Here is a 105,160-nt window from a genome sequence, read left to right as displayed (position 1 = left end):
TACCAAGTTAACATAAATATGAGAGAGAGAAACACAAACATGAGAGATGCTTGAAAATCCATGTAGAGCAGGTGAGGCGGAGAGATGTAGGGGAGACTGTGATAGGAGGTCTTGCACAAACAGTGGAGAAACTAAGAGGTGAAGGGGAGGTCAGATCTAAGCAGGCAGAAGGAGAAGAGTCAGAATATTGTCCATGGAGGGATTTAAGAACAAAGATGGCAGTTTTGAACTGGATTCTGGGGGAGCCGGAGTTGCTGTTTGAGAGGGAGATAGGTGGTTGTGTTACATCGGCAGAGAGAAGGAGTGAAATCCTGACTCCGTGGAAGTCTATGGGTGTTTTGCCATTGACCTCAGTGGAGCCAGAATTTCACCCAAGCTGATGGTTTTTTTTTAACACAGGTCCATGACATTAGTGCTCTAAGGGCTCCTGCATGTGGAAATTGATCGGCACAGTTATTGCAGAGTAGCTACCCACTCTGTTACTTACGAAGCGGAGTAATTATTCTAGATAAAATCTCTTTGATTCCGGAAGACGGGTCACAGGGGGACATTTTACCTCCAGCCCTTTGTGGATTTATACAAGAAGCCAGCGTATTAGAACAATCAGAGGGAGTAAAACTACAAGGGAAGATACCCTGGCTCCTTCCTCAGGTGGGCGATTGCCCTGTCACACTGGCACAGCTCCTTCGACACCAGAGATGTTCCTCCTGCTTTTCCCTGCTGGGTTATCGGGGTTGGGGTTCTCTGGGGGTTGGTTGTAGAAATGTGAGACAATTCCTTTGGGTGGAATATCGGGGCCAGATCAGGCTAACCCCTTATTCACGTGAGTAATCTCCCCCAAGGGCATCCCTTTGCAAGAGCAGGATCTGGGTGCATGCGTAATGCAAAGTGAGCAGTAAGGCTTGGATACCTACAACGCCAATGACTGGGGATGCTAGACAGTACCTGTAATACAAATAATATGCCAGATCCAACTTTGAGGCAGAAAGCTGAGGACAAAGGCCTAGAATGTGAAGCGCCGAACTCCCACTGATTTCAGACATGGAATCCAAGTGAATGACAGTAGGGTAAATAAGAGTTTTTTTTGTTACTGCCCAACCTGGACTGGATTAGAGCTGGCGAGAGACTGGTGAAAGCCCCCATTCCCAATCTGTTGTCCAGAACCACGTTAGCATCTTTTCCTCAAAAGCATTGTTGCCTTTGCAGATCTTGATTGTAGCTGGGATTTTCAAGGCGCCTGAGGGAGTTAGGGACCCCACTCCTATTGACAGTCAGTGGGAATGGTAGAATGATGTTTCAATTATAGTAATGTGAAAGGAACTTCTTTGGCCAATCTGCTGCCTCCCCTCAATTCAACCGTTTCAATAAAGAAAGCACTAAGAGGCCAGATTCTTAAAGATAATTTAGGGTCCTTTGATTTCAGTGAGAGTTGGGTACCCAATACCTTTAGAGCCAGATTCTTAAGTCTCATTAGCATTAAGCTTCACCAATGAGGAGAGAATGCCTGATGAGAAATGAAACCAGGAGGTAGGGCGCAACTTCAAAATTGATCAAAGGAAATACTTTTCCACAAAGCGTGTGATTTGATTGCAGAACTTCCTGCCTCATGCTATTGTTGGGCCCAAGAATTTAGCTAGATGAAAAGAGGGGTTGGATGTAGTGGGAATAAAGGATCTAACTCCTTTTCAAATGGAGCTTGATAAGTTTATGAATGGGAGTATTAGGAGTTGTCGGTGTTAGTAGGGGACTCCACGACCCAGGGGTCCCTCCTGGTGGTGTGTTCCTGTGGATAACAAGGATGGCCCGAGCTGTTATAGTTAATAGTAAAACGGGCTCTGTGAGGGATAGTCAACGTTATGTTTCAGGGTTTTAGCCAATCTCTATTAGGGTATGTCTACACTGCACACACAAGCTCGGGGTCTGACTCAGGTTTGAGCCCAATCCCTACTTCCATCCACACACGAGTTAGCAACACTCAGGACCTGGGTCCTAGGACCCTGCGAGGGGGTGGGTCAGAGCCCGCTGTGACTCAGGCCCGACACCTGTCAAAACTGGCCTTCTAATATCTCTGTGTCTGTGCGTTTCTACTGAGCCCATCAGCCTAGTCTACAGCATGGAATCTTCTCAGTGGAACATTATAAGATTTTAACCCACTTACAAAAGCAAGGTTAAGTTTCATATTTCAGTCCAAGAGCTTCCAAATGGGCTATCCCTTAATGCTCGTTTTGGGGCTGGACTCAGGTTTCCAAGTGTCTCGCTCTTTTCCCCTCCTGTGCTAATTCTTGCAAGGACGTCAGTTCCCAGCTGACTCCAGACGCTGAATTCAGATGCCGTGACACCTGCCCCCCCTTCCCAACATGCACAGACAGAGGCCGTGCTGAGTTTTTATTTTGCATCGAAATTAACTTCAGACCTGATAGAAGGCCTCAATTTGCACTTCAAAGTATTCTGCGGCAATCTGCGAGCGTGAACAAATCCTGAAATTCTGCCTCTTGGTTTTTTGTTTTTTTCCATAGCCCTATTTGCAGTAGAGGAGCGAGGTTGGGTTTTCTTGTTAAGTCCCAAACGCCAAGGCATATTTACAAACCCGGCTTGTGCATTTTAATTCTGCTTTAGTGAAACTCTGCTTCCCTAGAATCAGGGCTATTGATCTATCTATGGAATATCACCCAATATCTGTCTGTCATCACCATCGGTATTCAGTATCTATCTATCTCTGCAGTGCACAGTCACTGTAATAATTGAGCTCACTTGACAGGTTGCTTAACAGTTAAGCACAAACGAAAATGGAAATGAATGCATTTTGCTGCTAAAGTTTATTAACATGAACACACGCTCATATCTACCCTAACCTGAACAAACACACACACACCCTACTAACCTTTACTCACCTGAGTAATCGTCCCTTTTGTCTGCTTTCAGAGGTAAGGACTGGGCAAGCAAAAATTTGCAGACTCGGGCCCTCAGAGCGTAAGCTTGCTGGGGCAGTTACTTTGTCGCATTGTCAGTGTTCAGCGGCTAATAAATGAAAAACTGTCAGGCTAGTTTCATCTTTGCTGTTGGGTGATGAAACATGAAAACCCAGTTCACGGTATGCAGTGGCAGGGCAAATTATGCTGCTTGCAATGGTGAAGGAGGGGACAGTCTTTGAAAAAATATATAATTGACTGGAGTGAGTTACTATGACAATGTCAAAGCGCTTTCCCAAGAGCTAGACGTTATGAAGTCTATTGACCAGCAGAAATGCTTTAGCGTCTTTCATCCCCATAGCACTTTGTGCACTATACACAGGGATCACATCCCCCACGCCTGAAAAGCAGCCACCTCTGGGGCAGAACGTGGAAGCTGTGTAACTGCTTCCAGCAATGTTACGCAACTGCTTAGAGCAGGAAATGAAGAGGAGCATAACCAAGTGAAACTGCAGAAGGGGTGGATGCGAATGGAATTACCCAAGGAGGGGTTTGGCCCGAACACCAGGGGATGGCAGTATTGCCTAGTGGATAGGGCATTAGATGGGGACTCAGGAGACCTGGATTCCTTTCCCAGCTCTGTCAGTGGCTTGCTGCATGACCATGGGTAAGTCATGTCTCCCCTTGTGCCTCAGTTTTCCCATCTGTAAAATAGGGTAATAATACTGATCTGCTTTGGAAAAGGCTTTGAGATCTAGGGATAAAAATAAGAGCTAGGTATTCCTATTATTAGTGAAAAGTGCCATAGTAGGATTTCTTTTATTGCACCACACAAGACCCACCATCCCTCTTAACACTGGGCTGGGACATTGGTTAAACTCTTACCTAGAGGGAAGACTGTCACCTATTGAATGACCAGCACTGCTTCTTAGGGGCCCACCCAAGTAATGACATAGCACAGCCTGTGGGAGCTGGAAGGGTCAGAGCACACAGCGATCTGCCACTGAGACAAGATCTCTTTCAGATATCAGTGAATTTCCCCTTTGTGGGCATGCAGAGACAACTCATTCAACAAGTGAAAACTATGACTGAGAGAAAAGTCACTGAGTAGCTGATTTTAATATCCATATTCCTGTTGGCTACACTAGCACAAAATCAGACACTAAAGGACTACCCAGGATCTCCTGAGTACGTGGCCCAGCTGTGCCATGAGGGTGAAGTCAGGTCACTCTGACTCAGTTTCCCTATCTGTAAAAGGGAGATAAGAGCCCACAGAGATGAAATATGGTGAAGATTCATGTGTTATTTGCAGCATTCATCTCGGGTATTTACATAGAAACACAGTTTGGTTTTCCAATCACCCACACGTTTACTTCTTTTTCCATTCTCCCTACTCCAGGAAGAAAGGCTTTCCGGTGAAGGCAGTGACCTCTGAGATGTAGGTTCAATTCCTGCCTCGGTCACAAACATCCTGTGTGATCGTGGTCAAGATTTCGAAAAGTCTTTTGATTTTGGAAGGGCAACTGGAGCCTCCTTAAAGCAGCCTGGTTTTCAAAGCACTGAGCATCTGCTCTCTGAACACCCAGGTTTGGGGCACCCCAAATCCCCAGGTCAGTTTCAAATCTCTCTGGGTTTCAGTGCCCCATCTGCGAAATGGGGTTTATGAGGCTTCCTTTCTCCCACTCTTTAGTCTGTTTTGTCCATTTTAGACTGTAAGGCCCAGATCTTGAAAGGTTCTTCGGCTCCGACTTTCCATGGAAGGACAAAACCAATGAGGAGTCCGGTGACAGACTAACAGATTTATTTGCCACCGGACTCCTTGTTGTTTTTGTGGATACAGACTAACACAGCTACCCCTCTGATCATTGGAGGACAATATCTCTTACTGGCTGTGTGTGCGTCCCCACAACTGGACACCTCAACTGGGGCCTCTGGGTGTGACGTCAGAAAACCAACAACCATCAACTCTACAGACCTCTTGACACCGACAACGATGCGTTTGTTAAAAGGATACATTCAGGCCCTGCATCAACCCCTGTTAACGTACACGGCTATATGGAAACCCGCAGTGACAGCTTCACCAGAGAAAGGCTAACAGTTATTAATAAAGCCCCTGGGCAGCTAACTGAAAAAATAATGTAATTCCATAATGGAAGCCTCAAAAGAGAGAGATATTTAAAGAATAATATGTTCTCACTGGGGAAAAAAAATCCCACGCCCCATTGCATGTATTTAATGGGGTTTGGTTTTTTTGTTTTTTTTTTCTCTCCCACTGTTCTATTTAAAATGTCTCAATTTTATTTTGATCTTTCATACATAATATGGAAGTAATCTACTCCTACGGCTTTCTTGAGAAGACTTGAGAAGGAATAAATCAGTTTGCAGGAGCTCTCCAACAAAACAAAACACTTCCCATCGTGTCAATCAGGGCTGCGTGACTAGTGAACTGGGGAGCGTGCTGGGGGTTGTAGATGCTAGCATGAAATACATCCTTTGGAGGAAGTACCACCCACAGTCCCCCTCATGGAGACCCCTTGCCCGCGATGGACACACAGGTAAAGTGATCATGCCATCCTAAGCTCCAGTGAGGTTGGCTGGAGGGGGGTGTTGAGAGTCGGTTGTTGCATCAATGCTTAGACTCAGTGGCCATAAACTCTGCACCAGGCATGCCCAGGAGTTACAGACTCCCGCTGGAAGGCTGGCATAGCAGTTACAGTGTGGCTCTGGGTGTAGGTTGGTGGGATGTGGGGGGGATTCAGTTCTCCATCTCTGCTTCGCTCCATGCACAGAGTGTGTGTTTTATCAAGGGGGGGAGAGACTGGCAGACTCAGTTTTTCCCCTTGGGTATGCAGAATCCCATTTCAAGCAAACACCCCCTAAACCAAAAAAATCTCAGTCAAACCTTAGGCCTGGAAATGATCAGTGTGGAGAAACCTCTCCAGTGGGCACTTCAAATGCCCCTGAATTACTTAGACACTTTTCACAATCCCACCCGTTAGGCATCTAGGACATCAGCACAAACTTAAGGGCAGAGGCCAAGCTCCAAAGGGAATGGACTAAATTTGATTCGTGTGTAAAATTTCCAGCACTGGCAGGGGGAGGAAACGACACCAAGGTCTTGAAACTGCTGATCACCTTAAACGAATCAATTATAACCACAGGCAGAGGTATCGTTTACACAGGACTTCCCCTCGCCAAGCGACTTGCAAACATCCCCTCCTGAGGGCTCCCTGCAGCTTTGTGAAGGAGGAGAAATTTCACAGAGTGGGGGGGGAAGCTCACAGGCCTAGGGTTTTCAAAAGTGACTCTCGTCTTGGGGCTGGCCTGAGCCTTCTTAAAGAGGCCTGGTTTTCAGCAGGGACAGGCGAGGGCTCCAGGCCTCTGAAGATTGGGCGCCGGAAGGGAGGGTCTCAGATCTGGGCCCCCCAAAACGAAGCAGAAAGAACAGGAGGACTTGTGGCACGTTCCAGACTCACAAATTTGTTTGAGCCTCAGCTTTGGGAGAGGGGGAGGGAAACTGTGGCTAACTCAGTGGGCTCTGGCCGGCCTAGGTCAGTCGCCTCTTGACAGACGGGGGGGAGGGGGGGGGAGACACCAGACAAATAACCAAGGAGGAGACTGAACCTGCCGCTCCTCTCTGGGAAGTTGTGGGATGAGCAGCAGAGGCGGCGGCCGGCTGGGGGGAGAGGAGAGGCGTGGGGAGGTTTATTTCCCCAGCTCCTCCTCTTCCCTTAAAAACACATCGCGGCATTTAAAGGGGGGGGGGGGTTAGAGATTGAGGGGGGGGGGACACGGGGACAGGAGCCGACCCTCTTGGAAAGGACCAGGGCGGCTCTGGCCCTCTCGCCCTGTGTCTGGTTTGTTTATTTGCTCGCCGGGCAGGAGCCGGCATGGCCCAGGCGAGCCCCGGCCAGGCGGGGAGCCGGGCGAAGGGGTGAGCCCGCGGGCGAGCGCTGCCGGGCTGGGTGGGGATGCGCCGGGCAGGGATCCAGCCGGCCCGGCCCGGCCCGGCTCGGCTCGGCTCGGCCCGGCGGGGGGCCACGTGGTGCGGCCGGCGGGGGCTAGTGCGAGCGGAAGAAAGGGGCGGCAGGAAAAGGGAAGCGGCGGAGCCATTCCCGGTGGGGGGCGAAGGAGCCGCCCCACCCCCACCCCCACCCCCACCCCCACCCCGGCGCTGCTCGGGGGGATCCGGCCGCGCCGAGCATGGAGCCCGCCGGGCTGCGGTGAGTCGGCTCCGCCGCGCTGGGCGCCTGCGGCCGGGGGTCGGGCCCCCGCCCCCGCGCTGGGGGGTCCCACGGGGGGAGGGGCGGGGCGGGGCTGTCTCCTCCGGGCGGGTCCGAGCAACGCGGGCGGTACCGGCCCCCGCGCCCCCCAGCCCGGCCCCCGCCCCATTGCACCCCGGGTCCCTCGCTCGCTGCCTAGACCCCCGCATCCTGACCCCCCCCGGCCCCATTGCACCCCGGGTTCCTCCCCCCCCCGCCCCATTGCACCCCGGGTCCCTCGCTCGCTGCCTAGACCCCCGCATCCCGACCCCCCCCCGGCCCCATTGCACCCCCGCTACCTCCCCACCCGGCTCCCCCAGCCCGCCCCCCGCCCCGGCCCCATTGCACCCCGGGTTCCTCCCCCCCGCCCCATTGCACCCCGGGTCCCTCGCTCGCTGCCTAGACCCCCGCATCCTGACCCCCCCCGGCCCCATTGCACCCCGGGTTCCTCCCCCCCCGCCCCATTGCACCCCGGGTCCCTCGCTCGCTGCCTAGACCCCCGCATCCCGACCCCCCCCCCGGCCCCATTGCACCCCGGCTACCTCCCCACCCGGCTCCCCCAGCCCGCCCCCCGCCCCGGCCCCATTGCACCCCGGGTTCCTCCCCCCCGCCCCATTGCACCCCGGGTCCCTCGCTCGCTGCCTAGACCCCCGCATCCAGACCCCGCCCCCGGCCCCATTGCACCTTCGCTACCTCCCCGCCTGGACCCCCCAGCCCGCCCTCCCCCACGGCCCCATTGCACCCCGGGTCCCTCGCTGGCTGCTTGGACTCGCGATCACCCCCCCCCCGGCCCCATTGCACCCCGGGTCACTCCCCGCCCGGCTCCCCCGGCCCCATTGCACCCCCACTACCTCCCCGCCTGGACCCCCCCGGCCCCATTGCACCCCGGGTCACTCCCCGCCCGGCTCCCCCAGCCCCATTGCACCCCGCTACCTTCCCGCCCGGACCCCCCAGGCCGCTCCCCGCCCCGGCCTCATTGCACCCCAGGTCTTTCCCCCCTGCCCCATTGCTCCCCTGGTCCCTCGCTTGCTGCCTGGACCTCCCGATCCTGACTCCCCCAGCCCCATTGCACCCCAGGTCCCTCCCTGCCCGGACCCCCTCAGCCCCGACCCTCCCCCGGACCCATTGCACCCCCGCTCCCTCCCTGCCCAGACCCCCATCCTGACCCTCCCTCGGCCCCATTGCACCCCTGGTCCCTCCCCTCCCTTGCCCCTGCATCTGGAACCCCCCCATCCCAACCCTCCCCGAGGCCCCACTGCACCCCTAGTTCCTCCCTGCCTGGACCCCTCATCCTGACCCTCCCCTGGCCCCATTGCACTCCTGCTCCCTTCCTGCCCTGATCCCCACCCCCAGCCCCCTATATCCGTGAGTCCTCCACACCCCAACCTCCCCGAGTCCCCAGACTCCATTGCGTACTGACCCCCCCCCCCCCACTTCAATGCTTGGTCCCATTGCATGTGTGATGCCCCATTTCATACTGATCCCTGCATTTGTGACCCCCCCCCCACTAGCCACTTGATCCCATTGCATGTTTGATCCCTGCCCTCGCCCCCCAGCTTCTGCATCTCTGACCCCCCCATCTCCCTGGACCCCACTGTATACTGATCCCCCCCCAAACCCTGGCCCCCTGTATCTGTGACCCCACAAGTGCACCCTAATTTCCCCAGACCACATTGTATACCAACCCTTCCACCCCCACCCCCTGGTCCCAATGTATCTGTGACCTGCCTGGTTCCCTGCATCTGCACCACCCGCCCAATCCTAATCCCCTCGTTCTATTGCATCTCTGGTCCCTACCCTGACCCCCAGCTCCCTGCATCTGTGACCCCCCCCCCCCCGCCCCACATTCTGATCTCGGGCTAACTGCTTCATAGCATCCTAACACCCTGCATCTATGACACCCCCCCATCCTATCCATTGTATCCATGACTCCCCCATCCTAACACCCTGCATCCATGACACCCCGCCGCAACCAATTGTATCTGTGATCCTCCAACCTCTGTGTGCTGACCCCTGCCTACATGACCCCCACACCCCTAACTCCCTGATCCCATTGTGTCTGTCCCCCCATTGCTTACTGACACCCTGAATCTGTGACCCCTGTAACTGTGATCTTCCCCCATCCTGATCCCAGGGCACCTCTGGGCCCTCCATATTCTGACCTCCTGCATCCTAAGACCTGTGACCCCATTGCATCTGTGACCCTCGCAGCCTAACTCCCGGGACCCTGTTGTGTCTGTGAGACACTCCAACCCTGATCCCCACCCCCCATCCCCATTGCATCATTGTCCCCCCATCCCATTGCAGTCCCCGCCTCTGTGACTGCCCCCCCACCACCACCCTGCGTTCTGACCACTCTGCATATGTGACTTGTAAAGCTAATACAGCTGCACATGCAGCCCCCCCCCCACACCCTGGCCCATTCACGTGACCCTTCCCCCCAAGTATGGCAAGCATGCCCCTCCCCCATCCTGCTCCCATTGTATGTGTTCACCCCACTCTCTACACACTAGAGGGATCAGCTGGACAGACCCTTCCCCTCCCAGCCCCATCAGCTCTACTTCGGGCTGAGGGACCAGACATCTGGAAGCAAAAGCAACATCTGGCTGCTTGGGATGACTCTGTGTGGGGTGAGAGGGAGGGGCAGGGAGTCTGGGTTTGCAGGCTGATCTCTGTGAAGGCTCACAGCAGGGAGCTGGGGCTTTGCCAGCCAGGTAACGGTAGTTTATTGTTTGCCAGCATCTTCCTGGCTGGCTGGAGCGGAGGCAGGGATGTTCGGCTGGCTCCCAGGCCTGCTCTGGTGCCCTCCGTTTGGGAAGTTGCGTGTTCGCGTTGTGGTTCGCAGAGCAGAGAGGAAGGGGTTAACGGTTTTGCCACTTGCTCTCACACAGGCTTGTTCTCACAACATCGCTGTTGCCTGCACAGTCAGACTCGCACTTTACACGGGATGCGGGTCACAGGCCCACGTGCACGCTCAGGACCACAGTGCTGCACGTTCACACTCGGTGTCATGCACCCCGATGCACGCTCCTTTCACACGCGCCCGCTCACAGCCTTACACGCCGGCACGCTCACTGCTACCCTGCTGCATGTGACAGCCTGCACACTCAGGCTCACGCACGCCCGTTCGTACGGCTAGTCACACACACCGTCGCACTCTTTGCACCCAGACACGCACACGCTCTCTCTCGCTCCTCTACACCAGCGGGCAAGCTTCCCTCCCACATCGCGCACACTGGCAGGATTTCGCTCGCACGCTTGAGGCTCACGGCTGCACACCCATGCGCAGAGGTGCTGGAAGGAGAGAGGCTGCCGCACCCCTGGGCTGGAAGTGGTTCCCGTTGGATGCAGGGCGTACTGTTTGGTTCAATGGCTCTCAGCAACCCCACGGTGCAAAGTGTTCCAGCCCCCCCTTACCCATGCACGCCATCTTTGCCGCCTTCCCCGATACCTGAAGCGATCTCTGTTGGGCAGCGAGTTACTGGTGCTTTGGTCACAAAGTGAAAGAGAAAGCAGGCAAGGGAAATGAAAAGTAATTAAGGGAGGAATCTTTCCCATCACCGCTGAGTAACCAAGAAGCTCAGGGGCAGGAAAGAGATTCAGATCTGCTGGGGGTGGGGAGGACACAGCCATAGCTGGTTTTTTGTAGGGGCTGGGGAAGGTACGCTATGAAAGGGGGTAACTCTCGAATCATCTTCCTCTGGTTTTTAAACTACCGGGCCTGGGAAGCTGTTGTTATCCGGGATGGTCCCATGGTGAAGTGGCGCTGTCAAATGTCAATGTCGGTCTGAGTTTCAGTGAATTCTTTTCAGAGTAGCAGCTGTGTTAGTCCGTATTCGCAAAAGAAAAGGAGGACTTGTGGCACCGTAGAGACTAACCAATTTATTTGAGCATAAGCTTTCGTGAGCTACAGCTCACTTCATCGGATGCATTCAGTGGAAAAACTGAATTCTTTGTTCACGTTGCCAGCTCTTAGAGGGAGAGAGCTGGGAGTAGGCAGTGAAGCAGGCACTGAGGGGGGTCCTTGGTCCCTCTAGCTCTTGTTGTCCCCCTGGGCGATCTGCAAACCAGAGCTGGGTTTGGTGCCGTTGAAATGCACCAGCCAGCCGTCACGCTGCACAGCCGGGGCCCAGTGTCTCCTCTTGGGACAGGAGGAACTCCCACTGATTCCTGTGGGATTGACTGGCTCCTGTGGGAGAGAACCGAAGACGATGGGGATGGCCAGGGTATGATAAACTATTGAGAATCAAGCCGCCCTTGGGGAACTTTGGCCAAGGAGTCTAGCACCTGCCTGGTGTTTGGGATTGTGCGTTCGTGCTGGAAATTGATCCTACTGGTTACTTGCCTACCTGCTTGTGAGGCTCAGGTGCACCGTGATTCTGCAGCTGGGGAATGTTTGGCTTCTTGTTCGTTCATGTAAATAAAATGTTTCTAGGCCTTATGGTTGCAAAGTTCATCACCCAGACGTAACTGATGCAATCATGCTTGCCAGTGGCACCAGTTCAGGTATTCCTGGGGGGGCGGGGATTCAAGTTCCTATCCCTTCCCCCACAGAGCCTGCACACAGCCTGAAAGCAAAACACAGGAGAGGTGAACTGCCTTGTTCATATCAGGGGGCGGTTAACTCTGAAACCTAATGATGACACAATCAGTGTCAGCTATTAAACTATTGTTAACTAGTTAGTTGCCTATTGGTATACTTACTATTATGTTTATTGCCGTTTGCCACGACACCTTCCCAGGTGCCAAACACCTCACCTGTCCTCTCCCCAGCTACTAAAACCCACAGCTTCACCTATGCCAAGAACTCCTGCAAGGCAGTGATGCATTTAACAGCAAAGTTCTGCAGCAGACGACCGATTAAAAATGTAGAGGCCTTGTAAAATAAATGGCATGCAATAAGTGGGGAAGCTGTAGCAATTGCATGGTTTGCTTTCCTATTGGATTCAGTGAATGTCTCAATGTTTTGATTTGTCCGACACTGCTGCAGACTCTCCGGGCTGTTGTACAGGGCTGCTGGAGAAGGCAAGGGGTTGCCAGAGAGTGCACAAGCCCCGAGGACGCTCAGCATACACGCGGTGCATTCTTGAGTATGTTTCGTTATCCCACATTGTACAGATGGGGAAACTGAGGCACGGAGAGGAAAAGTGGTCACACAGTGAGTCCATGGCAGAGTGGGGACTAGGACCCAGCAGTCCTGCTCTAACCACTAAACCCAACTCCCTTTCCAGATCCAGGAATGGAACCCAGGAGTCCTGCTTCCCAGTCCATTTTGTTGTAACCACTCCAACCAACTCCCTGCTTCGAAGCAGGAATAGAACCCAGGAGTCCTCTTCGCTGGGCGGTGCTGCCTTTGCTTGTCTCAAGCAAATCTCACGTATAAGGGTTTCCTGATAACTTGGATTAGGACATCTGCATGCTCTAATGCCAGCCTCTCCTAGGTCTGTTGTGTCCAGTCCTGTGGGGTAAGCTCAGGCCTCTTAAGGAATAACCTGTGACATGGGAAACGAAACAAATGCGTCCCCTCAGGGTGGGCACAAACCAGAACAAATAACTGAGACATGAAGGACTCCAGAATGGTGAGTGAACTTTCCAAAGGGCGCCCGGTGTCTCGGAGAGATTTCTTGCAGATGGTTGATTCATAGCCCTGTGCCGGCCAAGAGTCAGGCCAGCACGAGGCCCGGGTGGCAAGAGAGGAGATTTAGATCTGGAAATGTGGAAGGAGGGAGAGAGAAGATTCTGATGTTGGAGGAAGTGTGGGATAGTGGTCAGAGGAGGGGACTGGGACTTGGGGCTCCTGGTTTCTCATGCTAGCTGAGGGAGGGAGGGAGGTCTAATCGAGCAGGGGATTGGGAGTCTGGGCTCTGGGGTCTATTTCTGGCTTTGACACGTTCTCTTTGTGGCTAACCGCCACGTTTTCAGGTGGCTGCTGATTTCTGGGCGCTTCCAATTTTTAGGGAGCCCAACTTGAGATGCCTTAAGGGGGTTTGGCTTTCAAAGGAGGCGAACCCCTACAGATCCCATTGACTAGAGCAACCGTCACTCGGCACCCTCCAAAAGCCAGGCCCCTATAGTGCCTCAAGGATGGAGGTGCTGGGGATCTGTGGCCACTCTTGGACGAACTAGACTTTAACCCTCCTGTGCCTCAGTTTCCCCATCTGGAAAACAGCTTGACAACCCCTCCATCCCCCAGTACCTCATGGCAGTGGTCTCAGGATTAATTACTCTTTCCAGGGCCCAGGATAAATGCCAGGGTTTATTACTAGCTCCTGTAATAGCCTGCTCCCCTAACAGGCTCTGTGTTGTGCTGGCTTTATGTCCTCTCTGTAAATACAGCATCTGAACAGACAAGTGTTACGGGAGAGCGTAAAGGTCATTTAGTGCCCGAGGTTGCCTTCTCTTTTAGCCTTCCTTGTCCCGCTGGATGTGCTATCATGGCTTTTCCTGTAACCCCAGCGCCTGGATGTGCTATCATGGCTTTTCCTGTAACCCCGGCTCGGCTTGTGCTGTCCTTTCCTGCAATGGCCTGGAGCTCCCAGCGATGCCCTTCGGCCCTCTTATGGGTGCTGGGCCAGTGCCAGCCGGGCGGGGGGGCTGCGGTGTGGGAGGCGGTGGTGAAGCAGGCATAATAGTTTAATAGCTGTGCAGCTTGAAATGGAACCCAGGGTTATGAAAAGCTCAATTAACGTCAATTGTGGATGGAGGGATTTTGAGTCAAAAGGGCTTGGAATCAATCTAACGGGCTTGTTTCAAACCTCATCTCTTTAATGTCATTCGGCCTGTTGCAAGGCGGTTGGCTCTGATTCTATGCTGTTCGTACTACAGCAATGCATAAGGGCCTCGACAGCAAGGGTTAGGTCTTACAGAGACAGTGTGGTGCAGTGGTTAGAACACAGAACTGGGACTCGATAGCCCTGGGTCCTGTTCCCACTTCTGCCGCTCACCTCGAGCAAACCACTTCCCCTCTCGTGCTGGTGGCGTTAATGCTTTGTGTGACCGTATCTCCCACGTGCTCTGTTCAGATTGCTGGCAATCCCCGGGTTCTCCTCTGGACATGTACAGCTCCTGGCACAATGGGGCTTGCTTGTGACCTCTCTCATTAAAAACACGGTGTGAGAGACAGTCCCTGCCCCAGAGATAGGGCAAAGGGGGAGGGATCAAAGAGGTTTAAAGAAAAGAACTGAGTGTCTGAATTCACACGGCAGGTCAGCAGCAAAGCTGGGATTAGAACCCAGGTCCCCTGACTCTCAAGGTCTGTCTTCACCACGGAGTTAACTCCCCGCGCTTGAGCTGCGCTCGCGAAGGCCATGTCTGCACTCCAGCTAGGGTGACCAGATGGCACGTGTGAAAAATCGGGACGGGGGGTGGAGGGTAATAGGTGCCTATATAAGAAAAAATATCAGGACTGTCCCTATAAAATCGGGACATCTGGTCGCCCTAACTCCAGGCTTGGGTCGACGCCAGTTACCTCGGCACCCAGCCACCGCTGTTAGTCCATCGCTTGGGCGCGTGCGTCCGCTCGCCTGGGGCGCTTGCGTCGATGCAGAGTGTGGCGCACTGCGGGTAGCTGCCCCGGCGTGCCACACGCCGCCGTCCCGGGCAGTGCCTTTTGGGCCATTTTCGCGATGCATTGTGGGGTAGAAATGAGTCGTGCAGGGATGACTGGAAGCAAGGAGTCAAGTTCCCGTCATGCAGTTTTCTCCATCCCATAATGCCATCCGTATCCCATAGCCTTCTGGGGCACACCCCACAGCTCTTCGTGCTGCAGGAGGGATTCTTTCCCAGGAACCTATGGGACCACTTGCCTGTCCTTTCTGGGCACATGGGGGAAAATTGGAGACCGGGCAGTATTCGGATGGTGCTAGCCCAGTGTTTCTCGAACGCGGCCACCGTGGCTGCATGTGGTCACCAGGGGCTTTCCTTGCAGCCACAGCCTCCAGTGGCCCCTCCCCTGCCCCCTCTGGAGCCAAAAACATCAGAGGAGCAGGCAGCCAGTGAGTTCCCCACCTCCCTGGGTGCCGTGAGGCTCTGGCTTCGGGCTTCGGCCCTGGAGTGGCAGGCAGCAGGCTCCCATCCTGGACCCCGGCTGTGGATGCTGGTCCTCGGCTCACCCCCGCACCCCGTATCATCCCTGGCCCCCACTGCCTCCCCGGCACCCCATCCGTCCCCCATGACCCGCTCTGCCTCCCTACCCGCCTCCCCATCCAGGGCTTAATTCTGGCTTAATGTGAAAAGTGATATTAACAAATAATACTTTTCGCAACAGCAGACTTACTAGCTCGTAAGTATTTATTTATTTTTTTTAAAAACCACCAGAAAGCAAAAGAAACGCGACGACGACAACAACAAAAGACAAGAACGTGCAAAGCACCTTATTTGCGTTTCTATTCTGTTTAGGTCCGGTAAAGAATAGAAACAACTGTATGTTATTTTTATCACTGAGTCTGCAAAAAAAAACCCAACCTCTAATAATAAATAAATTTCAGTGGTTTGGACGGGTTTACGTGCATATTTATCTGTTTTTCCTAAAGTTACTTAAGTATTTTAGGAAAAATGGTCAGAGTGGCCACCAGCAAGAGTTGATGGCCACACTCTGAGGTCACTGGAAAATGTGCGGAGAGAAGCCCTGCGCTAGCCGGCGTTCACACTGCAGAGAGTCTGGGGCAGCAGCTGAGGGGTCTCTCCCTTGGGGCTGGCCCAACTCCAGTTACAAGCACCGTGCATTTGAGTGAAGGGTTTGTGTGTGAGTGGGGCTTGAGTTGTAACTTCTGTGTTAACTTAGCAGTGAAGGCAAGTCCTCTGCCTTTCCCCTGAGTTTTGGGGGATTGCGGGGGTGGCATCTGGGGGTTTGTGGTTTTTTTCCTATGTTGGTTCATAGTGTGTTTTTTGTGGTTGGTTGGTTGGCTTGTTCGTTTGCCCTCTGGGCTGGGGTTGACGTTGTGATGATGCTCTTTGTAGGCTTTATTTAACGGAATGCATTTAAATACTAATTCCCTCAGCAAGGAGAGTGGCACTGTAGCCGTTCTCTGGCACAAGCCACAGAAAGATCTTTGGGAAACAGCTGTTTGAAGGGCGCCTAAAAGCCCGTCAAGGGCAGGTTGGGTGCTGGGCGCTGAACATACGCATAGTACAAAGCCAGGTCTGCTCTGACAAGCTAAGCAGACAAAGGGTGGGAGGGGACGTGTGACTCCCCTGAGGTCACACTGTAGAGCTGGGGCTTTCCTGACTCCTAGCCCACCCTGCTCTAATAATCCTGCCTGTCAGGCTGCAGAGACATCTACTCAGAGTTATTCTTCCTCATTTTACAGAGGGGGAAACTGAGGCACAGAGGGGCTAAGTGACTTGCCCAAGGTCATGCAGGGAGTCTGTAGCAGAGCTGGGAATTGATCCCAGGTCTCCTGTATGCTAGGTCAGTGCCTTAACCCCTTGTGTCACTGTTAGTTAAGCATGGAAGAGAGACATTCCCACATGCCCTTGCCCTTTCCCTGGAGGGACCCGCAGGGCAGTGAGAGATAAGTCTTAATGGCCCGTTCCTTTCCTGAGGCTGCCAACAAGGGGGTCAGCTGGTGCCAGCTATGTCAGAGGCACCTGTCCGCTAAAGCTCTGGATTGCAGCCCCCGTCTCATTCACCTAGTTCCATAAACAGCTGGGCGGAACGTCAGGCCCTGCTGATCCGAGCCGGATTTGAACTGGTGACCTGACGAGAAGAGGGTGCCCTAGCATCCTCTGTGGGTTTAACGCAGGTCTGCGGCGCCTGGGCAGGCAAGCATTGCGGGTGGGGGGTGTCTGTGCCAGGAATCAGGAGGCGCGGGCTGTGCTCTTGGTGATGAGTGTGTCTTTCTATAGGGAGCGCTGTATTCCTGCCTCTTATTTGTAGGGAGGAAGGGTAGCCTTGTGGCTAAGGCGCCGGCCCGAGAGACATCGGGACAGGGATCTATTTTGGGTTCAGCCACAGACTTCCTCTGGGACCTTGAGAAAGTCACTTAACCCCACTCGGCCACAAATCAGAGAGGAGTCTTACGCTGCTGTAACGTACGCCTTCCTTTGGCCCACTCAGCGCGTAAAGAACACCAAGGCAGACTTCCTTCAGCTCGCCCCCGCTGGCTGACACAGCACGGGGGGGGAAGGCACCCGTGACGTGAGAGCCTCGTGCGACACTGGGCATGGCTTGGTGCCAGCTTCAGTTCACGCAGCCTCCTGTCTGAATTCGCTGCTGTAGCAGCCCCATCTATCCCACGGGGATCCTGGTGCTCAGATCTTGTCTACCCACGAGCGGTGTCGCTTTAACTGTCCAGGTGTAGCTAAAATCCTGCCTCCCCCTCCCGGAGTGGCCGCAGGTTTACTAGTATCAAGATGCTTATATTAGTGTAGCTTAGACCTGTATGAGGAGGGGAATATGCTCCACCAGTGTAGGGCATCTTTTTACCAGGATAACTGCACCCACGCTAGAAATTGTACTGGGATAACTGTAGCCATAAAGAAAAACCTCGCCCCTAACTGACACAGTGATATCGGGACAAAAATCTCTGTGTAGTGCAGTGGTGTTCATAGAAATTCGATGCTAGCCACGCTTGGTGGTTTTTAATTTTTCTTATTAGCCACATTATTAAAAAGCCACCTGCATTAGCCACAATTCAATAGCCTATTAGCCATATGTAATTAGCTGGGTAGTGCTTTGAGATCTACAGAGGAGAAGGCCTATGTATTAATTCTGAGCAGATCTTAGCGGTGACTTAAATGGCTTTCATCCTCTCCGCTGGAAGGTGCTAAAGCCAGGGCAAAGTTTGCTCGTCGGGTTCTGTCCTCATCCGCCCCCTTTGCACTGACTCGCTGTGCAGTTGGCATCGCTGTGTCATGTCCCCAACTCCCATCTTTTCGTGTGTTTGGGGCGGGGGAGTAGTTAGATAGTTCTGGTCCCTCTTCCAGGCTCGCTCCCCTTTTCAGCCGATCTGTTGGCAGAGGCGTTACAGTGCTGAGATCTTTTAATTCCACCATTACCTGGGTTTGTGATTTATCTGCCTCCCGTGCTCAGAAGCATGGAGGCCTAGCTGTCCCGGATTTCTCTTGTGTTCCAGGACAGGGGGCTTTTTTAAAAATTTTTTTATGGCAGTTCATTAATAAACACAAGCCCTTTTCCCTGCCAGTATGAGATGGGCACCCCTCACTGCCCATTTCCTGGTCTGCTTTAAAAGAAATCTCCGACACCATCCACCAGCAGCCACCAGTGTGTCTCCCCCAGAGCTAATGCTGTGGTTAAGTGGCTCGTCAAAGTGCTTTGTTCTTGTGGCTGGGCTGGGACTTGAGAGGTTTGGGGTGACTTCAGGCAAGTCTCTCTGCGCCTCAGTTTCCCTCCCTCCTCCCCCCCCACCCCCCTTAAAATGGGGATAATGCTTCCTTGGTCAGCTTCTGGGGGTTGCAAGCGCTCTTGGGCCGGAGCACCGATGATTAACCACTAGGCCCTGCTTCCTCTCTTCACCCTGGCCCCTGTTGTTCTTTTGCAGTCAGGAGTCGCTGTGCCCTGGCGATTCCCGCTGAAGGCCCGTCCCGAGCCGTGCGATGGACTCCATGTTCGAGGATGACATCAGCATCCTCACCCAGGAGGCCCTGTGCCAGGATGAGGTGTGGCTGGACAGCCCCAACACGGACCTCTCCAGCGAGATGTGCTCGGCCTCTCACTTTGCCCTCATCACGGCCTACGATGACATCAAAAACCGCCTGACCAGCCTGGAGAGGGAGAACTCCACCCTCAAGAGGAGGCTGAAGATGTATGAGCTCAAGGTGAGGCGTGAGAGGGCGAGCGTTCTCCCCCCGCCAGATCCAGGGCGGACCCCACTGGGACAGGTGCCAGGAGTCCAGGGATAACTGTAAGAGCAGCTGTACCAGCGAGGCATGGGGTGTGCGGCTCTGGGGTCAAGCACATAGTAATAAACAGCTGGGCGTGCAGCTCTGGGTTTGTACGCCTGTTCACAGCTTCGTGGGCAGCATCTCTGGGGTTTTAGATTTGATTGGGGGGGGTGTTTCTGGGCTCACACGTGTTTCTGTGGGTTGTATGCGCAGTGTGCAGCTCTGGGCTTGTCCCCGTGATTGTACACCGCTGGGCGTGCAGTTTCCTGTGTCTCTAGCACAGCGATGCTTAACCAGAGCGCGTCTCTGTTGCGCTCGGCGCTGGACTGAGCTCTGGGAGTCCCTCCGAACTGAGCCGAGCGCTGTTCTCCGGGGCCGGCCTGCCACTTGCTCCATTGGATGCCAGCTGGGGGCAGCCCCCGGGCTCCTGGGGAGTTGCCGGGGCTGCTGAGTTAAGGCGCCCCGTGCTGCTGTCAGCGGGTTCCTTGATGCCCATGTCTGCTTTCGCCCCGTGGCTGCAGTACCCGGTGATCGGCGAGTTCGGAGAGGAGCGCCTCTTCTCCGTCTACGACACCCAGGAGTGCTCCCTGCTGAAGAGCGAGAAGGCCAGCCTCCAGCAGCAGCTGAACCAGTTCCAGCATGAGGTGGGTGGCTCTAGGGGCTTGGCACCTCGCAGCTGGCATGCCCAGGCCCGTTGGTTCCTAGCTGAAAAGATCAGAGTCGTGGCGAGGTCTGCGAGATGGAGCTAGCCAGGCCCTGTGCTGCAGAGGTGTCTGTGTGTCTGGAGGGCCCGATAGAGGGGGATTCTCAGCCCCACTGATTGTGTTGGGGGTGGTTTGCAGAGCCCGATAGAGACAATTTCTCAGCCTTTGGGACAGAAGGATCTGCAGGCCCCTATGGAGGAGAATTCTCAGATGCAAGGGGGTTAAGCCTGGCATCCTGGCCAAATTCCAGCTCCTGTAATTATACTTTGCCAACCAAAAAGCCCCTTCCCGAGCTATTTAGGCCAGGCATGCTGTTTTTCTTCTCTTCCTGTCTGAAACATTGCTGGGTGCTGTTAAACAGCTGCTGTGTTGCACCCCAGAGGTGGCTGCATTTCAGAGGTGGTGTCTGCCTATATAACACTTGTCAAGCACTGTGGCTCAAAGGGGCTGGGAAAATGGAAGCTATTTATTATCTTCTATCATTGTTCCTGTGTCCACTTCTTTCTCTGGCTGGAGCAGGATCAGCGTCTCCCCCACTGCTAACGTATCAGAGGACCCCACGGCAGAGTGGCTCGGATCTCGGCCTTTAGTACCTTTAGCATGTGTCCATTGTTACAACGCACCCCCTGCCCTCCTTTAACAGGCCTGGAGAGGTCCGGCCAACGCTCCACTCGGTGGCGCGTCTCTCTGCTCCCTGCGAACAGCTCCCTTTGCTTCTTTCCAGCTCCAGAAGAGCAAAGAGAGGGAGGAGCAGCTGGACGAGATGATCCAGGCGTATGAGAAGCTGTGTGTGGAGAAGGCCGACCTGGAGTCGGAGCTGGGGGAGATGGTAGGTACCAGCGAGTGCCCTGCGTGCGCCGCGACCTCACGGCCTGGGATAGTCTTCAACCGCTCAAAAATAGGCCAGAGGAATCCAGATTGAATAATCCTTTGGTGGGAGGCAGGTAGCTAGGAAGAGGGTAGTCAGGGGGCTAAGGGGCTGGCCTGGCCTGGGACTTAGGAGATCCAGGTTTGATTCCCTGCTGTCGCCACAGACGTCCCGTGTGCCTTGGGCAAGACCCTTAGTCTCTGTGTCTTCCCCATCTGTGCAGCGGAGTAACAGCGCCGTTGTGAGGACAAACGCATTAAAGACTGAGGCGCTTAGATGCTGTGGTAATAGGAGGCGGCATAAGGTACCAGATAGTCTGTTTGTTCTGTCCTTTGATCTTGGAGTCTCTCTGGTGGCTAGAACAGGGGACTGAGAGACAGGACTCTTTGGTTCCATCCCTGGCTCTCTCAGGGAGTATGGCCCAGGTCCCCAAAGGTATTTAGGCCCCTAACTTCCTGGAAGTTTAGGGGCCTAACTATCTTTGCTGCTCTGGGCCTGTTTGCAGGGAACCGGTGTCAGGACGCCGGGATTCTATTCCCAGGACTCCTGGGTTCTATTTCCAGTTCTGCTGCTGACTCGCTGTTGCTGGGCAAATCGCTTCACCTCTCTGTGCATCTGTCAAGCAGGGCTGATGACACTGACCCGCTGTACTCTACCTCGCGGGGCTTCGCTCGTTTGAGCTCTGTGCTAGGGGAATGCAGAGCGCTCCAAAACACAATTACTGTAATGGCTGAATTCGTGCATCGGGCAGGATAACTCGATTACTTACCTCGGTTAATGCCTGAATCAGAGTCCGCTGCAGTGCGGCTTTGAACGTGACTTTTCCTAATGCATCTTATCACTTCTCCTTCACTTTGGCAGTGCTCTCGGCTCCCTCGGGCTTCCTCTTTGCTTCCAGCTGTACCCCGGCCTTGTGTTGCTCTCAGAGCTGCATGAAGACTGCGAAAATGCTTCCACGGCTAGTCATTTGGGCCCAGATCCACAGGGGTATTTAGAATCCAAACCTCCATTGGAAACCTAGAGCTTAATTTCCCTGAGAGTTAGAAAGTTTTTCTAATATCTAACCTACATCTCCCTTGCTGCAGGTTAAGCCCATTACTGCTTATCCTACCTTAGAATCATAGAATATCAGGGTTGGAAGGGACCTCAGGAGGTCATCTAGGCCAACCCCCTGCTCAAAGCAGGACCCAATCCCTAACTAAATCATCCCAGCCAGGGCTTTGTCAAGCCGGGCCTTAAAAACTTCTAAGGAAGGAGATTCCACCACCTCCCTAGGTAACGCATTCCAGTGTTTCACCACCCTCCTAGTGAAAGTTTTTCCTAACATCCAACCTAAACCTCCCCCACTGCAACTTGAGACCATTACTCCTTGTTCTGTCATCTGCTACCTCTGAGAACAGTCTAGATCCATCCTCTTTGGAACCCCCTTTCAGGTAGTTGAAAGCAGCTATCAAATCCCCCCTCATTCTTCTCTTCTGCAGACTGAACAATCCCAGTTCCCTCAGCCTCTCCTCATAAGTCATGTGTTCCAGTCCCCTAATCATTTTTGTTACCTTCCACTGGACTCTTTCCAATTTTTCCACATCCTTCTTGTAGTGTGGGGCCCAAAACTGGACACAGTACTCCAGATGAGGCCTCACCAATGTCGAGTAGAGGGGAACAATCACGTCCCTCGATCTGCTGGCAATGCCCCTACTTATATATCCCAAAATGCCACTGGCCTTCTTGGCAACAAGGGCACACTGTTGACTCATATCCAACTGCTCGTCCACTGTAACCCCTAGGTCCTTTTCTGCAGACGCACAGAGTAGTCGATTGCAGTCCTCTTTGTAGCAGCCTGTAACATATTGCAGACTGTTCTCAGGTCCCCCCCAAGTCTTCTTTTCTCAAGAATAAACACGCTCAGGTGTTTTTGTACTTTTCCCCCCATGCGTCGGGTTTTCTAAAACTTTGATCATTATTGTGGCTCTCCTCTGGATTCTCTCCAGTTTGTCCACGTCTTTCCTAAAGCGCGGTGCCCAGAACCGGACACCGTACTCCAGCCGAGGCCCCTCCAGTGCCGAGTAGAGCGGGATAAATCCTTCCCGTGTCTTAGGGCTTGTCGTCTACGCTTAAAATGCTGGAGTGGCGCTGTTAGCCCTTTAGCAAAGACGCTGCCCGTGCTGACGGGATTTCTTCTCCCGTTGACCTCCGTCAGTGGCAGTAGCCAGCATTCTCCCATCAATCTACCTCTGTCTGCACCAGTGATGTAGTTACACCAGCCTAAGTTCCGAGCGTAGACGTCCGACACCCTTGTTAACACACCCCAGAATGATACTCGCCTTTTTGACAACTGCATCGCACTGCTGACTCATACGCCGTTTGTGATTCACCGTAACCCCTCAGATCCTTCTCAGCAGTACGAACACCTAGCAGTTATTCGATCAAAAGGGATTTGATTCCCCCCCCCACGTATTTTGCACTTGTGTTTATTGAATTTCATCTGGTTCATTTCAGACCAATTCTCCAGCTTGTCAAGGTCTCGTCCTGTCCTCCCGAGTGCTGTTAACCTAGTTGTTATGTGGGCTAGGTAAAAACCTCTTACGTTCATTAGTTTAACGACCGCCCTTCATTTTGGTGGAATGTAAGAAACAAAAGTGGCCTCCAAGACAAAGGCGCACCCAAGGCCACCCAGAAATTCAAAAGATCGGGCAAAGAGGATCCAACTGAGTGTTGTTTTTGGGATATGGACGTGTCTGTGTGGATGGGACAAACAGCACAAGAGAGACACAGGGACTGTGTTTATGCAGCGCTCAGGTTGTGACAATTGAGCTGGTGGCTTTTGATGCGGTCGACTGTCCATTGCTGGGAGGTTCCTAAGGTGGGATTTTTCCAAAGTGTCTAAGGGAGTTAGGCACCCGACTCCTATTGTAATTTGAAAATCTGCCCCTCCACGCTGGGTGTATTTCAGCTACTGAATCTCATAGGTGTTTGTGTACCCGCCTGGTGAGTGTGTGTTACAGGTACCGATCTGTGGGGGATCAGAGCCTGTTACACAGGCCAGCCGCAGAGGTCAAGGTTTCGCTCAAGCGGTAACAGCTCCTGGTTTTCGGTCAGGAGGTCCTCAGTTCAATCCCTGGTGTGTCAGTCACAGTGGCGGCCATCAGATTCGCTCTCAGGCTCTGGCATGTATGTTCGGATTGTACAGCCCCGTACACTACATGGGGCCAGGCCTCCTGCAGGAAGGGCCCACAAACCACGTGGTGTGCAAAGGGTTGTGTGTGCAGGGGCGGGGGGGCTATACTTGCAGTACAGATCTCTTACCTTCACCCTCTCTTTCTGCACCCCTTTTTTCCCCTCCTCGCCAGAGAGCTTTGGTGGAGACTCATCTGAATCGGATCCGGAGCCTGGAGCAGCAGTTGAGACAGAGAGATGGCAACTCCTTCCAGAACCTCAACTCCCAGCTGCAGAACCAGGAGGTCCAATACCTGTCTCTCCACGGCAGCCCTGGCCTGACACATGGTGAGTCTTTCATTTCTGGCCCGGGAAGATGTTTGGCTTTCCCCAGCGTGGACCCTTCATAATGTTGCCTATTGTAGAGGGACTTGTAATACATGGGGGGCTTATGCCCTCGCTGGCCATGATTCCCAGCTCCTTAAGGCCCCTTCTCTGCTCACTGCATTCTGGGGCAGTCGTGGGCCTGCCCAGTCATTGGTGTTTAGAGCAGCCTCAGGGTTGCTCTAACTTGGTCTGCTTTGCATGGCGCTGTATGGGCCCTGGGAAGCAGAGAATAGTTGGAGTGCGCTGCCCTCTCCCTCCCCATCCCAGCCCCCAGAATGGAGTCCTGCTATGAGCTCAGTGAATATTTTGTAGGGTTTCTAGATTTTTAGCACCAAAAGGCATCATTATGACTGTCTAATCCAGTGGTTCTCAACCCAAGGCCCATGGGCTGCTTGTGGCCCAATCAGCACGCAGCTGCGGCCCATGTGACATCCTCAGGGCCATATTGGTAGTATATATATTGTGTGGATGCAGCCCACCTAACACATCGAGAGCCGCATTTGTGGCCCACAATGGTAAATAGGTTGAGAACCACTGGGCTAATCTAACCTCCCGCACAACGCAGGCCGTGGAATTATACCATACATAAGAACGGTCAGACCATAGGTCCATCTAGCCCAGTGTCCTGTCTTCCGACAGTGGCCAATGCAGGTGCCCCAGAGGGAACGAACAGAAGAGGGAATCATCAAGTGATCCATCCCGTCGCCCATTCCCAGCTCCTGGCAAGCAGAGGCTAGGGACACCATCCCTGTCCATCCTGGAGAATAGCCATTGATGGACCTATCCAGGGGTGGTTCTGAGTCCGGCCTGTTAGCTTACAGAGTACTATGGGCTGTTGATGCTCTCGGTATATTTGTCCCCCTGCTGAAAAGAAAGGCTCTTGGCCACACGTCTCTATGGCCCAGCGCCCGGTTTGCTGGGCCTCTCGAAGAGCCCGGGGATCAAAACCCGCAGGGTCCCGTGCGGAGGCACGGTGCTTTCCGGCCAGCAGAGGGCACTGCCGCCCCTCCGTTTGTTGCTTCTGTTTCTAAAGCCTGCCCCAAGCCCGGTTAATGCCAGACTCCCTGCCACCCGGAAACACCGAGTCTGTTTCCACGGCTTTCATGAGGGAGATTGCGCCTGGCAGCTCCCGATGAAGTGACAGCCATCGGCACTCTGATGGCACCCGGATCTCCGAGCGGGAGGGTGGCTTTGAGGATGCTGGCCAAGTTATGCCACGCTCTGGGAGCGAGGCACCGTTCTCCTCTAGAGTCACGAGGTGGGCGGGAGGGAAGCAGAGAGGCGTAGAGACCTGGGTCGGGGGGGAAGCGAGCTCCTGCCTCCCGATTCTGTGCCTGGACCCCACCCCTCTGTGAGCTGCTGTCAGAGTGGACCACAAAGCAAACCCATCGGCTCTTTGATCACCAGCTTCTTCTCCTAGTGGTGGTTTCACTAATGAGTGCCGAGGGGTCTTTGGTGGTGGTGGGAGAATGACTGACTGATTTCCCCCCCCCGCCGCCCCCGGCTGCATGTGGCTTGACTCGTGTTAAAGGTTCCCAAGACTCAAATGATCCCCCTGCCATAGAAAAGGGACCCCCAGCCACCTCCTGTGGCTTCTTCACCCCTGAGAGCCAAAGCCGCCAGCCTGATCTGTCCGGCGCAAGCACTTAGGGGATGAGCTGCAGCGGAATAAAGATGCTCTAATCACGGCGGCTATCCAGGGGCGAGTCACTGGGGCGAGCGTGAAACCTGCCGGTCAATATCATTAAAGGAAGGAGTCGTTGAAAACCCAAGAGGAAGCTGTCACCTTGGGTGTCTGGGAACCAGACGTGGGCTGCTGGCCAGCTCAGCTGGATCGATGGATCTGGCCCCTTGGCCCTAGTGGAGTGATGCTGGTTTGCCCCAGCGAGGGATCAGGCCCTGAGGCTGTTAAGCCGGAGCTCTCAGGCAGGTTCTTGCTGCTCTTACTGGGAGCACGCGTAACATGGACATGGGGCTGCTTGGTGTATCTGGTCACGTCTCCTCCTAGTGACCAGCCCTGGCTAGGAGAGGGGCCTGGCTAATGCCGTCACTCTGCCGGCTCTAGGGGCAGCAGGCAGTGCCCTTGAGGTGCAGGGCCCTGGTTTGCTCCTAGCTGCAGACTGGGGTGCCCGTTTGTCCATGTTCCCTGGGCGCCTCTTGCTTTGCTCTGTTACACAGACAGGGCTGGTCGTTCGCCTCTTTCTGTGGGGCTGATCCCAGTAGGGCTTTTGTGTTCTGACCTCCCCCCGGGAGAGGGATGCTGGTGGGAGGGAGCCAGCCTGTGCTAGTTGGGGTGGGTCTGCCTCCCCCCATAACCTCCCTTCACCGGCATTATCCTATCCCCCCCATCCAGTGCTGGATCGGTCCATGAGCTGGCAGAGCTCCCGCAGCCTGGAGCAGCCCAGCGAGCTGGAGGTGCACAGGCTGGAGGCCGAGCTGGAGGAGGCCCGGCACGAAGCCCAGAGCTCGCAGCGCCGGGAGGAGCAGCTGAAGGCAGAGTGCGAGAGGCTGCAGTCTGAGCTGAAGCAGCTCCAGGAGACCCGGGCGCAGGTGAGGGGGCAGTCGGGCCGCTGCGGGTGTTTGTCTGGGCCCGATCGTGCCCTGGACTCCTTGCAGGACCAGGCCTTGTGAAAGACCGGAGACCCAGTCCTGGCTGGGGCCTTGTTGGCATTTGGAATCGGGACTTCTGTTTGCCGGGAGCTCCCAGGGCTGGTTGCAAACCTGTGTCTCCCCCCACAAGCTGAGAGCTCAGGCAGGGCCGGGTCCCGCTCTCGGCCTCCCTGCTGTAACTTCAGAGCCCGGGTGGAGTCATGGCCGACAGAGAGCCGAGCCCGGTCCTGGTATCTTTCCCTGGCAGAGGGGGCAGCTGCTTGTCGACCGGAACGGAGATCTCCAAGCGCACAGGGATTATTGGCTCTGCCCGATCCCTCTGGCAGGGGGCTCGCGCTTGGCTGCGGGAGTTTGGAGCTCTCTGCTTCGTGCCCCCCGGGGTCCCGTCTCTGGTGCAGAGACGTGGGGCCGGTAGGACTGGTGCAAGGTTTGCTCTGCTGGCCCTTACTTAGGGTAGAGGCAGTGGGACACTGGGGGAGATGCTGTGCCCCTTCTGTGGCTGATCCACAGACGATAGCCTGCCACCACCCTCTGCTAGCGGGCCAAGTCCTGCAGCTCAAATGCCAGGTGCCGGTTCTCTGGGGCTAGAGGCCCTTGGTCCAACCCCTGCAGCTGACCCCAGCTGTGCCTCTCCTGGGGAAAAAGAAAAGGAGGACTTGTGGCACCTTAGAGACTATCCAATTTATTTGAGCATAAACTTTCGTGAGCTACAGCTCACTTCATCAGATGCATACTGTGGAAAGTGTAGAAGATCTTTTTATATACACACAAAGCATGAAAAAATACCTCCTCCCACCTCACTCTCCTGCTGGTAATAGCTTCTCTAAAGTGATCACTCTCCTTACAATGTGTATGATGACCAAGCTGGGCCATTTCCAGCACAAATCCAGGTTTTCTCACCCCCGCCCACAAACCCACTCTCCTGGGGAAGGGATTCCATGTGGCGGCTTGATAGGGGTGTGTGGCTCTCGGTCTATCCTGAGAGAGCAACACCCGGGGAGAGAGGGGATGGCTGGGTTACCAGCTGCGGAGACTGAGAAATCTATCGGGACCGGGATGAGAGCCGCCCTGGAGCGTGCGCGTGAAGGGTTAGGGTGCCCTGCTGATGGTAATGGGGGGTTTGTCTGATGTTCCCTAGGACCTGGCGACCAGTCAGTCGGAGCGGGACATGGCCTGGGTGAAGAAAGTCGGTGATGACCAGTAAGTGCCCGTCAGTGTGGACGGACGTGCTTCTGCGCAACCCGGGGGAGGGGGAGAATCCTGCCCCGCCCGATGCAGGATGTGGGTGGCCAGAGCTGCAGGGCGAATGACTTGGCAGCTGGATGCTTCTCTTGTCCCTGAGACGGCCCAGGGACCTTGGTCTGAAATGGCTCTTGGTGGGAGACAGTCAGTGAGCGGCACGGTGAAAGGGCCCCGTCCCCCAGCTGTTTGCCTGCTCTGAGTCTCTGGATCAATAGTGCCCGTAGGCCCGAGCCGCCAGCCCTCCCTCCCGTTGGTGTCGGTGAGCGGCGGGGCTGCGGGATCAGGCCCTGTCTGTGTTTCCACCGGATCCAGCGCTGAACCATCCCCGGCTTCAGCTCAGCAGGGGGCCCTGACTTTCCAATGTTTCTGTACTGGGCCGGGGCAGCCTGATATTCCAGAGGGGTGGAGTGCCCGCAGCCGCCGATTGAAGTTGGCAGGTTCTTGGCGCAGTGAAAATGGGGTCCCCTTTCCGCGGCCTCAGGTCAGGCTCCCTGGACGATGGAGGCGCTTGAAACCCCTGGCTGAAAACACAGCTGGGTGTGACTTGCCCAGGGAATCCGTGCAGAGCAGGGGAGAGAACCCAGGAGTCCTGGCTCTTCGTTCCCTGCTCTAACCGCTGGCCAGCGCTTCCTCCTGCTAGCCCGCTCTCCCTCCTGGGTCTTAATCGGCCAGGAAAATCTCCCCTTCCCTCTGCTGCTACCCCGCCAGGATGGGGAAATGCTCAGCCCCTCCTGGGGACTCCAGGGAAAGCCCGGTTGGTAAAGAGAGATTGCGAGGTTCCCCTGCCGCGGAGCCATGGCTGGAACGTGCCTCTGGAGCTGATACAACCCGGTACCTCCTCTGCTGCCCAGCTGACTCTCAGAGCCCCTTAGCGCCTGTCTCCTCCCCCCACGGGCTCCTGCTGGCCCCCCTGGCCTGGCAGTGAGATTCCCGGGGTGAGTGTCACCGCGGGAGCTGGGTGTAGCTGGGGATTGGTTTGGCCGTGGGGGACTGGGGGGCTGCAGTGTGTGGCGGAGGGATACTTTGTGAGGGGGGGTGAGTACAGCATGTGAATAGGGGGACCTAGGGGAGGGCATGGGGGGGGTGTGGTCTGTGGTGCAGGGCTATCAGGGGAAGAGGGTGGTGTGGCGTAGGGATACCATGGGGAAGGGAGTGGGGGTAACAGCATGTGGCGTATGGATACCAAGGGGGAGGCAGGGCTAGTGGCAAGTGGCGTAGGGATACTGTGTGGTGGGGGGTGCGTGGCATAGGGATCTCTCTCGGATGAGGGCGTACACATGTGGCATAGGGATACCGGGGGGGCAGCGAATGGTGTAGGGATATCTGATGGGTGAACTCTAACGTTTGGCTTAGGGATACCTTGGGGAGTGGGGCGGGGCGGGCAGCGTGTGGCATTGGGATATCTGATGGGTGGACTTTGGCGTAGGGATACCAGTCCCCCGCCGAGTGGCTGCAGCCCGGCACTGCCTGGCCGGTGTAGGGGGTATGACCCGTTCAGGGATCCGGATCTCCTCGTGCACGTGCCCCCAGTGATACGTGCACACGTGCCCGGTGGCATGCGTGCCCCGTGGCTGGTGTAGCAAACCCTGTGAGAAAAGCCCGGCAGGTTCTGCTCCTAGGGTCCTTCTCCCTCACGGTTTCTCCCCGAGTGCCCTCGCCCGGCGCTGGTATCACATAGCACCCGGCTGACACTTCCTGTCAACCCGTCGGGAAGCGTCTCCCGGGAGAGCTGTCGCAGGCCGACAGGCGAGGCGCGTGAGCGGCCCCTGCACGGCGGAGCTGCCTGCGCTGAGGGGGGCAGCCCAGGTGAAGGGGCTGGGTGGGTGCGCTCCGGGGGGGGGCAGCAGCGAGCTTGTCCTGGTGCCTGGCATGACAAGTGTCAGGCAGGCGACGTGTTTGACCCTCCCTTCCCCACCTTGTGCCCCATGCGCAAGGGCAGGGCGCAGGAGAGGTGCTCGTCTCCCGCGAGGGCATGGCCCGTGTCCCTCCGCACTCAGAGCAGGCTGGCAGTAGGAGTCTGGGGTCCTTGCTGCAGTCTCCAAAGAAGGTGGCGAAGTTTTGGGAAGCCTTGGTCGCTCCCTGGGTCGCGTCCCCAAGGGTGGCGCAGCCATGTGCGGTCCGCAGCCTGGCCCTAAAAGGTTAAACCTTGCAATACCCGGTGAGGGCGGTAGCTACGCTTCTATCCAGTGCACAGAGGGGTAAACTGAGGCACAGAGTAGGAAGGTAACTTACCAAAGATCCCATTGGCTGCTGCAGGAGCTCAGTACTTCATAGAATCATAGAATATCAGGGACCTCAGGAGGTCATCTAGTCCAACCCCCTCAATCCACAATTTTTGCCCCAGATCCCTAAATGGCCCCCTCAAGGATTGAACTCACAACCCTGGGTTTAGCAGGCCAATGCTCAAACCACTGAGCTATCCTTCCCCCGCCCAGGATACTTGGGCAGGAAAAGAACCCAGCAGGCCTCTGCTCTAACCACTAGTCCACAGTGTGGATCATTGGTCTGGTGGGTAGGACGCTGGATGGATTTTTGGAGACCCTGGGGGCTGTTTCCGCCTTGGCCACTAACCTAGTGTGTGCAACCTTAGGTAAGTCCCTTCCCCTGTCTGTGCTTCTCTCTCCTTTCCCCACCCTGTGGTTTCCTTGGGGTAGGGACTCTGTCTCCTTCTGTATTTGTACAGCGCTGAGCACCAAGGGGGTCCCGATCTCGGGGGAGGATTCTAGGTGCTACTGTCGTGTCCTGCCGCTCGTAACGCGTGTCCTAGCGAGTTCTAGATGCCTGATCTCTCTTGTTCTCGGGGCACTGGAGAGACTCAAGCCTACCTGATAGCTTTTCTATTTCTCGCAAAGGATTATCTCCTGTTCAGTGTGACAACAGAAAGGTGGGAATATTGCACTGAGCCCTGCTAACGCCCCGGCGTGGTTATTGAACGGGCTGTCCCCAACTCGGCCACCCCCATCTCGGGAGCGCCTGTGACTCCCAAGCGCACATCAGCTGCTGAAGAGTTGAAAATAAACGATTCAAAGCCGCTTGGCCTCGCGTCCTTTTCCTGAGGCCCTGGAAGCCAATCGACTGTCTGAACTCTAATGGGCGTTGAAAAATACCTGCCACGGCTGGGAAGATGGAGATCTGCGGCTGACATATTTCTCCCCTCCTTCCTGCTGTTGAACCAGTGATGGGTTTTGTGACAATCACTGGGAAGTCGAGGGCAGAACGCGTGGGGGCTGCGTGCTTACAGGGGCTTTTGGGTGTCTGTCTCCCGGCTGCCTGTTGCCTTGCCTCTTATGGTGAGGTTCATACCGGTGCTGGTGAGGGCCCCCCCTTCTCCCCACCCCCCTGCTGTGCCTGATCTGCAGAGGATATGAGCCAGCTGGGGACGCTTGGCTGTGTCATTCAAGCGATGGCAGCTCCTGCTTTTAGCTCTGGGGTTCCCCAGTTCAGTCCCTGATGTGTCTCTCACAGGGGGAAGGCGTAGCAGACCAGCCATGTGCGCTGGTGGTGACATAGACTGACAATTTCCTGCAGTATCCTGAACGGACTTCATTGAATTCGGTTAATGCCTTTGGGGTCCATTGTCTTAAAAATCGCTGTGTGTGTGTCCCTTGTGGAATTGTCTGTTTCCACAGGAAGGGTGAATAGAACAGCAGGGGGTGACTGACGAAGGGCGAACAGGAGAACAGCAGGGGGTGACTGACGGGGCAGATTCACTCAGGTTGTAACACCTCCGGAGAAATGGCCCCAACATGCACTAGGATTTGGATAAGGAGCCTGGTTTTAAACAGGCCTTCTTCCTGATCCAGCAAACGGACAGGTCCAGGGAGGGCCCCGAACCTTAGGGAGGGTTGGAAGGACTGGGGCTTGTTTGATGCTGAAGCAATGATGAACTGGTAACCTCAAGGACTTCCTTGGGGTGGGTGGGGGAGGGTTGAAGAACTTACCCCGACCCTAGCAGGGATTCGGGCAGGATGAGTTCTGGTGAGCTCGTTAGCATGCACATGGGTTATTGCGTTATTCGTAATGTTTTCTCTGTGATACTTTTTACCTTCAGAGCACTTGCCTGGGAAGTGCCGTGTGGTGACTTCTAACTGTTGACAATCGCTCGATGGTCAGTCTCGGACACCCTGTCTGTGCTGGGAAATACACAGTGAAAGGCAGGGAACTGGGCAGCCTGGAAACACCCTGGCCCGGGGGGAGAGAGATGTGGGGCTCCGTCCAAGAGAGGCAATAGCTGGGGAGCTGGCAGCCTGACAGCGGGTGCCCTGGATGGGCGATACAGGTGCAGTTGTCCTGAACTCTGGCACTGGGGTAACTGATCACACAGAGGCCCTGATTCTGTTCTGTGGAGCTGCTCCGTCAGCTTAAAGAGGACTGGAATTGGCTGTAAACAGCCCCTCAAAATCCCCCTTCCTGCTCCGCCCATCCCCATCCCAAGTAGGGACTGGATGGAGGTCAGTTAGAACAGACCTAAGCCACCTTCACCCTCTCTGTCCCAAGTGAAAGAAAGGAGTCACTGAGAATCAGGCTCCAGAGCGGAGAATCGGGCCCGTGGTTCCTGCTGGAGGCCACAGCGGAGACGGGCCCGGCAGCGAAGGAATCATGTAACGCTGGCCCCATCAGGGCGCCATGCAAATCCTTCCATCGAGTCAGTGTTGCCCAGGGACTGGCTGCTCCAGGCTGTAACAGGGCCTGGGAAAACAGCTCCTGTGAGGCAACTGGGTGCCCGCCAAACGTGGGGAACAGCTGGGATGGCCGGGGGCTCTTTGGAGGCCTCCGCGAAATGAGTTGCAGGGGTCTCAGTCCGGTCCACAACGCAAAAAGGGGCCATTAGCTGGCACCCTCATTAGCAGTCTCGCTGGAGAGGCTGTGGATCGAAAGGAGGGGCGGTCAGATCTCCATTCTTGCCCTCGGCAGCGGTGTCTCCAGGCTGGGGCCGCGGGCGTGATGCTCGGCCCGGCCCTGAACTGCAGAGCAGGGGACTCCCGATTTCAGCGCTCTCCACCTCGGGCGGCCGAGAGAAAGTTCCAGGGCTCCCATCCAATCCTGGGCGCACGCTGGCACAGCTCCCTGGGCTTCGATGGAGCGCCTCGCCGTTGGCAGCTGGCTGCAAGTCTGGCCGAGACGGGAACTGGCCTCTCTGAACCATGCAAGGCGCAGCCGTCCTCCCTGGGAGGACACCTCCATAATTAAACTGTCGCAGAGTCAGCCCCCTGGAAAACAGCCCCCGCCTGCCTGCCTGCCTGCTCCAGCATCTGGGATTCCCCCGCCCCCTGTGCGTCCCTGAGTATCAGCTGGGTAAACATTTGGTGTGTTTCCAAGTCGGCTCCTCCGCTCAGGAAGCTGATTACTGGATTCCCTCTTTCATTAGCTCTGCTCTGCTGGGAATCCCTCCCCAGGGGATCCCCTGGCTCATTTCCTGCACACAAGGGCCATGCCAGTGCTGCTGTAGCAGCTAATCAGGCCGAATCCGAGGCAGGATCTAAAGGGGGTGGAGATGCACCTTCCAAAGTGTGTGTGTGGGGGGGGTCCCTCATGGAGCACCCCTCCCCTCGACCGTCTTATTAAGGAGCTTCTCCTTTGGGGCTGGTGTAAGTGAGGCCTGATGGGGAGAAGAGAGTGATTCTTCAGCAGCCGGTGGTGGTTCTGGGTCAGTGCTAACTGCTTGGATTCCTTCTCCCTGTCCCCTCCGACCTTCTAGCTAGCCTGGAAGTCGGTAGCTAGTGAGCCCATCCTGTGTTCCCACGCGGCAGGTGTGTGTAAGAGATCAGAGGGTACCAGCCCCGACAGGGCATGCACCGCCATTATTCCAGCTTCTTCTTGTTCTGGGATGGATTTGTATCTTATGATGCTTTGCACTTCCGGGGCGCTTTTCACGCCAGGCTTCAAAAGTGCTTGAGCGAGTGCTAATTAACGAAGCCTCTGCACCGCTCCGAGTTGGGGGATGGGCCAGGACTAGGAGCTGGGCCATCTGGATTCTGTTCCTGCCTTCTCTTGTGCAACCCTGGTGCAAGTGGCTTCCTTGCTCTGTGCCTCGGTTTCCCTGTTTGTAAAAGGGGGCGGGGGGGGGGGTGGTATAAAGCATCCTGACACTGACTCCATTAACGCTTGCCAGGAGCTTTGTTGTAAGAGTCCCAGTGACTCTTCTTTCCTTAGCCTGTTTTGCTGACAAGGAAACTGATGAGCAGTGAGTTAGTGGCGGAGCAGGGACCATAGCTCAGGAGACCCGGGTCTCATTCTGCGTTTGAGCTGGGAGGTGAGGTGCGATTCCCTGCTCGTGTCCGTGGTCCCGTGTTAGCTCAAACAGAGCTAGCCCGCTGAAAACAGCAGCATAGCCCGGGCAGCAGTTTGGACTAGCTCCCGGAGTATGTACCCCGGGGGTCTGGGCAGGCCGTACTTGGGTGGCCACAGCACCCCCCGCACCCCAAGTTCCAGCATCGATGACTGCGGGTACGTGGACGTGAGCTGCAAATCGCGCCTCCTGGCTCAAACTTAGTCCTGTGGTCTACTAGCCGACGCTTCCCCCATGTGCCTGTGTAAATCTCTTGGGTTTTTCTGGGCCTCATCATATGCGGCTCACGCAGACGCAGGCCCTCCCTGCCGCCCCCCCCCCCCCCAGCACTGATGCACAATCCTATTAAATGATTGGTGAAGAATGCATATAATCTAAATCTCTCACATCAAAATCTATACTCTGAGAACGCCAGCGATAACCCCCCTCCCATCCCCTCCAGGAAGGAAGGAAAGATCTTTGCACCTTGAATGTGTCATCCAGCTAATGAAATTCAGCTCTCCTGGGTCCTTAATTTAGAAGACACGGTGGCATGGAAAGTTGCCAGCTAAGAGAACTGTATTTTACACCCTGCTAGACTCGATGTGTTTGGACCATCCAGTCATGTGTCTGATTGCTGCAGCTTTACTGGGGGGCAATAACCATTTCTTTATCTCACCCGTGTGCTTAATAACGCCTTCATTAAAGTCTTGTCTGGGCCTTGCTGCCCGTTCATTTAACGCAGGGGTATTTTTTTTGTTTGTTCGTTTGTTTCACCGTGAGTGGCATTGGCCGGGCACTGCTGTGAGGATGTTTGCAGGGGTGTGTTTTTTTTTTTCTTTCTTTCTTTGCAACACACCCTAGCTCAGAGAGGTGTGATGCGAGCTTTTGATCTCCGGGAGGCCAGCTGCATTTGCATGATCTCATTCTAAAAGTGATTGTTTCAGGGTGGGGAGCGCGAATAAAATGTGTGAAAAGCAAAACACCACTGGCATTCTCTAGCTGTTTGTGCTGAGCAATGAAAGCCCTTAGCAGAGAGCCAGGACACCTCTGCAGCTAGACGCAGGGAGAGGAGAATAAAGATTTTGAATGAACTGTAAGTACATACTCCCGTTGATCGACTCCTCTGCAAAAGACAGACGGTGCTTGGTGCTGGAACCTAGCTGTGAGGGCCTCTCGTGGCTAAATGAACTCCCCTCCCCTTCCTCCTAAGGTTTTGAAGAGTGAGTTTATGTGGCCCCTCTGCATCCAGCGGGACAGATATGGTCTCTCATTGTGTGCGGAGACCCAACTGCAGTGTCTGCATGACTCGGCTGCTGGGAACTCTTCAGCTTTGCTGACTGCTCCCCTTGGCCCTAAGCATGGCACGAGTTCGCTTCAGAGAGCACGAGTCCATGCCTGTAAGAGGCGCACTGTGAGGCTGGCGGCAAAGCATGTGGGTTCTGCTCCCAGCTATGCTGCCTGGCCTTTGCGGTAGCACCCGGAGGTTCCAGCCCAGGATGCCTGGGTTCTATTTCTGACTTGTTTGGGGTGAAACTTACCCCTGTGCACCCAAGAGCCAGCACCAGGTGTAGTTGCCACCAAAGCCTTGAAAGGTTTAAAATTGGGCAAGCCACTTAATCTTGTCTGGGCTTGATTCTATCCGGGTGTCAATGGAGTGGATTTCATTGAAGTCACTAGAGTTAACTCCAAATTTACAAAAAGAAAAGGAGGACTTGTGGCACCTTAGAGACTAACCAATTTATCTGAGCATAAGCTTTTGTGAAGCTACAGCTCACTTCATCGGATGCATCCAGATTTACATTAGCACAAGCAGATACCGCCATTGTGTGTAAACGCCGGTGTCCTAAACTGCCTTGAGGAGGGGGGGAGAGTTTTGCTTTAATCAGGACTTGCGTGATTTGATCTTTCCAGAGGGTGGGAGCTGGATTTACTCTGGCTAGTTCAGTGGTGGCATTCATCTTGGTTTCTCACTGGCTGTTTATTTTTTTAAATTTCGCCAGTTTACAGTGCCGAAAATAAAGCCGGATCTGCTGTCCATGGGGTGTTTCTACCACGCCATGGTTTGAAATGCCACAAGAAGATAGGTTTCAGAGTAGCAGCCATGTTAGTCTGTATTCGCAAAAGAAAAGGAGGACTTGTGGCACCTTAGAGACCTGAAATAAAGCAAGATGCTATCTTCTTGTGAAAATAAAAGGAGGACTTGTGGCACCTTAGAGACTAACCAATTTATTTGAGCATAAGCTTTCGTGAGCTACATCTGATGAAGTGAGCTGTAGCTCACGAAAGCTTATGCTCAAATAAATTGGATAGTCTCTAAGGTGCCACAAGTCCTCCTTTTCTTTTCACAAGAAGATAGCATCTTGCTTTATTTCAGTTCTGGAGCATTAAGGAACCTTTGTGAAAAATATAATCACAAGTTTTTTGTTGTTTTTTTTTAACCCTCCCCCATATGTGACTGAAATAACAGATATGGAACACCACCTGTCCCAGCGTGTATCCGTGCTAATCGCAGGATTCCTCTCCTATATCTAATGTCCGAACATGTCTGTGGCCTCTTAGACATTGACAATCTGGATCCTCCTGCTTCAGAACCGAAGGAGACCCTCCTTCGGCTACATGCAGTCACAGCTGGGTAGGAAACGATTGTCCCATCCTGCAAAAAGCTTTTTAGAGTAAAATAAATGCCCCATTCCACACTGGGGACAAAACCAAGACCTTTGCTCACTTTTTGAAAAATGAGAGACTGACCGACCCTCCCGCCCCAGAGCAGCGAATAGCCTCGTGGTTAGGCACTCACATGACATGTGCAGGAGCTACCTTCAAGCCCTGCTCCAAACCAGGCAGAACGGGGACCTGAACCTGTCCCTCCTACATCACAGGGGAGCATCCAAGCCATTTGCGATTGGGACATGTCACTCTTGCTTTGACGAGAAAGTCCATCCTGCACCTGAAACGCCTTCTTGCCACAGCTTTTGTCGAAACTGACTGACCTTTTCCGACAAAAAGTTTTGGTTTCTACAGATCGGCCCTTTCTGACCCCCTCCCTCCCCGCCCCCAAAAAGTTGAGCTGAAAAATTCTGAACTAGCACTAGCTGCAGTACAAGGCCTATGGCAGGCAGTTATGCAGTTCCGATGGTCTCCAGCAGAGAGCAGCGGTGACTCAGCTACACACCAGTTCATTGCACTGGCTGCTCAGGGAACGGGCCTTTAGTTGCAAAATCGATGAAATGACGCCAGAGCAGAATTCTGGAGATGAAACACGTGAGCCTTTAGTCCTGGTCGTACTCCCACTGAGGTTAAATGGCAGGATCTCCAGGTCCTATGGCAGGATCAGATCCTCGGCTGGTATCATTTGGAGTAGCTCCATGGAAGTCAGGATTGCTGGGGGAGATCTAGCTCAGGGGATCTTGAAAAAAGCTCAATGGTAAAGGGGACAAAAATGCCGCTGAAGATAACCAGGCCTTTAGTTTGTGAAACTCTTATGTGTAATTCCGCCACACATTCCTTGCTACTTGCCCTGGCTTCAAAAATCCCCTTGGAAAATTAAAAAGGAATCAACAAAAGCCCTCCAGAGTTTTGAAAGAAATAACGGTGCTGAGAAAAATGGCCGTAGTTTAGACAAACAAACAAAGAGCAAGTTTCAGAGTAACAGCCGTGTAGTTAAGGTCAGTTCTTCTGTGTAACGCTGCAGGACACTCACTGATTTCCCCAAGGGCCGAGTCTCTGCTCCAGCATGCTGCTGGGAAACCGTTGTGTGGAGTTACGCTGCTCTACCAAAGGGAGGAATCCTGGCTCTGTGCAGGGAGGGGATGGAGCAGAGATGATTTTGGATAGTCCATAGAACTAGGATTAGGATTCAGGAACTGATTTTTAAGGAGGGCCTGAATAGCAGGAAAGGCTGCTAGACAGGGAGCTCTGCTGGTGTGGGATTGTCTCCCAAGGGGGGCAAGGCATTTTGAGCCCCCTGTCACTCCTGGATGGTCTGATCCTGAGCCCCCCTGTGGGGCCCGATTCTGGTCTCATGCCACCTTTATGCCGATTTGCTCTGGCACGAGTGAGAGCTGACTCAGAGCCTCATGTTCAGAGACGCTGTGTAATCCGCCACGCCATGTTGAAGTCAGTGGGAGCTGCGGGTGGGCACTGCCTCTGAACATCAAGCCCTGAAACTGATGCCTGGAGAAGGAATGAATAGCTAGTGGCTGCATGTCCTGGGGGATTCTTGCAAATGGGGCAGGGGAGCATGCCCTCTGAGCGGGTTTGTAAGACTTCCTGTCCTGCCCCTGCTCCTCTCTCGGTTTGAGAGGGTAAGTCTCTGATACAGAAACTGACTCAGCTGAGGAGTTTACAGGGTAAAAATCTCAGAGGCTGACCTGCTTTTCCAAGTAATGCTTTGTTTTCTGAAAAACTATGGGCCTGATTCTGATCCCCCGCCAGAGAAGCACCCCTGAAGGCAATGAAGTGTAATGTGAGGTCACTGTGGGAGGGGATGGACGGGTGAAAGCATTTTAGCCGGGAACCCCTCTCTTTCACACTGTCTATGGGACATTTCACTCGGTGTTGTAGTATTTCTCCTCGCTTATTAAATAACCCCCAAATATCAGGAAGAATGTTGATTTACTAGAATTTCTTCAGTGTTACCTACCCCAACCGTCCCAGACCTGTGAGTCCCGGCCCCAGAAAATTGTGAGATTGGCTTTAAAATTGTAAGATTTTGAAAAACAATATAACAAATTTGGGTTTGGTTTTTTTGCTTGCTGATTTCTGAGCCTTTCCTCCATGCTCAGGCCACATTTTCTGGCTTTTATCTGCAGCCATAAGGGCTAGACACGTTTTGTTTGTTTTGAATGAAAGCTGAGCTTTTCCCATAGTCACATGTCTCCAGGAACTGGGTCTTTAATATCTCAAAATATCACAAGACTCATGGTAAAATTGCAAGAGTTGACAATGCTGCTTTAGACAGTTTCAGCGGGTCAGATCCTTTGCCATGCTCAGTTTTACGCCATAATTCCCATTGAAACCAACGAAGAGTTCTGCCCAAAGACATACACGTGCTGTGGATTCCCACCATGGTCAAGGAGCTCTTGCTACTCAGCATCTCTAAAGATATGGGCCCTTCCTCTTTTCCCCTCTGATTGCGGATCAGATCCTGGACTTTGCTTGAAGGATTTAGAGTCAAATTACGATCTTGGTTCCACCAGGATCAAGCCAAAGTCATTCCACACACCAGTGCAAATGGAATGACTCCGTATAGATGCTGGTCTAACCGAGAGCAAATTTCTGCCCCAGATGCAGCTGAGTGCTTTCTCGTGAGATTGAGAAAAAGAATCTCTTCATGTGTTTGAGGCTATTGGTTTCTTTCTCCATGATCACTCATCAATCATCCTTTAAGCTTTGCAGTGACACCGATGGCTCAGATCATCCATCCTGTGGTTTCTACATTCATGTTGATTTCCCACTGCTGGATCTGCATCCGGAGGGGGTTAGCCCCACATGGGTCTAAGAGGGAGCCTTGCGTAGCTAGGAGAAGGTAGCCAGCAATCTTCCCCCACCCCCTAGGTAACATTAATCAGAAAAAGAATGGAATCCTACACAGAGAAGCACAAGGAAAGTCAAGTTGTCTATTCCTGGCATGTCAAATCGAACCTCGTCCAGAGGAACAGGACAGTGCCGGCGAGGGGGCCTGACAGTGATGTATTATTAAACAGAACAGAGTGAGTTTTCACAGACCAGATTAACTCTGCGCTGCTAAGATTAGCAAGCAAGCCGGCTCTGCTTTGTGGACAGATAAAGGATGACATGGAGCACAGGGGCTAATTCTAATGTGGCGGAGTGTAGACGGGAAAGGTGCTAGCTGGGCTCCAGGGTCTGTTTGGTTCGGTTTGGTTTCACGGCCAATAAAAGAATGCGATCGAAAAGCGAGGTTGTGAGCAGAGGCAGAAGAGTAAGCGACGGAGTTCCACGCGGCAGCCAAACTAAAGTAAATGTAGGTCACGGGCGTCCGAGCGAACATTCTTCTGGAGCGAAGGGCCCGCTTCTCCCTTCGCTCGGATCCTCAGCTGCTGTTAAGCTGCGTCACTCCGCTGTCTTCAGTAGAGGTAGGCAGGTTTACGCCAGCTGAGAATCGGGCCCAATAAAACATGAAAGAAAAGGGCCTGATTCCTTCCTCGCTTATTATTGGATGAGATCTTCATCTGGTATAAATCAGATTAGCTGCTAGGGACACAGGACTGGAAGGGACCTCCTGGGTGGTCAAGTCCTCTTCCTGCCCCACCCCCCCACCTGGTATCGCAGGCAATCCCATTATCCAGCTCCACCGCGGGCTTCAGTGAAGCATGCTCACGTACACCAGCTGAGGATAAGGCCCGTCGGTGGTGGTAGCTCCTAGAGGCCACAACTGAGATCAGGGCCCTGTTGTGCCCGCTGCTGTACGTCCAAATCTAAATGTATTATCCGCGTTTTACAGATGGGGAGCTGAGGCATAGGGAGGTGAAGGGAGTTGCCCAAGGTCACCCAGGAAGTCTGTGGCAGAGGCCGGTCTTCTGATGGCCAGGGCAGTGCTTGAGCCACCACGCCATCCTTCCTCCTCCACCAGCGTCTCTCCACGGCAGATTTTGGCCCTCTGGTGTATATAGCAATAGGCTGAGGCTGCACAGTTGGTGTCCTCTGGACATGGATTAAATTTTAGGTCTGTGGTTTAGCGTGGGAGGCCGAAATAATGGCTGAGGGTTGGATTCAATTTGACAATGCTTGAGATTGTGCAGTCTGTTCTTGTGATGTCAGCTCTTTCTCCTGTTTGGCGCATACATTTTGCTGGATCACCTGCTCTGATGCAATTCGTGCTGTTCTGGGCCCAAATCTCATGAGACTGGCTGGGTTTGGGAGATTTCAGTTGCATCCAAATGAGTAGTAACTGGGCATCATCCACTTCAGCCGCTAACCTGGAACCCCAGTTATAAGGGGTTTTAGATCCATGGAGCGCATTTGTCCACCTGTGATTGTGTACAGATGGCTCAGAGGACGGAGCACAAGCCACAGAGCTTTTTAGTTTTAAGTCATCAATTCAGATCTTCCGTGGTTAGCAGCAGCCCGGTCAGTTCCGACTGATGGCTCTTCAAGGCCTAAGAGAGAAAAGTACGTCTAAGCTTCCCCATTCCTTTCCATGCAAGGATGTCAAATTATCTAATAAATATTAATACATTAAGCAGAGTAGCCAGCCCCACTTGGTGTTTTTCTTAAAGTCCCAGCTCCCCGAGTCCTGTGATTTGGTGAGACTCTTGACATTCATTTAAATAAAAGTAAGCTTCGAGCCCTTGCGAGTTGCAGGGCAAAGCTTGAAACTGTGGCCGCAGTGTATCTTAAAGGCTCAAAAGCCTGAAGGCAAATTAAAAATGAGCCCCCCTTTTATTATTTTTTAAACCTCATGATTTTTAGGCCGGTCATGAATTTTGAGGCCTGACTCCTGTTTGTTGGAACGCCCGGGGTTGTCAATACTGATTAACCCTCACAACCCCCACCCCCGACTCCCTTGGGAGATAGATCAGTGTATCCTCTCTGCTTAGCAGATGGGAAAACTGAGGCAGGGATAGGTGCCCCAAGGCCAACCAGCGAGCCGAAAATAGAATCCACATCTTGGGACTCCCAGAGCGGGGTTTTAACCCCCTGCGCCTTCCTTCCTCCCTGGCAATGTGCTTGAGAAAGATGCCCTACATTTTGCAATGCAGTACTTCTATTTTCTTTCCCCCCCCCCCCCCCGCCCCTTTGTGTCAGGTCACTTACTGCACAGTCAAAAATTATGGAAATGTAGTGAGCCCCCCGCGCGCCCCCCCCCCCACGCCTGTTGAGGGCAAGCAACCAAAATTCAACTATTTTTTTTTCTTTAAGAGAAAGAAATCAACATTATTTTTAGAAGCCACACACGCCCACTCGCCCTCCCCCGTAAAGAAAAATCAGATTCGGTTTTAATTTTGGAACAAAATTTACCTCCTCAGAGTTCTCTTTTCTTGTAAATAAGGCTCGTTTTTGTAACCTGTTCTTTTCCACCTCTTTTGGGTGTGAACTGTACAGTATCTGTATTTTTAATCTTTGGCTGCCTTTTCTTTCTTTCTTTCTTTTAGCCGACTTAGTCATTCTGCCTCTCTAGTGTAGGGGAAGAGAGAGTTTTAGATTTGCATCAGATTCTCTTGTTTCAACATTTTTCATTTGAATGGAAGATTGAGAAGATTTCCAAAACCCTTACAGGATATAGGAACACAACTTCCATTGACTTTCTGAAGTCTGCCCCAAACAGAATACCTGTGTAAAAACATGATCTTTTGAGTCCAGTCTTCAAATCCTGTAAATTGACATAGCTGCATTGAAATGAATGGGCCAGATCCTCAACGGATGTTGAAGTCAACAGAGCTTCATCAGTTTATTCCAGCTAAAAATCCAGTCTTTTCTTTATTAATTTGTTTGCTGAGAGTCTAAGGATCTTAGTAAAACCACAAAAAATATAACCGGGCAGCAATACATGCTAATCAAAGAAATTGACAAGATTGCAGATCTGCTCTGAGAAAATCTTTACTCCTGTCTATTCCTCTGTACCTTGTGTTGTCATTTTATCAGTGTAAAGCTTACCCTTCCTTTGCACTCACGTAAAGGCACAAGAAATGGAGAATCAGACCCCCAGTGTTACGAGCTACATCTGATGTAAATATAAACAGATTTTCTAATGTCACTTAAACTACAAACAGAATGTTCTATTTCCGCCTAAAATTTTAACGCTCCCGAAAGCCGCCGTGTTTTGTTTGGGTTTGTCGTCTCTCTTCTAGCCTTATTTCTTTTCTAGTTTGGCCAAAGGGTGGTTCAGAGTTTGGACAGGCAGTCGGGTTTATTCGAAAACGTAATGGAGGTTTTGTTTGGTAACTTGTTCCAAATGTAGAACCCAGGTTGAGGGGCTCTGAACCACATGGTTAAAAAGTAGCAGAGATGGAAAATAGTAGCAGTGATTAAATTGTAACTTTTCCTTCATGGGGGAAAGACGTAAGGCTCTGATCCAAAAAAGCCTTTAAGCACATGCTTAAGTATCCCCATTTATTTCTGTAGGACGAGTCGTGTTATGGCTAAGTATGTGCTTAAATGGATTTGCTTGTGTGGGCTCAGTTCTAGATCTGTTGTCAGTTACCCTGGTGCACAGACGTGAATTTCACTGAGTGCAGAACATGGCCCCCCAAAACGTAAGGCATGTTGTGAATATCAAAACAGGGTTTTTACAGGTTATAGAAAAGTTACTGATGGGGGAAAAAATGAGCCTTCAGAAGTAAATTTTACAATTACAGGCTCCTGCAGACATCACACTGGTGAAAAACACTGACGTCAATGGGGCTTCTCATGTGAGTAAAGCTACTCGTGTGCACTGGAGTTTAACTGCAGCATCAATGGGCCTGATCCTCAGCTGGTTTAAATCGACATTGCTCCATTGAAGTCCCTGATGGTTTGGTTTTATCTCATTGACTTCAATGGGAGCTAAATCAGACCCTGTACCTTAGTATGATTATGTTTAAAATAAGACCTGCCCCAGCTCCCCTGAACCGCACTCTTTGGTTCTGCCTGACTGGCAGTCTGCAGACGTCAGTTTGATTTCAGACTCTCTTGCTGGGAAATGCTATGTGCTTGCTGCCTTTTTAATTTCTTGTACGTTTGCATTTTGTCGATGGTTTTGTTGCTGTATGTGCTGCAAAGGAAATCCATTTGCAAAAACAAACATGAGAGAGGGGCATAAAATAATCATTAGGTAAATTAATGTAACCAGGTTCATTTGCATGGGAAGGGGAACTGGGCTGGATTGGGGAGATAGAAGAGGATTTGAATAATGCAATTTTTTCCCCCCGCCAATGGAAGAGAGACCCAGAGTACATGCTGCATCTGAACCATCATGTGTTGGGAGTCTGTGATATCTCCCAAGTTAAGCAGGTAGAGATGGAGACAGAACTCAGATAGGAGACCTCTGGATCATTGCAGTTCAGCATGGGGAACTCTTCACTGTGAATGGGCATCGAGGCAGGGCCCCGGTCTGGGGTTAAGGAGGGTGCCTGTCTTTCAGACGTGAGGTTACACCAACATCCCAACTGCTTGTGGTTCTTCCAAATCCCCAAGGACCTTTGACGGGTGGTGGGATGTTAAACACGGATGTCCTGCCTTGCGGAATAGCGACCTGCCTCCCTGAATTCCTATGTTGGACACAGTATTCTGCACTTCCTGTCCTAAACTCTTGGGCAGGGTCACTGTGTTTCACTCCAGGGCTAGCTGCCATTCAGCAGTGGGCTAGGAACTGATTGCAAAGTGCTTTAGGTGGAAGCTGCAGTATAGACGCCAGTTAGTGTCCTCCATAGAACCGGAAGCTCTCTCTGCAGACGGTTCCGTTCTCCTGCCGCTGTTCATGGGAAACTCCCATGGATGCCGATGACGGGCAGAACGCTATATTTCACACTGCAGGGATCTCTGTGCATTTCACAAGTCCCTAATTAGCGAATTAACCCTCCCAGCATCCACAAGGGTAGCTCATTAGCATCATCCCCTTTTTACAGGTGGGGAAGTCTGGGGCCGGGAAAGGCAACTCTCCTGGAGTCACTAAATGAGTTCAAAGCCGGGAGGAGAACCCAGGAGTCCTGACTGTGTGACCGTGGGCAAATCACTTAAACTGCTCTGGTCCTTGGTTTCCTTCGTCTGTGAAATGGGGAGAATTGATACTGACTCTCCAAGTGCAATAGGCTGGCCGCAGGAATCGCTGGGTGAGATTCTCCGGCCTGCGTTGCACGGGAGGTCAGAAGCGATGATCAGACAGTCCCTTCAGGCTTTAAAGTCTCTGAACCCGCCAAGCCTGCCTTCACAAACGTCTCTTGAGCACTTTGAAACCCGAGCGTGGGTTGCGGCAGAGCTGCTGTTATGGCTACCCTGTGCTTGTACAGCACCTGGCGTAATGAAAAACCCCCATCGTTATTCCATCTGGCAGGCACACAGCGCCCCATGGCACGTTCTGCTTCCCGATCCCATCGGGGCGGGGTTAACGGTTCTCGGCCATTTCCCTCCCCTCCCTACCCCAGTGTCTCTGGCTTAACGCTGCTGCTTTGCCCACCCCCCACGTGGAGATGGTAGATAAGCCTGTGGTTTGTGCTTTTATTTTTGCTCGGGTTTGTGCTGTTGAGCAGGAGTGCTATTCACTCACGCCATCTCGGCTTTTTGGCCGCTCTTGAGTAGGTCGTCTTCCTCTCCGCCCCCCCACCCCCCCCTACGATAATTCTGCTTGGGATGGGGACCTGGGGACAGGCCTTGCTACAGGCCGGCATGCAGGAGAGAGTGGAAATGTCTCCCCGACCTGCCCTGGTCTGGCCGAGGCATCACCTCGCCCAGCAAAAGCAGGGTGGGTTTTAGTGTTGCATGCTGCCCTGAGGTCAAGGGGTAAAGGTCGTAGAGCTTAAGGTCAGATGGGATCTCGCCTGTGTATAGGACAGGCCCCTAAATCCCACCCAGCTGCCCCCCGCCCCAAGTGGAACAACTGGAACGAGACTAAAGTGTTACAGCGCTTAGAAGACGAAGCCATCGCTGGTGTCCCTGGGCCGCTGCCGGCATACCCGGGGCTGTGAGCAGCCACGTTACCACCTGCCCTTAGCGTGACGAACCTGGGTCCGTGTCCACAGGGGCCAGCCGCCTGGCTCTCCCAGCCCCAGGCAACACGCGGGCTCCACTGTCGTTCCGCAAGCTAGGGATAGAGAATCCCCCCGGCATGCACGGCCAAACTGACAATAGTTCCGTCTGGTCAGGGCTTGTAATACTTTTGATCTAATTCCAGTCACCCTCTCCAGGGAGGCAGAAACTCCTCTCCAATCCCTGCACGTCCTTTTGATCCCTTCCCGTTTCCCCCCCCCTCGTTTTTTCGATTGCGAGAGAGGGAGCAGGGTACAATAGCAGAGGCTGCGTTGCTCAGTGGAGCGGGTGAAATCCTGGTCCCAGCAGAAAATGGCAAAACTCCCACTGATTTAGTGGGAGCCAGGACTTTGCTCCAGGACTCCTGCGTTCTGCCTGCGGCTCCCCCGCTGGTTTGCGGTGTGTGGGGCAAGTTGTTGCTCCTCCTCTGCTTCAGTTTATTGGGCCTGATCTGCACTGAAGAAGTTTGACCCGCGTAACTACTTTGGTGAAAGGTGTGACCATTTTGCCGGTGTTGATATGCCAATAAAATAATAACACCTCCCTCGTATTATAACGCTTTTCATCGGTGGCTCTCAAAGCACTTTACAAAAGAGGTTAACATCGTTTCACAGATGGGGAAACTGAGGCACGGGGAGGGGAAGTGACTCACCCCTCAGGCCAGTGGCAGAGTCGCAAATAGAACCCAGGGGCTTGTCCACACGGTGCAGCAGTGTGCACCGGTGGAGTGTGAATCCTAATACACGCCAGCAATCCCCCCCTCCCGCCCCAGCAAGTTTCTAGCACTTATGGTTGTGAAAGAATCTGAAGTACCTGATCCAAGGAGACAAGCTGAAGGCTCAAACCAGCAGGCAAAGAAAAAGAACTCCACCTTTTTTTTTCTTTTTTTTAAAGATCTCATGATTTTTAAGCCAGTCTCTTGATTTTGGGGGGTGGGGGGTCAAGGGTTTTGAATGTTTGGGGTTGGTGATGCTGCGGCGGGACTGAGCTCCGACCATAATCCCGGACTGATCAATCGAGCGCTCTGTTGACTTCTCTCTAATAGGATTTGTAGCATCAATCGTTGTCGTATCTAGGATCTGACCCTTCCCAATTAGGATTAGGATCCAGATGTGGGGCCTGATTTCCCCCCTCACTTGCACCAGTAAATTGGGAGTAACTCCGCAAAAGCCAATGGGGTTGCACTGATGTAAAAAGGGAGAACCAAGCTCAGGAATTGTGTGTTTGGGCCCATCTCTCATTAGAGATGCCATGGGTTTGGGCAACAACATCCATCAGATGACAATCCCTAACTACCTCTTTTAATCAACAGATCTCACAGCTCTTTACAAAGGAGGTCAGTAGCATGAGCTCCATTTTACAGAAGGGGAAACTGAGGCATAGAGAGGCGAAGTGACTTGCCCAGGTTCACCTAGAAAACCAGTGGCAGAGCCAGGACTAGAATCTAGGTCACCTAAATCCTTGGCCTATCTACTAGCCCTGGAGGCAGATCTGGGGCTCAAAGCATGAAGGATCTTTGGAGCTGGCATTTCTGTTTCAGTGGCTGTTTCTTTTGACATATGCATTCAGAGGACTGGGCCAGGTCTTCCACTGATATAAATCAGTGTAACTCCATTGACCCCAGCTGTTAATTTGGCCCCTAAAAGGGGCATGTTTATTGATGGGAGATGAGTTTCAAATTAGCACATAAACCTCTTGCTGGTCTTGGTTAGCAACCTCCTCTAATTTCCTCGGAAGGTGATCCGTGTTTTGCAGAAGGAAGCATTAGCCCTCGAAATAGCCAGCAGTTTTGTTTTTAATAAGAGAGAGTCTTTTTTTAAATTGGGGGTTTTTTCTTTTGCAAGCCTTAGAGGCAACCAGCATTTAATTCGGTGGTTTCCTCATTTCAGTCTCATAGGCAGAGCTTCAGGAACCTCTGACACTGCAATATTGCACTGCAGATATTCATCACAATCACAGCAGTTAAAAAAACCCCAAAATAAGTAACTTCATTGCACATATTTTCTATACACCCAGCACCTTTCAACCCAAAGCACTTCACAGACTGTACACCAATTACAGTTTCACTCGACTGATATTAGGGCCATGTTATGCTAGGCTCTGTACATAACAGAGTGTGAGAGACCGTCCCTGCCCCAAGGCACTGGCAGTCTAAATAGACGAGGCAGGTGGAGACTGGGAGGGGAAGCGTAAGTGAAGTCTCTTGCCCAACAGCAAGTCGGTGGCAGAGATGGGGCTAGAACCCAGGCTTCTTGAATCCCTGTTCAGTGCGCTACATGTTAGACAGTGTCTCTGTTGTGTAGATTTGCACCACTGAAATGCAGCCACCCCTGGGGTAGAAGACAGCCAGAGTGCCAACTCCAAGCAAAATAAACGAAGGCTGAGATTCTTGCATATTCACATGACTCCAGAAGCTGGGGCTTTGAGGTCATTTTTTTTATCCAGGACACTCATGCAACCCCACCACCTGCTCCAAAAAGTGTCTCTTAAATGATCGCTCGGCATTTTTCTTCTCTCATGAAATCCTTCCATCCCACTCTCAGTGCGCTCGCTCTGGGTGTAAATAGGGAAGCCCATTCAAATGACCTCATGCGTTTGCCTCTCGGCTCCTGTTTCCCTCCCTGCAGCGCTTGGGGGTTGGCGATTGTAACTGTGCATCTTAAAAGCGTACGCAGCAGAGCGGCAAAGGCAGCTGGGAGCATCGGTTGCTCGTTCACGCGTCAGTCGCTCTTGCCCTGCCGAGCCTTTCTTTGTAAACGGGCGCTTCCCAAGGTGGTTTGGGTTGGAGACAGGCCTGGCGAATCCTTGGCTCTGTGTGTGGGAGGGAAGGGGTTAAAACCCAAACCCTGGGCTAAACTTTGCAAACCTGCCGACCAAACTCCCAGATCTTCCTTCCCCATTCCCTGTTAAAACAGTAGGGTAGTCTCGAACTACTCCTGCCCGAGGATGGCACTAAAAGTAAGGCGCAGAGCCCCCCCCGCCTCTGCCAGCAGCCGAGGGGCGCCCCCCTTTTTAACCATCAGAGGGAGGGTCCGGAACAGCCTCCCACTGGGAGTTGTGGGGACAAACCACTTCATTCGTTTTAAGAGAAAGCTAAACAGATTGTCTGATGAGGTTGCTTGTGATGCTGGGGGCCAGGGCTCACTTCCAGTTGATGTCTTGCATATCTAAAGCTCATGCTTCAGGGTTCCAGTGGCAGAGGTCAGGAAGGGATCCCTCTCTCCTCCCAGTGTATTCTGGGCGGGTTTTTTTTAAGCTCCTTCCTCTGAAGCATCAGAGATGGCCACGGCTGGAGATGGGACATGGGGTGGAGTGGGCCAGGGCTCTGAGATGGCACAGAGCATTTTCTCTCTCGGGGGCTTGCCTGGCTGGGTCTTGCTCCCATGCTGAGGGTCTCCCTGATTGCCACATGTGGGGTCGGGAAGGAGTTTTCCCCCAGATCAGATTGGCAGCGACCTTGGGGTTTTTTTTTCACCTTCCTCTCCAGCGTGTGGGTCACTTGACTTAAAACTAAAAAGCTCTGTGGCATGTCTCACTTAATCATTTCTCTACCAGTGCGCGGGCTTTGGCCCCTCCTCGTCTCTGCCCGTAGAATCATAGAATATCAAGGTTGGAAGGGACCTCAGGAGGTCATCTAGTCCAACCCCCTGCCAATCCCCAACTAAATTGTGGCACAAAACAGTCTTGTCTCCTGGGTAATGCTTTGGTCTCCTGGCGGTTGTTGGAATTGGTGGGTGGGGGCTGGCCGGCGTTGGTGGCCTGTGATGCACAGATGAGACTAGGTGGTGTGGGGAATCACTTCTGGCCTTAAGCTTCATGACTCCCTGGGTTGGGTGAGCAGAGCTCCTCCTTCTCCGACACCCTGAGAGCGCCCCCCTCCTCTTTTTCAATCTGCTATAACCACGGGCCTTAGCATTGTGGTAGCCACTTGGCGGCTGATCAGTAGCCAGGCCCTGCGGCACCCCCTGCTGGCAAGCCCGGCCTGAGCACGGAGCGGGCGGGCTGGATCCCCTTCATCTCGCCTGTTTATTTCGCAGCTGGAGGAGGGTGTAAATGGCACGGGCAGACCCCTTCTGCCCCCCCCAGGATCCCAGACGCTCCCATGAGACCACGCCTCCTTGCGAAACATCTTGTCCTCTCCTCCCCCGCCTCCGCCACCCACACCCACGGGCCCCCGCTGTGCTCTCTGCTGACGGAGAGCGTGAGGCGTGGGGGAGGGGGACGTGTGGGAGTGGGGGCCGGGGAAGGGCTGACCACAGCATTTTATTAAAAGAGTTGAGGCTTGTGGGACTGGGGGAGGAAGCAGAAGCAAAAGAACAAAAGAGTAAAAAGACGCGCGTAGGAGCCAACGCAGCTGCAGCCTCTACCTGATTTCCCATCTCAGCCCGGCCGCGTGCAAACCCCGTGAGATGCTGCCCGTGTGCGCAAAAGAGAGAACGGCGGTGGGGGGGGGCAAATCATTGTATTGAGAAACTTGCCACAGCTTAGCGGCAGTGCGCTGCTCTGTATCTCGCGATCCGAGAAAAAATAATTTGACTTGAACTCCCGGTGACTCGAATTGTGGTATTCAGGAGGCCCGGGTGTCCTAGATTGTGGGGGATTGTTTCTGAGAGGACGTGGCCTCTGAGTTCGTAGATTTCAGGGGCAGAGGGGACGGTGAGGTCATCTAGGCGGGTCGGGCCCTCACGTTTCACCCAGATTCCCCTCTGTTGAGTCCAATAACTTCTTTGGGCTTGTCTACACTTAAAACACTGCAGCGATGCGGCCGGAACGCATCAATGAAGACGCTGCCTACGCTGAAAGGAGATGTCCCCGTCGGCAGAAGTGATCCGCCTCCCCAAGAGGCGGTCGACGGGAGAATTCTCTCGTCCACCTAGTGCTGTCTACACCAGGGCTTGGGTCAGTTTAACTGCGCCACTCAGAGGTGTGAGCAACATGTTACACCAGCCAAATTTCCTAGCATCGACCAGGCTTTTGACTAACGCAGAGATACTCAGACAGAGTCTCCAGAGCTGCAAATAGCTCTTTAATGCATCTCCTGCGGCTCTCTGCAGTACATGATATTAAAACACCCTGTGATTTAATGATTAACTGATCTAAGTTATTAACCAATCAGGAGGCTTTCCCTCTGTTATTAACCAATTGTAGTTGATAAAATACTAATACTTGGGCAGTCGTTTTGCCGAGAGAGAGAGAGTGTGTGTGTGTGTGTGTATATATATATATATATATAGCAAATGAAACAATGAATTCACACGACTGTGACTCTTTTGGGTAATGTTGACCACTAATTTGTCTCCTGACACCCTGAGGTCTGAGTATCGCTGGACTCTAAGTCTTTGTCTACACTGGAACGACAAATTTTCGGTTGTTCAGAGGTGTGAAAAAAACCACTCCCCTGAACGACAAAAATTTTGCCGACGAAAAGCGGCTGTGTGAGCAGCGTTCTCTCCTGCCGACCAAGCTACCGCTGCACCTTGGAGGTGGAAGTTTCTTGTTGGCGGGAGAGCTCTCTCCTGCCAACATACAGCGGCTACACTGCGCACCTTTCATCTGTAGCTGTGTCGCTAAAAGGTGCATAGTGTTGACGTAGCCTGAAACGAACCTTTCAGGAGGACAAGGCGGGTGAGGTGATATCGTTTATTGGACCAAGAGACCAGCTTTCCAGCTTACACAGAGCTCTTCTTCAGAGCTGGGAAAGGTACTCAGTGTCACAGCTAAATACAAGACAGAACAGATTGTTTAGCATCCGATGAAGTGAGCTGTAGCTCACGAAAGCTCATGCTCAAATAAACTGGTTAGTCTCTAAGGTGCCACAAGTACTCCTTTTCTTTTTACGAAGACAGACTAACACGGCTGTTACTCTGAAACCTGTTTAGCACAAGTAGTTAGCACATATTCTAAGGGACCATTCAAGGGGAAGTGGCTGAGTTAACACCTCTGCAGACGTAGGACAAAAAAAGGGAGGAGTGAGTTAGTTACAGATTGTTTATTGTAATAAACCATATATCCAGTGTCTTTATTCAGGCCATGGTATTGAGTGTCTAGCAAAATTATGAATTTAAGTTCCCAGGCTCGTCTTTTGAGAGTGTTGTGCAGGTTTCCTTTGAGGATGAGCACTGAGAGGTCAGCTATGGAGTGATCACTTTGGGTTCACCCACAGGGGACGGGGGTGTGTTTTGTCTTTGGTCCTTTTTCTGGGTGAGTTCATTTGAGAGTGTAGTGATTGTCTGGTTTCACCCACATAGTTATTCGGGCGTTTAGTGCAGTAGATGAGGTACACCATACATTGTGATAGGCATGTTTGGGACCCCTAGATCTTGAAAAGTAGGGATCACTTCCCCCACCTTGTCTCTCTAATACCCTGGGACACACATGGCTACAACAACACTGCAAACACCAATGGAAAATACCTGCTGGGAAAGCATGTGGTCTTGATCTAACAACATCAAGAAATGGAGCATCCACCACTCTCCTTGGGAATTTGTTCTAAGGGTTAATCACCTTCATTGTTAAGCATTGGTGCCATATTTCTAATCTGAATTTGTCCAGCATCGGCTTCCAGCCAGGGTTCCCATTTATGTCTTTCTCCCCTAGATTAGAGTCCTTTAGCACCTAGCATTTTCACCCTGTGAAGGTACTTTGACACCAGGATAAATCACTTTTCAAGTAAGACAATGTGGTCTAGTGCATAGGGCTAGGATTTAGGAGACCTCTGTTCTGTTCCCACCTCTGCAACTAATGAGTTGTGTGACTTTAGGCAAATCACTTTCCTGCTCAATGCCTCAGTTTGCCCTCCCACCATTTGTCTGTTTACACGGTAAATTCTTTGGGGGCAGGGACTTTTTCTTGCTAGATGTACAGACGGTGCCTACCACAATGGGTCCCTGAACTTGGCTAGTCCTTGAGGTGCTGCCATAATGGGACAGACATACAAGTGGTATAAAGGTCCATGGCAGTGGTTCGGAGGCTGGGAAAGAGAATGAAAAGCTTTGGACTTTTTGATTTAGAGAGAGGACAAACAAGAGGCATGAGGGGAGGAGAAAATGAAGAATGGAAGAGAGAAGGTAGATCAGGTGCTCCTATTTATTCTTTCCTATAATATGTGGACAAGGGATGTCCAGGGACAGTGAAATGCAACTTTTTGGTTTTTATACCCAGGGAACTTCCTGTTTCTGGATATTTATCGTAGCCAAGAGCTTAGAAGGATTCCAAAAAAGTTTGGCTATTTACATGGAGAATGAGCATAGCCGCAGTTCCGTTACACAGGGGTAATATGCTTCATAGGGGTAATAAATCCGCATGATTCAGGGCATGAGTAAATCATAAACTGTCTGGGGTCAGGAAGACCATCTCTCTTATGGGAAATTACTGCATGATTTTTCAGTATGGGGGTTTATAGGCAGCTAGTGCTGAGGGGCAGGAGATAGTGGCCCATTGCTCTGACTCAGAATGGGCTGAGAACTTTTACTGCAATCAGTGGGAATTTGCATGAGGATTCATTCCCTCCCCCCCCACCCCCCCCGGTGAGATGAGTAACAATCACTTATTTGCAAAAAGAAAAGGAGGACTTGTGGCACCTTAGAGACTAACCAATTTATTTGAGCATAAGCTTTCGGGAGCTACAGCTCACTTCGTCGGATGCATTCACGAAATGCATACAGCTCACAAAAGCTTATGCTCAAATAAAATGGTTAGTCTGTAAGGTGCCACAAGTCCTCCTGTTCTTTTTGCGAATGCAGACTAACCCGGCTGCTCCTCTGAAACCAATCACTTATTTATTATCATCCCTATTTGACCCCGGGAGAAGCTGAAGTTGAGAGATCTTAAATGACGCACCCAAAGTTGACATGACAAATGAGCAGTGGAGCTGGGACTAGAAACCAGGACCCCTGGCTCCCACTTCTCAGCAAACTGCTAGTCCCCTTTCTTCTGTTCCTAAATTGTACAGTGCTGCTGGCTGCTCGCCCTAGGAAACAAGATGTCCTATTTCATTCTGTTGCGAAGCACCAAGTTCTTTTGTAAGCAGCAAACAATTGGAAGGGGATGGTCTTGTGGTTAAGGCAGCAGTCTCATACTCAGAAGACCGAGGTTCAATGCTGAACTCTGCTCCTGACTGCCTCTGTGACCTAAGTTATTTAGGGCTGGATTTTCAAGTCCTCCGCTCTTCCCTTTGGGGCTAGAGAATTAACAACGCCTGAGAGCTGCCGTTGTGACACAGACGGGTCACAATAGGCTGCCCTCTTTGGCAGATCTGTCCCTGGATCTCTCTCAGTTCCTCCATCTTTAAAATGGGATGATTGCCTATTTAGAATGTCAGCTCTTTGAGGCAGGGACTGTCTCTTACTATGTGTCTGTACAGCACCTGGCGCAGTGGGGCTCAATTAGGCGCTACCTCAGTACAAATGGTCCTCGCCCTCTACGGGTCACCGGACATGAATCCAGAGATTGGAGGTGGCTGGTCTTTCGGGGCGGGTTTGGTCTGAGATCTCTTGTCTTCAGTGACTTACCAAAACCCACCTGTTTTATTTTGAAATGAATATATTTTTGGAAGTGGGGGGGTGGCGGTCACGTTCAGAAACTGTCGAGATTTTCCGTTTTCCATGCAAGGCTCCTGTTGGGGAGGAGATTAATTGCAAACAGCTTTTCTGCTGCGTCAGGCTTCCTGAAAGGCTGTGAAGTGTCTGGGGTGGAAAAGTAGATCTTGGGGCTGTTTCTTTCTGCCATTACCATCTGTTCTGGGAGCGAGCGAACACGTTATTCCCCCTCCCGCCCCATCCCCGCAATTAGCTGTGGCCGGGGGTGATGCCATCAATAGACGGCGCCTTGTGAAATTGGGGCGAGATGGAGAAATCATGGCGCCTTGTGCACGGAAAAGGTCCCTTCCACTGTGGCGGGCAGAGCCCAGCGAGCAGGTGCTGAAAATGCAGCAGCCTGTCCACCAGTTGCCTTCGGTGCACAGATCTCCTCCCTGCCAGAGCACGCACAGGCTCTGTGGTTTGGGCAGTTCCTTTGTTCATTTCAGCTCGACGTCTGGTTCGCTGGGGGAAAGGAACAGGGGTGCAAGGCGGGGACCGCTCCGGAAGGAGCTCGGGGAGCTGAGCTGTGGAAAATCCGGCCACAGGTGTCCTGGTGGGAGCTGCAGTACCTTTGAATCTGAGCATCTTCAGGACAGAGTCTGGCCTTCTACAAGTGGCTCAAAACCCATTGTCTCCTGAGGCAGAAATCCAGGTTCTCTCTATCCCAACACAGGCCAGTAATTCACCCCCACTGCCTGACCCTTGGTATGGAATATACAAGGAATCAACATGCAATAGGCATAAATCCTGCAGGGCCTCACCATTATTATATGTGTTACAGTGGTGCAGAGAGGCCGCACAGTGCCAGGTGCTGTACGTACTCCTAGTAAGAGCTAAATGGACAAGACACAGCAAGGTATCGTTATCCAGAGGGGGAGCTGACACAGATTAAGGGCACTCGTCTCTTGAGAATCGGGCCCTTCCTCTGGGCGGCGATCTCTTGAAAACTCGGCCATGTAACTTGATCAAGGAGGCAGTGGTACTGCCAGAATTTGAACCAAAGCCTCCCGAGTCCCAATTTAGGGTGTGTCTACACAGCACCTAGACACCCGCGGCCAGGGTTTCAGCACTAGCCCGCTATCTTTTTAAGGCGCCCCAGGCTTTCGCTTGTTTCCAGTGGTTTAAAACCATTCCAGATGCCTGACGCTGATCGGTGCTAGAACTAATCCTACGCCGGATGGGTTGCAAACCTCATGCGTGATTGCTCCACTTTAGCTGCCTTCAAAAAGAGAAACCTTTCCCCCTTCCCAGTAGCATCCAGAGGTTGCAGATGCTCGGAAGGTGTCATCTAGAAAACTGAATCCCCATCTCCCCCCTTCCATGCGAGGTTGTCTGTGCTGGGAGCTCGGGCTCAGAAACTTGCCCCTACCGCTCGCCTGGGCGGTTGGGGGGTCTTTGCAGGCAGCGCTGTCCTTGAGGAGGATGATTTACGGAGCGTTGTTAAGGGCACCCGACGCCGATCTTGCGAGGTGCTGAGTGCGTTCTGCAGCTTGCAGCAGGTGCTCAGAACCGCACAGGATTTGATTTAGCGGGAGGTCTGAGCCCCTGTGTCTTCAACCAGCGCAGCAGTGCACCGCGGCTTTCGGGAGTGGGCTGCACGGGGCCCAGGTGGATCTGTAGGGCACCAAGGTAGGATGGGAAGATGGTTCAAGCACAAGGGGAGACAGGGCATGAAGGTCACTGCAGGGCGGGCTTGGGGTCGGCCATAGGGCTGGGTGTTGCCGGCGGGGGGGGGGGGGGGGGGAGTGGGGCTGTTTCAAAAGAGGGCAAATGCAGGCACCCAGCTGAGAGCGGGAGGATCAGTCACAGGGGCAAGGATGCAGAGGAGAATTGGGGATGGATCAGGGCCCAGTGATGACGCAGGCCCATTGTAGCGGCCAGTCAGCGAGATGTCCAGGGCTGAACTACCCCAGTGCAAATCCAGAGAAAGCGCTGAGTTTGCGTGGGGGTCGCTGAAAGCCAGATTGGCTCCCGAGGTCTATCGGGTGGAGGAAGAACAGCGTCCATGTAGGATGGGGTGTTCGGGGAGGAAGTGCATGCCTCGGGGTGGGAACCGGGAGGAAGAGTCCACTTGGAGAGAGGCCCAGCGGGGAGCCTGGGGCCCTGGAAGGAAGCGGGGGTGATATTTCTTGGGCCACTGCAATAAGCTGAATACTGGGGGCTGTGTCCCCCAGGCCCAGGGGCTCGCCTATCCCCGCCCTCAATCGGCAGCTGAACGCTCCTGCAGAAAGCCGGCGAGGGGGGGAAGACGGCCTCCCTGCACAGCTTCTGGGCATCGCCCCGCGAGTCGCTGGAGGTGTGGCACCCATCTCGCAGGCTCAAGAACCACACGCCTTTCCTGAGCCGCCTGCACCGAGTGGGCCCCCCGAGAGGTTGGTCACCCTGGTTAGGCGGTGGGGGATTTTTTTTTTCTTTTCGCTCTTGCTTCTAAAATAAACCTCCGCTTTGTGAGCATGTTGCCTAACCCGCTTGCAGCCACACACCCGGGGGGGGGCTTTTCTTCTTAACCAGCCTTTATTTGAAACACTCACTTTTCCTGTCTTCAGAAGCACAAACCTCACACAACTCTCCTCGGCCGCCACCGACATGCGTCCCCACTCTCAGCCCCGGCCTTCGCCTCCCCTTACAGGAAACCGTTCACGTTTGCGAGGCCAAAATCCCGGTGCCACGGCTTGGAACGGCGCCAGCCACAGTGTGCCAGGCAGCGGTGGGGGAGGGCAGGGGAGAGTCCTGCTTTGCCATGCCTGGCCTGCCTTTTGGTCGATTTGCATTGCTAGTGATTGAACTGGAGAAGGAAGTTTCCACTCTTTGATCTCTGAGGGGCAGAAGGTTATTTTGGAGGAAGGGAGGTTACACCCAGGGCAGTGCTTTTTCTAACCAGCTCCCCTGCCGTTGCCAATGTGGGACCCGCCCCAGCAGGGCCTGGTGGGCTGGGTTGGGGGGTTTTGTTTTGGAAGGCAGCAGAAGACCGAGGGAATGGCAGGTTCCCCTGTGCTAAAACACGGGCTCCGAACGGCCACAGTATTTCAGGTCTGAAATATTCATGGGGCGGTGGGCGAATGTCGGGCATCCTGGCGGCTATTCGGGCCTCAGGGAGCGAGAACAAGGTGCTGGCGACTGCCTTGCCTGTGTGAGATCAGCCAGGCTAGAAATCCCCTCTCCACCTCACCTTGCCTTCCACTGCAGCGTGGCCTAGTGGTTGGAGCGACTGGGACTTCGGAGAAGTCCTGTGGCCGATGTTGGAGAGGACGTCAAGCCAGATGATCACGGTGGTCCCTGCTGACTTTAGAAGTTGTGAAGCTGTGGAGTGGGGGTCCTGGAGACCCGGGTTCTCTTCTTGGCTTGGCTGCTGGGTGCCTTTGGGCGCTCCGAGACTCAGTTTCCCAGGCTGTACAATGGGGAGAATGAACCTGACCTCCTCTGTGAAGTGCTTGGAGACCTAGGGATGAGAAGAGCTAGGGGTGACGATTATTTATTATTCGCGGGTCTCTTTCATTCACACCCAGCCCGCTGCGTCTTCAGAGTGAGCCCGCAAAAGAGTTATTGCGCCCCGCGAGGTCACAGGCTCCGACGCACCGTGGTCACCCCCTTGCTTAGAGAGTAGGGATGGCTTTAGGGGGATGGATTCCCAGCTCTGCCACTGGTTCGCTCTGTGACATGGGGCAAGTCGACAAGGGGTACATCTCCACAGCAGCGAATCTCGGAGCCCCCATCTGCCGAATGGGGACAATGATGTTGCCTTGTCCTGCTGCAGGCAGGGGGTTAGTTTCCTCATTTCGCAGAAGGGAAGGGAAGGTGGAAAGGTTAAGTGACATGACCAAGGCCCCAGAGACTGCTGCTGCCAGCGGTGGGATTAGTGGTCCCTTAATGAGGTTATTAAGGGCCTGACTCCAGCGCCTGTTGAAATCAATGGGAGGCTTGGCTGGGGGAGGAGGCGGCTGCTGCTGCTCACATGAGCTGACCCTGGTGGGGCCAGAGGAGCGGACTCCGCTGCTGGGAGGGGCCTCGTAACAGCCCTAGCGCACCAGCCATAGCTCTGACAGCACAGCCACAAACCGATCCCTCCCCCAACTGAGGGGCCGCAGGCTTTTTATGGATCCCAAAGGCGTCCACCTCTGGGCAGGAGCGTGTATGACTGGCCTCCTTTAGGAAACTGGCTGGCTTTTTGTCCCGAGCGATCCGTGCCCACGGCAAGGCCCATGCTCAGGGCTCTCTCCGCGAGACTGGCTAGGGACTGGGCACCAGCTGGGATCGATGCCGAGTTCCTAGAAGAACAGGGGAGCATGTGAGTTTCTGGACACGGGGAGCTCCAGGAGGTGTAGCTGCTGCGGTGGCTGACAGAGGAGAGCTATAGATGCTGGCCAGGGCTCTGCTCTGCTGCCTTCTCGGGCTCACGAGGGGTTCCTCTGGGTGAGCGTCGTGCCCATTGTTCACAAAATCCTTCGAGTCGGATCCTTCGGGGCCCTTCGTTTTGTCGCCCGTCACTCCCGCCGGCCGCACGTCAGAACAAACAATGGTCCGCTTCCAGGGGGATGTGTCCTGTGAACAACGGAGTGAATAAACCCCCCGATTCTTTAGGGGTGGTGGGCGGGGGAAAGGGAACGGCGAAAGGGGGGGACCTGTCCGCTGCTGTTACGTGAGGCATCTCCCAGGTCCCCTCGGTGTCACAGTCACTCAGCTCAACGCGGCTGCTCTCTCGTGCTCGGCCTGACAGCCCCTCGGTAACCTCATGAGACAGGTTCTCCCTTCACATCAACATAGCGAATCTGTTTTTTTTTTTAAAGGCGACGCGGAAGTTGTTGGGGAAACTTCCACGTGTTGACAACTTTGGCAGGGCCGCGGGAAAGGCGTTGATGGGGCCGGCAGCCCGGCGGGAGGAAAAAGTCGTCATTCATCTGTTGCCTTGTTTGTTTTGTTTGGAAAGCCAGGATGCCTGGGTTCCATCCTTGGCTCGCTAGGTGACCTTGGGCAAGTCGCTCTACTTCCTTAGAGCCCCGGTCTCAGTTTGTAAAGGGAGCTGAGCTCCGGGGGTGAAAAAACCGCTGTCTCCTTTTGTCTGGCCCTATCCTGTACTATGATATATAATGTGGGTTATGGTACTGCCTGGGAGTGGACCAGGACCCCGCTGAGCTAGGGGCTGGTCAAACCCAGAACAAAAAGTCAATCTCTGCCCCAAAGAGCGTACAATCGACTTATAGGGCAAGAGAGAACGGCTGGGTACAGACAGGCTGGCGACGGCTGGTCGGTGTGATGAGCCGCGGCCTCCGCTCGTTTTGTTCTCACCTTGTTCTGATGATCTGTGTTCAGGTGCTTCACTCAGCCTATAGGGTCGCAGGTCCTGGGGGGGGATCAGACAGACCCCCAGAGCTCTCACGGGGCCTTCCCCAGACTCCCAGGAGCCCCTCTGCTAGCAGGGTCCAGCAGCTGTCCCCTTTTCCCAGGGCAGTTGGCTATGATCTGCCCCTGCAGTCGCCCCTCGCAGTCGTGGGGGTGCAGTGGCTCAGCAGAGCCAGGGGTGGGGGGCCTCTCCCTGTCCCCGAGCCGGGCCGTCTCCTGCGGGGTTGCTTTACGCCTTGCCCTGCTGTCTACCCTGTGTTAGGGTCAACCTGGCACTGGCCTACACCGAGCTGACCGAGGAGCTGTACCAGCTGAGGACCCTCAGCTCCCTGCAGAGCCAGATCCTGCGAACGCTGCTGCAGGAGCAGCCCATCAACGGCGGTGAGCACGTTCCCGGGGCCGAGGGGTTTGCGCGCCGGGGCAGCGGGTTCGATTCCCGGCGGGGGACGTCTCCAAAGGGAGATCGGCACCATCCCCCTTGACCAGAAGGCCCCGGAGTTTGGGATCCGAAAGGGGAGAGGGGCTGGGGAAGGATGGGGAGCCCCGAGGTCAGGCTGTCACCCCTGGGGGACGAGCCCCTCCCTGGGACGTCCCTGCTACCCCTCCTGTGCGCCTCAGGCCCAGAGGGTCGCCCTCTAGGGGCGGAAGGGGAGATGGCTCTCAGGGGCCTGGATTCCACCCTTGGCCTCTTTCCCTGATCGAGATGGTCCCTGTGCCCCACGTAGGCTGAGCCGGCATACCGCCCCCAGGACACTGCTGTCTGTGCTGCGCACGCACATGGCGGGTAGGGGCGGGGGGTGCGTCCCCTTGCTGACTTGCTTGTCTTTTGTCCCGTTGCTTTGCAGGCCAGAGGCACTCCCCGCTCTCGCAGCGCCGCTCCCCGGCGCCGCCCTGCCCGCCCCCGGCTCAGCAAGGCCGGCCCCCGGTCCCCCCGTGCCAGTCTCCCGCGCTGCAGCGGCGGTCTCCCGTCCCCCCGAGCCAGTCCCCTGCCCAGCAGCGCCGCTCCCCGGCACCCCCCCCGAGCCAGTCCCCTGCCCAGCAGCGCCGCTCCCCGGCGCCCCCCCCGAGCCAATCCCCCGCCCAGCAGCGCCGCTCCCCGGCCCCCTCCTGCCCGTCCCCCGCCTCCCAGCACCGGGCGCCTCCCGCCAGCGAGAGGAACGTGATGGATCTGGGGTACTCGAAGCCCCCAAGCCACCACATCAAAGCCAGCTTCCAGGGGCGCCGCAGCTACTCGGAGGTGAGCGACGCTGCCGTGTACCGGCAGAGCCACTCCCTGTGGCTGCAGCCCGAAGCCTCCACGCTGCCAAAGCACCGTCCCTACGGCGAGGTTTACATCGGCGGGGCCGGGGGCGCCAGAGACGCCTTCGAGGAGCACCTGCGCTTCGAGAAGCAGTCCTCGGACGAAGACGAGTGGGCCGTCCCCAGCCCCCCCAGTCCCGAGGCGGGAGCCACCCGCTGTGCCTCTTTTTGCGCTGGCTTCCCCATCCCCGACCCCGCCGCGCACCGGACAGCTGCCTCCTACTCCAGGGCCGAGCACGCGCAGTCCTGGCCGTCGATCAACGTAAGCGCTAGCCCCGGTTACTACCTAACCCATTATCCCGCTGCGAGCTTCTTCGCAGCAGCGCCACCTCCAGCCTGGTCTGGGCTGGCCTCGCCGAACCCCCGGCCCTCACCCCTGGACTCGGGGACGTGTGTCCCCTTTTCTCAGCAATGGGTCTGAACCAGAATGTAGGACCCAGGGAGGAAGAGGAGTGGTGGTCCTGTGGCTAAGGACAGGGAGAGCTGCATTCTGTTCCTGGCTCTGCTGCTGCCGAGCTGCGTGACCTTGGGAAAGTCACTTAACCACTGCGTGCCTCAGTTTCCCCATCAGTAAACCGGGCGGGGCTGTGATACTTTCCTATCTTGTGAGGATCAATCCAGTCCATGGCTGAGGCAGTTGTTTACCGCAGTGCTGGAGGCCCCAGGAAAGCCTGTAACCAGATAAGAAATGTGGGGAACTTTGGCTCCCAACCTTAATCTGAGCTCTGCCTGGTGGACCCCAGCTGTGGACAGCAAGTGCTGGGAGAGGCACCCTCTAGTGAATCCCACTAGGTAGCTCCTGTTACGAGGGGGATTTTCCTCCGCCAGCCCAGCATAACTAGTTTGGCTGAGTGGTGACTGAGGGGAGCTGACACCTGTGTCTCTGTGTCCTTGAAGGCTGCCAGGAGGGGGAGAGTGGGGCGTAACCCCCCAAGGAGTGGGCTGAAATTAATGAGGGGGGAATTCAGGCTGAAGATCCCAGCAAAGCCTGCTGCGGGGGAGACCTGGGGGCTGCAGAACAGTCTCCTGGGGGCAGAAGGCAGTTCAAAGGGAAGACCTGGGCAGCGCTGTTAGACCCAGCAGGGTGGATCCCCGGCTGGTGTGAATTGGGGCTGCTCCATCGACATCAGCTGGGCTTCTGGCCCCGCAGCTCTCTGGGGAGGTACCTGGGACTCTCCTTTAAGCAGAAAGGTCATTTTTTGCCCCCTCTTGCCCCGCAGCTGCTGATGGAGACGGTGGATTCTGACATCCGAAGCTGCCCCCTCTGCCAGCTGGCGTTCCCTATCGGCTACCCGGACGATGCTTTGATAAAGCACATTGATTCGCACCTGGAGAACAGTAAGATCTGAGGCTCCTCCTCCTTCCTCCTCGTCACGACTTCCTTACAGCCCTGGCCCCCTTTGGATGCTGCATGAAAACGCGGGGAGCAACACGCCTCCCTAAATACCTCCAAGTCTTCAGTACCTGCAGGAAAGACTGAACTGTAAGAGACTCACCTCTCCCCCTTCCCCTCACCTTGGTTTTAAGTGGGTTTCTTTTCCCCTCCGCTCCCCTCCCCGCCCCCGGGAATGGCAGGATCTGCAATACTCCTTGTGTCAGCCGGGGGAACGCTCCGGTCCAGGTACTGGGGAGGGCAGAACAATTAGTAGTGGCTTCTTACAGAGGGTGTCGCTTGCCTTTTACTGCTTCTTCCTTTACAGCTCTTGCTGTGCCATTTGGTTTCTCTGGATGATCTCAGGGAGGACTGATGGAGGATGGATTCCACCCCCCACTCTGAAAGCCGCTGCGGTGAGAGGCACAGAGTTTCCATGCACCTGTCTGCGGGAATCTCAGTGCAGTTTGAGTCTCTCCCCTCTCCCCAGGGGTTTAATTGTTACAGGGCGGTTGGTTCTCTTCAGCTTTGGTCACTGTTGGCCCCCGAGAGCTTTCAAACCAACCTGCCTTGGCCTTTGGCTGCTAGTTCAAGCATCTTTCCATTAAAATCCCCCCCCTTTCTCTCAGTGACGCTGTTGAGAAACAAAACCCACTTTCTAGAGGTGTAGCATGGACATCCTATAATATTGCACTGAACTTAATGTCGGCTAGGGGCCATATTCTGGTCTCTGCAAAGTCAATGGCTGCTTTTGACTTTGACTCTGGTGGAGCCCAGCTGTGTCCCTGGTGTATTTATATTCTCTTTGATGTACCGTTTACTCCTCCTTCATCCTGACACGTTGCTTTGAGTAGCTAGTTACCGTGTATCAAGAATACCCTCTGTGTCCCACATAGTGGTCACGCCCTCACCTTGCCCGCAGTCTCGTGATGGCATGTGACACTGTCGTGATGGCATCATGTTAATTCCACAGCGGCCACCTGCGTGGGTCCAAGACCCACTGTCTCTCTCCGGCCTTACCAAGCATCTTTGCATTGTACTGATCTGCGACAAGCCCATTCAGACTGGCCAGCTGCCCTCATTTCCCCCTGCCCGTACCCCGGGGACTGTCTCAATGGAACTTCATGGAGTCATTCATTCATCAGAAGTGCCCGCACAGTGAAGATCCTTTGGGAGTATCCCACATTTCCTAGCGGGACCCAGAGATATTTTTTTGTGCTGGGCAAACCCCCACTCCTTCATCATTCACCAGGGCGCTGATGAAACTAGCAGCCGTAGCAGTGCGTCTCTGGGTAGGCATCGGCTGTTCCTCCGGGCCGGATCCTCGGCTGGTGTCATTCGTCCAAACTCTGGGGCGGGGAAGGGAAGGAAGAGACTCTCGCTCGCTGTGGGCTGGGAGGTGGCGTTCGCCCTCCGGCATTGGAGTGGAAAATGTAATGCATGGCGAACCGGCCATTTCCACCCCGATGCTCTGCCTAGAGATGGGCCCAAACCACTAACAGTTAATCTGGAGCAACTAGATCCCTGGCATTTCCAGGGGTATTCAGATGCAGGGTTTGGGCCCCACTCTCGAATTGCGCTGGGGAGTGGGTGTGGTGTGAATTGGTTTACTTAGGGTGAGGATTGTCTGGGCCCAAGGGGAATCCCGAGCTCCTTATCTGAGGAAACTCTCAGAAGGGGAGGGCTTGTCCACACTTGAAAGTTAATGCGGACTAAAGCACAGTGTAAATGGAAAGTGCATTAGCTGTTCCTGATTAACCCCCATGTATGGACCCTTTTATTCCACAACAAGCGTGCCCCGTTCCTGTTTAGTTTCACCATTGACCTGGAATACGAGGATCCACAAATGGAACAACTCCACGGGTAGTTGAGCCCTGGATTGTGGGGTTCATCCATGGAACTGCGAGACCCCAGGAAGTTAGAGGGTTCCAAACTTGCCATAAGAAGGGCTTGTGGTTTAACAGGGATCAGAGCAGGGCCAACCTGCGGCTCGGGTGACCCTAGGGGCTGGCCAAAGCGATGACTAGCCTCTGGCCCCACATGCTGGGTGGCCGAGGGGTGCGTTACCGACTGATGGTGCTGGCGATCCAGGGTGGATGGATGCCAAAATTATAGGACCATGAATTGACTGATGGGCTTGATGTGGACATCACTGGGTGCGGCGCTCTGGCCTGCGTTATGTGTACCTGACGCACAAGCCACGCAGGGGTGGATCCATGCAGGAGCTTGGATCATATTGGTCCCTTCTGGCCTTAATGGGCATGTCTCCACTGCAGTTAAATTCCAGTGGCTGGCCCGTGTCATCTGACTCGGGCTTGGGCTATAAAACTGTAGGGACCCTTGTGGGGTCCCGGGCTCCAGCCTAACCCCAGACATTTACAGTGCAGTCTTATAGCCCTGCAGCCTGATCCCCGCGAGCCCGAGTCACCTGAGCCCCGGGTGTTTAATCACAGCGTAGACGTACCCAAAGCCTATGAATCAGAGAGCAATTCCAGACGCTTCCAAGCAGCTGACGCCAGTGCCGCTGGGTAAGGTGCCTGAGTCTAGCAGGGGCGCGGGCCTTTGGGAAAATGCATTCAAACCGGTTTTGTGCATTCTGGGGAGGTGGGGATGACACCCCGCCATTCATGGCTCTCCCCCCCGTATCTCATGTCACGCTGCATCTGGGGCTGGAAGTCGTGGCATTGGGCAAAAAAGGGCCCAATCCTGCGAGATTGCAGAAAAATTCCAAGCAGGCTCTGAGCACCCTCAAGTCCCACTGAAGTCGGCGGGGGCTGAAAGGGCTTGAGTCTCCTTGGAAGGCCAGCGGGCATAAATCGATGTAGCCCCTCTGCACCGATTTACACTGACGGAGGAGCTGATGCATCCTCCTTGGCTGATGCATCACTCCTTTCCATACTCTGGTAACACACGCTCGCCCACAAGCTGTGGATGTCACAGACAAGACAAAAAGAAAAGGAGTACTTGTGGCACCTTAGAGACTAACCAATTTATTTGAGCATACGCTTTCGTGAGCTACAGCTCACTTCATCAGATGCATACTGTGGAAAGTGCATCCGATGAAGTGAGCTGTAGCTCACGAACGCTTATGCTCAAATAAATTGGTTAGTCTCTAAGGTGCCACAAGTACTCCTTTTCTTTTTGCGAATACAGAGTAACACGGCTGTTACTCTGAAACAGACAAGACAAGCATTTTCAGCAGGCGGAGGATTCCAGCCATATTGAAGTCATGTCACTTTAAGGTTGGGGGAGGGGCCAGCACTGGGGGGGAGGAGTCAAGGGCTAGAGAAGTGCCCGCGAGCAATTTAATTTCCCCACTACTGACACCACTTGTCCCACATCCACATGAAATCTACCTCAGAGCCAACGAGAAGCAGAAAGGATGGAGAGGCAAGATGGGGCTGAGCTGCCCAGGTCCGTCTGTAGGGGTCTGATGCATTCTGCATCGTGGCGCAAAGCCTGATGCGACAATGCACGGCTCTGTCTGAAGAGCCCAGAGCTACCCCTTCCCCATGCGTGGCCTGCAGAGAGCTCTCAGTGTGTTGTTTATTGTAGGCTGCTCCGGGCCTGTTACTTCAATCCCCCCTGTTCTAGTCCAACGATCCAAAGCAGAAATACGTGATGTGGTATAATCTCCGCCCCTCTCCCAACCGAGCACCCAATCGGGAGATCCAAGCGGCCTGTCAGTCATCGTTCTGTGCTGCATGCTCTTGACTGACCCCTCTCGATACGGCCCGCCAACGAACACGGGCCCCTGAGATCCTCAGCTCAGGAGAACGTGGAGAGACATTGGTCTGTACGTATCTTCCTTTTGTGTATGTTCTCTTTGAAGAGATCCTGTGCTCTGTGAAACAGAATAAGTCAAATAAAAGTTACCTATAGACTGAAGCGTCAATTGGCAGCCAAAATCTCTTCTCTTTTGGGCTCTGTGGGTCAGGGCTGGCTCGTTCGCTTTTGCAGTTAAATTCCCCAGGATAACATAATCTGCTTGGCCAGGGACAAAACGTTGGTCTAGTACTTGGAGTAGAGGATTGGGAGTCAGGACTCCTGGGTTCTATTCCTGACTTTTGGAGGGAGTGTGGTCTAGTGGTTAGAACAGAAGAATGGGTGCCAGGACTCCTGGGTTCTATTTCTAACTTGTGGGGGCGAGGGCATGTGGTCTAATGGACAGAGCTGGGCACAGGACTCCTGGGTACTACTTTCAGCTCTGGCAAGGAGTGAAGTGCTTCCCAAACTTTTGATAAGAGTGAGCCACCCCTTAACAGATAAATTGTTTGTTCCATCCCCCTCCCTCCCCGCCTCTCCTTTTCACGATCACAGCTTAAGCTCATCTCTAGCTGGCAGTGAAATTATATCCCCGACAGCACGTCTCCCAGGGAGAGGGATAGGGAATGGGTCTGATTCGCTCCCGGCTTACACTGGTGTCAAGCTACTAACTCCGCAGATGTCTGTGAGCACTGGATCAGGCTTCAGCTGGGTGGGCTGGAACCTGATTCACCGTGTGAGAACAGCTGGTCCGTGAGGGGCTGTCTCGGCTATGTTAGAGTGGGGTGACTCTGATGGTCTCCGGGACTGAGCAAGAGCGGGCTAGAAAATGGAAATCCCTTCCTGAGAAAAAGTTGACTTTCTTTTTTTTTTTTTTTAATTTTCTGTCCCCAATGAAAAGTCAAAAATGTGAAATTTTTTTTGCAGGAAGGGAGGGATTTCCAGATTAAAATCTGTATGGGGAGAACCACAATGGAATCTTTTGGCTTCCCAGAGGCTTGCTCTGAAGGCTGTTGTCGATTTCACAGGCCGCCTGCTGGGGGAACGTGAAACTGACAAGAGTCTTCCAGGGGCTCTTTCTTTGCAGTTTTCCGCCAGAGAAAATCAAAAGATTTTCAGCAACATTGAAATTTTCCGCCTTAGCACAACACCAGAACCCTGATCTCGGGTACCACCCTCATGCAGACAATAAGGCCGGGTCTACACGGAGCTAGACGCAGCTATGTCGCTGCGGGATGTGACCTAAACCCCGATTCAGACAGCGCTAGGTTCTCCCAGTGCTGTAATGGCGTCTACATTGACACGCAACAGCGGCGCCGATGTGGCAGTTTAAATATAGATGTAGCCTAATAACCTCCCTGCTTGGAAGTGTCATGGATCATGGGAAAGATATGATTGCTCTCTATAAATATATCAGAGGGATAAATACCGGAGAGGGAGAGGAATTATTTAAGTGCAGTACCAATGTGGACACAAGAACAAATGGATATAAACTGGCCACCAGGAAGTTTAGACTTGAAATTAGACGAAGGTTTCTCACCATCAGAGGAGTGAAGTTTTGGAATAGCCTTCCAAGGGGAGCAGTGGGGGCAAAAGATCTATCTGGCTTTAAGATTAAACTTGATAAGTTTATGGAGCAGATGGTATGATGGGATAACATGATTTTGGTAATTAAATATTCATGGTAAATAGGCCTAATGGCCTGTGATGGGATGTTAGATGGGGAGGGATCTGAGTTACCCAGGAAAGAATTTTCTATAGTATCTGGCTGGTGAATCTTGCCCATATGCTCAGGGTTTAGCTGATTGCCATATTTGGGGTCGGGAAGGAATTTTTGCCTTCCTCTGTAGCATGGGGCACGGGTCACTTGCTGGAGGATTCTCTGCACCTTGAAGTCTTTAAAGCACGATTTGAGGACTTCAGTAGCTCAAACATAGGTGGGAGGTTTATCGCAGGAGCGGTGGGTGAAATTCTGTGGCCTGCGTTGTGCAGGAGGTCAGGCTAGATGATCCTAATGGTCCCATCTGACCTTAGTATCTATGAATCTATGAAAGAACCTGGCAGACCAGTCTTGGTGTGGGTGTGGGAACCAGAGGCACAGAAATGAGGCTCAAGCTCACACAGCAGGTGAGTGGCAGAGGTGGGGATTGAATCCGCACCACTTTCCTTTCACGCAGTGCTGGGGAATGGACCAGCTCATGTACTTTCACCACTACAAAGGCCTGATGTTAGTATCGCTGGCCAGGGAAGGTGAATGAGTTGAAGTGACCTCGTAACCGGGCTCTACAGAGCCTGATTCATATCATAGCTGGATTGTTTCAGATTTACTGTGGTGTTTTCACAACAGTAAGATTAGAACCACAGGGGGTGGGAGGGAAATAGGACAATCAAAAGCAAAAGCAAAAGCTGTGCAAGTCCCCAGGCAGTTAGGTGGGAAGCCTGTGTGAGAATGTTCCCTGCGTTACCTCCTCCAGCCCCGACCCTGCCATGCACCCCCACCGCTGGATTGATACCTTTCGCATCCCTGGCCGGGGGGGGGGGGGGAGAGACACGGTAAATAAAATCCATGGGAAACATGCTGACTACTCCACACGCTCCCCCCGGCCCCTCCTGATCTCACTTCTATACTAGTGTGAGGCATTGATCCAAAGCCCACTGAAGTCAATGACGGGAAAAGCTGCCGGGCGGTAGAGTTCCCCCTCCCACGTTACCCAGCCCGGCTTTTCCAGCCCCTTCAATGGAACCCCACTCCCCATGGCGGGTGCGGGGGAGAATGGGGCTGAATCAGGGCATGGCGGTGCCCCCTGGAGTTTATTGGGGGAACTGCAACATGTCACGGTTTTGGTGCTCGGGGTTAATTCAGGATGCTGGAAATTCGGGATGCTTTAAGAAATGCAGCTAGATCCGTCGTAAATCGCTGCTGCTTTTCAAGACTGAAGCGTGGTCGTCGGGGTAGTTACCTATGAGCTTATCCACTTCCAAGCAGGGATATTATTATTACTTGTATCACAGTAGCAGCTAAAGGCGAGGGTGGAGATCAGGGCCTCAGGATGCCAGGTGTGGGTACAACACATAGTAAGAGCGAGTCTCTGGCCCCCAAATGCTTACAGTCTAAATAGACAAGACTGACAAAGGGTGGGAGGAGGACAGGGGCCCAGGCTGGAGAAGGACTTGCCTAAAATCCCACAGTAGATAGCACCTAGGTGCCTTGACTCTTCGCAAGTGCCCTATTGACAGCCCCATGCTTTGGCCTTTTAAGGTGCAAAGAGGAGAGGCTGACCACTAATCAGGTAAGCCCGACCCCAGCTACCTGGTTTCAGGAAACAAATAGCTGTGGTACCTGCAGGGATGCAGCAGTTCAAAATGGATTGCAAATTGGGCGGGCATATTTTTTGGAAAGAGTGTTGAAAACCTAGACGGGGGGGCCAGGAAGGGTTCCAGCCTTCAGAATCTGAACCCACAGGGCTATGGCTGGTGCAAATGAATTCCTGAACTCTTCTGGGGAGAAGAAAGCACTCTGGTCTGCAACTGAAGAGGAGATAAGCATAAAACACAAGCCCCAAGACCAGGAGAGATATGAGGCTACAAAGCACATAGTGGTTGAAACCACAGAGGAAGCGTGTAGCAAACAAGATGTTTGGTAAGCAAAATACCGAGCGAAATAGAGGCAATGGAGGAGAGAATATGCCTGACGAAAGAGCATGGAGAGAGAAAGCCAGATCCACAGCTGGTGTGAACCAACGTAGCGCTATTTAAGTCAATGGACCACATCCCCAGCTAGTATAAATCGGTGTTGCTGCCTTGACATCAATGGAGAGACACCGATTTCCACCAGCTGGGGATCTGGGCGGAAGCCTCGTGCTGTTGAATTCAGTGGGAAAACTCTTGAGGCTTTCAACCCTGGTCCATAATAATATCAAGCTTAGCCAAAGTCTACTGCAGCCAATTTAGAGACTCCATTGACTTCAGTGGGCTTTGGATTGGGCAGGTTGGTAGTATCCAAGTAAGTCCGAAGGAAGCACAGGAAGATGGAAATACCTAATGGGTTAATAAATGTTTCTTCTGTAGGAACAATGCCTGAGCAGTAATTACAAACAGAAGCAAACTCCTGGATGTGGTCTGAACAAAATGGTGAATTTTGGGTTGCAGGGCATTTGGAAATTTCCACTTTTCATTCTGATTCGGGACGAAAGGAAAAGTTAGAATTTCCCACAGAATGGGAGTTCTGCATTTTGACCAGCTCAAGTCGTGACTTGAAAATTGAAAATCTGGCTCTTACTCCGGTTTGGTCAGATGGAAAGTCAATGGGACTTATGCTCCTAAGTGGCGTAGGGTCTGTCTACACGGCAGTGGGAAGGTAGATACAGGAGCTTGCTTTATTCCAGCTAGCTCAAATACCAAGAGCAGTGAAGTCATGGCAGCCTGGGCTAGCCACCCAAGTTCCTGCCCAGGCTCCTGGGTAGGCAGTGCTCGGGCAGCTAGCCCGGGTCTGGCTACAAAAGCTGCAATCGCACCCCTCAGTGCAGCGTTAACAGAGCCTTTGGTGCATTAGAAAACTGCCCCCTCAGTGCTTGAAGGGGAGCTGAGCTCTTCTGAAACACTGGCCCCGATTCTGGATGCTGAGCAGTTGTAAGTCCGGCCTTGAGCCCTTTGCAAAACAGAGCATCATGTGGATGATACTTTCCACTCTTTCCCCCCAGCAGTATGTTCTGTCTTTTTTTCAACCCCCACATGAGAAGGCTTCTGCTGTGCTCAGTTATTCTTTGGTGAGAGAAACTTTGCAAACAGGCAATTAAACCTGAAGCAATCTAGGTTAACACTCCCTAATGGCGACATCCGAAATAGGGTGTGACACTTTCTTGGTGGCTCCCAAACCTTAGCTTGTTGTGTAGCCTCCCTGCCTTAGTGAGAGAGAGATTTGCCAGTGCCAAAGTGGGGGTGACAACTCCCTGTCACCCCGATCTGTTAGCCACCCCCAATCAACTTCTCAAAACTCTGCCCTTCATGATGTTCTGTTTACCCTGTGCTTTCCTTTGTTCTATTCCCTTCACCCAAAATAAACAAGAAAAAACCCTGGAACCTTTGCTTTGTTGGTTTGTTTCCCACCTTCTCACTGGAGAATCTCGCCACAATCCAATTTTCCAGTGCCTGTAGCATGAACCTGAGCCACCCAGCAAGCTGGGTGTCAGCCCTGCCGACTACGCCCCTGCAGCGCTTTCCCTGTTTAGCATCAGCAAATCTCTTGCTGAGGGAGAAGGGTAACAAGGCGCCTTCCAGACACCTTGAGAAAACGTCAGGCGGGGGCACCCTGAAATCACTTCCAAGCATTTTCTCAGAGCTGGGCCATTGCTCTCAACACAGCCCTGAGGCTACAAGGAAACCACATGGATGCAGCTGGGTTCAAAATAACTCTACTAAAACTATTCACGGACATGCAAGGCCTGGCCGCATATCCACCCTGCTTCTCTGTTTGGGGCTGGTGGCTTCTGCAGTAGAGCACAGGGAGGCCCAACCACAAGGTCCTGTGTGACCTTGGGGACATCACTTAGCCTCTCTGTGCCTCAGTTCCCCTCCCTGTACAATGGGGATAATAGCACTTCCCTGCCTCATAGTGGGCTATGAGGTCAGTACGGGAAAGATTGCGAGGTGCTCAGACACTGTGGGAAAGGGGCCCAACTAGCTAGCTAGAGCGGGGGAGGGCTCCCACACCATTTAAAGGGACACTACCCAATTCTATACATGACATATTTCCCCCCGCTTGAAAGGACACTTACAAAAAAAAGCACCAACGTATTTTACCAAACCCCCGTCTCATTAGTATATAACACACAGCCATGGTGATGCCCCAGCGCCCCGTGGTGACAGCGAGCACAGCGGGTCAGGCCTGAGCATGGCCGCAGCCGCCGTGGCTGGGAGAAGGAGGTGTCCCGGCTCCCTAGGGCTCTGTTGAAAAGCCCGGCCTTTGGTAAGGAAGCTCGTCCCCTAGAGGTTGGCTGCACAATGGGAAGACCGCAGGGGCTATGGTTAGGAGGTGGGATTGAAAAGGCAAACGTTTCCTCTGGCTGCGTTGCTTTATTTCTCCGCTCTGTGCCGACCCACTGAGGATAGGAATCTGTTATAGCTCCCCTCCGTCAGCCTGCCTTCTAGCTCAAGCCATAGCAGCTCATGCTCCTAGGTCTGGTGATCCCTGGGTCAGCCCCAATGCCTCGGCCAAGAGGGCAGCCAACAGATGTGCTAATTACACTGTGCTAATTACAGTCTGCAGTTCCTTCCCCTGTGCTCTGCAGCGTGCCTGCTTTGATCACAGCCAGAGCGAAAGGTGCCACCATTAACCTTCTCTGCACAGCCGCAGCCAGCTACCTCAGCGGAGGGGCAGGTCAGCCGGGCCTCGGATCGCTCGCCTCTTGGAAAAAAAACCCCAAAGACGCTGGGTCCCCCGCACCTGCGAGCTCATGAAGCCAGCTGGCCTCGGGGCTTGTGGTGTAACCACTGGAAGTAATGCGCCTCCGTGGCTGGGGAGCTAGCTGAAAGCGGGGAGCGTGCAGCGAGCCACCCAGGCACCTGCCTCCTCAGCCAGCTCCCGAGCAGGGTCGGTACCGCCGGTGCCCCGCCTGCGCTCGCAGGAGCAATCAGCAAGCTCCCCAGGTGGGGGCGCTGATGCATGCCGCAGAGATCGCCGGAGCCTGCGCGGTCTGGTGGTTAGGTGGTCGGCAGGGGGGGTGGGGGTATTGGGGAGCCAATTTTTCATCCCACTAAGGTCCCTTTACAGAGGGGGAGGCAGAGTCGGTGCAAAGGGGGCCCCTGCTGAAAATCACCAGGGGATCCACAGGCTGGATTCCCCCCACCCAGCTGTCTGGTGACCCGCCCTGTGACAGCCTGGTCAGGATGCACAGCAGCCCCACAGTGCAGGGGGCGGAGCGGTTCGGGGGCATGGGTGGGCTAGAGGAGGGAGGGCTGTGGCCGGGACCGGTCTGCACCCTGGCATCCTGTGTCTCTGCAACGCCTCCTCCGAGGCTCGGAAGCAAAATTAGTTGCACGTCGGGGTTGAACTGGCCCCCGGCAGTTTCTGAATAGGGGGAGGCACAAATGCATGCACCACAGCAGGGCTGGACCTCCCTCCCCCTCCCCCCCGGGAGTCAGGACGCCTGGGTTCTGTTCCTGGCTCTGTCACTCGCTTGCTTATGACCTCAGTCAGATCACTCCACTGCCTCGTGCCTCCCTCTGTCCAATGGTTTAGCAGTTGAGCTGCCTCTGAGGGGTGTTGGGTGAGCTCCTTAAAGTTGAGGAAGAGCTTTGAGATCCCCATCTGGCCGGTGCTATGGACTGGCGGCGCACTATTAAAGTGCAGGGTGCGGCTGGCAGCATGCACCCCATCGGGCTGCCCCAGGCAGGGCTGAAACAGACAAGCGCCCCATCTGTTTGGGTTGGTTAACTGGGGAGAGTCCTTGTGCCCCACCGGACAAGTCCTGCAGGAAAGCTCCATGGGATAGCTCCACTTAACGCTGCCGATTCTCGAGGCTGGCCAGCCAGCGCCATTCCTCCCGCAGCCGGGAGAGGCCCCTTCGGACCTGGCCCCTCTGCTGGGAAACCTGCAGCTTGCGGGCCTGTCTGCGCTCACCCCCGGCTACACGTGTGGCCACGTGGCCTTCTCCAAACGTAAGGCTGCTTGGCTCCTCTGCTGCAAGGCCGGATGCTGCTCCCTGGTGTTAACGCCCGCTGCAGGGGTCTGCAGCCTGCTCGGTGCAGCCATGACAGCTTCTTTACTCTCCCACTGGTGTGGCTGGCCTGCCCTTGCCCTGCCGCCAGCTGGAGGCTTGGCGAGTCCTCGGCCTCTTGCCGCCTGCACCTCTCCCCGTAAACGACCACAAAAAGCCGATCGCTCCATCGCCCATCTCTCTGTGTGACTCTGCAACAAGGAGACCCCCCACCCTCCACCCCAGGAGGACCAGGGATGGGGTGTACTGTCCCTTTAAGAGGGAAGCCCAGCTGATTCTCCGCTAGCGCCTCCTGCTGTGAGAGGGAAAAGGTGCTGCGAGAAAGGATGTAGAGGCCTCTGTCAGGCCGAGCAGGATCCCAGGCTGGACTCGTTCTCGGTGCTGGTCTAAGCACGGTGCGAGCACAACCTGCCTACCTTTGCGTGGGATTCTGTCTCCTTTGGGGGAGGGATAGCTCAGTGGTTGGAGCATTGGCCTGCTAAACCCAGGGTTGTGAGTTCAATCCTTGAGGGGGCCATTTAGGGATCTGGGGCAAAAATTGGGGATTGGTCCTGCTTTGAGCAGGGGGGTGAACTAGATGACCTCCTGAAGTCCCTTCCAACCCTGAGATTCTGTGATTCTGGTGGCTGGCCCACTACCTAAGGTGTTTGCTCGCTGCCTAGCATCGCAGAGAGACTCTTCAGCTCAAGCAGTTGCAGCCTGGAGGTTTTTACAGAGCCCCAGCTCCAGTCCCCTCCGGGGACCCAGGCAAGAGGAGGAAGAGTTTTGCGGAAGCCAGAGCGTGTGGTGGCCGGGGGCGGGGGGGGTTTATCACGGGCTGCATGGCTGGCCCTGCTGGTGCTGCCCCCCAGCAGGAGAATCTCACGGTGGGCAAGCCCTCTCTAAATCCTGCGGCGCCCGTGTGCCCCAAGCGGCCCCTGGGAGCGGCTCTGGGCCTAGAACCGCCCCACCCCTAAGCAGGCTGTTCGTGGTGCCCTTGTCCTTAGCCGATCAGTGTGGCTGGCCGGGCTGGGGAGCCTCGCGCCTGCGATCCCAGCTCGCCAGACGTGCCACACCAATGGCTTCTCAGCCTACGGGTCACAAACAGGTTTTGGGGGGGGGGGCGTGGGCATGACCCCCTGCCCCCGCTCCACATCCTTTCTGTGGTTGGTGGAGGGAGGGGCTGCTTTCTGTTGTACCATGGGCTCGCGGCGTGGCCAGTGATGAGCACCAGGGCTATGGCTGGACGCCCCCACCCCTGCACTAGGGACGTCCGCAGCCCAGTCTTCCAGCAGTGTTACTGCGACACAGAGCTTGAAATAATACCCCCTCCAAAGGGAGAAAGGCATCAGATCCCTGCTGTCAGCAACTGTGTGCGCGCGCGTGGGGGGAATTTACAAAGCAGCTCGCTCCTGTGGTCGATCGGATGTCGGTCTATCCTCCAGCCCAGGGGATCCCCCTCCCTTTCCCCACGAGCACCCCCTTCGCTGTGAACACTCTCCATACGCCCATCGTGGCCTCCAAATACCCTTGCAACACAGAGCCTCAAGAGCTTGTAGGGGCCTGACTCAGAGATTTTAACGCCAGAAGGCCCCATCCTGATCAGCTTGGCTGACCTCTTGCCTCCCACTGAACTCAAAGACCCCCCCCACATTACTGTTCATAGTATGTATAGTCGGTCCCGGCTGAACCATCAGCTGAGCCTCGTGTGGCATCAAGGCAGATTGACGGCAGGATTTTTTCCTCCCACCAGCCAACACCTTGCAGCCTCCGGAGGCAGGTGAGAGCTGCGTTAATGAAGTTTTTCTTTAGGGCCCAGGCCTTGTGAATCAGAGGTGCTAATGGAAATCACTTCGCCGGGATAATTAGAACTTCATTAGTGGCTGGTACATGCTCCGAGGAGAGAAAAAAAAGAGCCCAGCCCCACAGATCACGAGGCTGATTGCACTGGGAGGGAGAGGGGAGGTGTTAATCAGTTTATTCCTTCTTTGGAGGAAGAGGGTGCCGCTCCCCTGCCGCCTCCCCGATCGCTCTCTCTGATTGAGTTCCTGGTTAGCCAAGGGGGATCTGGGACTCAGTTTGGCTAGAATAAGGCCTGACACCAGAAATGAACCTTTTCTAAGCCCTTAAGGAGGGGGGTGGCTAGCTCAGAGCTATCAGGACTAAGTAACTGTCTTTCACAGCTAGTGCACCAGTTCAAACCCAACTTAAGCGGGGTAGCAGCTGAAAGCTAGGGCTGGTTGGTGAGTCCCAGTTGGGTTCAGACCCTGCTATTATTTCTATGACAGTAGGGCCTAGAGCCCCCTGCCATGAAGAGCTTGTGACAGACAAAAGATGGGAGGGGAAACTGAGGCACAGAGCAGGGACATGACTTGCTGTGGGTCACCCAGCAGAGCCGGGGAGAGCACCCAGGGTTCCTGAGCTGCTCAGTGTGTTACCCTCTGAGCAATGCAGCTAACTATGAGCTCCCTCCAAAGCAAGCCCGGGGTGGGGTTGTGATGGACCTGCTATAAAGGGGGGGCGGGGAGGTGCCATCTGTTGAGCTGTGCCTTTGGAGGAACATGGGGTGTTTTGCTCTGCCCAGGGGGAAGGACATTGACTTGTCTCCAGCCCCTGGAGAAGAGGGTCGCTGGTGTCATGTTGCCCTTGGGTGTGACTGGCCATTAGAAATGAACTATTGGCCCCCATGGATGACTGGGACCGCACCCTTTGGAGAGAGGAGGTTCTGTGAGAGCAGGGTGGCCTTGGCCAACTCTGTCCATCTCCCTTAACGTGGCTCCAGTTTTCTCCCTTCCCGGGCAGGACCCCAGCAATGGCCTGCGGAACAAATGCAAGACCCGGGCAACCCACCGCCCTGGTATATAGCTGATGCATCTCACTTGGAACAAGCTGCACGCTAGCCCTTTAAGGCAAGACCAGGCTCTGGTCCCCTGTGCAGCCCAGAGCAAGGGCATTCTGGGGGCCGTAGTCTGGAGGGGCTGATGGGAGGTGTAGTCCAGCGAACATGTGACTCCGATCAGGTGATTGCAGGACTATTTAATGCAAACTCTGCCTTGGGCTGGATGGTTTGCAGGGGTAAGAGAATGGCCTCAGAGCTAGAATTCCGGATTGGACTTTTCCTAAAAGCAGGCAGGATCTGGAACAGGGCTTCTCAACCTCCGCCCAACATGCCAATAAAACTCCGTGTCCCACCTGTGCCCCAACAACTTGCCCTGCCTATAAAAGGCAGGGCCGGCGTGAGGGGGTAGCAAGCCGGGCATTTACCTGGAGCCCCATGCTCAGGGCCCCGGACTTCAGCCCCACGCAGTGGACCTTTGGTTTTCTTCCCTGGGCCCCAGTAAGTCTAATGCTGGCCCTGCTTGGCGGACCCCCCTGAATCCAGCTTGTGGCCCCAGACCTCTGGTTGAGAGCCACTGGTCTAGCAGACCTTGTATAGGGGTGAGGTGACCAAAGGAAGAGGTTGTGGGCAAAGGGACCCTAGACGGGGCTTGGGAGGGAAGTGAGTGCAGGCTTCTTGGCGAGGGCTCCTGGCTGGCCCTGGCAGAGAGGAATCCCTGCGTGAGCAGGCAGGGCAGACCCTGGGGGAGAGGTCTATGGAGCTGATCAGCCCGGGGCGGGGGAATGACCACATCCCCAGCGGGGGGAAGCTGTAGCTGGCTGTGGTGCTTCAGGACTGTTCCCGCGCCCTGCATTGAAGGGGCTGAAGGACTATAGCGCAGTGGGAAGGCAGAAGGTTTGTTTTATGTCTTGGGCTCTCTTCCTTTGCCCCGGACGGGAAGGGCGGCAGGATTCCCCCACCCCGAGAGACGGCAGACCGGGCGGGCAATGAGGAGCAGCGGCCGGAAAGGTAAGACCGGCTATGTCGTTAGAGGGGCCCTAGGGAAACGAAGGGAAGTTGTGCTTGGCGCTGGCGGCCTTTGGATCTTAGGTGGCCGTTTGCAGACTGGGTGTGGGGGGGAAAGATAACAACGGCATTTAACGAAGAGCTCAGCTGACCCGTGTGAGCCGCAGAGGAAAGCTCTGGCTCCTCCCCTTGTGTGCCCCGCCCACCCCGACCTCTAGCGGCCAATGAAACGCCAGTAGACCTGTGACCCGCTCAGCGCTACGCTCCCTCTAGTGGTAGCGGGACCACGGACAGCGGTTGATCAATCCACTGCCTGAACGGATGCAGCAGTCCAGGGCACGGCGGCATGTCACGAGCACGTCAGTTATGCGCTGTCATCAAGGGAGCAAAAAACAAACAAACCAATGATGGCCCTTCCAGCAAACGAGCCACTGCGGTTTCTGAATGGAACTAAGAACAAAATGAAAGTGACTTTTAAATAGACCATCTCCACTTCATAAAGAATTCTCACTTCCTTCAGCTGCGGGGAGGCTGAGGTGCAGGAGACAGATGTTCAATAAAAGGGCCTCTTCAGCTCTTCCTTGTTCTTCTTTTTCTTTTTGCACCTGGTTCTCTCTAGGCTCAATCCAGTCTCTTTAGCACATGAGGGTTCTCCCAGAGGAGACGGCTTTGTGGTGCTTTGATTCTGGTGGGACCTGATGCTATTTGTGTAGAGCAAGACTGAGCAAATGCAGTCCAGATAGGGGCTAACACTAGAGGAACAGGACAGGAAAGAGGGTGACAGACCCATGGTAGGCGCCTTTGCTTTAGGAACAGTGACTCCGGCTAGGTTGGCTCCTGGAGCAATGACTCTGCCAAGTAAGGATGGGGCAGGGGGGCGTTAGGTCTCAGGATCAGGCCCATTGTCTGCTGCCTGCTTAATCAAAGTACAGCATGCCCTGTGGGGTGGAGCATGCTCTAGCGATTGGAGGATGAAGCTGTGGGTTGTGTGTGGCTTCAAGTGCTGTGTGATGCTAGCCACGTCACGTACACTCGCTGGTCGAGGGACTGGTCATCCACCCCATGTGAAAATGAAGATACTGACTCCCTCCTTTGTTGGCCTAAATCAGACAGGAGCCGAGCTCTCTGTAAAGATGACCGGGATTTTTTTTTTTTTTTTGAAACACGTCTTTTTTTTCCATCAAAAACCACTGATTAGTTGAAACCAAAACTCTTTTTCTCGGAAAGGGTCAGTTTAGCTGAGTTTCTTGACTGGAGAAAACTTTTTTTTGGAGGAGGGCGGGTGGGAGCTGGAGGGGGGGCGGGGAGGGGGCTGAAGTGGCAAAATTGTTGAAATGTCCCGTTTCTGAAGCAGACGTTTCCATGTTCTGGTTTGAGATGACATTTCAGGGTGAAACTTGAGCCCATTCTAGTACAACATTTAAAAACAACAACAACATGGGCGCGCATTGCCACGCGACATTTTGACTGACATCAAGAACGTTCGCCGTGGTTGACTTTGTCCCCATTCAGGACACACCCGAATTCCAAAAATCTCAAGTTTTCACAGAGCAGGAAGCTGGTTCTCTGTCTGTCTCTAGCTCTGTTGTTGCCCCTCATCTATAAAAAGGAGATAACACCTCCCTATCTCAAGGAGTGTTCTGCCAGGATGAAATCCATCAGTGAAGGTGAGGCACTCGGATACTATCATTTTGAGAGTTCGGAAGCTCTTCCGGGCAGGGACCGTCTTTGGAAGCGTACAGCGCCTTGCACAACAGAGCCCTGATCCTTGACTGAGGCTCTAGGCAGTACTATAATACAGATCAGTACTGAGATGGTCGGAAGTCACCTACCCAATCTGGTCCCTGGTCGAACTAAGCTGCATGTGTGTGTGTATCTGCATCGGGATCCCCACGCTGCAGCTTTGCTGGTGTTGCTTTCCATGCAGTAGTTAGCCCCCACCCGCCCCCCCCCAGCAGTGGAACCCCAGCAAGCGGAAACAAGTTTAAGCGACTTATTCCTCCAAAACCGAAACGTCCCCATTTGTTCTGATTTGACCAGATCACTTCTTCCAAGCTAGCTGGGGACTGTGCCGGTCCCCTTTGCCCGCTCCCCCCAGGCCCGAGCCCATGCCCCACGGCAGAGTTTGGGGGCACCAGGATGGTGTTGACTTCCTACATCTCTGCTGCTTCCATCAACTCATCTGCATCTCGTACAAAGCTTGTTGTGTGTGTCTGCTGGCATGGGTACCAACATGTCTCAACAGATGGGACTTAGGAGCAACTCTGGCAATGTCATCCAGCAGGCTAGATAGAACCCAGAATCCCAGGACCCATGCCTCCCCACCCAAAGCAAGCTGCTGGCTTCCTATCTTAGGCATATCTGATCCAGTGGGACAGATCAACCTGGCCCAGGTAAGGCAGGTGGGCCACCTGTGCTCCATATCCCATCTCCAACAGTGGGTGGTACCAGCTACTATAGAGGAAGGGGCATCAAACCCTGTGTGTGGCCAGTTGCATCTTGGGCGTGTCTCTGTCCCTAATGCAGCTGGACTACCCACCTCTGTCACCCCCAGGAAATCCCTCCCATGCCTCATGCTCTGGTAGAGACTCTCTCGAATCCCAGCCAAGGAAACTAAAGCAGATGTGGAGACCCAGGCCCAGAAGAAATAAGGGCCGGTACAGAGGAGCGCTGGGCTCCTTCCTCCCCACACACTGAGCTGGTTTCCATGCTAGGAAATGTCCCTGCTTTGCTCATTTGCTCGATCCACCTCCCCGCCCCCACCACCCGTTGCGTAATGCCTGCATGTGAGATTCTCCGGGGAGGCTGCCAAGCGGGGTGGGAGAAAAGGGCCAGGGAGATGGTGTGAAGGATAAAGGCTCCGTCTTTGAAGAAACACCATTTACCAGAAACTAATCTTTCTATCTTGAGAGAGCCACCAAAAAAAAAAAGCCAACCCGGAACCCACAGGGCTGAGCAGGGCTTGCGACTGTCTGCTGGGGGTAGGGGAATGGGATGCGTGGGAGGGTAGGGGGGAGCCCGCGCTTGTCTGTCAGAGATAAGGGATGGGAAAGACATCAGGGTTTGTCCCTCGCTTGCAGGGAAACGTACAAGTGGAAGGGTGATGCCAGGCTATGCTGAAGCAATCGGCGTGCCCTGTGGGCAAAGGTGAGAGGGCTGGAGGTGTGTGACACCTGTGATCTGGATCCGGGCACATCCCGCCCGGGCAGTTCTCATGTGCGCTGCAAAATTGCCCGAGGGCTACACTGAATATACATCTCCAGCCAAAGAGGTGGGACTTTCTCAAGTCACAGGTGACGCCGGAGGCCCGACTTTGGCCCCTTTAAGGTTGCTAGAGTTTTTTTCCCGAGGGCGGATGCTCAGCGCGTCCTAAAAAACCAGGCCTCTTTCCAGGTGGCTCAAGTTGGGAGTGAGGAGACGCAATTCACAAGTCTTGGCCTGGCTTAGACTTGGATCTGGATTAGATCCCTGTATCCATCTGGAATGAGCTCCTGGCCCAGCCCGGGGTGTTGGCAGTGGGGTGTGTGTGCTGTGCTTAGTTGGAAGGGAAGAAGGCTTGGCTAGTTTGGGTTGTGTTTCCCTCAGATCATTGGTTAGTCTTTGCTTCCTCTCCATGTTTTGGTAGCAACTGACCTGCAGAGAAATGGAACAGAGCAAGCCCCACTGAATGTAGGGTGAGAGGTGGAGGGAGACCCTCCCAGCAAGGGTAAGAAATTCACACACGCACACACCCACCCAGTCATAGGATAGCATGGGGATTGCACACCTATGGCTCACAAACAGCCACTGAGGCAGGAAAGGGGGTTAGATAGATCACAGCTTTGCTCTTAGAGGGCTCCTGGACAGCGTGGCCTAAGGGCTCGGACACTGGCCTGTTTGGGAGACGCTGGTTCTGTTCCTCCTCTGCTAATATTCCCTGCTTCGTTTCTCTTGTCCCCGGAGCCTGTAAGCTCTACGGGGCAGGTGTCATCCCTGGCAATGTGTATGTCCAGTGCCAAGCACACTGGGACCCCGGTAGCTGATTTCTCCCCTTCTTCCCCTTCCCCCGCCCCCATGATGGTGGAGTTACCCTGGGACTGAATTATCTCCTATGTGTCTTAATGTTTTAAACCACTATTTGGTATCCACCCCTGATCTGGACACTCCCCCCCCGCCTTCTCTCCCTCCCCCACACCCCTGATTCACTCAAAGGCTCCTCTCTTTTTCTAAATCATGTGATAAATTTCAAACACCCAGGGCTGTTGCTGTTTGAGCGTCTGTTACTCATCCCTTGCCTGCCGGGGGCCGAGTCAGAGAGGGTTTCCACCGGGGGTGGGGCTGATGAGTCAGGATGCTCATAAACATACCTGACGAGGTGATATTTGGGGGGGAGGGACCCACTCCTGCACTTGCCCCACTTCAAAGCCCCAGAGACACTGGGCCGAACTCTCTGACGATGACTCCAGCGTGTTCACTCCTGATCTACTCTCTGTCAGCCGGGGGGAGGATCAGGGCTCTGGGTCAGGCGGTGTCTCTGGAGGCGCACGCTGCCTCTAGCCAGAATCTGCCCCTTCAGCTTTCCTCCCTCTCTGCCCCCTTGGCCAGGGTAAGCCACGGCTGGCTGGAAGCGGGTGGCGTGCTCCGGCGGGTAGGGCAGCAGCTTGGGAATTGGGCTGCCTGGGTTCTGCTCCTGGCTCTTCCTCCAAACTGTTGCACGCGCTTAGAGCACTTTGATCCTCGTCAACGACAGGTGCCAAATGCTGCCGAGCCAAGACTTCCGCGCTGGGGTGAACCAACAACAGAGGGAGAAGCTTGCTCATGCCTCTAAACCTGCTTCTTGCTCCAGAATGACTCTCCCCAGCTCTGGATTCTCAAGCCAAGCCAAGATGTTGCTGCTGGGCCTTGGGGTGGCTTTTCTTTGGGTTTTCTCTTCCCATAGCAGCCGGCTTCTCAGAGACTTTAAGGCCAGAAGGGACCATCACGACCATCTACTCTGACATCTACTCCTGCACATTGCAGGACACCGAACCTCATCTGCCCGCTCCTGTAATAGACCTGTAATCTCTGGCTGAGTTATTGATGTCCTCAAATCGTGGTTTAAAGACTTCATGTTACAGAGAATCCACCATTTACATTCGTTTAAACTCACAAATGACCTGAGCCCCCAGGCTGTGTCTATACCTGCGTCCGCCAGGATAGCTCTGGTGTTGTAACCATAGCCCCGACAGCATAGACAAGCCCTAAATCAGTGTATTTCCTCTCTGTTTACGTAACAGCCCCTGCTCGGAGGGATTGAACCCAGGACCTCCATCTCCCCAGCACACACTGCCACTATTTAAGCGAATGAATTAATCCGCTAGTCAGATTGCATGTTGCTGCTCCCATCCCTCAGCTGGGTGGGGACGTGGAGTACCCTTTGCGTGCGTTTCATACCTAGCTCTAAATAAAACGATATGAAGTAGCAATGGGCTTGCACCAGAACCTGGGATCCCAAATGTTTACGTATGCGGGGGTGTGTGGTATATTTAATCCAGACACAAATTTCATGGTTGATCCAAATCCAAACACTCTTCTGGGAGGTCTGGATATCTTGATCAGAGCCTTGGGGAACCAGCTCTCCCGAAAGGAAGCATATGTATCTGCCCTTTATTATCAGAGCCCCTAAAGCACATACAGCTGACTTAGCTAACATGCTGTAACCAAATGGTGATTGCATGACTGTTTACTTGCTGAATTCTTCAACTGCTTGACGTCTCTGCTGTGGCATTCCAGGCAGGGTATGGCCCCTGGTAAACAAGCGTGATAAAGCAGGAACTCAAGCTGTGTGGAAGCTTGTACATTTGTCTATAGTTGTGGCTGTTTATTAAACGCCCCCAGTTCAAGAGGGACTGGGATTCCGTAGAGCGTGACAGTGACACCACTGACACGCAAGGCTGTGTCCGTTGTGATTCTCTTCGCAAAAACGACGGGGAGGTGGGCAGTCGGGGGGGGCCTTCGCAGACTGGTCAAGGAGCGAACAACCTCCGCCAACCCATCTCTAGCTCGAATGTGGCCATAGCTGACAGCTAAGTGCCGTCTCTTGTTGAGCATGGGCTTTTCTCCACGTCCCACCTCCCCCTTGTCTATGCCACGAGCAAAGCCAAGACCTTCCTAATGCCATCCTCTTCCAGTGCAACCTACTGGGCACCACTTCCAGTTCTTCTCCACCAGGCACTGTGGACTGTTACTGTAACAAGCTCCAGCATGGTCGGTCGGTCGGTTGTATGCTTTCTTTAGGGGATGTCCTTGGGCGTGTCTTCCAAAATTGCCAGAGCATTGCTCTTTCTTGGGAGAGTAATGGTCCATGCACGTCTTGCCCCAGGTGCCTGTCAGTCCGATCATCCTAGTTTTCAGCCTAGTTGAACCCCCAGCTGGTGATCAAAACGACCATGCTAGCTGGTGATGTTACTCTTCTATCTAATCGGATCCTTTCATGCTCCTGCTCTGATATGTCAAAGGGACCTTTCCAGGATGCTGTTAGCTGCAGATTTGCATCTCGGTGCCGTGTGATAGCATTGGAGACTAGGAATGCATCCGATGAAGGGAGCTGTAGCTCACGAAAGCTTATGCTCAAATAAATTGGTTAGTCTCTAAGGTGCCACAAGTCCTCCTGTTCTTTTTGCGAATACAGACTAACACGGCTGCTACTCTGAAACCTGTCATTAGAGACTTGGCTTTTCAGTTCCACACCAAACTGTTCTCGGCTGAGCAGCTGCATCACAATCTGCCTGCAGTTCTTAAGCAGTACAGTCAGCAAAGGTCCTCATGACCAACATGACAGGCAGCAAGGCCTGCTTCAGCTGGGATGTCACTCTGGACTCAATATGCCCAAGTTAGAAAACAAGCTGCTTGTTGTGTGTGGAGAGACCCATACAGTGCTGGCTAGCGGACAGGGCACCGGCCTCAGCTTGAGGTTCTATTCCTGGGTCTGCCACTGACTTGCTGGATGACTTGGGCCAGTCAGTTCCTTGCCTCAGTTTTCCCACCTGTAAAATGGGGATAATGACACCCCTTGTAAAGTGCTTTATTGGTGGGTGCAAAGCACTAGCTGTGTTGGTCCTTTTTTATAACCTTATTGAGAGGGGGCTGGGGGAGGAGAGAGGAGCGATTTGCACCAGCGCTCTAATTCCAGCTAAACCTTGAGCTTCAACGGAGTGAAACTTCAAACCTCCAACAAACTGAAGTTTTGCCCCAAATCTATCACAGGTGTTTTTTTTTTTTTTTTTTTTTGTTTAACCTCCAAAAAAGTTCTACTTCGAGTGGAAGAAACCATGAGCTCTCACAGGGGTTTTCAGTTTTTGCATAATCAGAACCACTTTTGTGAATCCCAAACCAAATGCAAACCTCTGTGATCTCACGCTTCCCAACCCTCCCTTTCCCCGTCCGCCCCGTCTTGACTCTCTTGTGGGGGGGCCTGTCCCGCCTACCCAAATGCGGGGCGGAGGGAGGGTGGCATCTGCAGCTCTGCGGCCTGCTTCCTCTGACCCCGCTGCAACTCCTTCTCCTCGGCAGCTCGCACAAAAGCGGTGAAACCGCACTGCTGGCTTGTGGTTTGGTCTCGTTCTCTCTCGTACTGTAGCAGCGCGGCTTCCACTCTGAGTCACTGGAGATGGGGCCGAGTGGGTTCAGGGATGGGGCGAACCTGGCGCTCTCCACAGCTCGCTTTCATTTTGCGCAGTGGGGGTGGCATAGGGAAAGGGGGGGGGGGGGTTTCTGCACCTCGTAGAGGGTCAGAGCCGAAAGGGCCTCGGGTGCGCTGGCCTCCGTACGGCTTGACTTAGCAGATGCCACTGTAGAGCCACTGCGCGCTTGGCTTGGGCACCGATGCGCATGGGGGCTGGAGATCAGTGGCATGAAGACCCATTTGCATGGGGGCTGTTGCAGAGCAGGACCGTGGACATTAGCCCTGTGGCAGTGGGGGCGTCCGCCGTTTACTCCCGTAGCTGGGTGTCTTCTCATTCAGCCTCTGCCACAGTCTCGCTGCATGACCTTACCAAGTCCCTTCCCCCCTCCCATTTGCGAGCTGCAAAATCGGGAAATTTGCTTACCCAGCGGTGCAGTTGTGAGGCCTAATTAACTCCTTGAGGTCCCAACCGTTGTGCTGGACAACTGGCTAGCACAGTCCCTGCCCCGATGCCTGTAAAGGGCTTAGATCCGGCAAGAAAAGGAGCCCTTAAACTAACCATGTGTCATGTGGGGTTCCTTGGCTGAGCTGTTCAAAGCAGCCTGGGAGATTTAGACACATTTTTCCAGGAAATCTTTTGGCAATTGAAACGCAATAGTCAGATCTCCCTCTAAACAGCTTTGAAACCTCACCTCCCTTTTGGCATCCTTTTGAACTTTAACGCACACCCTTAAGGACACTTGCTTTCTTCTAAATAAAGCTGAGTTACTGGTATTTGCCAGGTGCTATACAAAGACCGTAAAGCAGTCACTGCCCTGAAGAGCTGACAAAGGGAAAGAGAGGCACAGACTTACCCAAGATCATGCTGTAGGTCCCGGAAAGAACCCAGATCTGGACTCTTAGTTCATGCTAGTGTAACACCGGCAGACCCTGGTCGTGGGCGGGCAGGATTGAAGCAGGGGCCTCTGGAGTTTAGTGCATGAGCCTCTCCCGCATGAGTTAAAAGCCAACTGGTTGTTTGCAGACTCATTTAATTCTCTCTCTGAGTGGTCTCGGTGCCACTGGATGGGACAGACCACCACATCTAGGAGGTGTGTGGGTTACACTAGACCATGCTGCTTCCCAGTAATTAGCAACACAAACACAGACTGAAAGAAGCCTGAACGAAGGCTTGGAGCCTGTAGAACTGGCTGGGAAAAGTCCAGTGAAACATTGTTTTGCTGGAATTTGCTGATTTGGGAGGTCTGGCGAAATTGGAGGCTCTCCACCAAAGCGCCACGGGAACGCGAGCAGGAGTCCACTGGAAACCTGGCTTCCTGCCAGCACGCCCACCTGGCAAGCTGCTGGTGACCCCTGGGCTACCAGGATCCACAGCCCCACCAGGCAGACTCTCCCGGGGCACTGAGTGGGGAGAAATTTGAAATTCTTGGATTTATTCCTAATCGGAACAAACCCAAATCTTGAGCTATCCAAGTCCTTCCAAATGGAATTGCCTGGCTCAGCGAGCTGCTGAAATCAGATCAAATCCAGTGCATTTTCAGTGGGGGGATCTCTGTACAGGTCCTGATTAAGTGGACAGTGGGGGGATTATTCGGTTCCACGTTCTGCTCTTGCTTGGAGCTTCCCGACCCCTTCCCCATCCGCCATTGCCCCCTTTGCTGACGTATGCATTTATGTTTTTTTAAGGCACTTAGCAGTAACAGTCCGTGGGATAGTTGATGTGAGTCCCACAATGCCTTCCAGTATTATCCTGGATTGATCACCCAGAATGCCTAGAGCCGAGAAGCAGCATTTACCCCCCTGGGACAGCTGCCGGCAATTGCCTGCAACTGGTGTAAGCTGATGTAACCCCACTGAAGTCAAATGGCGGTACGCCGGCTCACCCGGGTTAGGGGGCTGGGTCATTGCGGGGTAGCCCTTTGCGGTGCTTCTCACTGGTGGCCACTAGAGGGCCAGGCTGCCAGGAACCTGCCCTGGGCTTGATTCTTTCCCAGCCCAGCTGGCACTGGCAGGGGTGGCCAGTTAAGAGGGGCCGAGGCCTGTTGGCTCTGATCTGCCGCCTTATTCGATCTCTTGTTTGCTTCCCTTTTCTCCTGGCATCGTCTTCATCTTCTCTCTCCATCCCCTTCTGTCCCCAGGGCGATCCTGCCGCCTTCCCTCCGCGGAGGCGTGGAAGGATGGCTTTGCTGGCAGCTGGCTGGCTCGAGGTTTTGGGGAGGCTGCTTGCGGATGATGCGGGGAGGAGCCAGGATGTCTGCACAGCATGGTACAGGCGAACCCCTGGGTTGTCACTGCGATCGGGGTGGGCCCATGCGCCCTGCAGCCGGAGCGGCCTGATGAGAAGGGGCTTAGCCGCTGCAGAAGCACAGAGGGATCCCTTGGCTTGATTGAGACTCTTTGCTTGGCCTGGATTTCCCTGCCAGAGACAGCTTGGCAGTGCCTTGGCGTCATATTTGGCCTCTGGCTATTGTCCAGCATTGCCATTGGTAACTGCTCTGCTCCAGTCATCGAGCCCCTCCCGATGCCCAATCTCTCAGTGCTCACCCCCTGATGATGGTGTTCTTCTCCTTTGCTCCCTCCTTCCCCAGTTCTCTCTCTCTCTCCCAGGCAGTCTCCCGCTCCAACCATCCCGTCTTTCCCCAATTTCAATCCCAGCATGTCCCCCCCAGCCCTTCTCCCAGAACCAATGCGCATCCTCTGAAACGAAACATAGATGACGCTCGCTGGGTGCTCGGGCGCTGTCCCTCTTGCCTGCTCTCTGTGACTTCTTCAGGGCAGGGACTGGCTAGGTGGCAACCGGCCCTCCATACCAGGCTGTTGGCAGGCCTGGTTTAAGTGCTTAGCGTGGGGCACTCGCAGCTGGGGGGTGGATTTCCCGAAGAGCTCGGGTGCCTTGGCAAGTGGCTGAACTCTGAGTCGGGCTCTGCACCTGAAGTGCGGATGGTTTTCTGCAAAACCGGCCCGTCCGGCGGCCAGTGCACTGCGGGCGCTGAGGCTACAGAAATCCAGTCTCTCTAAGTGGCAATGCCGGGGTGCAGCCTGCAGAGACTACGCTTCCCAGCAGGCAGTGCTGCCTCCGGACGGGAGAGGGGCATGCTGGGTGCTGGAGTGGGGCTGCACTATTAATAATTAGTAATATGGCAGCCCCTAGGGGCCCCAGCTGCAATTGGTGCCCCTTTGTGGTAGGTGCTGTACAGACCCATAGGGCAGTCCGTTCCCCACTGAGCTCACAATCTATGTAAGCGAGGCAGATGGGGTTTTTTTTTTTCCTTAAATCACCTTCACCCTACAAGTTGACCTCAATGCCTGATCCCACGGTCCCGATCGGGGTAAAGCTCTGAACAATCTCATGATGCTAGCTTTACAGTTTAAAGCTCAGACACTATGTTGCCTGGTGGAAAGAGAGGCTGGCAAAGGAGGTTGCTGGGGAGAAGCAAACGGGACCGTCATGGAAATGAAAAGCAAGCAGCTGGGATAGGGGAAGAGAGACTAGATAAAGGGTAAAAAGAAAAGGAGGACTTGTGGCACCGTAGAGACTAACGAATTTATTCGAGCATGAGCTTTCGTGAGCTACAGCTCACTTCATGGAATGTAGCTCACGAAAGCTTATGCTCAAATAAATTGGTTAGTCTCTAAGGTGCCACAAGTCCTCCTTTTCTTTTTGTGGATACAGAGTAACACGGCTGCTACTCTGAATCCTGGTTAAAGGGTGTGTGCATATGCAGAAGGCACCCATGGGGGAGCGGAGATGGGGAGATGGAGGAGGAAAGATCAGAGGAGAAGGGCAGCCAGCAAATGAACACGCAAAGCCGGAGCCGCAGCCCGGGGCCCATGGCAGACTCGAGCGCAGCGCTTGACATAAGGCTGACCCCAGGCTGGGGTGAGCTCCCCCCTATCAGTGATGGTGGCGTGCGAAGCGTGTAGCGTCTCGTGGGGCGGCACCGCTGGGGATGCCGAGCGCGGGCGCCGGGGTCGGAGGGAAGGTTCGCAGATCTGTCAATATCCATTTAGCCGAGCCGGGCCTCCGTGGCAGGCCCCGTAAGGCTGCTTGCTCTCTCCTGAGAGGCGAGCCGAGGGGAGGTTCTGCTGCAAGGCAGGTGCCAGGATTAGGTGTCTCTCCCCATAGAGCGCGTGGGCAGGGGAGCGCACGGGGCATGTGCACTATAGAAATACATGTTCCCAAAAATCGATCTCCGGGAAACGCCTAATGCTAGCGCTGGCTGCAGCAGCTGTGAAGGCAGGTGCAGTGTCTTCCATGCAGCCGTGCCGATGCACCTCGATCCCAGCCCGCAGCCCTCTCTCTCCCCGTCCTGCCGCATCCCCGGTTATCCCAGTGCTCGGCTCCACGCTTCTGACCTGCAGCACCCCTGCAGTTCCAGTCCCGGGACCTGCTACCCATCAGCCCCCCTCCCCTGCTACTGCCATCCCCAAACACGGCTCAGCGGCTCCCCTCCGGTGCTTGGTACCGTCACGTGGGTAAACATGGGAGAGTGAAGCACCCGGAAAACAGGGCCAGGTAGCTGGCAGTGATGCCAGTCCTACCTGTCCAACTGGCCCTTTGCTGGTTAACCCCTTCAGTGCCCCCTCCCTCCCTGCCGTGGAGTCTGGAGGGCTGTGGCAGTGCTGGGAATAAGCCCTTGGTGTAACCGCTAGGCAGCGCTGTCTCTCAGGAGATGGGTGGTTTAGCGAGGCCCAAACAAGGCTGGCGTCAGGGACAAGGCCTTCCAGCAGGGTGCTGGTGGCTGAGCCCCACGTCTCTCGATTAAGGAGACATGGGCATCCCCTTGGTGGAGTTCCCGTGAGGCTGTTAAAAGCAGAACCTTCCTCACCCAGCAGCTGTGGGGAAAGCCTGTCTGGGCAGCAGATCGGCTCGCCACGAGCCGTCTGTCCACACGGAGCTTCTGCCCTTCATCTGCTTAGAGAGCAATTGCATGGGGGGCGGGGGGAGAGGCTACTCTCAATAGTGCATATTGCCCGGGGCATGGGGACCCCTCCGGGAAGGAAGGCAGGGCTGGTGCTGGGGGATGAAGGCGCATGGCCAGCAAGCTGACAGAGGGGGAGCTGCTTCCCTGAAATCCCCATGGTGTCTTGACGGCACCTCTTGAGCTGTGGCAGACGATCATGGCCCAGTTGCTTTGGGTGTTGCGCACAGACTTGTGACAAAGCCAGTGCCTGACCCAGAGTTGAGGCAGGCTGGGGGTGAGTGGCAGCGTGAAATAACAAGGTGAGCAAAGCTTAGTAGGAAAACTGACCCCTCTCCCAAGGGCGTGAGCGGATCCCCAATGAAAGGGTTTAGGAAGAGACCATACCACTTCTGTGGGGTCTTGCCACCTTCCTCTCCGTAGCAGCTGGTGGGAGATGCTGGAGATGGGAGGCTGGGCTAGATGGGCCCCAGGCTGGGAATTCCTACGTTCCTAATGGCTCGGGGTGGGAGTTGGCTCTCCTCTGAGGCTTGACCAACAGCTCGAAGTGTGAGAACTGGAGTTTCCATCTTGTAGGAAATTCCCCAGCTTTGAAAATTTCCTTTAGTTCCAAATGGGGATGAAAAAAAGACACCAGGGTTTGAAATGAGTCCAAAAAACCCTGATTTGGGTGGGGGAAAATTTCATTGTCATATTTTTTTTAAAAAATGAAAGGTACAGGAGGAAGCTCAACCGAAATGAGATGCTTTGCGTTGACCGAAACACTTTGACCAAAAACATTCTGGTTTTTTGGAAGTGCCAGCAAACTGGAAAATCGGGTCACACAGCATGAGCCCCCAGGCTTTCCCTGAGCATCACCATCCAACTTCTCCGATACATTTTGTGTGGGGGGGTTGTCTTTGGAGGTCTTCACAGCCCCGTACCTGTGGCTCCCAGATCCACTAGAGCATGAGCTACTTCCACCCCACTGTCTGCCTTGACCCTGCCCTGCAGTCTCTGTTGGCTCATTGACTTTCTGCCCTGGCAATCTCGCCAGGAGAAGCCAGTTAGTACCTGTGCTGTGCACCCTGGGGTATGGCCCAAGCACCCCACAAACATAGTGCACACTGGCCTCCCCCAGATGGTAACGTTCAGTCTCAAAGCTCAGGGTCCCCGGTCTCGTCTGTGTTTGTACAGCGCCTTGCACAGTGGGAGGGTCACTAGGTGCTACTAACCTCGCCCACTCACTGTGGCCCTCTGTCCCCCTCTAGTGGCGGCTGGGCTGCGTACGGTGGCTGAGCCTGCTACAGCCTTGTCTAACGGATCTGGGTTGCTTCCCACAGTCAGAGGCTCATGCCCCTACAACCGAAGATCCAGGGGTCAGTCCTGGCTGCTGGCGTTAATGCGGTGGCCCGGCCCGGCCACCCTGCGTGGGTGAGAGTGATGCAACTGCAATACTCATAACTCCTGGCCAGGACCTCAAAGCAAAAAGGAACCGTTCGCCCGGGCCCACGCTCTCCCGTTCCTGGGCGCTGTGGCTCACCTGCGTCCGCTCCAGAAGCTGCCACACACCTGTTAACCACATCTAGGGCTGGGGGAAGGCGGGAGAGAGCTGCCTTTCCCCTCCCACCCATCGGAAAGCCTGGCAGGGCTCTTGCGCTGGGACTCCCTCCTCCTTCAGAGAAGCGGCTCTCTTTAGAGGAAATGCCAGTTCAAAGCGCTGCGAGGAAATTGCCGGCTGCCCCTGACTGAGTGAGCGCTTCTTTCCAGCCCTCCTGGGGAAGGGCCCCGCCATGAAAGCGATGTGACTCAAACCCGAAGCCCTGGCGCTTAACCACAGCCCCCAGCCTGCCGTGTCATACGGGATGCTTGGTGAGGAGCATTTATAAGAAATGGATGGCACTGCCGGGACTGGACAAGCCCGTAGAGAGGCAATGAGGGGGAGGGTGGATTCTGAGCTAGAACCCCCTTGTCCATCCGGTCTCAATTCCAGCTGCTTCAGAGGAAGAAACCCTGCAAGAGGGCTAATAGGGGACTATCTCCCCCACAGGGAAAACTGCCTTTTAATCCCCACTAGTGAGAGGCTGGCTTGTGAGGTGAAGTAGGAGGAGAGGCAGTGTGGTCTAGTGGTGCGAATGCGGGACTGGTATGTGGGAGACCTGGGTTCTAATTCTGAGCTCGGCTGCTGCCCTGCTGGGGGAACCTCTCTGTGTCTCAGTTTCCCTGTCTATGACGTAAAGTGCTTTGAGATCTACTGATGGAAAGGGCTATGTAATAGGAATACCTAGCAGTGGTAGCAGGTTTAAAACAGACAAAAGGAAGTATTTTTTTGCACAATCAACCTGTGGAACTCCTTGCCAGAGGATGTTGTGAAGGCCAAGAGTATAACAGGGTTCAAAAAAGAACTAGATAAGTTCCTGGAGGATAGGTCCATCAATGACTATTTGCCAGGATGGGCAGGGCTGGTGTCCCTAGCCTCTGTTTGCCAGAAGCTGGGAACGGGCAGCAGGGGATGGATCACTTCACGATCACCTGGTCTGTTCATTCCCTCTGGGGCACCTGGCATTGGCCACTGTCGGCAGACAGGACACTGGGCTGGATGGACCTTCGGTCTGACCCACTCTGGCCGCTCTTATGTCTATTGTTCTCTACGCCCGTGTCTGAGCCTCTTACTTTACTTTTAAGTCCGCTCTTGGGTGAAAATACTCAGTGGCAATAAATTCCCGTGTGAAAAAATATTGTCTCTTCAGCGTGCTGCCTTCTCCCCGTAGCTGAACGATCCCCTTCTTCTTGTGCCGCTGACGTACGCAGGTGTAACGGAGAGGGGAATCCGACCCGGCGGTGCTAGCTCTCAGAGGCCCTGCCCACCCCTCCTGCCACCAACCCTTTTACTTCCCTTCCTCCGCCAGATCACAGGCAGCTTCAGAAATCTCTCCCCCAACCCCCATGCCTGCCTCTCTGCCTGCTCGCCAGCTGCTTGACCTTTTGCAGATGTTCCTCCCAAAGCGAATGCTCACGGAGGTTATTTTTTTCCTCGCTCCGTCAGTCCCCGCCGCCCGCCGTGCCCTGTGGCGAGTTATTCACAGCCCCACACGTGCTGAGCTCGCCTCTCCGGTCCTGATAGCTGTGTAGACACGTCCTTAGCGTGCAATGCCCAGGTGCCAGCCTCATGCCCGATGGGCTCAGCCCAGCGCGTGCTCTCTGCATCTTTTCGCTCGAGCGTCGTCTGCAGGGACGGTGCCCATAAGGGGCGGGGCGGGGCGGCGTTCAAACAGCTGTCCGTTGAGTAGCAACCTGCGGGAGGGTGTGAGTGCCGGGATCCTGCAAGGCACCGGTGGAACGGGGGTGGGGGGCTTTCCTCCCCCAGGATGGGGATGATGCAGCCGGGGGCCGCGTCTCTCTGTCTGTGGCATCGCAGCTCTGCTCCGTCACCCTTCCGCCGACTAATGTGAGAAAGTGGAACGTGTTGCTCCTATTAGCACGTTCTCGGGGGTGCTAGGTGCTGATGAGTCTCTGGGGACGGGGAGAGGAGGGGTTGGGAGAGGCGCAGCCTGCGATCTCGCCAGGAGACCTCCATCCCTGTCAGGTCAGATCAGCGCTCCCCGGAGCGGTGCCCAGCGCTCCTCCCAGTGGTGACGGGCTGTGGGACAGCCGAGGACTTGGCTGGTCTGTGGAGAGAAAGCATTGAGCTGGCGCCGTTGCCCCGATGGAAGTGGGGGGGGAAGGTGCTGGTGACTTTGAGTTCTGGCCTCCTCTAAGGAGCCTCGAATGGGGGGGGGGCGGGTGTCAGCTGGCAGAGCATTGGCCCTGATGATGAGTACCCATAATCCTCTCCTTCCACAGCGCTCCTCTGGGTCGCCGCTTAGTCAGCAACGTGATGGTCAATGCCGCTTGCAAGGCAGAGGCCCTATTTTCAGCCATCTGCCTGAAATTCATAGCCCCCCTCCCCCCCCCCCCCAGTCCCCAACACGGAGGAGGAGCTCAAAATCCCAAAGCCACCTCTGGATCTGAATGTCCCACAAGGTGCCCCGTCCCCGTGAAGCCATCCTCCCTTGCGGCGAAGGCGCTGGCCCAGGGCTGGGGAGACCCGGGCTCAAAGCCTGTCTTTTGTTTGGGCTCTTCCAGGTCTTCCCAGTTGGCTGGTCTCCTGCCCCCTTGTAGTTCTCCATCCCTTTCCAGCTGCTTGACTGGGTCTCCCCACCCTCATTTCCTCTCCAGGTCTCCTTAGCTGGACCTTCTCTTTCCATGTGTGCCTGGGCTGGGCTGCCCACCCCTTGCTTCAGCAAATCCCATTTAGATCTTCACTCTTCTGGGCTGGCTCTTCCCCTCGCCCGCTCTGCCTAGCCAGAGGCAGCTCCCTGGCCTCTCCGTCACACTCTCTGGAGAGGGGTCCCCAGCCCATCTGGGGCAGGAGGAGGCCCAGTTGCTCCCATCGCTGGTCCATGAAATGTTCTTCTGGCTGTCATATGCTAAAGTGGCTTGGCACCGGGTAACACAGCTGTAGGAAAAGGAAAGCCCTGTTCTGGGATCTCATGGCCCCTTCCTGCATGGAAACCTTAATCCACGCAGAGGGGAAGTCCGATCTAGGGCTTCGGATGCTTGCCTGGAACTTGAGCCCTGGGTTCAGGTCCTCGACGCATGGGCAGCGTTTCTCCACCTGGCCAGGTTGGTGACGGCTCGTTGAAAGTCCAAAACGGTCAGTACCCGCCTCACACTCCAGTTATTATTTTTTAAAACTCTCCTGTAGTAAATGTGTCACTGATGCCTGTTTGGAGAAGTCCCCAAGAAACTGAACCTTGGTGGACAAGGGGGTGGGGAAGAGTGAAATCTTCTTTGCTTGAGCTTGGAATCAAATTTTCAATGCCTAGGGCCCTGATTGCTTTTGACTCCCCTGTGGGTTGGGATGAACCAGCTCAGAAGCCCTAGACTGGGGAAACGGGGTCCCCAAGCCGAGGGGAAGGGAGAAAGAGAGAGAATACTTCCCTTGCCTTCTGGCTGAGCGTCCTGAAATCTTTGCTGGAGAGACTCTTGCGCTCCTCGAACTCTGGCTTGGTCACGATCTCGTCTTCAATCTCCGGTCCTAAATCTTGTCTCTTGAACCCCTTGAACTAGATGAGACAATTACCCCTCCCCCTTCCCCCATTGAGAGCGGGCTGAGTGAAGTCAAGTGCAGCTAGTGACTGTGGGGTCTTGTTCCCACCTAGGGAACCCCCCACCCCACTGCCGCCATACACAGCGGAGGAGAGCTCCATCCCCGGCTTCTACTGGGGTGAGGGGCAGCTGCTGGGCAGGGGGTGTGCGGCCGGTGGATCTGGAACTGTAAGACTCCACGGCCCCTCAAAGCCCCATAGGGGGGTGGGGAGGTGCATTGGACAGGAGGGCTGCTGCAGGTTGGAGCGGTGGGTGCAGAGGCATTTCACTGGTGGGTGGGAGGGTGAATGAAGAGGGGCAAAGGCAGCCAAAGTTTCCCTTACATTGCCCTGCCCTGACTCCAGGCTGACAGCAGACTCATCTTCTATGGGCCGCCCCGGCCCTTGCCCACAGTGCCAAACTGGCACAAGGCAGGAGCTGCATGAGACCCACCGAACTCGCTTCACTCCTGCTCCTGAGCAGCCCCAGGCTGGCATCCCTATCGACCGGCTGCAATCACACCAGGGACCCAGCCCTGCGTCTATCTCGTTATCTATTCCCTCCCCCCCACCTCCAAGGCGGACACCCACCCTGCACCCGAGCAAACAAGCTGGGACCTGTGCTGCTGGGAATTTATGGCAACCGTGCTGCTAACTTCAGATGCCAGGAGGAAAAATGTGTGTGCCCATCCCAGCTCTGTGCTAAGAATAACTTTCTAGCAGGAGTCTCTACAGGGGCCCATCTTTCCACCGACTTCACTGGCTTTGGATCTGGCCCTACGGCCCTGCCATCTGCAAAGCCCTCCTCTTGTGTCCCTGCGGGCAGCTCAGTGACTTTACATCGCTATTCAAATCGCAGCTGAAAAGAAGCAAGTGGGAGATGAGACTAGAGATAACCATTAAGCCACGCTCCCTTGCAGCGCTCCGATGGGAGGCCCCGACTTCCAGCTCGTTAGCACATGCTGCTGGTCACGTGCTGCAGCCCGGCGAGGCGCTAAGGGAGTGCTGTCTGACGCAACCTCTCTCCAGCTGTTGGCATTCGAGTGGGAGTTGTCTGAACTTTGAGAGCCAAAAGGAAGGGATCACAGTAGACGTCCCCCAAAAAGTGGCAAGGCGCGGCCCTTCAAATGAACCGCGGAGCCAGGCATGTGCCCAGCTTGATCAGCCGCTATGGAGCAGGGAGGAAGGACACCTTGCAGTTTGGGGGAATAGCGGATCCTACCAAAAACCCGAGCCCTGAGGGAGCCTGATTAGGAGCCTGCAGGGCGAGGGATCTCGCTGTCAGGGGGCGACAGGCCTGAACTCCCGGTGACATGAGCACACATGATTCACTTCTCTCTCTCTCCTCCACCACTGCGGTCAACGCCTCGCACACAGCTCCAGCCAGGGGGATAGTTCTCGGCTGTCAGAGCCGATCTGTGTTGGGGGTAACGTTTTCCCGAGCAGTAAGTGGGGTTAAATTCGGGGTCACCCATATCAAACATCAAAGGGTGTTTTATCTCTCAGAAAGCAATTTCACTCCAGCCAGAACCCCCCCCCACCTCCTTCCTGCGGCTCTGCCAGATCAGAGGCGCCTGGCCCGATGGACTCTGGCTGGCTTGGCCCATGCATCTCCTTCCGTGGCTGCAGCCCCTCGGCGTTGGAAGAGGGGGAGAGCTTACGAAAAACTGGGAATTAACGAAACAAAAAAGGGAGAAGGAAGCCATGTTTGGAAGATTTTTTGTGGACTGCCCAGCCCTGGCACCTTGTCTCACCTGAGGTGCCAGAGGCCGGTTTTGTGTGATGTTGTGTTTTGCAGCGATTCCCAATTGGGAGGGACCTGGGGTGGCGGGAAGGAATTTGCTGTAGACAAGATTTCTGGTTTCTTTCCCCTCTTGGCTTGATGATTTGCGATGCTGCTGGTGGCTGGATGCAGAGCGGCCCCTTGGCTTGGTTTGGGGGGGTTCAGTGAGGTGCTTCAGGGTCTCATGGCTGGGGCATTCCTGGCTCCACATGTAGATGTAACCTGGGGGTCCGGCTCCAATGTCTCTTAGGCCTCTCCTAAGGCAGTGGCATCTCTTTCTGCTCCATTCTCTGAGCTGAAGGGAGAGGAACTCGGATGTGTAAGGGCTGCCGCTTACAAAGCACTTGGTCACCGTTAGACGCACAGTGCAGTGCTTAGAGCATGAGACTGGGGAGTGGTGTGTTGGGGGGGGGAAGGAGAGGGTCACGTCATTTCCCCGTGCCTCAGTTTCCCCACCTGTGGAATGGGAACAATAATCTTTGTGTGTGGGGAAGGATGGTCTTGTGGGTAAGGCTCCAGTCTGGGACTCCCAGTGCGACCTTGGCAAGCCCCATTGATCTGTCAGTAAATTCTTCCTCTATTTATGTGCATTAACATGGCACCTAGGAGCCCGTCAGGGACCAGGACCCCATGGTGCTGGTTGCTATCTAAATGCAGAACAAAAAGACAGTCCCTGAAGGGCTTAAGTACTTGTGTTGTGGTAGCAGCTCGAGGCCCCTGCCAAGATCAGGGGCCCATTGTGGTAGGTACGGGACGTTCGCACAGTGTCAAATGTCAGCAAGGCCAAGGTACAGAGACTCCAGAATCAAACCCAGACTCCCTTGCTCCCAGTCCAATGCTCTGACACCTCAGCCATTCAGGAGCCAGACTAGCAATCAGCGTTCCCCAAAAGAGCCTCAGTAGCGGGAATTCATGGTTTCATTGTCTATAGTACTAGTCATATTTAAAGAGTATGACAGGAAATTCTTAGGTTGTTGTTTTTTATATAAGAGACACACACACACACACACACACACACACACACACACACACAGCAAATAAGTTAATAACTTAGTGTGAGTTTCAGAGTAACAGCCGTGTTAGTCTGTATTCGCAAAAAGAAAAGGAGGACTTGTGGCACCTTAGAGACTAACCAATTTATGTGAGCATAAGCTTTCGTGAGCACCTTAGAGACTAACCAATTTATTTGAGCACAAGCTTTCGTGAGCTACAGCTCACTTCATCCGATGCATACTGTGGAAAATACAGAAGATGTTCTTATACATACATATGAAAAAATGGGTATTTACCACTACAAAAGGTTTTCTCTCCCCCCACCCCACTCTCCTGCTGGTAATAGCCCATCCAAAGTGATCACTCGCCTTACAATGTGTATGATAATCAAGGTGGGCCATTTCCAGCACAAATCCAGGGTCTAACAAGAACGTCTGAGGAAGGGGGGGAGTGGGGTAGGAAAAACAAGGGGAAATAGGTTACCTTGCGTAATGACTTAGCCACTCCCAGTCTCTATTCAAGCCTAAGTTAATTGTATCCTATTTGCAAATGAATTCCAATTCAACAGTCTCTCGCTGGAGTCTGGTTTTGAAGTTTTTCTGTTGTAATATTGCAACTTTCATGTCTGTAATCGCGTGACCAGAGAGATTGAAGTGTTCTCCGACTGGTTTATGAATGTTATAATTCTTGACATCTGATTTGTGTCCATTTATTCTTTTACGTAGAGACTGTCCAGTTTGACCAATGTACATGGCAGGGGGGCATTGCTGGCACATGATGGCATATATCACATTGGTGGATGTGCAGGTGAACGAGCCTCTGATAGTGTGGCTGATGTTATTAGGCCCTGTGATGGTGTCCCCTGAACAGATATGTGGGCACAGTTGGCAACGGGCTTTGTTGCAAGGATAGGTTCCTGGGTTAGTGGTTCTGTTGTGTGGTATGTGGTTGCTGGTGAGTATTTGCTTCAGGTTGGGGGGCTGTCTGTAGGCAAGGACTGGCCTGTCTCCCAAGATTTGTGAGAGTGTTGGGTCATCCTTCAGGATAGGTTGTAGATCCTTAATAATGCGTTGGAGGGGTTTTAGTTAGGGGCTGAAGGTGACGGCTAGTGGCGTTCTGTTATTTTCTTTGTTAGGCCTGTCCTGTAGTAGGTGACTTCTGGGAAGTCTTCTGGCTCTATCAATCTGTTTCTTCACTTCCGCAGGTGGGTATTGTAGTTGTAAGGACGCTTGATAGAGCTCTTGTAGGTGTCTGTCTCTGTCTGAGGGGTTGGAGCAAATGCGGTTTTATCGCAGAGCTTGGCTGTAGACGATGGATCGTGTGGTGTGGTCAGGGTGAAAGCTGGAGGCATGTAGGTAGGAATAGCGGTCAGTAGGTTTCCGGTATAGGGTGGTGTTGATGTGACCATCGTTTATTAGCACTGTAGTGTCCAGGAAGTGGCTCTCTTGTGTGGACTGGACCAGGCTGAGGTTGATGGTGGGATGGAAATTGTTGAAATCATGGTGGAATTCCTCAAGGGCTTCTTTTCCATGGGTCCAGATGAGGAAGATGTCATCAATATAGCGCAAGTAGAGTAGGGGCGTTAGGGGACGAGAGCTGAGGAAGCGTTGTTCTAAGTCAGCCATAAAAATGTTGATAACTTTATTGGTTAATAACGTGGTAAAAGCATCCTGATTGGTTAATGATTAAATCATACAGAGTTTTAATAAGCTGTAGGAGACACATTCATGAGCCACTTGCTACTCCTGAGTATCGCTGCTCTAGCCACTAGACAGCATTGCCTCTCCATTAAACAGGTTTAGTTCTACAAGTCTCCCTCTTCGGGGTGTTGTGAGAGCACACCCATCAGAGTCCGCGAGTGCCCCAGTGTTCCGGCAATGGGAATCCAGAGAAGTAGCTAGGTAACAAATTAAAATTTCTTCCTGTGCTTTGAGATCCAAGGAGGTGCTAGAGGAAAGTGGTGGTGTCTTGTGCCTGCCTGGTTGCCCGTTGGAGGGGGAGACCTCTCTTCGGACTCCATCTCCATGTGCCGGACACTTCTTGGGGGCTTCTGATCTGTGGATGGCCAGGGTGGCTTTGGGCTTTCACGTCTGCCTATGTGGCCGATGTGCCAGGTGGGTTTCTCACTGGGATGGCAGTTTGTTTACTTCACATGCCCAGCCCACGCGCCTGTGTGTTTCCTGAGCAAAGCCACAGATGGCAACGAGTGGGATTTTGCTGTCATTCCTCTTCCCCCCCGCTCCCCTCCCCCTGGTCAATTTCCTTCTTTAAGCCTCAAACAGATGGAATAGTTTTTGCTCACAGGTACCAAGAGCTGAGAATAACCCTTCAGTTAGAATTGAAGGAGGAACAATAACACCGCAGTCTAGGCACTGAAATGTCGAATTGTGGCTTCTCATGCAGAACAAGGCAACTTTTGTTACCCATGGGAGGACAGTCCTTTCGTTAGAACGTAGTTAATAGCGATGTTTCCGTTCCGTCTGACGCTCCCAAAGCCCCTTCCGAACGGCCGCGCGTTCAATCTTGCCAGCTTACCTGTGACGTAGGGAAAGGATATAAAGGACTCGCTTCCGTGACACACCTGACACAATGGGGTCCGTGGTTTGATTGTGAGTAGCTTTTGGTGCTATTCTAATCCGGGCCTTTTGTTTTGTTTGGGTCTTTAATAATGTGTTTGGTGCCTTTGGCTTTGCATGGCCAGAATCCCAATTTAAAAATCCTCTTTCTTCATGGAACTTGCTTTTAACAGCCAGCCTCTCCTGTACGGGGATTAATTTATTTAATTGACCTGGTAGCTTTGCATGCAATGAAGTGTCGTAGGCCTGGCTGCTTCTCCACGGGAGGCAGACGATTGCTACATCTGTAATTATTGCAAAGGACTAATAGAAATAGTTGTGACTGGTGAAGACTAGCAGGGCTCACTGTGGCCATGGCTACGCTGCAATCAGACATACCCACATGCTGGCTTTAGTCTGGCTAGTGTGGCATGCTGCAGTCACACCTCTGGCTGCCGTGTAGACGTGCCGGAGAGCCAGGGGGGAGTGCCGGGTAGGAATAATGGTGTTTACTCAAGGCAAAATCTAGCCAAGGCACGTGGCTTAATACTCTAAGGCTGGGTCTCCATTCCAGGTGACACCTGTATGGCTTATCTCACTTGGGGGAGGAGCAGGGACTGGAATAAATAATACTGATGCAAAGCACAGTTTTGCTGGCCTAAGCTGTGTCCGCATTAGGGGCACTTTACCAGTATAGTACACATACACCATGTGCACCGAGCATACATCTGGCCTGACACTTGGAGGTTGTAAGGTCTAAGGAATAGGCCCCGGGAGTGGGATCTAGAAGACCTGGGTTCTGGGATGTACATGTGGCCATGCTGCCTTTATCTCTCAGTTTCTGTCTGTCCCCGTTTTACAATCTTGCCCTAGGTTTGTAGCTCACTCTGCGATCATCCCATGCTCGAAGCGTTCTTGTGAAAAATGCCCGTCGCTCGTTTCCCTCTGGCGGATACTTTGCTGGATCTTCGTTTGCAGCTTCTCTATTCAGCTCTCTTTAAAGTTGGGCCAGAACCACCCAACCCCCCGCCCAGGTCCGATCATCCCTGAGCTTTTGGGAACTTTAGAGCCAGACCCCAACTTGGCGCTTTGGGTCTGTTTCAAAATGTTCTATTCCTGACACCTTCACATCCCTCAACCAATCACCTTGCTCCTGGGTTTCCTGCTATTTCACCTTCCCAGCAACTCCACCGTCGTTGCTGGGGGCCAGTCCCCTGCGCTGCTAACAGTTTCGGGACAGAGAGGTGCCATCAGCCAGCTGCATCACTTGCGGGCCGAATGGGGTGGGGGGAGACGGAGAAGCTTGTGGGGGGACAGAATTTCTAACCTCCAAAGCAGCGTTGGGAGATGGGTCTGGAAACTGCCAGCAGGATCCCGAGCACTGGCTGAAGCCCGGATTCAGCTCAATAATTATCTACTTTCAGCCTCCAAAACGCCTGACCGGCTTTATCTAATAGGGGAATTGCTTCTTCTGCTAACATGCAGCCACTTCTAGGGTGGAGCGTGGCAGTGGTGTGGGGACAGGAAATCAAGAAGAAGGAAGTGTTGGGTAGAAACTGCAGAGGGGATGTAGTTACCCAAAGCACAGTGCAGCCAGGACCCTACCCATGGGATCAGTGTTCGTCAGGGGGTTTTATCTGCAGTCTCTTGGAAGACACTGGGACAGATTCTGCTCTCGGGCACTGGTGTAAATCCAGAGCCACTCCACTGGATTTGCACAGCGTTTCGGCCCTGCCGCGTGAGCAGGACAGCACCTCGTCACGCCACGACGATGGGGCCCTGAGTCATTACAGAGTCGGGAGGAGGAGCGCCTCCTCCTGGGATACACAAGGTGTTCTTTGATCAGTTTCCCACCCAAGCGTTAACCTGGCCTGATGCTGCTTAGCTATATAAGATCTGATGATGTCACCCCCAAAAAGAACAGGGCTGGACTGACTCCTTCACAGCACGGCAGCAGCATCCAATCAATGTTGTGACAAAAGGGCCAGTCCTCTACCAGCTTGGGAACCTGAGGAGATGAGCGAGAGACCATCCAGCAGCCTCAGCCATGCAGAATCTCCATCCCTCCCCCCCCACCCTGCAACGGATACAAAGTCTGAGGCTAGTGGCGTAGAACCCAAGGGGCCGGGCAAAACGGAGTCTGGCATCCAAGGCAAGGGTGTGAAACGCATCAAGTGCTGGGCCATTTACTGTCTCTTCCGCTTAGTCACTCGTGACCGCTGCTCAGCCGAGGAGCCAGGACGACGTGTGATGCGCTGAGACACATGGGCGCGGCCTCAAGGCAGCCGGTCAGAAGGCGGAGAGGAGTCGGATGCTGACCTCTGTACCAGACGCACTCCTCTCCAACCGGAGCAGGGTCTGACCCTGGCTAGTGAAGGTTCCTGTATGGCCCCTGGTATCTTTTTGCATCGGAGTCTCTCACAAGCTCCCTGTGAAGCAGAGCAGAGCTTCTGTGCCCGTTGAGCGGGCAGGGAGCTGAGGCACGGAGGATAAGTGACATGCCCACGGTCACGCGGGAGTCTGTGGCAGAGCCAGGGTCCGAGCCCAGGCCTCCCAAGTTACAGGCTTGTGCCTTAACCGCTGGGCCATCCTTCCTCTCTAAGCAAGGCTGGCCCTCACAGCGCCCCTGCCGTAAAGCCAGCCTTCAGGGTTTGTGGGGCTACTTCCTGCATCTGCTCCCCCCACTTGGATGCAAGTTACACCCCCCTGCACCACGAAGCCAGGCACACCCCAGGCTCTGCCTCGCCACTGCCCCGCTCAGTGCGGCATCATTTACACCAGCGCCAAGCTGGGCTTCTTGGGGCAGGGGGTTGTTTGAAAGCTACCAAAACTGAATGGTGGTGCGTGACACTCACTCTGCACTGGGATCTAGAACAGTACAAGGCTCAGGGTGTGTGTGTAGGTGTAGGTATGTAGCAAAAGTAAGAGCAGACTTGTAGTTGCTAGCTTGCTTGTGGCCTGGCCCAAAGACTTCGGTGGAACCAATTTGGCAAAATACTTGTTAGCTAGTGACTGGTTCCCAGAGAAGATAACAGCCTACTGTTGCTACCAGCTAATGGCTGCTCCCTCAGCTCCCAGTTTAGGCTCTCTGATTTTGGTTGTGACGTTGTATACATTACAACTAGGGCTAGAGGCCCCAGCCAAGCTCCAGGCCCCGTTGGGGTAGGTGCTGTACACAATTTCTGCCCCAATGACCTTACAGACAAAACTTCCTGTCTCCCGCGCTGTCGTGCTTAATTATTGTTCCCATTTCATGGACGGGGACCTGCGGCAGAGAGATGAAGTAACTTGCCCAAGGTTGTTGGATCACTTGATCTAATGGTCCCCTCTGGCTCAACCTCTCTGAAACCCAGGGAGTCCGTGACTTGGACCCAACACTCCTGAGCTGCCAGCTAGTTCCTCTATACACTGACAGCAGGGAGCTTGCACTGGGCTCCAGCCTCGCCTTCTGCCATGGGCTGGCCAGCTGGACTGGCTGGCAGCCGCGGGGAGCCCCGTCCCCCACTCGGCCTTTCCTCGGGGTGCTGCAGCTGTGTCTCTCTGTACATAGCCCGTGGCAGCCTGGTCCATCCATAGGCAGCAAGCGGTGTCTCTGTCAGGCTGAACTCCCCGTGACCCTTTCAGACAGGAGCGTCCACCAAACCGGAGCGCCGGAGCCAACGCGTGAATGCCCGGCGAAGCCTGAGAGCTCTCCCCGCAGCCGGGCTTTGGAAAGTCTCCCCGGTAAACCCTTGCTGGAGTCTCAGTGCTGGGAAATTCTCCAGCGAGAGGACCCGCAAAGCGGCTTTTTCCCATGGGAGACCAAGTGCTCCGTGCTGTTCGCCCTCCCTCCGACTCCGCATCCCGCTGCTCTTTACTTTTAGCTTTACGGGCGTCGGTTCCAGTCGGGCCAGTATTGACCCAAAGTTGTGGTCGCTGCGGGGACGTAGCCTCGCCCCGCTGGAGCAGGTGGGGCCTACCCGCCCCCATTGCAACAATCATGGGCACAAACTGAGGCAGGCTCAGCTGAGGAGGTTAAATGGGTCGTGTGGGCTAACTTCCCTGTGTGGCCTTGGTCAAGTCACTTAGCCTCTCTGTGCTTCAGTTCTCCAGCTGTATGATGGGGATCCCAGCACTGCCCTGCCTCCCGGGTGTGGTGGGAGGTTAAATACCTTACAGATTGTGGGCTGCCCGGCAAACATGATCACAGGGGCTGTGAAAGTCTCTTTGCTGGAGCACAGGGTGGAGGTGGGGTTGATCCTAGCGCGGACGTTCTCTCAACACAGGCCTGTGCCCGGGACCATACGTGCTGTGTGATCTCCCCTCAGGGCTTAGTTATGGCCCTAGCTGGCGTCC

The 105,160-nt window shown here is 54.0% G+C and overlaps 1 protein-coding gene across 1 annotated transcript; it reads left to right on the top strand.

Moving 5' to 3' along the window:
• Positions 1 to 6,859: 6,859 nt before the first annotated feature.
• TBKBP1 (TBK1 binding protein 1) lies at positions 6,860 to 66,414 on the top strand. Its single transcript, XM_037887093.2, has 10 exons — positions 6,860 to 7,132; positions 18,673 to 18,949; positions 19,537 to 19,659; positions 20,444 to 20,548; positions 23,935 to 24,088; positions 26,481 to 26,677; positions 27,876 to 27,937; positions 60,111 to 60,229; positions 60,694 to 61,409; positions 62,368 to 66,414. The coding sequence occupies exons 2-10, from the start codon at positions 18,728 to 18,730 to the stop codon at positions 62,494 to 62,496; spliced, it is 1,827 nt and encodes a 608-aa protein (XP_037743021.1). The 5' UTR covers positions 6,860 to 7,132; positions 18,673 to 18,727; the 3' UTR covers positions 62,497 to 66,414.
• The last annotated feature ends 38,746 nt before the right edge of the window (positions 66,415 to 105,160 follow it).

The sequence above is a fragment of the Chelonia mydas genome, chromosome 27 (genome assembly GCF_015237465.2).
Source record: "Chelonia mydas isolate rCheMyd1 chromosome 27, rCheMyd1.pri.v2, whole genome shotgun sequence".
NCBI lineage: Eukaryota > Metazoa > Chordata > Testudines > Cheloniidae > Chelonia > Chelonia mydas.
The sequence above is the reverse complement of the archived record's forward strand: the minus strand, read 5'-3'. Positions and strand labels throughout refer to the sequence as shown.

Bases quoted from the DNA above. Each gene is read 5' to 3' on its own strand.
- TBKBP1 (XM_037887093.2), top strand. From the start codon at position 18,728: ATGGACTCCATGTTCGAGGATGACATCAGCATCCTCACCCAGGAGGCC. The intron at 18,950-19,536 runs GTGAGGCGTGAG...CCGTGGCTGCAG, and splicing joins TGAAGATGTATGAGCTCAAG to TACCCGGTGATCGGCGAGTT. The intron at 60,230-60,693 runs GTGAGCACGTTC...GTTGCTTTGCAG, and splicing joins GGAGCAGCCCATCAACGGCG to GCCAGAGGCACTCCCCGCTC.